The sequence below is a fragment of the Martes martes genome (assembly GCF_963455335.1).
Source record: "Martes martes genome assembly, chromosome: 3".
Classification (NCBI taxonomy): domain Eukaryota; kingdom Metazoa; phylum Chordata; class Mammalia; order Carnivora; family Mustelidae; genus Martes; species Martes martes.
Window position 1 is genome coordinate 171,197,514 of NC_137890.1, and position 144,179 is coordinate 171,341,692.

The following is a 144,179-nucleotide window of genomic DNA, read 5'->3' on the forward strand; positions in this document are numbered from 1 at the left end:
TGCCAGGATCGCCTATGCAAGCAAACCAAAATCTAAACCTATAAATGGTCAAGGTTATGAAATCAAAACACTAAGGACAACCAGTCATAAGCAGGCAACTAGGCTTTGAGTTTTAATGAATCAAATAGTTCCTTTTCTTTGGTTTCACACATTCTTAATGTAAGTCTTTCTCCTGGTTCCTGGAGGTGGAGGGCTCCTATCCACTTCTGGTTTGGCACAGCCTGATTGGAAGGAATCACTTTTTGCTCAAATAAACTCTAGAAATTTTGAATATGCCTCAGTTTATCTTTTAAAGGTGTGGTGGAATAGAAAGCCATTGCCTACTAAGCCTCACAAAGATTTTGAATAATGTTTCCCAATCTACTAGCTTTTAAAATAGTAGCTTAAAAATGTTTCAGTCTCGGATGTTGACTTAAACCAAAGATAAGGCTAAGCCTACCCTCCTCAGGTTAACAGCTCCTATAAACTTAAATAAATATATACATAGAAAATAAATAAATTTTCAAATTAAGCATAAATCATAAAAACTAACAATTTAAATTAAAACATTAATATAATTTGCGCTACTACTTTGGTAAAACTAAAGAAGAAAAAGATTTCAAAGGTGTCAGGTCAGATTTTATATTTTTGTATACATTTCTTGACCTCAACAATACTAGTACATAACGTGCCAATTAACATTAATATTAATACTTTCAAGAATTTATCTGCTAGGTGAAGATAATTACATGTCATACTTAATCAAAATTTGGCCAGAAACAATGATTGATTGTCAATTCATTGAATTTTATATGAAATAGGTACATAAATCTAGTTATTGATGAGGAGAAGAAAAAAATCTTTAACGTGTATCTCCTCTTCTATATGTTATATTCAGAAATAGAAAATGCATACACACCCCGATATTAGTTTCCTACTGCCCAATTTATCACATACTTGGTGGCATAAAACAACATATATTTACTCTCTTACGGTTAGTTCTTTGAGTCAAGAGTCCAAAATCAGCTTTATTGGACTGAAACAAAGGGGTTGGCAAGGCCACACTCACCCAGGAGGCTCTAGGGGAGAATCTATTTCCTTGCCTTTTCTGGTTTCTAGAGATGCATTCCTTGGCTCATGGTCCCTTCCTCTTCAGGATTCAGCAATGTTCATCTTCAAGGTAAGCAATGTTACATTTTTTTTTTTTTAAATGAAACATTTAACACATTTTTTAAATTTTTAAAAAATTACATTTTTTTATTTTTTTTTAAATTACATTTTTTTAAATGTAACATTTAAACATGCCCAGTGTGGAGCCCAACACGGAGCTTGAATTCGCAACCCTGAGATGAAAACCTGAGTTGAGGTCAAGAATCAGATGTTCAACCAACTAAGTCACTCGGGCACCCCAGCAAGCAATGTTATATTTTCAAATCTATCTTTGCTTCATCATCATATACCACCTTCTCTTCTGTCTGTCTCATGATTACATTGTGATTACATTTAGGTAACCCAGATAATCTCCCAATCTTAAAGTCTTTACCTTAATGACATCTGTGAAGTCTCATTTGCTATGTAGAACAACTTTCACAGATTCTGGGGATGAGGATCTATTTTGGGGGGCCAGTGTAGCCTATCACAATCTCCTTACGACCTAAGTATGGTGGTACTGACTTCTGTGCAAAAGCTTTTCTTGACTTCAGTATGTTACCACTCAGTGTTCCCAACACTGTTCTCAAGTTACATTACTGAGAAAGTGGCATTTACTTTAATTGGTCTTTACTCAGGACATGAAATATGAATGCAGTATAGACACATGCATGAAATTGCATGATGGCATTCAGCTCTTAGGTGGCCATCTCATTGTCCCATGCATGTATCAGTTTATTGTCTCAGACTATCAGATTTTTTGGCACACAGTATCTCTCTGGTCTGCTTGTCCCATCATCATGGTGATTTAGCTCCTTCCAGCCTGAGTTTTGACTTCCCTCACAGAAAGGATCTGATTGGTCAACCCCGAAGCATTCTTAGAGGTCATCTCCTTTGGACAGAGCTTTCATGGCACTCTCCCCAGCCCTTGTTATGGGATAAACATTAGCAGGTCCAGTGATGCATTGGGCATTTCCTACAGAAGTCTTCTAAAAAAGGATCTTGGCATGGTAGGCAGTTTCTCAAATGTGGATGGTCTAGTTGCAAGTTTAGCTGCATAATTTCTTTAGTAAAAGAAGAACAGAGTCCATGCTTCTATGAACTACAGAATAATGACAATCGCTAAATAGCTATATTTGAGGAGATAGGGTACATTCAAGGGAGACTATTCAAATTCATTAAGTCTTTTCCACTATCAGTTATGACTGTGTACAAAACTAAAAGAGTTACTAAACGTTTAGGGTAAAGAGGAAGGTGGGTTGAATTTGAGGAAATTGCCCATGAGTTCTTATATCTTTATTGATTTCTTGTATGACCAAAGGCTCTTCTCTTTGGAACAAAGGAACAGAAAAACACTTTTGGGGTAAAAGTAAATGCAGAAGCAAGTCAAAGTGAGAGAATTACATATGCAAGACTAAGCAGCAATTTGCTTTAAGTAGACAAATTAAGTTGGAACAAAGCAGATGAGGGAATTCAATGGAAAGTTAAATTCATGTGTATTGTGACTTCTAGTGAGCAGGAGCCCAGTCTAAAACTCTGGCATCCAGGCTCACAATTCAGGGTTTTTCTACCATATTTTGATTTCTGTCATATTGTCGTGAGTCTGAAAACTTCAGAGAAGTAAAATGACAGATAATGTTTGCAGTTTTCATGAGATTGTTTGGAGGAAAGATACAGCAATTACCATGATCCAATCTTTTCATAATCTTTTTTCCCCCCCATGTACTTCTAGAGAAGTATATAATTCTTAAAATCTCCTTGGGAAATTTCAAATCATTTGGTAATTTTTTTTTTAATTTATTTATTTGTTAGAGAGAGAGAGCGAGCACAGGCAGACAGAGTGGCAGGCAGAGGCAGAGGGAGAAGCAGGTTCCCCGCCAAGCAAGGAGCCCGATGCGGGACTCGATCCCAGGACGCCGGGACCATGACCCGAGCCGAAAGCAGCCGCCCAACCAACTGAGCCACCCAGGCGTCCCCATTTGGTAATTTTTACATACTACTGAGTTTCTAGAACTTGCTAAATTTTGGTTTACATGAATTAAAATTACTATGTAATTGGATTTATTGAAACACTTATTTAAAACAAGACTAACAATAGTTGAGAATTCTCTTAAGACAACATTGTTGTTTATATTATTTCCCTGACCTATCCTTACACAATCGTACTTCTTTGTTACTCATTAATTAAAAAGTGAGAGGAGTAGTGTGTGTGAGACAGAGTTTTTTGTCCCTGCTGTAGACCAAGATCTAAAACAGTCCTATCGCGGTCACTTCTCATGATTGCTGGGGAATGTTTGTGGCCAACAATAAAGAAAAAGTGAAGTCAAAACGTTTATCTTCAGAAGTGGCCCTTACTTCAAAGCAGTGAGAAGGTTCACAGAATTCTAAATAAAAAAATGATTAAAAAGGATGTTTCAGGAAGGGCACAATATGGAGCAAATTACTAGGCTAGAAAAGCATTAAATAGAGTACAACTTTTCATATACCAGTTGCCTCTTGGCCAACATTGACTTAGCTTCTAATGCAACCAAATGCAAAGCGATTTGGGCAATGAAGATCATTATTCCACAAGTAAATCTTTTTTTGCAAAGCCAAACAAACGAATTTTACAATGAATTATAATGGTTTTATCCCTATACCAGTAGTAAAAATAGAATGTGGAGATTTAAAAATATAAATGGGACTTTGCCAAATTATCCATCCAGACTTAAGTTTGATTTATATGCTTTATCATCTTAATTCATTGTGTAAATCTGATTAGAAAATTCAAATTAATCTGAAGAAACTTTCATTTCAAAATGAATCAATACATCCCTTTAATAGGAAATTTCAAGAAATAAGAATTGGTAGAGATAACTTCATTTCCTAGCAACAAGTCTCATATCAATGTTATATTTTTCCAATGGTGCCTATGCATTGTATCATAAGATTATAATTACATTTCAAATTGTCATAACGTATAGTTATTTTTTCCTACATATTCAAACAACTTAACAAAATTAAAGTCAAACCCAACAAACTGACTAATAATTTTTTACCAACTTAAAGTGCCATAGAGAAAGCAATTAAAATAGAGAGGCTTTTCTTTGTTAACAGCTCACCAGTCAAATGGGTAAGCAATTCTTTTTTCTGCTTTTTTTTTTTTTAAAGATAAAGGGTTTTTTTTAAGGTAATCGCTACACCCAACATGGGACTCGAACTCATGCTCCTGAGATCAAGAGTTTCATGCTCTACCGACTGAGTCAGGCAGGCACCCTGATTTTTTTTTTAAGTTAAATTTTAACATGAACAACTGACTTGCTAAAGACTAGTCATATATTCCCAAAATATATTGTTATGGCTTAAGAATAGCGTGATATAATTTCTGAAGTTGAAATAAAATCATGTTTCTCAATGGGTATGTTTCCTTTATATAAAAATTTAGTAATTTATGGGTGTTTGGAAAGACAGTCCATTCTTGATTATTCAGAAATCAGAGAGGTCTTTCTTTCTTTTTTTTTTTTTTTTTAAGATTTTATTTATTTATTTGACACAGAGAGATCACAAGTAGGCAGAGAGGGAGGCAGAGAGAGAGGAGGAAGCAGACTCCTCGTTGAGCAGAGAGCCTGATGCGGGGCTCGATCCCAGGACCCTGAGATCATGACCTGAGCCGAAGACAGAGGCTCAACCCACTGAGCCACCCAGATGTCCCAAGAGAGGTCTTTCTTCTAAGTTTTCATAATCAAATTTCTGGATTTACATCAGATCTTATAGGAAAGCAAAATACAAAATACAAAATTCTTACAAACATGTAATACAAAACTACCATTTATAAAATTTACAAAATTTAGTCCCCTCTCAAAGAACACAGAATTCTCTATGCATAATGTTAGCCTTTAATACTCCCCATGGCTTCAAGGATCAGTATCTGGACAGTCTGATGTAAAATATAATGTAAGGCAAAAGGAAAATGCAAAACTTCCACAAGATGCAAACTTTCATAAAATCACTGAGAGTGACAATGGAGAGCTGCTAGGATGACAGACAAATGCATATGTAAATATTCAACCAGCAGGAGTGATGAGAGAGTAGGAGCTTCAAAAGAGAATTCTTTCAACACTAAAGGGTTAAGGCAGACCTTTGGGGAAAGGTGAATTGAATTGAAGACATCAGGTCTTATTATCAAAAACATTTGTTTGCAATGTTATGCCTCAAAGCAATGAAATTTTGGCTCATTCTCTGTTCATTCCAAAAATCAATACACAATTACAAGTTGTAAACTAAATGTTGTTAAATATGATTATTTTCACAATTTCTATTTCATTTTCCAAGCTCAAGTTCCATCCAATCTCTTGCACTTCCTCTTTTTCCTTCCCTTCCTCCTCTTTTTCCTCTTTTTTCCTTTCTTGCCCTTCAGTATTTCTGAAGACATTTTGGCCCCAGGGTTAAGAGGACCCACCTTCAGTTGATTTCTCCTCCTACCAAAGTGTCAGATCATGAGAACCTTTTGGGCAGAAACAGAGAAAGGAATGATCTGGGCCATTTCAAATCTCGATAACCTGAAAAAGACAGGAATAGGGGTAATGATACCTGCTCTGGAATGCCATCATCTTTTGGGGGCAGATATTCCAGCTCTGTGAACTTCCCAGTTCTCAGGCATTAACTTCTCAGCGCTGGAGGGGAGTCTTTTCAAAAGCAGAATGTAATCAGTTATACTTTGTAGTCTCATGCCCTCCTTATTCACCTAGATTCCCAAACTTTTCTTCAAAATAAGGTTTTTCAAGCCTAAATTACATTCCCCTTATGGCTTGTTATTATTTTTTCTTTTAATCCTCTTGCTTGCCCTGCCTCCCACGTGTAGGCCTACCCTAAGGTGTTTGCCCCTCGTTTCCTCCATGCTTTTTCCCTTGAATGTCTTGGAAATTAGGAGACTGTGTTTTTTTTTTTTTTTAATATTTTATTTATTTATTTATTTGACAGACAGAGATCACAAGCAGGCTGAGAGGCAGGCAGAGAGAGAGGAGGAAGCAGGCTCCCCGCTGAGCAGAGAGCCCGATGTGGGACTCGATCCCAGGACCCTGGGATCATGACCCGAGCCGAAAGCAGAGGCTTCAACCCACCGAGGCACCCAGGTTCCCTAGGAGACTGTGTTTTTGAATGGTTTCATTGCTCACCTGGTAAACAGGTATGTTTTAGGGATTTTCCAAATAGATTTCTGACCAAAAATAAATAAATAAATTTTTTTTTTTTTTCTGCATGAAAGCCAGGCTTTAACAAATGGAACAGGTACACTGTACAGCCTCCCAGGGGGCCTTCTTGTCTTACTGTTCTGCCATATGTGGAAACAAATATCTCACATTCTTCCCTTTCAGTTGGGATTTGAAACTGAATCTCTTCCTAGTTAATATATTCTTTTTGTTAATTGCAAGTATCAGAGAATACCATTGCCAGAATAAAATTTCAGTTTCTTCCATGCATTAGTAATTGAAAAAGGAAATATTACTCAACTACCTCGCTCATTATGATTCAGCGGAGACCATCCATATCCGTGAGGAGTAAGAAATAGGGGTACCTACCCTCCCGGTGCATTCTACTGAACCATAGGTAATTAATACTGGATCTTTTGGTCACCCCTAGTTCTAGTATGGAGGTATAATAGAAATATTAGGCATACCTTATAGGTTGAATTCTAATCTTAAGAGGCTATCCATACTTGCAAATTATATTCTTCAGATACCATATAATTGGTCTGCAGAGATTATTTAATGAAAATCTCTAGTGATAAGCCACAATATAAAATGTGTAATGAGGGCACCTGGGTGGCTCAGTGGGTTAAGCCTCTGCCTTCAGCTCAGGTCATGATCTCAGGGTCCTGGGATCAAGCCCCACATCAGGCTCTCTGCTCACCAGGGAGCCTGCTTCCTCCTCTCTCTCTCTCTGCCTGCCTCTCTGCCTACTTGCGATCTGTCTCTCTGTCAAATAAACAAGTGAAATTAAAAAAAAAAAAAAAGGCTTTAAAAAAAAAGGTGAAATGATGATTCTTTGGAAGAACATGCTTTATACAGGATTTTATTATATATTTCACTTAAAAAATAGACATTAGGTAAAATGTGGTTCATCAATTGTGATTATAAACTTTATAAATTATTTCATTATATTTTTCATTTCATTTACACAGAGAATGAGTAATGTATTGTAGCAAGGAGCTGTTATCCCCTCTAAAGTCATGTTGTAAAGCAATACAAAAAGGTTTATTATTTTAAAAACAAATTCACAATTTTGATGTTGCTTTTCCTATACTTTTATTTCAGGAAGTTAAAATACTGATTTTCACAAACATGAGCGTTTTTAACTTTCACTATATTAAAATAACAACAACATACCAAACCCTGCAAAATAACGAGTGCTATATTTTGGTTCAAAATTTCTTCTCGGCATTTTGATACATAAGCCATTGGTACATCATAGTCCACAAAAAATGGAGATGCTATATTAAGGTACGTGAAAATAGAGAGGCTTCAGTACTACCTACTTGGAATACGGTTGTACTTCTCTTCCAAAAAAGGTTGGTGCCATTTTTCACCTCAAGTTTTTCCTTTAAGAAGCACATTGGAATTCATATTACTCCCTTAGCAAGGTTAGGTTCTTTGTTGCCTTGACAGGATACAGAGGTCTTGATTCATGTTTGCATAGAACTAAACTATCACAGTATATCATACCCCTACTGAAACTATTTTGCTGGCTTTCTGTCACATTACAAATTGATTTTAAAATACATTTGCCTTATAAAGGCAAAGACTGCTTTGTCTGTGCTTAAACACCGCATAAACCGAATTTAGTGATGTGTTTATTCTTCACACTTGCATGGACCAAGTTGTTTGCACTTTGCAATGTCCAACTGTCTGCGATAATTTACTGCAGGAAAAAACTTTCCCCTATTTCTAGAATCTGTAACTCTTTTACCTTATGAATTTGGGAACGAGCCAGTTTAATGTTATAACTTACTACAATAATATATTTGTATGTATGTGCTGTTATATTCATATATGTTTGCTCTTAGTTGTATAGAGGTTTGTTCTGTGCTTACTTGGTTGTAAATTTAAGGACAGCACAACAGAGAAATGCACACACGTGCTGATTTATTGACAAAGACTGCAAACATATTTCAGTTTATGGAAGGGAAGATGATGTATTTTTCTATTTTATTGTCTTATGAGGTTTCTACTGCTATCCTTTGTTTTCAAAAGTTAATGGCGACTTTATTTAGAAAACTAATGGATCAAATACTGTTTAAAATCGGTACTGCCACAGCTTCAGATCGGGTATGCTTATCAACAAATAACACTTGAAATATCAGAAACACTCATTTCAAGTAATACTTAATGATTTTTGAATGATTACAAAACACTTCGTGAAGCTGAGCTTGTCAAGATTGCTTGATCTGTGAACATGTGAGTGTTGTAATTTTACTAAAGAGACAGAAAATTTAAATGAGAAGAAGAGGAGATATCGGGCTATTTTAGTGTTTGATTTGGTGTTAAATTTATTCTCTCAGTGAATGGATTAGTTAATTCAGTATTTTAAAAATAATCCTTAGGGTTTTTTTTTTTTTTTTTTTTTTTACTGTGTTATACTGATATTGTATAATAAAAAATACCCTGTCATCTGAGAATATCTCTATTCAAAGCAGGGTGTCTTTTTTTTTTTTTTTTTTCTATTTTTGGTCTGTGGTTCAGATTCAGAATGAGTTAGATTTTTGTGATTCTCACCCAATGTTTCAACCATTTATTCTGGCACCCTATAATTCAAGAAAGGAAATTTAACTCCTACTTGGAAATGAAACATAGAGGAAAATTTCAAAGCAAGCTGCATTGTCTGTCGATTATAATGGGAATTGGACAAAACCTTGACGGGTTTTTTTTAAAGAAGGTATTTTCTTCTACAGAGGCAATTGTGCACTGACAATTGAAGTTAATGGTTTTGTTTTAATTTTAACAAATGTGGGGTTGGCTAAGTACCTCTTAATTTGAGTTTGGACAAAGAGAAGTATAATAATAAGCTCTCACAGGGATGGTTTACAAACTGCTTTAACATAAGCTATTCTCATTTGATTCTCACAGCAACACAAAGGGAAGGCAATTATTATTTTCCCAATATTGGAGTTGATAAAAGGGAAGCACAGATTGTAAACTCTATGAGGACAAGGATAGTTGGTCTCATTCACCCCTATTTTCCCAGCACCTAAAGTAGGGACTGGCATATGATAAGCTCTCAAGGACCACTTGGCCCATGAGATTTTAAGTGGAAGGATGTATTAAATGTATTAAATGTATTAAATGGCTTCACTAAGGTTAAAAAAAAAAATTAGTACATGGGAGGCCAGGGCAGGAACATGTATCTTGTAGCTCCAAAAACACTGCGCTGTTTTTTTTTTGCTTTTGTTTGGCTATTCATTAGTCGTTATCCCGTCCCTCCTGTTTTCTCCTTCCTGCTCCCCATCTCCCAAATAGATGCTTGTGAATTCTTTAAAAAATCTGTATACATTAAAAATATATTTCTTCTCAGGGCGCCTGGGTGGCTCAGTCAAGTTAAGCATATGACTCGATTCCAGCTCAGGTCATGATCTTTTTCTTCTTTCTTTCTTTCTTTCTTTCTTTCTTTCTTTCTTTTTCTTTTCTTTTTTTTAAAGATTTTTATTTATTAATTTGACGGAGAGAGACATAGTGAGAGAAGGAACACAAGCAGGGGGAGCTGCAGAGGGAGATGGAGAAGGAGAAGCAGGCTTCCTGCTGAGCAGGGAGACCAATGCTGGGCTTGATCCGAGGATTCTGGGATCATGACCTGAGCTGAAGGCAGATGCTTAATGACTGAGCCACCCAGCTGCCCCTCAGGTCGTGATCTGGGGGTCATGGGTGGAGCCCTGAGTTGGGCTCTGTGCTCAGTGGGGAGTCTGCTTGAGGTTCTCTCCCTCTGTCCCTTCCTAGTGCATACTCTCTCTCTCTCTCTCTCTCTCTCTCAAATAATAAATAAATCTTTAAAGTATATATACATATACATACATATGTGTGTGTATGTGTGTGTGTGTGTGTGTGTGTATATATATATATATATATACACATACATATTTCTTCCTTTAGTTTTAAATACTCTTGGCCAATAAAAAAAGCTGGAAAACAAAGGGCATTTTTTTCTTTTTCTGTTCTTTCTCAGTTTTGATAATTACTGCTATCACAGCCTCCCCATTCACCTAAAGCAATAAGCCTGAAAGATGTGAAAATCTTTGACATCAAGTCACTGAGTGTGAAAATAGAACTCTATTGAGAAGATAATATGATCAGAAAAAATTTCCAGTAATATATTTTCCCCACAAAAACTGTCATTTCTTACTCTGGAAGGAAAAGCCTACAATTCTTGGGCTGTTTGGACAATTTTGAGAGCGAGACAATAGAAACCTGAAACACCTTCTAGCCCCACAGCCTTTGTCCATCCTGCTCTGTAGCAAAATATTTCCCCTTGGGGGGAGGGGGGAGGAGGCAGTATCTTATACATAAAAAAACAAAAACCAAAAAACCAAAAAACCCAGAAGCCTTTCTTACCTAGCCCTACTGAAATAAAACAAAAGAGGAGATTTCAAATCAGACTCTCCCAGTTCAGAGCTCTTAACATCTTTGTTAATAATTTCATATATTTTTTTAAGATTTTATTTATTTACAACAGAGAGAGACACAGCGAGAGAAGGAACACAAGCACAGGGGAGCTGGAGAGGGGGAAGCAGGCTTCCCGCTGAGCAGGGAGCCCAATATGGGGCTTGATTCCAGGACCCTGAGATCATGACCTGAGCCGAAGGCAGATGCTTAATGACTGAGCCACCCAGGCACCCCATACTTTCTCAGTTATTTCAAGATCTGAGTTTGCTAACCCCCCCTCCCATACACACCTTTTTTTTGGGGGGGGGGGCTACATAATGATGTGCTTTGGCTCTGATCTGTAAACAATAATGTGTACAGGTACTTCGCTTGCACCAAAGAGACCTATGTGTTCAGATATGAAATATCTTCACCTTTACACTCAATTACATCGGTTAGATGGCATTTTCAAGGGAGCCAGTCCCCATAATTTCACAGATTTCAGGTTTGTTTCCATAGCAATCCTATATCAAGCTAAAGGCATTCCAGAGTTAAAAACTTGTTCTTAGAAGTTTTCAGACCCCAACTCCTGGGAATTTTCACTGGCCGTCTTTTCTAAGGTTTTATTTATTTATTTGAGAGAGGGAGGAGGGGCAGAGGGAGAGAGAGAAGCAGTCTCCTCAATGACAGGGAATTGGACAATGCTGGGCTCATCCCAGGACCCCAACATCATGACCTGAGCCTATGGCAGACACTTAACTGAGTCACCCAGGCTTCCTGTGGAGGCCAAGAAAAACAAGGCTGTACCCACCTCGAGTCTAGCCCTGACATAAGTACAGCCATCTTGGCAAAGCAAAAGCTGGCACCTTGCACCCTCTCTCCACCCGCTCCCGCTCCCCTCGGTAGTATGTGTGACATTCCTCAGGCACCCCTGGCTGCGCTAAAAGAAAAACAAATAGTTAACTTGCAGAGATCACAATCCTGCAAGACAGGAATCTCCCTGGGTTTACAAATGTCCTAGTGATTTACAACAAAGAAGCTATCTTCTAGCCCAATTTCAAGAGACAAATAACTCAGTTCCTTCAGCCCTAATGTCACCCTCCCCACCATAAAACTGAAGGAGGCTGAGGCAGAAGGAAATGTAAATAAAGTTAAATTTCTTCTAAACCTAAATCTCACTCACAAGGACACTTGATAGGAGAAATGTGAAACTTTATCTCTAAACCTCTAAGATAGTGTCAGCGATCATTCCCAAGCATATGACCCACTGATACACATCTAAAGGGTCTCACAAGAAGATTTTTATTATTGGTAATGAATAATCTTTTCCCCACACAACAGCTAGCCCCTCAAGGTCCTGGAGACCTCGCTTCCAAAATTCCTTAGAGACTTACATCATCCATAACCCCCTTTGTCCTCACCCACCATCGAGTCCACCCCTACTCTGCCTTTAAAAACTCTGACTGTAATCTGGTTTGGGGTCCAAGTCCCTACTCCACTGCCTTGGGTATACTTGGGCCCAAGCTTAAGCTTGTCAAATAAACCCTCATGTGATTGCATTGGTGCTTGGCTCCTTGGTGGTCTCTCGGATGCGAAAACTCGGACACAACATTCCCTGGCTGCCTTTTCTGTATGTAAGTTTAGTCTCGTGACGGTGGTGTTTCCTCTCCTTGCCCCTTCTCCTTTTCTTCTCTTTTCCTCCTTCCCAGCCTTAAACCTAATTTCTCTCTCCTTGTCCCACGCAAAGTAGTTTTAACATTGTCCATTGCTACTTTAGCTTTTGCTGCTACCCCTCTCAGCCAAGCATCTCATCAAGAATTTTCCCAAATCATTCCACAGACAAAATCTGGTCTAAAAAAGGCATTTTTTACATTCTGGTTTTATACACTCATAGGTTTTGTTTTCCTTCAGACAGTTCTATTATAATGTTCCAGTCACATCCCAGTAGTCATGGTTGATGGATGGTGGGGGAAGGGAATCTAAGCAGCAACCCCCACCCCCACTCCCCCCGCAGAGAAGAATTCAGTCATAGACAAATTGTGAGGCACAACTGATTTAGAGATTTCTGGGAAAACAACTTATCTTAAGCACCGGGAAAGTAGAGCAAGTTTGGCCCAGAAATAAGGCTCCCCCCTCCCCGGCCACATCAAAGGGCCAGGCTGACTCTGACTATGGCATAAATCATTCATTTTGTCCTCATTCATTCATTCATTCCTGTGAGTACCTACTATGGCCCTGGAGCTGTTTTGAGTGCTGGGGATAGAGCAATGAATAGACAAAAATCCCTTGGTGCATGCATTCCCTAAGGAAAGACAGATAATAAATTAGATAAATCAGTTAAATATATAATGCCTTAGCTTAAGTGATACTTGCTAGAAAAACGTAAAGGAGATAAATGGTAGCAAGCGTTCCTCCAGATAAGGCCGTCCTGGGCTTGTGATGTGAGTGTAAAAACCACAACAAAACAAAAAAGAGCCAATTTCATACAATAATTCTGAGATACTGAGGGTACCATATGACACTCGAATAGTTCAGCATTAAGTACAAAAAGTTAGGAGAATAGGAATTCTCTTTGAGTAGAACAGTGTTGACATGGAGCACCTTCCAAAGGCAGCATTTTGGGGCTTGGAAGTGTTGGGGGGCCCAGAGGCATGAAGATCTTAAGACTTTAGAGCATGCCAGGCTTCTGAGCCGAGGCAGTGGAAATCACTGTGGTGCTCAGCCTCAGAGCTGCATCACGGGCGATGGCACTGGGTCTGTGAGTAAAATGTGAATCACAGCCTGCAGACTTGCACAGGGGAGCGGGCAGGAGAGACACCAGATCTGACAGAAAGGGTCGATGCGCCGATCTGCTGGTGTTTGCTGGGCAGCTGGCTTTCCGGGTGTAGTTCCAACACATGTGTTGGTTGATATTCATGTTAAATTCATGAGTTAGACGGAAGTGAAAGTTGTTTGTCAGTGATGTGAGCGAACTGTTTGCTGCCTACGTTTTGAGTAATTCAAGAATCCAGCTTCGTGTGCCTGTTCACAGTGTAAGAGCTGTGGGCATAGTCACCTGCATTATTAACATCTTCTTCATCTAAGTATAGACTACATGACCGGCAAAACGATGTATCAGACCCTAATTTGCAGCACTGGCCAATCTCCATGGTGTAGATACTTGTAAAAACTCTCACTGTGGTTAACTTCAAGCCACCAAGGAACATGGTGTTGGCAAGAAATGGGCAAGATGGTACCACCAAATATACTAGAGTATTTCCACCAGAGAGACAAAAAAAAATAATGTAAATCCCATCAAGAGGATAGATAATAAAATATTATTAAATAGTAAAATAATAGTAAAATATTCAGGAAGTATATGAGTTTTTAATATTTACTACATTTGCTTTAAGAAATAATATATTTGATTCTAAGTTGACACAATATGGTTTTTAACAGTGGTTATATTTAACAAACAGCTAGTAAAACTTCTGCAAATTTAATACCAGCTCTTGTGAGCCCATACAAGCCAGCTATCACACACTGCTGGTAGGTACCAAAACTATATAAATATGGGTTATCAGCAATGTGACTAAATTTTATTCTTGGACTCAAATTGCCCCAAAAAGACAAGTTTAAAAACAAATGTTTTAGTTTTTTAATTTTACTGTTTGCTTTGATGGGTCTGGGGCTTTTCTTTGAATAGCTAAGTAGCAGATTTCCCAATCTCTTAGGGTACGTAAATGAGCAGAGAATAATCTTAGCCATTAGTTGTTGATTCCTGCTAGCTTTCCTCTCAGGAAGGTGACTTTTCATTCATGCCTCCCTAAATGCGAGGAGTTGTTTATTGCGTTCAGCTCCGTACTGTCTAGAATCACTGCTATCTAATATGTATTAGGTGGAACCAGATGGAATCGCTGTTATCCAACCATTTTCGACCTAGAAAAACAGTAATTTCATATACTTCAATCAAATATCTTTGCTCTAGTCAAACTGGTCCCGATGTTCCTCTGTCATTTGTGTCTCTGTGTTCATGCAATTTTTCGCATCCAAAATACTCTTTCCCCTCCCTCCTGCTACTTCAAACCTCTCATCGTCTAAGACTTAACTCCTACTTTCACGTCTCTCATAAACCTGGCCTGGATCACTTGAATATTCATCAAGCAATTCTAAGTGTTGTCTCCCCTGACCTTTTGTGATACTTGTATGTACACCACATAATTGAACATAATTGTAGTCTGTCTTATATTATTTGTATGGTTTCTCGCATTAGTCTTGTCTGTAACTAGATGGTCAGTTCTCTGAAGGGAGGAACTAGAATTTAACACCATGAAGCCCCTTTTCCTCCCCTGTCAAATGGACAGATAATGATGTAAACACGGTGGGGTGATGTTAGGGTTGTATGATAAATCTGGGTTATATAAACTCTTCTCTGGAAGTTTAAAGTGAATGTAATCTACTTTTGTTAATGTTTTGAGTAATTCAGGGAAAGGTAAGATTATCATTGTGTATGTCTGGCTTAAGAATGAGAGGTATTACAGTTATTTTTTAGGTAATGCTTTTTGGTTTGACTCAATTTCCCAGTCTTCCAAACTGATACCTAAAAATGGCACAGATAAATGGATAGATATACAGACAGATCAATAGAAGGATAGATGTTTGGGGGGCACAGATACATTTAAAAGTTGAAACACACTGGATTCCTGTCTAGTTGAGTATACATTAAGATATTGTGGTTCTTATTACCTAAGAATAAAATTCGTATCATTTTATTATTCCTGAACCTAGAGTTTTTTTGTGCAGTAATAAGTGCTAGCATTTATGAGCAACTTACTATGTTCTAAGGACTTTGCTAAGTGTATTAGCTTGTATTCATACAACAGCAACAATGTATTTTCTATTATTCCCATTTCACAGATAAAAAAATACTCTATTTTTTGAGATAGTGAGAAAAATAACTAAACGAAGACATTTGCAAAAAAAGAGGAGAGATTTAATGAACTATCTCTCACAGAGAGTGACTTTACAACAGTAACTCAATTTTATTCAGCTTTCTAATACTCTAGAAAACATTGCTGAAGGGTATGAAGGATTATTACCAATACTAGTAAAGTGAATCCCGTATGAACAAGACATAATTTCCAAGGCAGTATATATATAGAGATGGAAAAAAAATAAAGCTTTGTAATGACCACTGCTTTCAGGGATAATGGTATATAGTCATTCACTCATTTCTTCTTTTTATTGAACACATACTCTATACAAGACATACTTAAATATACTAGCTACCTCTTACTTGCCCACCGAAAGAAATTTAAATTATTGTATGAATTTTGATTAGGCTGATTACAAAATTTTGAAACACAATGGAACCCAAATGAGGGCCAATGCTCATTTCCTAAGTGAACATTTTATGTGCAAACAAACAGCTGCTGGAATTCAACAGAATTTAAAACAAGCTGTTTGTAAATTTTACTGACAGCTGTTTTTGGTGATTTTTGTCAACAGAATTTTCCCGCTTTGCATCACAGCATTTTTTTTTTTTTATTATAGTGTCCCCTCAAAGAGTAACTTGCTTGCTTTAATCACGTTTACAGAGACTTATGACTTGACGCTTATTCAGTGGTACAGCTTCTCAACACAAAATGTCAGTGAGCCTGTTATAAATTGCTTCTGGCATTCCTACTCTATCTTTTATTTGGCTGGGAGTATTTCCACCTGAAAGTGATAAATTCCTGCTATAACCGCTTTATGTGCTTCAGTAATTACACTGTACAGAAAAAGGGACTTTCTACTGAGGTGTCTCTTTAAAAATAGCAAGCAATAAAAGGCAGCGGAATGGGTTGAACTCTCAAATCTATCGAACAAAAAACAATGACCAGTGAAATATCTGTGTCAGACTGTATTTGATAAATGATCGGGCAGTACAGAAGACACCCAAACCTTTAACACCATGGCTGTAAGGGATGTATTAATGTAACTATGTCCTTAGACTAGTTACTTTCGATCTTGTGACAGAAATCTGGCGGATGCCTGCAAGAACGGAGCTAACATGCTTTCAAACATCATCTGGACATATCTAGATGCTTCTAGAGACTTGGGTAATTTTTCAGTAAAGGCCAAGGTCTACGTGACGTTGAGATTGTGTCCTTATGTGCAAGCCAGAGACAGCAGCATGTCAAAACAGTTCAGTGGAATCCACTGCAACCGATAACTTGATCACTAGATGTAGCCCAACTGTGCCAATCAAGAAGAGCTCCACACTGGTCTTGAGTGGTGGGTACTGAATAGTTTGGGCCTTTTTTTTTTTTTTTTTTTTTTGGTTCTTACAAGCTGTCTCTAGTACACAGAACAAAATTATTGTTTTTCATTGCTGAGGATATTTTGCTCTTAAAGGATGAACGAAATGTTGTCAATAAAAGATCTCCACGTTAATTGAACAAAAACCATAAAGAATTTTTTATTATCTGGTCCTAACATTATGCCATGGATGGTGTTAGGAAGCCAGTGGATACTTCATTTGAGATGATACTAAAAGAGACTATGGTCCTTAAACAAAATCCAAGCTGCCTTCAGAGTTATTGTGTCCTATTTGCAAAGGAATTCCTACAGCAAGTATCTCTGCTCCAGTAGTTGTGAAAGGACTGGCTCCTTCTTAATTAGAATATGTCCTCTGTCCGGAGAGAATTTTAAAGCAAGGATAACTGGCTTAGTGCAACTCAAAAATGCTACAACTAGTCCTAAAATTGGGAAAATGTATTGGGTGCTTCTTGTGAATTAAGCTTACTGCAAATATATGTATTAAAGCACAGTGCACGTCCAGCGTGGAGGGATTTTCATTGGTTGTGCGGTGTTCCTGGTTTAGAACATTTTTCATGATTTGTAATTCCTTTCTCATAACAACCCTACAAATGTGAGGTTGGTATACATGTATTCTAAATGTACGAAAGATGAAACTAAGTTCCAAAATCGGTTAAAACAATGGGTCCCTGGGGACCATCCGAGGAAATGGTAGGTCTTGGTCTGTAACACCATTCTGTTTCACTCCAGAGCTCTGTGCATTTAATCATTATGCCACAATGGACTCCAGAAAAAAACAGCACAGAGCTTATGACTTTAACTTAGGTTAAGAGCATTTTCACATAGGAAGGCTGGCTCGGTCAAATGTAGAGAGCACAGACCACACTCCTTGATGCTCTGAGGGTGGTTTGTTCCATGACACCAATTACCACATTCAGTGGTTCCTTAGTAACTGTTCTCAATTAATAAAGCTTTTGGGGGAGTCTAGGTTTCATAGAAGTCCTTGCAAACCAAATTTATATCTGACAAAGAGAATGCACATAGAAGAGTCCAAGCGGTTGATTCCACTGCCTGACACCATAATTAAAAGCCAGAGAAGTATTAGCGTACATGACTGGATTGGGGAGCTAGCTTCCCATGCCGGGGCAGGAGAGGCTTGGTGTTATGTTTGTCCCATTTTGCTTGTTAAATATGTTTATCCAAGTGAGTATGAGGAAGATTTACTACTTTGTGAAATCCTTCACAACACAACAGAAGAAAAAAAATTAGCATTTAGACTGTTTTCAACAAACTGTTATATTGAGCCTGCAGATCAGGAAAGAGACCAGACCGAGAAGCCTTGGAGGAGAGCAGCACTACAGATGGTAATCAGTGCAGTGAGGAAGGGCACGGGAGAGAGAAGAGAGGAAAACAGGCTCAAGCAAGCCAATTTATCTGCCTCAGAATGCCTGTAGGACCTGAGTTGGACCTGTAGGACCTGGGTAGGCTGAATAATTATGGAAGAGCCCGAAGTACTGAGGAATATTGCTGAGCTGGAAGAGAACAGACTGGGAGAAAACAGAGCAACGCACCTAAACTCCAATGTCCTTTGGGAGGTCCTTGGGGGCACACGGAAAGGGAATTAAGACCTATAGTCCCTTTTAAAGTGAAGACAAGCTATTGCGAATGCCCTAAGCTAAGGTTTTACCAAGACCCTATAGACGGATGGGATTTTCCTAGGTGGTTTTTCTCTGGAGGCAGAATTTCAGGATTTGACGTATTCTTGCTGTACCTCATGCTGGATCGGTTGCCCATCTTTTATGCACGCATATGAGTGCTCAGGGGAGAAAGAATTGGCTCTTGAAATTCAGGATCCAGGGCTGAGAGCAAGGGTTGATTCAAAGACACAAATCTCATACCACCTCACACCTGTCACAATGGCTAAAATCAAAAACACAAGAAATAACAAATGTTGGCAAGGATGTGGGGAAAGAGAAACCCTCGTGCACTTTTGGTGGGAATGCAGAGTGGTGCAGCTGATGTGGGAAACAAAGGCAAAAGAAATGTAGCTTAAAATCTCCTTACAGCTTGCAGCTCACTGACAGATACCCGAAACCTGCAGAGCGGGACCTTCCACAAGAAATTCGTGGCTGCCTTAGGGCCTTCTTGTTTAAAAGTAACCTTATCTGGGCAGCAGCTGGCCCCTCAAGGTCCTGAGAGCTTTGCTTCCAGATTCCCTGGATCTTGCCCTATCCCTAACCCCGCTAATTAAAAAGTATACCATCAGGCACTCCTCACAATCCCAGTACAGCCCTTCTGCCCACAGGTCCTGTCCCTTGAGTAGGGAAGTGGTTAAGGTCTAGGCAGGAGCCTGGGCTCGGCTCTGAAGCTATTCCTGGCAGGTGGAGACGCTGAGATAGAGCAGGAACAAGAGGTAAGGGAACAAACCAAGACAGACCAAGAATCTCAAGGCCACAAGATTTCCAGTCAGTTCTCAATCAAAGACTGCCACTAAGAGCCCTCAGTGGCAACCCATTCAGGACCTCTCTCACTCTAGAGAGCTTTTCTCTCTCCTTTCAGCTCTCACCTTCACTTAATAAACTTTCACTTCACCTCACCCTTTTGTGTCTGTGAGATTCATTCTTCGACTCTGTGAGACAAGAACCCTGGTCTTGTTCTTGTGCAACACAGCCACTCTGGAAAACAGTGTGAAGGTTCCTCAAAATGTTAAAAATGGAATTGTCATATGATCCAGTAATTGTGCTACTGGATATATAACCCAAAGAACACAAAACAGTATGGAGGTTCCTCAAAAAGTTGAAAATAGGGCCACCCTCTGACACAGCAATCGCACTACCGTGTATTTACCCTAAAGATACAAATGTTGTGATCTGAAGGGGCACGTGCACCCGAATGTTTATAGCAGCAATGTCCACAATAGCCAAACCATGGAAAGAACCTAGATGTCCATCAACAGATGAATGGATAAAGAAGATGTGGTGTCCACACACACACACAGGAATACTATGCAGCCATCAAACCCCCCAGAATCCTGCCATTTGCAACGACGTGGATGGAACTAGAGGGTTATTATGCTAAGCGAAGTCAGTCAGTCAGAGAAAGACAATTATCATATGATCTCTCTGATATGAGGAATTTGAGAGGCAGGGCGGGGAGTCAGGGGGCTAGGGAGGGAAAAATGTGCAACAAGATGAGATCAGGAGGGAGACAAACCATATGAGATTCTTAATCTCACGAAACAAACTGAGGGTTGCTGGGGGTGGGGGTGTAGGGATAGGGTGGCTGGGCGATTGACATTGGGGAGGGTATGTTCTATGGTGAGTGCTGTGAAGTGTATAAGCCTGATGATTCACAGACTTGTATCCTTGGGGCAAATAATACATTATGTGTTAATTAAAAAAAAAAGAAAAGGTATATGTACCCTATTATTTGCAATAGCCAAAATATGGAAGCAGCCTGGGGCACCTGGGTGGCTCAGTGGGTTAAGCCTCTGCCTTCGGCTCAGGTCATGATCTCAGGGTCCTGGGATCGAGCCCCGCATCGGGCTCTCTGTTTAGCAGGGAGCCTGCTTCCCCCTCTCCCTCTGTCTGCCTCTCTGCCTACTTGTGATGTCTGTGTCAAATACATAAATAAAATCTTTAAAAAAAATATGGAAGCAGCCCAAGTGTCCATCTATAGATGAATGTATAAAGATGTACACCCCCCCCCCCCACACACAATGGAATATTACTCAGTCATAAAAATAATGAAATCTTATTATTTGCAACAACATGGATAGATCCAGAGGGTATTATGCTAAGTGAAATAAGCATGTCAGAGAAAGTCAAATACCATGATTTCACTCAAATGTGGAATTTAGAGGTGCTTGGGTGGCTCAGTGGGTTAAGCCTCTACCTTTGGCTCAGATCATGATCTCGGCGTCCTGGGATTGAGCCCCACCTCGGGCTCTTTGCTCAGTGGGGAACCTGTTTCAACCTCTCTCTCTGCCTGCCTCTCTGCCTACATGTGATCTGTCAAATAAATAAATAAATAAATAAAATTTTTAAAATGTGGAGTTTAAGAAACAAAACAAATGAACACAGGAAGAAAAAAAAGACAAATCAAGAAACAGACTCTCACATATAAAGAATTGGTAGTTACCAAAGGGCACATGGGTAGGGGGATGGGTGAAATAAATGAAGGAGATTAAGAGTACATGGCCTTTTTTTTTTTTTTTTCAAAGATTTTATTTACTCATTTGACAGAGAAAGAGAGGCAGGCAGAGGAAGAGGGAGAAGCTGACTCCCTGCTGTGTGGAGAGCCAGTCATGGGGCTCAATCCCAGGACCCTGAGATAATAACCTGAGCCTCCCAGGTTCCCCCCCTCCCCCCCAAGAGTACACTAATTGTGATGAGCACTGAGTGTATAGAATTGCTGAATCACTATATTATATACCTGGTAACTAATATAACACTGCGCTAATTATACTGGAATTTAGCAAGTAAATTGTTTGCCATTTGCACTGTAACAGGGCGGGGCTGGAAGGAAGGAAGCGGAAGGGAAAGTTGCAGATGGGGAGTAACCTTGCTTATTCTCTTGATGAGTTTATTATGGCCACCATCAAACAGCTGCTGGGAATTTCATGCGATCTGGGGAGAGGTACTGGGGCAATGGCAGAGGGAAAGAAAAGGAAACTCATGTTATCATTGCCCCCGTATCACAATTCATTTATCAGCACCACACAAATAGGCCAGCGACAACTCTTTTGTCCTTACAGCATTTTACCAAAATGTGAAATTTGCATTTACTCTCATCAGGTACATTATGTAGTAGTTATTTTTTAAGATATTATTTATTTGCCAGAGAGAGTGTGCAGGAGAGAGAGCACAAGCAGGGGGAGGGTAGGTAGAAGGAGAAGCAGGCTCCCTGGTGGGCAAGGAGCCCAATATGGGACTTGATTCCACAACCCTGGGATCCTGACCTGATCTGAGAGCAGATGCTTAAATGACTGAGCCACCATGGCATTGTTAGGTCCGTAATCAAAGGAGCGAGACTGATACAAAGCGAAAGTCAAGCAAAGCTTTATTTCACGCCAAGCATCGAGAATCAAACCGACCGTTCCAGGCCGCCTCTTACAGAGAGGGCGACCCCTCCTTGCCTTATAGACTAACTTTTATAGAGCAAAGGCCCTGTGGTTGAGCCTGCACACTCCTTGGTAGCTAGGGAGAAAGTACGCACGGCCCAGTGATTGGATGTCTCCACCTGGCCGGACTCATCCTTGCATTCGGGCTCTTATCTCCACCTGACCTGACCACCCTGGTATTTGGGCTCTGTTATCAGGGACTGGTTGACCATATTTTACTGGTTTCCTGGATTTGCTTTTAAGTAAATTCCCGTGGGAGGGTGGGGCATAAACAACATAACATACCGCATAAACAACAAAATCACTGTTTAAACGGATAGAGCTGCTCTGGCTAAATAGGCCCTTACAGCATCACATATTCTGTCCTAATTAAAAAAGCATGTGATAGGGGCGCCTGGGTTGGCTCAGTGGGTTGGGCCTCTGCCTTCGGTTCAGGTCATAATTTCAGAGTCCTGGGATCAAGCCCCGCACTGGGCTCTCAGCTCATCGGGGAGCCGGCTTCCCCCTCTACCTGTCTCTCTGCCTACTTGTGATCTCTCTGTCAAATAAATAAATAAAATCTTTAAAAAAAAAGCATCTAGTGAAAAAATTCAGTTCTATTCTGTGGTAAATAAAGCATTAACAGAAATGGATATATATAATATATATACACATATATATAATTATATTAATCTTAGCTACCATTGATTGAGTAGTTATGATGTAGGTGATTTTACATTTATCTCCTTTAATAATTCTCCAGTTCTACAGAATAAATATAAATATTATTCTCACCTTACAGGAAACTAATGTTCAGACAACTTAAGACTTGATTTAAATCACATAATTACATAGTAAAGGAAGTGGGATTATAAGTAGGACTGTTTGGCTCCTGAAATCCCCAATTTACTCCATTACACACACCATAGCATCTCTTTAAGTTCAGCATTTCTAGAGTTTGATTTCTCTGAGGCTCTGCAAAGAGTAAGCAATGGCTTAACAGGGTTAATAATCAATTTCATGATTACCTGTGAGTTTAAGAAAAAAACTGGATTAGTTTACCATGTTATTATAGGTCAGTTAAAACACGTTATAAGATTTACTTAGTTTTATCCATTCTGCTTCTACTAACCAAGCATTTATTTGGAAATGTTATTTTATTATTTTATTTTACTTCTACCATATAATGTATTAAGTTTTTTCAGGGGTACAGGTCTGTGGCTCATCAGTCTTACACAATAGGAATGTTTTAGATGGCTACAATGTAGCCTAAGGATTGGAGAGGATTTGGGTGGACACAGGGATATCAGCCAGAAGGCTACGGGAACAATCTAGGTGAGAATGAGACAAAGGGCCTGTGGTGAAGACAGAAGTGGGTAGATTTGAGAGTAAATTGGGGAGGAGGATGCAAAGATCTGGGAATGGACTGAATGGGGAAGGTGAAGGGTTCTCTCCCTCTGTTGTCCATATAATATGATGATCAATGACGGATTCTTATGTGGAGGGTAGACACAACTTTAACAAACAAAACAAAGAGCCTGGAAAAGGTGGAAGGGAGGAGAAAGTTACTTTTGTAGAAGAAGGCGGCACATTCAGTGTCAAGATCAAAACTTTTCCAAGCTTTCCGGTAGCGGAAACAGCACTCCTTAGAGATGACTCTGAACCAAAAATTCCTCGGTTTGTGACTTTCCATCCCTTAAGCCTTGCCGACGGTCCCTAGAGCCAAGGGTTCAGGAAAGTCAAGGACTTGCTTTTTTTCCTCATTCTCACCCCTCCGGGCGGCCTGCACTCGCTCCCTTTCCCGCCAACCGCAGGCCCCACCCCTCCCGGTCCCGCGCGCCCTGGCTTTTGGCGCGTTTCCGCGGCCCCGCCCCTCGGGCCCCGCCCCCTCCGCCCCCAGCGTCCCGCCCGCCCAGACTCGGGGACCGCTGGGGCCGGGGTCGGGTCGCAGGCCGGCGGCGTCTCGGTCGTTGCCCGAGCCTGTCGCGGCTCCAGCCCTCGCAGGTGCCCTTGCCGGGAAGGCGGGGCGATGCCGGGGAACCGGCGGCCGAGGGTCCGCTCCGGGAACGAGCCTGGTCCCGCGCCCAGCATGGAGGCGGAGGGGCGCGGGGCCTGGGCCCACAGCCGCGCCGCGCTCGACCGGCTGGAGAAGCTGCTGCGCTGCTCGCGTTGGTAAAGACGGACCCTCCGGCGGGTGGCTGCGAGGGCGGGGGACAGGGGTCGCCCCAGTCTCGGGGGTGGGGGCGGGGATCTTTTCAACCCCCGGGATCCCTCTTCCCATGGCCGTCGGGCAGTCGGCCGGCGAGCAGAGTCAGTACCTTCCCTGGATCCGGTTTTAGTTATCCAACCTCCCTGGTCCCCATTCACAGCCTTCCCGCGCGGCTTTCTTGCCTTTTCTTCACCAAACCCAACTAAGATGGTAGTTTTCGAACTTGAGCGGGCCGGAGACGCGTCTGGGGGCGTGGTTAAAGATGCAGATCGCAGGCCCCGCCTCCGGGGTTTGAATCGGTGCGGCTCGGGTGCGGCTGAGACGTCCGCGCTTCTTACCCGGCCGGGGTCACCGTAGCACCTCTGCGAGCGCTGCTGGGTGGGAAGCAGCTGGCGTTCGTGGCCGAGCTGGCTCTTTGACCGTTTCTCCGGAGCAGCTCTTTCTGGGGAGAGTTTTGGGTACCCTTGTTGGAGGTAGATTGAAGATAGCAGTGTGATGACGCCGCCCTTCCATTTCTCATCCAGTGTCTCATTTCCTTGGTTTAGTCACAAGCCTGTAGGCTCGGGGTTCCAGCTCTTACAGATGCTGTTTATTATCATTTTTTGTTACTTATTTTCCTTCATGCTGTTGCACCATGGGACTCTTTTCACTTCCAGGTTTTCATTATATCTGGAGGCATCATTTTCATGACTGGTACTCCATGCTTCTTGTCCTGTAGCTTTTCGTACTATACACACCAAGGAGGTTTATAAAACGCAAGAAGGACTTGTCACCTTTTTCATTTCTTCCAAAAGCATTGATTGAGTGAGGGCCTGCTGTGTGTACAGCTCAGTATTTCTGCATCAGTATCACTCAGGCAGGTTTTCTGCCTGCTTGTAGCTGTCCTGACTGTATTTCTTTTTTGGACTTTTTTTGATTTGTGTTTTTTTCCCTCTGATTTCCAACCTGCAGAAATTTGATATACATAAAGTACAAGTAACACCGCAGCTTTTTCTTTAAACATGAAATGGACTTCACTGTGGGGCGCCTGGCTGGCTCAGTATGGTAAGGGTGGGACTCTTGATTTTGGCTGGCATCAGTAATCTCAGGGTCCTGAGATCTACTCCTGGGTAGGGAGTTTGAAATTCTCTCTCCCTGTCCCTCTGTCCCTTCCCCTGCTTGCTCTCTCTCTTTGTCTCAAATAATAAATCTTAACAACAACAACAAAAAGAAATGGACTTAACTGTTACAGACCTTTTGCACTTATATTTTGTTTTATAAAACTTCAAAAAATCATTGCACCCCTTAGAAAAGTGGCACTTTTGCTAGAACACATTCTGAATTGTGTATGTTTTTTCATAACACAGGTCATCCATTTGAGAATAAGAAATTTAAAACTGGCTCTGCTAGTTGCTATAATGAAGCAATTATAATCACACCTTCATAGTTTAACGAAAGTTAGACATTCACGTGGGGTTTCTGTATGGAAGACATTAGGGCGGCCAGCATCATAGTGCTTCACCCAGGCTGGAGAGTCAGGCTGCCTGAGTTCAAGTTCCAGCTTTGACAGGATGGCCCAGGTCAAATTCGTTGCCTCAGTTTCCCCATCTGAGTGATAATAGTGCTCAACTCATCTACCTATGAGTATTCCTTAATAATAAAAAGATATTCAGGGTGCCTGGGTGGCTCAGTGGGTTAAAGCCTCTGCCTTCGGCTCAGGCCTTGATCTCAGCGTCCTGGGATCCAGCCCCGCATCGGGCTCTCTGCTCAGCAGGGAGCCTGCTTCCCCCTTTCTCTCTGCCTGCCTCTCTGCCTACTTGTGATCTCTGTCTGTCAAATAAATAAATAAATAAATAAACTCTTAAAAAAAAGGATTATTATGCCCCTGCAAAGTGCTCTTTTGGCCTTGGGGCTTCGTTAGTGAACAAAGACAAAAACCTCAATCCTTAGGACACTAACCTTCTGTAGGAGGGAAGAAACGAAATGAAATTATACATGTGAAGGGTTGAGTATGGTGGTTGTCATGGGATAAGTGATAAATAATAGCTGTCTCATAAAAATACAAGGAGGTATAGCCTGCTTCCCGAATGGTTCGGGGAAGACAAACTATGTGATTTATAAGAATAAGCTACAGGTTGTCCTAAAATCTAATACAGCCAATTCCACTTTTTATCCCCTTCCACATATTTTTCCAGTTTCTAACTGAAGTGAGAAGACAATAAGAGCCAAAGGACTGAAAGTGGACATCAGACTTTTAATAGGTGCAGACTTTGAATACAGTTCATTCTGTTGGCTGGAGAATAATAGTGAACTCCAGTGATTTTTCTTAAAAAATTAATATATGAACCACTGATGGAATTACTACACTCACCTGTTTCTTTGCATTTTTTTTTTTAAAGATTTTATTTATTTATTTGACAGACAGAGATCACAAGTAGGCAGAGAGACAGGCAGAGAGAGGGGAGGAGGCAGGCTCCCCGCTGAGCAGTGAGCCTGATGCCGTGCTCGATCCCAGGACCCTGAGATCATGACCCGAGCCGAAGGCAGAGGCTCAACCCACTGAGCCACCCAGGTGCCCCATTTCTTTGCATTTTTTAACCTAGGGTTCTGCAAATTTCTTCTGTAAAGAGTCTTTTGGTAACTGTTTTAGGCTTTGCTGGCCACGGTCTCTGTTCCTATTCTTTTTGTTTTTTTTACAGCCCTTAAAAACAGGCACAGGGATGCCTGGGTGGCTCAGTTGGTTAAGCCACTGCCTCCGGCTCAGGTCATGAACCTGGAGTTCCCGGATCGAGTCCCACATCAGGGTCCCAGCTCTTCGGGGATTCTGCTTCTCCCTCTGACCTTCTCCCCTCTCATGCTCTCTCTCTCTTTCTCAAATAAATAAATAAAATCTTTAAAACAACAACAACAGCAACAACAAAACCAGGGGCACGTGGGTGGGGTGGCTCAGTCTGTTAAGGGTCTGCCTTTGGCTCGGGTCATGATCCCAGCATCCTGTGATGGAGCCCCGCATAGGGCTCCCTGCTCAGCAGGGAGTCTGCTTCTCCCTCTCCCTCTGCCTCTCCCCCCTGCTCTTGATCTCTTGCACACACGTGCTCTCTCTCTCTCTCAAATAAACCAAATCTTTAAACAAAAACAAAACCAAAAAGCATTCTTAGCTCAAGGCTGTATGAAGACAGTCTACTGACTAGATTTGGTGCATAGGCTATGGTTTGCCAAACTGTTAAAATGAGTAGAATGTCTGAAGTTTAAAGATCCTTCTCAGTGTAAATTTTATATCACATGAGACTTAATATTTATTCTATTTTTTAAATTAATTATTGAGACTTATAATTTAGAAATGATTTTGCGTTCTTCTCCATGTTTCTGTCTGTTTTGGCACTGTTCATAGTGAATAAAGCGTGGCCAGTTTCTCCTTACCCATGGGAAAAAAACAAAAAGACCCCAAACCCATTCTTTCCACCGCTGCCTTTTCCTAGGATCTGCCTGATATCACTGCTTGAGAGGAGCAACTCTGGACGGTCTGCTTCTTGCTTTTGCTACCCACCATTCATAGCAGTGTCATATTATTTGAAATTGTGTGTCAGTATGCCCTTTTACAGAGTTTCAAAGTTCTACCCAGTGGGCTGGTGATTACCCCGATTACCCTCACATTCAGCTTGCAGCTGTCATCTATATTGTGTTCCCAGGTGTCACCTGTCTCGTGTAGCATATTGGATCTGTTTTGCAGGAAGCATTACTTGTGACTGAGGGTGGATTGGCTACATTACAGGGCATCCTTTCTTGACCTTTAACATAAGTGTGGCTCCAAGGTGAAGCGGATGGAATTTTTCAAGAGGCCAGATGTGACATTTGTGTTAGGTCCAAGCCTCACAACCAGATAGAAGCTATTTAAAGATTTGGAAAAATGAGACAGGAAGAACATATCATTTGAGAAGCTGACAGAAAGCATAGTTAGTAATAATGTGGTCCTAAAGGAAGTAGGAAAAAATAATAGGAGATGTAGTGTTAAAAGCCCAAGTGTCATATGACACTGTTTTGTGAATTAAAATAATTAGGTACCTCTTGCCATTTGGGGGGTGGGGCTTTGATCTCTACTACAATGTAATTTGGAGTTCTAGCACGTTTTAAATCAACTTTAGTAAAAAATAAAAAAGTAATCTTGTGTTTTTTTTTTTTTTTAGGGTAGGTGATTTTATTTTTCTCAATCATCTTTTGTCATTTTAAAGGCAGTCAGGATTGTTTTTGTTTATTGCATAGCTTAGTTTTTAAGAGCATTGATTTTGAACACTGGCTTCAAATCGTGGCTCAGTGATTTTGGATAAATTATTTTATCTTTGTATGCTTTTTCTCATTTGCAAAATGAATTAGTAATAGTTTCTATCTCATAAGGTTGTTATGGGAATTAAATGAGTTAATATTTATAAGATACTTAGAGCAGTGCCTATTATGTTCTAAGTGCTGTATGAATGTTTGTAAAATACAGGATAGATTTCCTGACCCCAGCGTTAAGCTTTTGCCTTCATTAGTTTTGAATGTTCAGAAGCATTTTAATAGGCCAATGATCCTTAAATGGGATGATTACTCCTTTGGCTTGCTCTGATGCTGATTCTTCATTAGGACCTCAAGCGATCACTGAGGCACTACATTAGTGATGCTGTGGTGAGACATTTTCCACCCTTAAGGAGCAAATGCTTAACTATAAAGGATAAAATGCACACAGAGTTCGGGGAAAATTATCATGAGGGCCAAGGAGATACAGGAAGAGTACTTGGATGGTGCCAGTAGAGGAAAGCTGAATGTGGTCTTGGAAAGATTTTTGTAGACAAAGACAGGTGGAATGTGCTAATCACAATATGCTAAAAGGTACTGTAGAATAAAGGAAAGTGAGTCAAGTGGGCAAAGACTTAAGAAAGGGTCAGATAAGACAGTGTTTAGTGGCCTAACAACACACTATTCAGTTGATTCGCATAGTTCCTATGGAGAAGCAATTCGTGTAATTTTCCTGTAACTCTAGTGTCCTCATCTATAAAATGAGGAAGCTGGACTAAGTGCTTTCTAAGACTCCCTCCAGTTTGCAGATTCTATAATTATTAGTTTCCACTAGATGTAAATCGTCATTTAAAACTTTCTTTTGAAGTTTAACATACATCCAGAAAAGGGCAGAAATCATTGGTGTTCAGCTTGTATCATATATCCTTCCTAATTGTGGGATTTATTTACTCATGTGGTATTTTGATTCTTTGATACCTGTTGCCTTCAGTTATACTACACATTTCATAAAGACAGGTACACATTTCATAAAGACAGGTACACAGTTCGTAAAGACAGGTTCACATTTCTGAATACATAGTTTCTTAGTGTTTGTTAAATTAATGAGTATATAAAAGAATCTAGGTTAAGTTAGGATCATATTTGAGGAGCCTTTGCAGGTGGAAATACTAGAAAGACCTGGTTAATTTCACTTGCTCACCAAGAATCCTCCATAGGTTCCTGGGGTTAGTTACCCAGAGTAAACAATGACTAAGGTCTTAGGGCAAAAGTAGAAGGCAAAGAGGTCTTTGCCCCTGGGAGTTAGGGCTAGAACCATGGCTTGCACAGACCCATCACAGGCCTACACATGCCTGGTATTATATAGGGCTTGGGACTGCCAAGAGAAACTTACTAGAGACGTTGAGCACCTGTTTCCTATAGTATAGGGGATCATCTTACAAGTGGAGTTATTGTTATATGGGTCTGGGACTTAGAGGAAAGATTTCAGGCTGGGAGCATACTTGACAGTCATCTGCATGTAGATGATAATTTAAGTCCTATTTCTAGAAGTGAGCAGGGAATCGAATATAAAGATGAACGACTGTGTCTGAGCCTTGAAACTCAACATTTGAACATTAGGTGGAAGAAGTGAAGCTTTAAGGACAGTTACTTAGGTACTGTTTTGCTTTGGAAGAAAGGGAATAGAGGACAGAGTAAACTAGTACTATTTGAGTCAGATACACATGATATTCTCTGTGGCTTATCTGTCTCATAACAGTAGGTCCTATTATAGTTAATTGTTAGTAGAAGTCTGTTGTCCATTTGGCTTTTGCTTTATTGGCTCATTGGTTTATTCAGCATTTATCAACACTAAACAATCATACACGATTTTTAAAAAATTTTTCCCATGTGATTTACTTTAATCTGGCATACAAAATACACAGAAATAAGATGCTTTGTGTCATTATTCATATCTCTTACTTGGTAACAATTTTGTTTATTCTAAAGATAGATAAAAGAAATTGTTTAATTGGCTTAGAGAGCCTTTTAACCGAATGTTTTGGTGCACACTTGGCAAAATAACTTGGCAGTTTCTAAAATGTAAGAGCACTGTGGTAGCTAGCTATCTGGCCCATCGTTAAATAGCAGTTTATCTTATAGAAGCTTAGGGAGCCATTCTGTTAAGAAATAGGTCTGCCTCAGTATTGTAATCTCAGCTGAATTTACTTTCCTTTTCTTCTTTGCAAAGAAATTTTTATTTCAGTAGGATATATTTTTTTAAAAAATTGTTTTTTCTTACTACTTAGTTCTTCCCTAAGTTATAATCCTCTGGCTGTGCTGATCTCTCCAAATCAACTACATGTAAAGTAACAGAAATATGACTACAGATGGGAAAAAGTAGAGTAGCTGAATTTTCAAGGTACAGAAATCCTGTTACCATGCAAATGTCTTTTCTTATTCTTTTGGATTTTTTTTCTTTCTAATATATATGTATATCAAACAAAGAACAGGGTAAGGATAAAATAGAATTGTTAATATAAATTCATTTTTGCATGTAGTTTTCCATTTGCTTCATTCACTAAGGATTTATCGAAATTCTGCTGTTCATATAGCACCATGCTAGGGAGGTAATAGTGTGGTTGGGGAGCTCAGAAAAAATAAAAGTCCAGATTTCTTGTTTGTAGGGCTACAGTCTATTTGGAGACTAGCAGGGAAAATAGGGAATCAAGCAGATAAAAGAGAAAATATTTCTCTTTCAGCATTGATTTCCAGAGCTCCAACGAGATGCCATCTCTCTGGAACTTTATATTTCGTACTTTTCTGAAGTCATACACTAACTTTGCTTATAAAATCACCTAGTTCAATTATAAGCCCCTTAATATACAGATTGTGTTGCAGGCAACATTGTGTCCTTACACGTCTGGCACAAGGTACAGATTTTGCATAGGTGATGGTGTGGAAATTGAAATCCAAGAATTTCTGTGCCTAAACTTTGTTTAGTGTTGTTTTTAGTATATCATCCTGCATAGTATTTGGATGTGTTGGGCTTGGATAGTTTTGGGGGTGGAAGGGAGGAAGGATGTTTTAGGCTGGGGAGAGTAGTCTCAGTAATCCTGAGCTTGGTTTTGGACATTGGGTATTACTTGAGAAATGTTACAGAGAGCAGAGTTTTTGTGAAAGAGCAGTGTAAGAAAAGGTTGCCTGCTTTGGAGTCACTGGGTTGTGAAGAACTTCTTAATATTAAGTTTTTAAAAATTGAAGTTAATATGTGCATTAAAATATCAAGGTATGTGGTCATTAAATAAGTGAATGACAGGTGAGCCCCAATCCTTTTCTTTCTTTTTTTTTTTTTAATTTTTAAAAAAAAATTATTTATTTATTTATTTGACAGAGAGAGACACAGCAAGAGAGGGGACACAAGCAGGGGGGGTGGGAGAGGGAGAAGTAGGCTTCCCACTAAGCAGGGAGCCTGATGCGGGGCTCGATCCCAGGACCCTGGAATCATGACCTGAGCCTAAGGCAGATGCCTAATGACTGAGCCACCCAGGCGCCCCCCAAATCCTTTTCTTTAAGGACCCACTATGATCAATTTTTTGTGTATCTTTTAATAAGAGGTCGTCTGTGTTTATATAAGCAGCATATGCCTCAGCTGAGAAGATGCCGTGTATCAGGAGATGTATCATGACACATGTAACCATTTTCTTGTTGATTAAAATTTAGATTGTTTCTGGTCTTTTGCTATAATCTGTGCTAGAGTGAATATCCTTTCCCATCAGCCTTTACATTTTAAAAATTTTTATTAAAATTATCCATGAACACAGTCAACAAAGTCAGTAAGGCAAAGACAATAAAAACATTTTTTTGCTTCATCGATACTTTAGAAACAGCCTCTTTCATCCCTTAGTTCTTCAAGATTTACGTCTACATTTCCAAATGACATGTTTCTATTGCTACTTCTTGAATTTTTCCATTTTAGACATTTATTTATCCACTTTCTAACTTCCTACTCTAAAAGATGGTTTTCTTATTATCTATTAACTTTCTACTATGGAAGATGACTCGGTTAGAATTTGTAGTACAAAATAATTTTCAGTCATTATTTTGAAGGCCAGGCATCCCTTTTACCCTTGAGATGTGTTATGCTATTCTGAATCCTTAAAAAAATAAAAAAAAAAAATATATATATATATACACACGCACACACACATATATATGTATATATTTATGACATTTTAGTTTTATTATTCCTTAATCTCTGGACTCTCTTGGTATGCTGTCTAAGTAGATAGCTTTGATGTTTTGAAGTTTCAGTTTTGCAAGCATCTGAGTATCTCTAGAGGATAAATTCCTGGCAGGGAAAGGTTGAATTGAAAGTAGGTGCATTTAAACTTTTGATAGATATTGTCTGGTTGTAATATAAGTTGTTTTATTCCCCAGTATCTTCTCAGCTAAGCAAGCTCTAGGCATTGTCAGAAAGCCTGGCTTTGACATAGATCATTGCCACCCTCTGTATCTGTGCTTCTGAGCTGTACATTAACATTCTTTTGACTTGACATGGTCCCTGCCCAGGCTTGGTTATAGCACCCCTGTCCCTGTTGCTTTCCCTGTGCTCGCGGGCACATACTTCTCCGTCACTCCTCCAGTGTTGTTCTTTATCTGGTAACAGCAACAAAATATATTCTCGCTCACTAATTAGAATAATTAGTACAATCGATCAGTTATTCATAGATACTAGATTCATTGCTAACCAAACTGTAGCATCTCATTGCTAGGGGGAAGGGTCAGAACCATAGATAAAAGGTTCAGAGTCATCTTTGAAAGGACATTTAAGTTTAGAAACAGAATCTAGGCATTGAGTGCATGATAGAAAGCCAAAAGCCTGTGGACTGCGTTCTGGGGATAAGCCGACAATGGAGAGACAGGAAAGAAGCAGTTAACGAAATGCTGAAATAGGCAGATAAATGTGCTATAAGAAAATTAAGACTCAACAGAAGGAAAGGTTTCAGGAAGAAAGTTGAGGTCAGTTTCCTTCACAGAAGCGTGAGGGAGAATGAGGCCTGAAAGTGCTTTTGGGGAACAGATTTATCATTGTCGGGAGTTAAAGCTGGGGAGGTAAGGAGGTGGAGTGAACGCCGTGGAGCCCTCCATGAGGACCTTCCTTCAGTTGGCAAGAGCTGGGGCAGGAGGTAGAGAGAGAGGCAGGATCTAAACAAAGTGCTGTTTTTTAGGGTGGAGGAGAGAATGCCTACCTGTGCATGTTTAGGCAGATGGAAGAAGAAAGGTGGCTATAATGATGAGAATAGACCACTTTAGGAGACAGAAGATAAGGGATCTAGGGAGAGATCGAGCAGCACATTTTAAGAAGGAAGAGTGACTGCAGGAAATGTTTTCCTCTGAGCCTGAAGGGAGGGATAGGATTATGGATGAAGAGGTAGGAATGGGTTCAGGTGGTGAAACGCTCACACTGTTCATCTCTGGTCACGTTAATGGAATTTCAGAGCATGGACATTGTTTCAAATAGTATTTATTCATTTGTTTACTCACCGAAAATAAAATGTGCTACTTTGGTAGAGAGACAAAGGTGAAGAAACTACCAACTAAATTCATAGAGACCCATTCATATCTCTCTCTCTCTTTTTTTTTTTTCCTTAGGAGAAAGCGAGCAGGGGGAGGGGCAGAGGGAGAGGGTGAGTGAGAGAATCCCAAGCTGACTCTGCATTAGACCCAAGGCTGAGCTCCATCTCACGACCCTGAGATCGTGACTTGAGCTGAGATCAAGTCCAGCGCTTAACTGCCTGAACCACCTAGGCACTCCTGCCTCTCTGTCTTTGTGCAGTTGTTATTCATAGCCTGAGAGGAGGAGAGGAATGAGCGGGGCCTATCTGGCACTGTAGATTGGCGTCTGTGAGTGTCTAAGAGGTCAGTGGAAACAGGGCGGTGGTGAAGGTGTGGCCTAGGGAATCCAAGGAGCTAGTGACCTGAGTGGTGGTCTGTGGAGGTGGAGAGCGACCTGAAGGTGGAGGTTTAGTCGGAGTGATGGAATGAAGAGATACAGGGAATTATGATGATGGGGAGGTGAAATACCACCACATCTGAGATGTAGAGCAGAGCTTGTAATGAAGTAGAATTCAACACACTTGATTAGGAGATAAGAGATGAGGTTTGGTAGATGAGATCATGAACAAAAATTGCAAGAGGAGCATGATCGTTGGAGCAGAGATCATCTTAATTTGCCAGAATCACAAAAGTGGCTGGCACGTCACAAGTCATATTTTTAGCGCTGTGATCTGTGTAGTGTGATAGAAAAATCAGATATTGTGAGTTTTAAAAAAGTAATGGGTTTTATAATGTCAGTGAGCACCATTTTTGGTATCTTGAGGATAACATTGTAGGTGTGTACTCTGTTTTTAGCATTCTTTCTGAGAGCTCAATTTCACTTTAATGTTCGTATCTATTAAAATGTGCAGCGTGATACTTTTGATCTTTCAAGAAATGTGGAAAACTGTTGTTATTGATATGTGGTAATGTGTACAGAGGTAATTGGATAATAATGGTGTAAATACCTTAAGGTCCTAAGGTTAGTGTAGTAAACCAAGCACAAAAAATATACATCCTTTGAAAGCTTTATTTTTCCTGTTTGCTCTCACCGCATTATGCCCCCTGAAAATAATGACTTGATGTGTTTATTAATAAGTACTGTTACTTTCGGAAGCTTATCAAAGGTAACAGGTATTTTGATGGACAATAATTGTATTTCTGTCTCTCTTCCCCCAATGCCATGAATCTCATTCAGTCTGCACGATGTCAACCTGAAGATTCCTATTTGCAGTTGCTTTAAGTACGAAACAGTCAACCAACTGTAAACTGAAAGAATGGCTGTATTTTTGACAAGGCATTGATGAAATGTAAATGGCCACTTAAGAATAGCCAGAAAGCAATGTATTTGTATGGGAAACCATGAATTCTTAGAGTCAGAGTGATCAGATGTTCTGATTTTCCTGGGTCAGCCCTGGTTTATGCCTGGGTCCCAGTGTCCTATTCAATTATCATGCCCTTTCACTCTCAGAAATGTTCTCATATGGATAATATATGGTCATTCTATTTTTTTTTAAAGATTTTATTTATTTATTTGACAGAGAGAAATCACAAGTAGGCAGGCAGAGTGAGAGGGGGGAAGCAGGCTCACCGCTGAGCAGAGAGTCTGATGTGGGGTTCGATCCCAGGACCCTAGGATCATGACCTGAGCTGAAGGCAGAGGCTTTAACTCACTGAGCCACCCAGGCACCCCTGGTCATTCTATTTTTAAGCCTTACTTTGAAATGTATGGTCTGTACTTTGAATCATTAAGTGAAGGTGTATCTTGGTAGTTGAAAGAAGCAGCCAGTGGCTGGTTTTGCCTGTAGGAGGTATAGAGATACTGGCACAAAGTTGCTTCTGTGATTTCCCAGTATGTGCATTATAAAAAATGTTACCCTCTGTACTGAGTTTGGTAGTAGCTATTTGAGTCCAGCAGATGTGTGATGATACAGTATTTAATCGGGTACCAACAGCCTTTCAAATAAATACATCCTTCTGCTTTGAGGAAGAGAAATATGCTAGTGTTAGGCCTTGAATTTATGAAATGTTGGCTGTAAAATGTTTATCTAACAATGACTTAAGTCACTGGATTTATGAAATGTTGGTTGTAAAATGTTTATCTAACAATGATCTAAGTCTTGATTGTTTTCCTTTCTTCAAACAGCACTCATATTCTGAGGGAGCCTGTGTGTTTAGGGGGGTGTGAGCACATCTTCTGTAGGTAAGTAATTATGGTTTGATACTTAGTATAACTGTATTTTTTACTAGGTCATCATGTAATCATATTAATAACATTACGTTATGTTTATGTAGCTCTCATGAACTGCAGATCACTCACTGTACATTCGCTCATTTTGATTCTTATAACTGTCTTCATTTACAAATAAGAGCATCAGAACTCAAAGGGGATGGCTTGTCCAAAGTTGCCAAGCTTACTAAGTACTTGGCAAAGCTTGGGGAGGAAAACCTATTGTGTGTTTGAAGTATGTCTCTTTTTTCCTTCCAGTTACTTTTGAGTCTAGACTTTCCAGCTTATGAAAATCTAATTCTTGTAGTTATTGGGTTGGTTTTCTAGGGCTGCTGTAACGAAGTATCAAAGACTGGGTGCTTTAGAATGACAGAAGTTTATTGTCTTACAGTTTGGGAGGCTAGAAGTCTGAGAGCAAGGTGACAGGCAGGGCTGTGAGGAAGATTCTGTTCCGTGATTGTCTTCTACCTCTTGGTGGAGAATCTTTGTCTTCTGTCCGTCTTTGGCATTCCTTGGCTTGTAGATCTATCACTCTGATTTTCACCTTCATGTTCACATGGCATTCTCTCTTGTGTGCATGTTTGTCCCTATGTCCAAACTTCCCCTTTCTGTAAGAATGCTAGTTATATTGGATTAGGCCTCACCTTGATGATCTCATGTTAATTTGATCATCTAGAAAGATCCTATTTTCAAACAAGATCACATTCTTGGGTACTGGACATTAAGACTTCAACATCTTTTGTGGGGACACAATTCAAGCCGTAACAATTACTATGAAGTTATATCCACGTTCTAGTAGGAAAGCTCTGGTTTATAGGTTAGAATACTAGGTTTTCATTTCATTCTATTTCTTATTTGGAGAAATAAATTCAAGGACCGAATGTCTTAGTTTAATTGTGAGACAGGGTTAATATAGCCTCCTTCGAGTATTTTTTTCATGATTTCAGTTACGACTGTGTGACTATCTGGCATGAGCAACTGTGATGTGAAGTTTAAGCACATATGAAAATAATTTACTGTGTGACTGCCGCCGGGCTGGGGATGTGTGGGAAGCAATTACGCTTGGGATCGCAATTTTCTTTCTGGAAACGTGGATCTGATATATGGGACATATCCAGCTGGAGGGTGGAATAGGAAATAGTACCTGTTACCTACCTGATAACTCCATTTGGAGGATGACAAGGGATTTCAGACTTGACATGTGCAGAGCACATCTGTTGGACACTCACCCTTTCCACTGTGCCTATCTCGGTGATCTTCGTGCCCATAGAGGGTACCACTGATTGCAGAGTTACTCCAGGCAAAAACCACAAGTAATACCCAATTGCTCTTTTCTTCCTTATCACCTTATTAAGTTCTGTCAATTCCACCTCAAAATGTGTCTTGAATCTTGAATTTTTCTCACTTTTCTCCATATTTACTACTGTTTACACTTTGGTCCAAGCCACTATCCTATTATCTCTCCTCAGATTGTTGTCGTAAGTTCATAACTGGTCCCCTTCCCCATTTTCTGCATTCTTATCAGTGATCTTTTAAAAATATAAATCACATCCATATCATTACCCTCCTTAAAATCCTCCAGTGGCTTCTATTACAGTTAGAATAAAATCCACACTCTTTGCTCTAAAGTTTGGAAGAACCTGTGCAGGACCCAATTCCTACCTGCCTCTCTAACTATACTTCCCGCTAGCTCACCCTGTTCCAGCCATCTTCTCTCTTTAGTTCATTAAACATACTGAGTTTACAACTGCCCCAGGACTCTTACACTTGCTATTTCTTCAATGTACTGCCAAATTTTTGTGAGGCTGACTTTTCATTAGTTACATTTTAACTCGTATGTCACCTTCTCCAAAAGAGCTCCCATGAGCTCTTTTAATCATTTTATCCCCTTATTAAGTGATGCCCAATTCCTGTCCTCACTTGCTAGTAAGCAGATTGATTTTGTTCCAGCTGATGGACTCACTGTATATAATGTATCAGTGACAAATCTGCTGGAGCATAACAAACTCCATGAAATTGTAGGTAGAGTGTGTGTGTGTGTGTGTATGCATGTGTATGTGTGTGTTGAGTGTGAGAGAGATCTGTGCCTTTACTGGGTTCTAAAAGTGTCTGTGCTTTAAAATGTTCAATGAAAGGTTAAGATAGGCATGAGAACATCTTAAAGAGAAGGTGGTCATCTCTGTATGACCTGAACACAGGAAAGAATAGATTCAGTGCAATTTTGGTTCATTTTGATTATGTGATGCCAAGAATTAGAGTAAGTGTAGTCTTGGCAGATATGAAGCTGTGTAAAACTGTTGAGCAATGCTATAAATATCATGTGATTTTAAAAGATGATTTGATATATACCAATCTAGCTGAAGCATAGAGGTGGGGGGGTAGGTTGGAGGGGGGCTGATCTTTAGGCATTGACAGTGTTGTGGTAGTTTCAAGGTACTTTTCTGCCAATCCCTGGTAAAAATAGTCCATGTATTCTTTTTAAAATAGAAATTGTTTAAAACTTAAGGCAGACATAGGCAAACTTTTTGGCTTTGGATCGTTTTACACCCTTAAAAATTGAGGACCCCAAAGCAGTTTTGTTTGTGTATTTGTATTTAAATAGTGTTTAAAAAATACTATTCAGTTAAAAGTAGCAATAATGAACTCTTTACATAGTAACATAAGGAACACATAAGTTACATATAACATATAAGTAACATAAGTAACATAAGTAACACTCTTTTAAGGAAAAATAACCATAAACCAAAGAAAAGCTAGTGAGAGGAGTGACACTTCTATTTATGCAAATCTCTTTATTGTTTTGCTGAATAGAAGACATTAGATTCTCATACCTGCTTATGTAATCAACCTGTTGTGATATATTCTTTTGATTGTAGCGTGTGAGGAAAATCTTATATTATACATGTGTGTAATTAGAAAAAGGAAGGCTGTTTAAATAGTTTTTTTAGGTAATTGTGGATGTTCTTTGGTACTACACCATTATTTGGCAAGTGCTAGTTTCTTTAGATTCGTTACTGTGTGGAATCTGAAAGTTTAACAGTGAGTTTTTGGTATTCTGTTACATTAAATTTCACTGGTTTATCCTGTGCTTTGAATGGGTCTTTTACCCAGCAGGATTTTCTGACGTCATGCTTTGGTCATCTGGAAAATATTGACTTAATTACTGAGTTATACAGATCTATTGAGAAATGACATCTGTCCCTAGAATTCTAGATTTATGTTTACAAAATAATTTGAGAACAGTTAAAAGATGAACGTTAGAGAATGTATAAAATAGACTGATCTGGGTACCAGAGTGATAGTAGGTAAGTGTCTTACCTAACTGAATCTTATTTTCTTCATCTGAAAATAAGGTAATGATTCTTAACGAGTAGATAATAACTGTTAAATCCCTTGTGGAATCAGTTTCCCTTTTTATATGTGGGTTTTTTTTTTTTTTAAGATTTTATTTATTTATTTGAGAGAGAGAGAACGTGAGAGGGGAGAAGGTCAGAGGGAGAAGCAGACTCCTTGCAGAGCTGGGAGCCCGATGTGGGATTGGATCCGAGAACTCCAGGATCATGACCTGAGCCGAAGGCAGTGGCTTAACCAACTGAGCCACCCAGGCATCCCAATATATGTGGGGTTTTAAGTTAAGAGTTTGTAACTACAAGCAAAGAAACTCTAAGAAGTTCCTTTATTTGCTACAGAAGATTGACATTTCATGATTTCAGGGTTGTAAGATTGAGCCCCATGAGTGTGGAGCCTGCTTAAGATTCTCTTTCCCTCTCTGCCCATAGCAGCCCTTGCACACACTCTCAAAAAAAAAAAAAAAAAAAAAAAAAAAAAAGAAGAAAGAAAGAAATTTGACACTTACTGAGTGCAGTCTCTCCTAGTTCTACTGTGGTTTACATATTCGTTCTATAACATTTATTGACGTTACTTTGCATTAGAATTATGCCAGAATCTAAGATGCAGAGTAGAAATGCCACAGGCTTTTTCTGGAAGGAGCTCGTATTAGAAGAATCCTCTGTGCCTACAAATGAGTAGGTCCCATGAAAAGGAATGTGGTATTTGGGGGAGATGTGGCTTGATCATCACTGTTAGGCTCCCAGTCTTGCTGGAGTTCCTCTGGTGAGGCTAAGGAGTGGGTTTTTAGGTTTTTTATTTCTGAATTCACAGATAAGCTTTGGAGGGGGGATTATGAACCCCACTCCCAATTCTTTCTCTCTCTTTTTTTTTTTTTAACAAGAGTTTATGTATATCTTCAGATATGCAAAGGATTTGAGATTTAACTACTAGGCAGATAACTTGCGGTAATTTAATTGAGTCTACAGGTTATAAAAGTGTCTGAAAGAACCAAGTGTCTTTTCTCAGAAACCACATTAAAGCCTTTAGACACTTGTCGGTAACAAAACAAAAAGTACCTTTCCTGGTGTCTTTGCAGTAATGTTCCATGAAGCACAGTGTTAAGATTTAGGATATGAAAGGTTGAGATACATGGCTGTTATGCATTTGGTAAAAGGCGAAAGATTTATACGATCTGAAGATATGCATTTGGTAGTAAATGTGTTTATTTGTGTCCCTTTCTGTACTCTTACCCTTTAGAAGCTATAGATTTATACATTTATTTACATGAAAAATTATGCAGACTAATGTCTGGCTAATTAAAGTCTCTTCATATTAATTTTCCTAAGGAACTGTAGATTTAGATTTTGTATGTGTGTGTATTAGACTCTTTGAGAAACATTATTTAAAAAAGTATTCTGTGTTTGCCCATTGCTTGTTAAAACAACTTTTGCTTCATTTACCTCTGTTCAAAGTCTGTTTATGCTTTTATTTTGGAATTGAGATTCTGCTGAATTCATTAAGATATATAGATATACGTGTTACATATATATATATTTTTTTCTTTTAACATTTTTTAAAGTAATTGTGTAAGTGACTGCATTGGAACCGGATGTCCAGTGTGTTACACCCCAGCCTGGATACAAGATGTGAAGATAAATAGACAATTGGACAGCATGATCCAGCTTTGTAGTAAGCTTCGGAATTTGCTACATGACGATAAGCTTTCAGGTGAGAAATATCCCTGACTCTCTTCCTTAAATAGCTGATGAATTCATATTGATCATATAAAATATGTAAACATCTATCAAGAATTCTGATGACATATTTCAGATTTTAAGATTTACAGTTTACAGTTATTTTGAGAAGTGACAGATAACTTAGAGATAACTTGGAGAAAACGAGGTCTGGAGAGGTTAAATGATCTTGCCTAATGTCACATGTGTAGTTAGTACCAGAAGCAGGAGACATAGAGCACCTTTCTTCTGAGTGTTAGTCTAGACACTTTCACCACCTGCATTGCCTGTTTTTATATAGTTACATAACTATAAGAATTACAGTTATAATAATTTTTGGGTAACATATATAGAAAAGAAATTTTGTCCTTAAATTCACCTAAATACACTTTCACATGATAGAATACAACTTTCTGTGCATCCCTTTTCCAGACTTAATTAATTAGATGAGCACATTTTGAAAGAGCAAAAGTCTAATATTGATTTTCTTTTCTATTTAAATGGGGGTTAAAGTTTTTCAAATTGTTCTTAGACTCTGTGTATTAACTATGTATCTTCCCATTGTGCTTTCTGCTGAGAACTAATTAGCTGGGGAAAGAAAGTAAAGCATTTTGAATCTTCATAATTAGATGTTAGAATTACCCTTTTATTGACCAGAGCATGTCATTTTGCTTATGTCTATAGGATAACCTTTTCTTGACTGGCAGGATGCTGTGAATGATTGATATTGTTTATATAAAATGGCTGAATTTCTGTTTTTAAATGTTTTGATCTTAGATGTCTGACACGATGTGTTATTGTCAGCTACTAAAGGTGAAGTTGATTAGAGAAAATAAACAAGACAAGTACTTTGAGTCTTATTGACCAGATCTATATTTTTAAGAAGAATTTAAATTACATACCTACCTATGAAAAGTTTTTTTCATCTGATAATTGTATTAGACTCTGTTCTTTTAGGATAAAATGTGCTATGGTGATAAAGTTTTACTTACTTCTCAGGTGTAATTATACACACACAGAGTTCAAAAAATACTTACCTTTTTGAAATTATAATACGTGTTGTAAATCCTTTTAAGAGCACAAAGAGGAATAGTTGCATGATTCATCTGTATTTTCCTTCTTACTCAGAGGTAGGGGTGGTAGTGTTTATTTTCTAATTAAAAAAGTTCAGTATATGATCTGCCCCCCCCCATACAGATACCATTGACTAAAGAGAGTTCATGCATCTTTGGCATGTTGAGGGTGAAGAGGTAGGATTGAACTTTTTTTTTTTTTTCTTTATTAAGATTTTTTATTTTTAAGTCACTTGCACACCTAGTGTGGGGCTCAAACTTACAACTCCAGGATCAAGAGTAGGAGTCACTTGCTCCGCCAACTGAGCTAGCCAGGTGCCCTGAAACTCTTGATTTAAGTGTACAGCATAAAAAATGTTCATGTTTGCGTGAAAATGGCTTGCATCAGATTCTTAAAGACGTGTGGTGTATTAGAAATGTTGGCCATGCATTGACATTTGGGGTGCTACTCTGAGAGTTCTGTCAGGATGTTTTGATTTGATTCTTCTCCAGTTGCTGTGTAGTAATATATTAGCTTGCTGGGGCTGCAGTAACAAACTGGGTGGCTTAAAAAATACAAGTTTATTGTCTCACAGTTGTGGGGTCTAGGGATTTTACACTGAGGTGTTGGTACAGTTGGTGCTTTCAAGGTCTGTGAGGGAAGGATGTCTGTGAGGGAAGGGCCTCCCTGCTTGGTTTGTCTTTGTGTCCACATGGTGTTCTGCTTGTATTTGTTTGTGCCAAATTTCCCCTTTTTATAAGGATATCAGTCATATTGAATTATTGAGTCCCAGCCACTCTACTCATTTTTACTAATTATATCAGTAATGACTCTGTTTTCAAAAATAAGGTCACATTGTCAGGTACTAGGAGTAGGTCTTAGATATATGAATTTGTGAGGAACACAGTTTAACCTGTGACAAGTAATATGACATTTTTTTTAAAGTGACATTTTTAATGCTGATAAAAAGGAAATAGGGTAACTCTTGATGGGTAGTGAATTATGGCATAATGGGGTACCGATACGGTACTTTGGAGTGCAGAGAAGAGCATGCTAGGGAACTTTTCCAGAAATTTTATTGTGGTTAGTGATGTTTGAATTTTTAGTATGGTTTTCATATTTTGTGGACTTGGACTATGAAATGCATCCACATTTCATCATTACTAAAGATATTTAGGAGAATCATTGAGTTTAGAACAAGATTTTGTGTGGGGCCTGAGGCCTTGTAGAATGCTGTCTTTCTCATCTAAAAATAGATGTGGTGGGATGCCTGAGTGTCTCAGTCAGTTAAGTGGCTGCCTTTGGCCCAGGTCATGATCCCATGATCCCGTGATCCCATTCTTTCTCTACCTCTGCCTGCCGCCTCCCTGCTTGTGTTCACTCTCTCTGAAAAATAAATAAATAAAATCTTAAAAAAAAAGCCAAACAAAAATAGATGTGGAGTTTGGGGAGGGAATTCAGTGATTAATTTTTCGAAAGCCATTTTGTGTTCATTTTCCTCATAGTAGTGAATAATAACTACTTTTGTCCTTAAAGATTTTGTCAGTTCTGGCTTCAACATTGTTTTTTTTTTTTTTTAAGATTTTATTTATTTATTAGAGAGAGAGACAGCAAGAGAGGGGACACAAGCAGGGGAAGTAGGAGAGGGAGAAGCAGGCTCCCCACTGAGCTGGGAGCCTGATGTGGGACTGTATCCCAGGACCTGAGATCGGACCTGAGCCCAAGGCAGACACTTAACAACTGAGCCATCCAGGCACCCCCAACATTACTTATTTTAAAATGAATTGACATTTCAGTTTGGATAACATATAATAAGAATTTTAGGAGCAGGAAGATCATCTTGAATCCCTTATTCTGTGGGTGAGGAAATCGAGGACTTAGTTTATGCAGGGAGGTCACACTGTAAGTTTCTTGTTTATCATTTAGTTCAAAGCTCTCGTGAGGAGTGTAGGTGTTCATTATATTTGTGGAATTGGGACAAATTGGCAGTGCTAAGGCTTAATTCCTATCCCGAAGACTAAACTTAATTAAAGCAGTTTTAAAACTAATTCTTAGGGTTTGGGGCGCCTGGGTGGTTCAGTTGGTTGAGTGACTGCCTTCAGCTCAGGTCATGATCCCGGACTTCCAGGATCGAGTCCCGCATCGGGCTCCCAGCTCCTTGGGGAGTCTGCTTCTCCCTCTGACCTTCTCCTCTCTCATGCTCTCTCTCACTCATTCTCTCTCAAATAAATAAATAAAATCTTTAAAAAAAAAAAAATTCTTAGGGTTTGGTTTGAACCATTCATTTTCTAATGGTAACATCCTCCTTTGCTCCTTTTACAGAAGATGAGAGTTCTTATTCTAGAGAATAAATGTATTGAAATAAAAATCTCTGTCCAGATCTGCAAATTACATGGTGCAGAGCCTTGTCTGCTTACCAGTTGCGTTGTCATCAGCTTTTCCTCTGAGGGCCTCAAAGCAAACCAGCCTCACAGGGCATTTGAGTTGGAGAGTGTTGCGCTGTCTTTATGGCGCATTCAGTATTTGCTGTAGTAATTCATGTTAATTTATGTAGCAAGTACTTGTAAAACTAAAGCGGTATAAGGTGTACTACTAGGTGAGTAGGTACAGGAAACAACCAGTTGGGGACAAATAATGGTTTCTCCTCTTTATAATGAGGAAATTGGAAGTGACTCTCATAAAATAAAGGTATTAAGTTAAGGTCTAGCTTAAAAATAATATGGTTCTGTTAAATGGGTGTTGAGGATGATGAATTAAGCAGGATGGTTGGATATCTCCTACATCTCTCTTTTTTTTTAAACCCTGTAGTTCACAATTTACCTTTCAAATGAACCTTGTTCCTTGCATTTACTATAAAATATATAATTACCATAATTAAGGTGGGTAATTAGGAAGAACTTGTCAAATCATGGACATGGTGTATGGTATACTGGAGATAAAGAAGCCTGATTTATAGTAATACTTTTTAAAATCAGCTTCTAAATACTCGAACAGATTTTCCTCGGTTCAGTGTACTTTAAAGAGAAAAGATTGTCTGTCACAAATTTTTCTGACAACCATTTATGGATAATTTTACCTTATTCTTTACAACATAATCTGTTTTCTACTAATAGAGGTAAATTTAAAAGTTTATATTTTATATTGCATCCCATCATATTAAATCAGACCTTGCAGGTGCTGGTCAGGCTCTGTGAAGAATGTGTTGGTGGTGATGCAGTTAAAAAAAAGAAAAAGCACTTTGATTATGCTTTCATTGCACCACAGTTTCCTTTTCTATTTCCTGGTTTCCGGAGAGATGCTTGTCTTATTGGAGCAAATTACATAGTGTTTCATATATGTTATGACTTTTTTATAATAGATGAAGATGAACATTTGAATAGTAGTGTTGCTGTTGTTTTTTTTTTTTAAATGGAACTGAATACTTCTTAACTTACGAAATAATCATTCTTCAGTGAAGGCGTTAATGTTGCACAGATGGTAGCAAAGTACTTTCCTTTGATTTTTAATAAGGGACTAGTTTGTCAAAGAGATTTCTCAACTTCTGTTGTGAAACCTATAATAGAGAATAATTTGAAAGGCACACAATGTACATCATTATAATCCTTTGATGTAGATTAATGATAGCTAAATCACATTTTCTAATTGCCTCCTTCTTCTGTAGTTTATTATTAAATTTTAAGAAAAAACTTGGCTAAGCTGCTCCTTAGTAACATGTGTATCTCTGTTCCTTGATGTTTTGTAAGGCTTTCTGAGAAATATTTATATTCAGAGAACAGAATTTTTTAAAATGTCATCATTAAGAAATTTACTATGTAGAGGAGGGACCAGCATTTTTCTTCATGGAATGAATATGACAATTTATCGTGCTTCAAAGCATTCACTCATAAAAATTGTTGTCGCTGTTAGTAATATGATTTACGTTCCAGCAGGGGTGGTGGTTTTGCTTTTTACGGTCTTAACTTAGATATGCTATGTAAAATCCAGGATTTACAATCACATTTGCTGTTGTGGTCCTTGCTTAGTTAGGACAAGAAGCATAATTTCAAAAGCAAGTCATTTCTGATATAATCTCAAATCTAGAGGAAAGGTCAACATGAAATCTTCCCGAGTGTATGCATTGTTACTAGATGATTAGTCAGTTATTGTGTACATATAAATTACACGAACATATGCTCTTCTCATTCACTTCTAAGGGCCAGGTACACCCGACTATGAAATTGTTTTCTTAAATTTTAGATTTAGATTTTTTTTTAGTCAGTTGAGTGTGTTGCTGCTACTTAGCAGCCTTAATTTTCCTTTAAGTGCCTTATTCTACATTTTGTAAATTTTGTTAAGTATTAGAGATCTCAGTATTTAACTTGTGTTTCATTGAAAATGTCATCATCTATCTTTAAAATAAATTTTAGAACATCAAATTTAAGTTTTTACAGACTACCAGAGGATTAACCTTTCAGTCTTTCTAATCCTGAGTCTTAAAAAAGCAATCCCGGTAACATTTCATGTTGACCTTTCCTCTAGATTTGAGATTATATATCACAAATGACTTGTTTTTTGAAATATACGGGTCACCGCAGAGAAAAGACCTTGTTAGAAATTAGACATAAAGTCTCTGTGCGAATGAATACCTCATTCTGATTGTTTTTATTTTCAAGGTCCTGACCTGATAACACTTTGTGGATCAGCTGATTTTCAGCTAGGACATGAGAAGGGTGTCCCAGAGTCTGACCTTACTCAGATACACGCTCCTCCTTCCAGCTGGGTTTGTTGGCTCCCTGTCTAGCTATTTGTGATGCTTCCATCTGTCCTAGGAGGAAGAGATGGCTTCTTCGGAGTAGAATGGAGTTTGACTGAATTTCTTTGCTAGGCAGAGTAGAAGGTCTATGAAATTTCTACAGAGTTAAATACGAATTGTTTTTTTATAATCCACTTTTTAAAAATTTTTTCTTGCCTTTTTTTTTTTTTTTAAAGATTTTATTTATTTGACAGACAGATCACAAGCAGGCAGAGGCAGGCAGAGGCAGGTAGAGAGAGAGGAGGAAGCAGGCTCCCTGCCAAGCAGAGAGCCTGATGCGGGGCTCGATCCCAGGACCCTGAGATCATGACCTGAGCTGACGGCAGAGGCTTTAACCCGCTGAGCCACCCAGGCACCCCTTCTTGCCTGTTTTAATTACTATCTTTACTTGGCAGATCTATTTATAAATATAGGGGTTTTATACTCAAGAAATATGAGGTGGAAGAGGAATAGAAGAATCAATTTTGAACTTTAGAGATTTGAGAGATTGTAGTTTACTAATCCTCTGGTGTATTAATAATTTTAAACTGATAAAATAATAGTGTTTTGTGTGAATAAAAGACACAAAAGGAATTAAAAAATAATATTTCATAATGTCCTTTTCCCTTGCTGAGATTTTAAGACATGAGGATGTTGAGGAAAAATGTGTTCCCAGAAACAAATAAGAAAAATGAAACTAAAATTATGTTTTATCTCTTAAATATTAAAACTTTTCAGGAATAAGCACACTTGACGATTTTATATAACACCTTTGTAGCTTCAGACACATTTATTTCCTACACAGCAGATGTTACCAGTTCTTAGGAGTAAGATGCCATTCGTTTTCTTCTTAAAGTAACTTAGTTTTAGAACTAAGTTCATTAAAACTTTGCTTTAGATTCTGTAATGTCAGAGAAGGCCTATAAAGGGTTTTCTTGATCTTGAATGAAGAGTGACTTCTCAGGAGAAAAACATAATCATATAGCTTCCTTTCTCTTTTAAGTAGAATGAATAAAACATTCCAAGTACTCTAGTTGGTCAAAGGAGATTAAGTCTGTGTTAATTTGGAGAATGAGTTATCAGGCAGTAGGAAATTATTTGTCAGGCATTGTTAATCCTGAAAGGTGGTGGTTTTCCAGTTTAACCTGCTGTTCCTGTGCTCTCTCTTTGACTGAAAGAGCCTCTTGGTAATCTAGTTGGTGTGGAGGAGGGGAGTGCTGGATTGGGTGACCGACCTCCCTCTCCTTTCTTTTTAACTTTAATTTCTCATCTTTCCATGAGAGAATTGAATATATGATTCTCAAGTTTTCTTCTAGGCCTTAAAAATCTAACCTTTCATATAAATACTTGTGAGGGTTTAAGAGCAGATATCAAATAATTTATTCATCAGCATTTTTTGAGCACCGTTGACCGTGCTCACCACTCTGCGGGGCTGACCTGGGTTGGTTTTACCTGTCTGTGTGCAGTGGGAGGAAAGAATGTTCAGCGAATGTTTTTTTAAAGAGAAATGAATGGGCTTAAAGACAAAAACATAATAAGACAACTTGAAAGGGGGATCACTGACAGAATCAGAAAGTAGATCACTATACAACTCACTCACTGACTGTTTCGTAAGCATTGTTAATGGGCAAGATTGGTAGGTCTAAACAAATACGATCCATATAGAGATTATAATATATATAGTCTGAAGAAAAACTCACTTTGCCTGTATGTTTCCTCTGTTTCATTCTGATGTCATATGTGTAGGTTTTCTACATTTTCTACACATTTAGCCATTCTGTCTCCTACAATTTCTTTCACTCAATTCTGACACTGCCTGCCTGCAGATAATGTCAGAGCCCGAGGTTAAAAGCTCAGTCCCACAAGACTCCCCCTACCCCCCCACTTCAGATGCTGACTCTGTGTTGGAGGTTCCCATGACATCCTTGGGTTTGGTTGATCTGCTAGAGTGGCTCACTCAAGAAAATGTTTTACTTATTAGATTACTGTTCATTGTAAATGGAGATAACTCAGGAGCAGCCAGATAGAAGAGATTTCATGTAGGTCAAGGAGTGTGGGAGTGGAGTTTATATGCCGTCTCTGGGTGTGCCACTCGCTAAGCAATGTGTTCACCAATGTGGAAGTTCTCCAAACCCTTCCTTTTGGGTTTTTTCTTTTAAAGAAAGAAAAACCTTCATTACATAGGCACAATTGATTAAACCCGTGGCCATTGGTGATTGATTCAACATGTAGCTCTTCTCCCTTCTTGAAGGTTGAGGGTGAGACTGCAGGTTGTAACTGGGATCTTGATTGGTTCCCTGGGCAACCAGCCCCCATCCTTAGAGGGACTCCAGAAGTCACCTCCTTAAGGGGAGCTTAGGTGCGGTTGAAAAAAGCTGTGATGCATAAGAGAAGACATCCACTTCCTCTTTATTACTCTGAAACTGCCCTAGGCCCTGGAAATGTGACTAAATACTTAAAACAAAAGATACCCCTATGGATTCTCTAGGAAATTACTAGGGTTTTTGAACCTCTGTACCGGGAGCCATAGATGAAGACCAAATACACTTTCTTACATTACAATATCGCATATAGGATATGCTTGCTGAAAAGTTTTAATGTTTATTTAGTAAAAATAGCTATGGCTTCAAATCCCAGCTCTTTGAGGAACCAAGTTTATAACCTTAAACAAGTTTTGTTTTCTGTTTGTTTAGTTGACATAAGAAATAAAAGAGCATTCTTTTTTACAACCGACTAAGCTGTATAAAAGTGTATATAAAGTAGTGTGAAAGTCCTCCTCTACCCTTTTTCCTCAGCTGAAAAGTAGAAAATCCCTTTCTTTTACAGAGGTACTGTTTTCATTGTTTAACTTTCTCCTTTTTCTTTTATGAATTTATGAAAATATTTGGACATAAATGCAGTAGAACTTTTAGAACACAAATGGGATTGTGCTATGTGTAAAAGTGTCTTGTAGATCTTTGGATTGTCCATTGACAAATATAGTGACCGCATAAGATTTTATAGTCTAAGTGCTCCATAGTTAACTGATTGCTGACTGATGAACACTGACTTTTCCCCCTAATTTATGCTGTTCAAATACTGTTGCCGTTACCATTCTTACACATTTGTGTTTGCAGGTACATGTGTGGATATTTTCAGTATTTGGTAAGAAAGATGACTAGAAGTGAAATTGCTTTGTGAAAGGGTATATACATTTAAAATTTGCAAACATCTTACTGTATTGCCTTGGAAATTCCTGGATTTGATTTGCTAATGTTTTATTTAGCAATTTTTCATCTTTGATCATAATTGGCAAAGCCTCATCATGGATTCCTGCACACACAGTGGGTTGCAATATAGGAAATGAACTCTAACCTTGGGGAATTGACTTTTCATAGTAAGCAGAAATAGGCCTGCTTTTTTTCCCCGCAGGGAGAGACTACCATATCCCTCAGGATTGCTGCGAACACAGTCCTGAAAAGTGGCCTGGGTAAAGAGCAGCCAGGACCTTGTCTTCTTGCCATACCCTGCAGAGACATACAGGTTTCTCAGGATCCCTGGCAGCTTGTGTCCCCCACATCAGTGCTTCTGTGTGCCTTCCGTGGTGTAAGCCAGAAACATGTGAATCATCTTATCATCTTTGTCACTGCCACTGTCTTGTACTCACTTTATCACCAAATTCTGTAAATTTTATCTCCTGAATACTTTTCAAAGAGGTTTTTTTTTTTTTTTTTTTTTCCCTTTTTACCACCTTCCCAGTCTGTTATCTTCTACTTATACTCCTACTTTGGCCTCTTACCCATTGCCTTCTTCCAATCTGTTTTCTCTCCAGTCAAGGCTGATCTTGTTAAACACAGATGTAGTCATGCCGTCTGACTTACATAAAACATTTTATTGGTTTGAGAAACAGCAAGGAAATCCAGTGGCTTGAATGGAGTAGGGAGAGAACAGGAAATGGGATCAGGAAGGTAATGGAAGGTCAGGTTGTTTCTGACCTGTTAGATGGCTACTAACATTTTGGCTTTTATTCAGAGTCAAGGGGAAGTCTGGAAGGTTTTAGTGACATGATTTGACCAATTATAAAAGGATCACTGACTGCTGTATTAAGAATACACTTATGGGAGAGAAAGTAAGTACATAATCAGGGAGATGATTTAGGAGGTTATTATAATAATCTAGGGCAAAATGATGGTGTCTTATATCGTATTAGCAGGAATGGAGGCAGTAAGTGAATTTGGATTTATTTTGTCAGATTTTGGGTGTATTTTGCAGGTAGAACTGCATTTTGCATATAGGATATGAAAGAGACAGAGCTAAGTTTGATTCCTAAGTGTTCGTTCTGAACTACTGGATCGATGCTGTGTCATTTCCTGAGATGGGGACACTGTAGGAGGAGCAGGTTTGGGAGGGCTGGGATCAGGAGCTCATTTTGGTCATGTTCAGTGTGAGATACTTAATAGGAGAAGACTTGCATGTAAGAGCTGTTTAGTAAGCAGTTGAATATCAGTCTGGAGTTCATGGGAGAGGTCTGGGCTCTGCGTAGCCATTTGAAGTTTTTCTTGTATCTATCGATAGATAGATGGAAGGTTACCAAGGGAGTGACTGCAGATGGAGAAGTCCCAAGCCCTCCCACTTGAGAGGCTGATGGAAGGAGGAACACCAGCAGTAAAACTTGAGGCTGACTCTACAGAACGCTTCTGCTTACCTCTTGGACTCAATTTTCTTCTCCTTCTCCATGCTCCAGCCACAGTGGCTTTCTGTCCATTGAATGTGCTAAATCATTTCCAACTTAGGACCTTGGTACTTGCTCTTCCTTGTACTTGGGAACCACTTTCCTAGATCCTTATGTGGTTGTTTCCCTTTTGTCATTTGTTGTGAGGTCTCATCTCGGAAGTGAGCTTCGCAGAGAGGCCGTCCTTGATGACGTTAGCTAACACAGCAAGGTGTTTGTACAAGAATACTCACCCACAAATGTGGCACCTGGTCTACTTAGAGCAGTGATTCCTTTCTTTTATAAGCTCTACTGAATCTTTGTGTTTTAATATCTGGTTATTAACAAAGAGTTAAAAGAATTCTTAATAGTATACACATTATAACTATAGCTTGGTGAATTTTCACAGACTGAACTTACCCAGAAAAATCAACAATATTCTGGAAACCCCTCTTGCCCCTTTTGAGTCACTAACTCCTTTCCTCAGGGGAGTTATTGGATAATTACTAATGTTATTGGATAATCACTATTTTGACTTAACATATCAGATTCATTTTAGCTATTTTTATGTATTCTTTTGTATCTGCCTTCTTTTGCTCAAGAATATATTCGAGTATGTTGTTGTAGTTCATTCATTCCCATTCTGGTTTATGTAGCTTGAGGTTTTATTAGGTGGACCTAAAGAGTTGTGACCATTGTCTTTAATCCCCTAGATTGATTTTGTCTGAAGTCGTTGAAGTTTGGTAATGTGAGTTCTCTAGTTCTGTTGTTCTTCAGCATTGATTTGGCTATTCAGGTCTTTTGCTTTCCATATTGTAGCTCCTTTGCTTTCTCATGTAAGTTTTAGAATCAGCTTGTCTGTTTTTACAAAAAAAGCCTGGAATTTTCATTGGATTATATTATAGTCTGTAGATCTATTGGTGAGAATTGACATCTTGGCAATTCTGAGTCTTCCTATTCATGAACGGTGTTTTATAATTTTCATAACTTGTACATACTTGATTAGATTTACTTTAAGTACTTCGTTTTTTTGCACTATTATAAATACTACCAATTAAAAAAAATTTTCATTCTGCATTTGTTCATTGTTATTCTGTAGAAATAGAGTTGAAGTTGAACTTGCTATATTGACTTTGTGTTCTGTGACCTTGGTAAGTTAAAGTTACTTGTTAGTTTCATTAAATTAAAAAAAAAATTCTTTGGGATATTCTATACAGTGATGCAAGTCAATTATAAATACATAAGAGTTTTATATCTTCCTGTGTAATCTCTGTGCCTTCTATATCTTTTTTTAAATTTTTTTTATTAATTTTTGTATCTTTTTCTTACTTTGGTGTGCTATCTAGGATAACCTTTCTCTATGTTGCTGAATAGAAGTGGTGAGAACACACATCCTTGCCTTGTTCTTGATAGTAGGAACAAAATGGTAATTGCGGTCCTTTGCTATTAAGGAGGATAGTAGCTCTGTGTATTTTTGTAGATGTCCTTCATCAGGTTGAAGATTTCCTTTCTATCCCTAACTTGGTGATTCGTTTTTTAAAATCATAAATGGATATTGGTTTTTGTCTTTTTCCCCCATATCTGTTGACAAAATCATATGATTTTCCTTCAGCTTAGCCATGTAGTGAATTGTTGATTTTTGTAGTGAATTATTGATTATTGTAGTATGTTCATTGTTTTCCAGAAGTCTTTTAAAAAATTAAGCATCATTTAACAAGTCTTAAATTTTTTTGACTACTGCTTATTAAATCCCACATTGGCCTGCCTGTCCATCCAATATATCTTTTCTCCGTGGTTCTTACTACTGTCAGCATGCTGTATGTTCTACTTATTTATTTGCATATTCTGCCCATCCCCAGTGGAATTTAAGATCCATATTTTGTTCTCTGTTGTATCGCCAGTCCCTAGAATGTTGTCTGGAATTAAAGTAGGACTCTGTAAATATTTGTTCAGTAAGTGAATATCTGCTCTCGAGGAACTTACAGTCTAGGAGGGGAGAAAGAGGTACAGAAATGTGATATAACTTAGGAGAACTAAAAAAGCAATTCTTTTGGAGCTCAAGATGGGGGAGATTAAGTTCACGTAACAGATTTCTTTTCCTTTTTTTTTCTATCAGATTTGGAAGAAGCTACATCTAGGGGAAATTTATTTAATGATGCAGAAAATAAGAAGAATTCAATAAAAATGTGGTTCAGTCCTCGAAGTAAGAAGGTGCGATACGTTGTGAGTAAAGTTTCAGTGCAAACCCAGCCTCAGGTGATAAATGATGAGGGTGCTCGGCAGGCCTCCATGTACGAATTTGTTTCTGCAAGTCCCCCAACAAGTGTTTCTGAGAGGGCTAAAAAGGCTTCTACAAGATCTAGAAAAAAACAAAAAAAGAAAACTTTAGCTGAAATCAACCAAGAATGGAACTTAGAGGCAGAGAAGGAAGATGGTGAACTTGACTCCAAAGAGGAGTTGAAGGAGAAGCTGGTGTCTTTCTGCAGCCAGCCATCTGTCATCGCCAGTCCTCGGACAAATGGTGAAATAGACTTACTCGCCAGTGGCTCTGTCGCGGAATCACAGGGTTGTGGCAGCTTCACTGAAGTCTCTTTACCGTTGGCTGAGCACATAGAATCTCCAGAAACGGAGGGCAGGAGTGAAGATGTGACTCCCGAGAAGAAGCTCTGTGAGAATCCTCGTCCGTCAGGTCCCAGTGGGCGACGCGGCCATCGCAGCGGACCGTCCAGTCCCGTCCCTAAGCGTTGCAGGAGCAGCATTCCTGGCACCAGCAGACAGCACATAGTGCTTGCAGATAACAAACCGTTGCCTGGCTGCTCCTCACCACCCTCGAGCAAACTCAAAGTTGGTGACACTCTGAGGAGGAAAAACAGTAATGTATCAGACGAGTCCACGAGCCTCTCCCCAGGTACACCACCGTCCGCACTGAACAGCCCGAGTTACAGACGGATGATGTCCAGCCCCTCAGCAGTGAAGCTGTCACCCACTAGCCTTCTGGCTGTGAAAAGAAATCATAGAGGAGAGACTCTGCTTCATATTGCTTCAATTAAGGTAGGATGCTTACTCTGAAATACAATTTGGGGGTGAGACCAGCCATAAAGCAGTTTCTGCAGGGCTTAGGGACAGTGATGTAAGATGACGAGGATAATTAGCCTACCACATGTGATGCTTTGAACCAGAGAAAAAAATTTGCAGGGACTGTATCCCCACCTCAGAGCAGTGGCCCCTGGGCCCGAGGAGCATGATCTTGTAGGAGAAAATGAATATTTCAATATTCCAGCTTCTGCTTTGCCAAGGGCTTTCATTTGTCTATTCCTTAATGGTTTTGTTGAGTTTCACCACGTTCTCCTGCTTGCTTTATGAATATAGACAATTGCCATGTTACTGCTGGCAGCACATCTTTACCTAGCCAGAGAGCTGAGGACTGTGTGGGAGGCCACAGACTTGCGTGTGGTGCGTGCTTGTAGTGGGCACTGCCATGATTTGCAGGGTTGAAAGATGTGGTCTGTACATTTTTCCAGTGACCTGGACATTTGACTCTCAGAAATGGCCCCGTGGTTGACCATGAGGGACTTTGTCTGTATCCCACAGCCAGCCGTTTCTTTTACGAGCCTGCTCATTAAAGTTACCTCTCTTTATTTACTGCCTTAACACTGGAGGTGCGGTAGTGGGAATTTTTGGGAACCTAGCCCATTTGTCAGGCATGAGACATACTTGCAAGGGTTCATCTTTGCAACCGACTCAAGAACTGCACATATGGGCAGCTGTTAGCACCATAGCTTCACAGACTTTGTGATCTCATGCAAGTGTTACCAAAATAAAATATGGGAGAGCTTAGGACTGAGTTCGGATAGCTTTTATGATCTGTTAGTAAATTCACAGGAAATCCTTGGGTCTTTTGCATGGATAGAGAACTTCGGGAGATCTGGAAGCCATTGGAGATCCCCAAACAGACAGCTGGTAGGCAACATGAAACATCAGGGAAGAACATGGAGTAGACATTGAGTCCAGGCCTTCCTATATTTTTGTATGGAGAAAGGGAAAATCACAAAAAGGAGTTTCCCCAACTGTTAAGAGTTTTATTTTTTTAATTTATTTTATTTTTTTAAAGACTTTATTTATTTATTTGTGAGAGACCGAGATAGTGAGAGACAGTAGGAGCGGGGAGAAGAAGGAGAAGCAGGCTTCCCACTGAGCAGGGAGCCCGATGCAGGGACTCTCCATCCTAGGACCCTGGGATCATGACCTGAGCTGAAGGCAGACGTTTAATGGACTGAGCCACCCAGGCGCCCCTAGGGTTTTATTTTTATTTGTTTATTTTTCCTTGCTTTATATTCTAATAAATGGTGAATATAGAATATTCTATATCTGATACCAGGGAGGAGGAAAACAGCTAGTTTCTACATACATGTCCTTTGAACAACTTGAATTTTCGGAGTTTGTCCCAGTTATACTTTAGTTTATTTTTTGCAAAGCATTAATTTAAAAAATCAGACTGTATTTTTTGTCCTGCTTGTTATATATTTAATATATATGCCCATAAGCTATTATAATCTTAACTTTATAATGCTATAAACGCTTCATTAGACATAAGTAGCTAGCATAATAATAATTTTTTCATTTTTCTGACTAATGCATAAGAATGTAGACTGCTTTAGTTTCTACATTTTGCTTTCTGGTAATTATTTTCAGACCACCAGGCAAGCCTCCGTTTTCATTGGTAGAGAATTTTTCTTTTAACCATAATAGTAATTTATCTTTACTAATGAAGATCTCTAGGAGCTAGGCCATGGTTTGACAGACTCTTTCTTAAAGGGGCAGAGTAAACATTTTCAGCTTCGTGGGACGTACAGTCTCTACAATTATTCCTGTCTGCCCTGTCTGCCCGTAGTTCAGAAGCAGCCATAGACAATATGTACGTAAACCAATAAAATTTGACGTGTAAAATCATGTGTCTGGCCTATAGGCCATAGTTTTCCTACCCTAGGCCTCAGCAATGGAAAAAAGACACAGAATTTTAAGACCAGGGGAAAAAAAAGATGCTATCTTGTAAATTTTCTCCATTGAAGGATTATTATTTATCTAGGAAGAGTATTGCTCGTGTTAAAATTACCCATTTGATTCTCTTGAATTTTAGCAAATACTGTTATTGTCATTAGTTGGCAGATTCTGATACAGTACTTTTAAGAAAAGCTAACTGAGGGGCACCTGGGTGGCTCTGCCTTCGGCTCGGGTCACGATCCCGGGGTCCTGGGATAGAGCCCCACATCGGGCTCTCTGCTCGGTGGGAAGCCTGCTTCCTCCTCTCTCTCTCTCTGCCTGCCTCTCTGCCTACTTGTGATCTCTGTCTGTCAAATAAATAAATAAAATCTTAAAAAAAAAAAAAAAGCTAACTGACTTCTGTTGTTTTTAAGTTACTATTTAACAAAGATGCACTCTTAAAAATTTGTTAATGAGTTAAATGAAAACCCCCCCACCCAGGTTGATTTTGATAGAACAAATACTTGGGAAAAATCCCAGTGGATTTATCAGGATATTTATCTTTTTATAAATAGTATTCATTTCATTTTCTGCCCTAGTTTCTCACTTGCAGGCAAGAATGAATGATCTGTGTGTACTAGAAAACCACATACTGTGATTCTGCTATCTCGATTTATGTTTTGTGCCCACCTACTTTAGGAAAAGATTTGAGGTGGCTCTGAAGTTCAGATAGTAAAAATGGAGCAAGGAGCAGGGGAAGAGGAAAGATTTACTGTGGCTGAATGGAATGTAGATCTGATGACCTTTCAGGAGCCAAGCTAGATCAGGGGCGGTACCAAGTTTTTGCTGTCAGAGGTGGATTTTTGTGGTTGATGTTCTTTCCCAGAGTGTCTCGGTAGACTAGCCATTTCCATTGTTCCAGTCAGCTTCTGCGAGTGCACTTGCTTGGTGTGTGTACTGAGGGTAGAGGACCCCTCCCCCCAGCAGTTGTATTGGGCAAGTTCTCCCAGCTAGTTAGCTTCTCCTATGCAGGTACGGCTTTACAGAATCATCTCTGATCTTGCTAACGTCATTGATAAAAGTTCTTCAATACCTTGCCATGTACCTGTCTCTTGGCATCTTTCTTGGGTATAACCTTTTCACAGCTACTACCTTAGTGGAAGTTACTTATCTTTCTCGCCCTGACCTCATGTTTCCTGTTGCTGTCATAGCAAGTTACTACATATTTAGTGACTTAAAACAAGGCAAATTAATTTTTCTTTCTTCTTGTTCTTGTTCTTGTTCTTTCTTCTTTCTTCTCCTTTCTTCTCCCTCTTTTCTTCTTCTTCTTCTTTTTCCTTCTTCAACAGTTCTATAGGTTAGAAGGCCAATATGGGTCTCACTGGACTAAAATCAGTTTGTCACCTGTGTTACATTCTAGAGGCTCTAAGAGAGAACCCGTTCCCTTGCTTATTTGGGATGTTGCACAGAACTGGATAGATCCTTGTGGTTGGAGGACCGAGATCCTGTTTCTTGCTGACTTTCTGCTGAGGGCCGTTCTCTCCCTTTCTCTCTCTCTCTTTTTTTTTTTTAGTAATCTCTACACCCAATATGGGGCCTTGAACTCACAATCCCGAGATCCAAGAGTCTGCACCCTCCACTGACTGAGCCAACCAGGTGCCCCCATTCTCTTGTTCTTTAGTTTGTGGCCCCCTGTTCCCCTGTCTTCAAAGCTTGCAACAGCAGATGCTTCTATACAACTCCTATGGTTAGACTGGGGTGACCCAGACAGTGCAGCAGAATCTCCCCCATCGAAGCTCAGTACCCTAAAATATAGTAGAAATTGTAGCACATGACAAAGTCCCTTTTGTATAACATACAAAGATATAACATATTCAAGTTCTGGGGGTTAGGACACAGATAGTTTTGCAGGGGTAGGGGGGGTGATTATTATTTTTTTTTTTTTAAAGATTTATTTATTTATTTATTTGACAGGCAGAGATCACAAGTAGGCAGAGTGGCAGCCAGAGACGGGGCGGTGGGGGGGGAAGCAGGCTCCCCACTGAGCAGAGAGCCCGATGCGGGGCTCGATCCCAGGACCCCGGGATCATGACCTGAGCCGAAGGCAGAGGCTTTAACCCACTGAGCCATCCAGGTGCCCCGGGGGGTGATTATTCTAACCATCACCACTGAAGTTAGCTTCCTAATTTCTTGCCCTGCTTTCCTGTACACTTCCTGTATTCAGATCCTATATGGAAGCCAGAATAAATTTTGACCCAAGTCAAAATTTGTCATTCTCTGTTCCCCTACCGTAACTTCCCAGCCCACTTAAAATAAAATCCACAGCCCTTCCCATGGCCTACACAGCCCAGTGCATTCATCCTCCTTCAGGCTTTTGCTCAAATGTCAGAGGGACTTCCTAGCTTACCTAAAGTAGCAGCCCTGCTTGTTTTATATTTCTTCCTGTTATTTCCTGACATAATTAAATATCTCTTAGTTTCTTGCCTTTCTCTTTAGAACGAGAGCAAGAATTCTGTTTGTTCACTGTTATATCTTCAAGATCTAGAACATTGCCTGGAACATAACAGGTGAATTTGATGAATAAGTGAGCAAATTTTCTATGCCGTCATGATCTGAACCCCATTCCATTCTCTTGTCACACTGAACTTTATTTAGTTTTATGAATTATTCAGGTACGTTCATTAATGCTACCAATACTTTTCACGTGTTCTTTTCTCTGACTCTTAAATTCTTTCCTTTACGTGCTTCCTTTTTCCTTCCTGGATCTTTTTATATAACCTTCAAAATCCAGTTTACATCCTACCTTTTTAATAAGTCTCAGAATTCCTAGAGTCAGTTTCTTCTCTATGGTGACATTATTTTGTTTGTATCTATATTCATTTAGCTTTCTGCTTATGGCATGACTCAAATATTGTGGTTATTTAGAGCATATTCTTCATTTAAAATTTAATTTCAAAATATGAGTAATAACTGCATGTTTTAAAAATAAGAATAAAAGTATTTGTAGTAGAAAACTTCACTTCCATTTTGGCTCCTAGCCACCCTATTACTGGCAAGCCCTTTTTCCTACTCACCTTTCTTACTTGTGTGTCCTTTGTGAATTTCTTTATGTAAATATAAACGAATGCTTTCATATTAGGACAGAGATTTCTGTATATTTTCGTAGTTGCATTGCTTTCTATGAATTTTTTCTATGAGTTATTTTTAACTAGTCCCTTACTGATAGACGCCTGTTTGTTTCTATTCTTTTGCTTTTTTTTTTTTTTTTTTTAAAGATTTTATTTATCAGATAGAGATCACAAGTAGGCAGACAGGCAGGCAGAGAGAGAGAGAGAGGAAGGGAAGCAGGCTCGGTGCTGAGCAGAGAGCCCGATGCGGGGCTCGATCCCAGGACCCTGAGATCATGACCTGAGCCGAAGGCAGAGGCTTTAACCCACTGAGCCACCCAGGCGCCCCTATTCTTTTGCTTTTATGAACAATGCTGTGGTAAGCAATCTTTGTTTCATATGTGAGGGGGTGTATCTTTAGGATAAATTCCTGGAAGTGGATTTCTGGGTTAATGGAAGGCATCTGTTACCTTATTTATCTTGATAACCTCTGTACTTGGCAACAGAAGGGTCTTAGTAAATATTCAGTCTGCCTAAATTCAGGCTACCTGAACGTAGACAGCTACTCTGTTGCCGGCAGATTCTGTTTGTATTATTAGTTCTCAAATCCTTTTTTCCCTTAGAATCATGGATTTACAGATGAGCCATCTAATTTTTGGACATTGAGCACTATTTGGATGCCAACCCCACAGAGGATTATTCTTTAATTCCTTATTTATACTTTCATTTTATTACACTGTGGAATTTCAAGCAGAATATTCATTAATAGGATGTCTGGGATGTTGTGCACATTCTCATTTAACCAGAACATAAGTTGAGATCCAGTCAGTTCTCTTTATTGCCCGTGTTTCTAGGTGTATTTGAATGTAAATGTCACCTATAGTTAAAATGCTACTGAGAACATTATGTCATAAATGTGAGATTTTATGAGAAAGTGTTCCTCCTAAGTAGAAACTACAATAAACACTTGTTATTTATTCTTCTGGTTCCATTTTTAAAAACTTAGTACTTGATATTTCTTTAGACATAGAGAAAATTTCGATTTGTTATTTTATTATGTCACCTTTCTTTAAAGATTTGTAGTTGCTGGAGTAAACATCCTCAAATTTCTAGCAGATTCTTAAAATGGTAATGATTACTCATAATTCATGCCATAGCATTGAATGTATCATGAAATAGAAAAAAGGCTTGGCCTTGGCATGTCATGATACACTTTTGATGCAGACATAATGAATCATATTTTGAAGGCAACTTACAAGGCATGATACACTTAACAAAGGTGATGGGAATCTCCTGGGTAGAGAGAACATCCCTTGTGAGGAGTCTCCTTTAGGATTTGGCTTTGTAAATTCATTGAATTTTAAGGCATTCATGTTGTGTATAAAGTCATGTTACTACCTGTCCTTCATGCTACCTTCCTGAGAAAGTAGTAAAGGACTCAAGCAAACTTGCAGCATGATATTTTCAAGATTTTAATTTCTAGAACATCTTTTAGATTCAGTATCCATTTCTCTGTCACCCACCACTTTTATAATACTGAACCTCCTTATTATTGGGAACTTGCCATCATGGACTAGGTTGTCAGAATCATCTGTGAAACTGTTTTATTCAGTAAAGTCTGAGAAGCCAGGGAAGTATTTAATATATTTTAGAGCTTCATTCTGGATGACTAAGAACAATTTTTTAACAATATCTAGAAGAAGTTTTAGGTAGCTGATTAGTTCATTTGTGTGGAAAAGCTTAACCATTTGGGATAAGTTGTCATTATTATAATGTCTGGTACCATTTTTATCAAAATATTCTTAATTGTATTTTAGAAGAGCTGGTCTTTATAATTAGGAAAATTGTGTGTGTGTGTGTGTGTGTGTGTGTGTGTGTGTGTGTTTGGAAAGTTAATTTATACTGCTGTAACATGTGTGGATGTGTGAAGGATCTTTTTGAACAAAAGTTTAGCAATAAGAAAATTGATTGTGGTACACATTTCCCTTTATGTTTAGCTTCTTAGGTATTACTTGAAAATACCAAATCCATTTAAAATTTCTTACAAGCATTGGGAAAAACTCCTTAGATGATTTTTTTTTCTTGCTGTGGTTTAAGAAAATCTCAATTATTCTTTTACGTTGTGGGGAGTCTGAAAGTGAGTACTTATTATTCAGAAAATATTCTGTTAGCAAAGACAATAATTTAAAGAAATCAGAAGCAAAAGTTAATTTATTTCCCAGAAACTCCATACTGGTTCAAGCTTACTCATTTGGTGTGGACTCTATCTATAATTTTCATAATTTTATTTATGTGCATGACATTAAATTTACATAAAGTAGAACAATGGAATTATGACAGGCTTTTAAGTACTAGGGAGGAGAAAGCAGGGTGGGTATAAATAACAAGCAGTTTGCATACTGGGTATGTGTTTCAGGGAAGTCTGGGGGTGGTTTGTTCACAGAAGACACTTTGATAGTATGACAAGACGGCATGAAAGAAAAATGCCACTGTCTAGCAAATGCCACTGTCTAGAGTCTTTAGATTGTCACTGTTTCTTTGTGACTGTTTCCCCGTGATTCTTCATCCCATAGTTGTGTTTATATTATTTTATGGGCTTCTTTAGGTTAATGTGTTTTTGTGACTACTGTGTAGAGTTAGAATGAGGAAGTCTTTTAGAGGGCTTATTGTGTTTTGTGTGTGTGTGTGTGTGTGTGTGTGTGTGTGTGTGTGTGGATACTTTCATGTTGATGGTTGGAAATGTATGAATGTATGTGGTTCTGGCAGTTCATCTGCCTCTACATTCATGGGATTGTTTCACTTGATCTTAGCCAAAAGGCTGAGAAGCGATTCATGGGATTGTTTAAAAAAATTCAAGGGGCGCCTGGGTGGCTCAGTCGTTAAATGTCTGCCTTTGGCTCAGGTCATGATCCCAGGGTTCCAGCATCGAGCCCCGCATCTGCTCCGCAGGGAGCCTGCTTCTCCCTCTACCATTCCCCCTGCCTGTGTTCCCTCTCTCGCTGTCTCTCTCTCTATCAAATAAATACATAAATTAAAAAAAAATTCAAATTTGTATCTTGACAGATGTGTTCCTAGTTTTATTTGGAATTGACTTGAAGATAGATTGAATGTTGCTAACTAAATGTTAACTTGTACTACAGGTATAGAATTTGCACCCCTAAGATTTCTGTGGGAAAATGTTTTTTTAACTGAAGCTAGGCAGTTGATTTGAAACATATATAACGTTTATTTTTTAGATCCATTAAGCATTTAGGGTCATTTTGTTAATTTAGGAACATAAAGATGTATGTTGCAAGCCTCCTTTTTTTCAGTAGAAAACTAAGTAAGCTATCATCATAAGATTTGCTGTGTTTGAGAGGTAGCCCAAAACAAGCAAATAAAAGTTACTGTTTTTAGGAGATTTAATGATTTCTAGATAATCCAACCAGTAGGGTTGGGAGTGGGAGAAGAGAGATGTCCTTCTCCCTAAAACTCTTCACAAAACCAGTTGAACAGAGCTTTGTCATAGGTGTAACTTTTGCCATATGTAACTTATTCAGCCTTTTTCAGAGTAAGCTATGCCAGAAGTATTTAGAGAAAATAAGCCTTGCTTTTGCCTAGAAAAATAAGAGCAAATAAAGTGAATATAAACTGAATTGATGTATTAAGGATAAATGGAGTAACTGTCAATAAGAAAACAATTTTTGGCAGTTTTAACTGAGTAACCTTCTTAGCCGTAATTTTGCTTTAAACAGTACTTGGAAATTACTTTAATGCATGCTCAAAAAGGATGTTTTTCACAAATGAAGTGATGACTTTAAATACTTCATTATCATCAGTTGATTTTTGGCTAGTGCCCTTTATTTGGTATTTTGAAATGACTTTTGATAAGGGTTGCTAATCGCAGGGATTTTGTACTTGATATTCAAGGATGGACTGTATGACTTCATGACTTGGTACCTCAGAATAGTTCATCCATATATTACTTCTTTCTTATGATTCATGAACACTAGGCATTAGAGAAAAGATTTAAGTTTGATTCTATCTTTAAGAAGACTGAATCTTCAAACCAAACCCGAATCTCAATATCTTCTTTTCTTTTTTGATGATTTTAATTTCTTTTTATTTTTTCATTGTTCTACTAGGGCGACATACCTTCTGTTGAATACCTCTTACAAAATGGAAGTGACCCAAACGTTAAAGATCATGCTGGATGGACACCATTGGTAGTTTCCTATTTGTTTTATATTCTCATTTTGCTTATGTTTTATAGTTACTATACTTTATAGTTATGTAGTTGTCTATATATTATCTTCTGCAGTATACACTCTTTTTAATCTGAAGAACTTAAATTTTTACCAAGTAAGGGAAAGTGATGATTTTTCATCTAACTTTTGAATTGTGACAGGTAAGAAATTGGCTACATTTTCACTGACTACCTTTAGATTTCGGAATTGAGCCACACTATATTGCTTAATGTAGCCCACATATGGAGGTGACTGCTATAACCGACATGAGGCTCCCTTTTGCCACATTGCATGTCACTGGAACCAGATTTCTTGGAACAAAGAGAGGTCAGAGGAACAGGGTACAGGATCGTATCACAAGGCAGTGATTCTCACTGAGGATCTGTTGTAGCCTCATTTATACCCTACCTAATTGCAAATATAGAGGGGTAGTAGAAAATCTTGGCTTACATTAAACATTAAAAAAATCTTTTATTATTACTAAAGATGCAATGTGAAGTATAGTCTGGAAAAGAAATGGCACAAATTCATGGAAACAAATGCTATTAGGGCTCGTTGTGGGCAATTTGAAGACAGCTGTAGTAATATCAGTAGAGGAGGTAAAAACTTACCCCATGAGCTGGAAATTTATCATAGAAATTGGGAGATTTTCATTAGGCCAGGTATCAAAAAGGCTCAAAGTTGTGTAAAATAAATTCTCACCAAATTTCTAAGCTGGGAGGGGTTAGTCTGGATCAAAGTTACTTTGTTGTTTTGACTCCACAGGCTAACTAGCCTCTTCAGAGAAAGGTGAGTTTTTTGTTTGTTAGTTTGTTTGGTTTTGGTTTTTGTTTTTCGAAGCCAGTAAGGCAAATTGTAGTAAAGTTTGATGAGTGATTTATTAGAGGACCCAATGTCTGATTTGGCTTCCTTTCTCCTAGAAATAGACCTTACAGACATTTCACGTGGTATTTCTTTTTATGAATTGAATAGATATACATAAAAAGCACAGTATGCTAGAGATTTATGGGAGGACAGCATTGTGGCTTCGTTAACAGTTCGTTAGACATGAGGAAAGATTTGCACGTGAGGCATCTTGAATATTGCATTGTTACCCGTTACGTCATTCATTCTTTTTGAGCCGTTACCCTGTTATTTCTGTTATCGACACGAGCCATACAGTAATCTGTAGCTTCAGCAAATAGAGAAGATTGTTTTGTAAATACTCTCTCCTGGATATTCACTTTGTGGGGTGGTTATATATATGTGTGGGTGCCCCACTTAGCATATGGCTAAGTACCTGATTTAGTGAATGCTATTCGGCCGTGGAAAATTTCACTTTTTATGCATGATCTAGTTGTTAAATACTTTGAGTTTTTTGTTGTTTGTAATTTTTTACTGTGGAAGAGTTTAGGAACTAGAGTTGGTTTATACATATATAGAGTTGGTCAACTACATTTTCTTAAAAAAAAAGTAGGTGACCAAAGGCTCAGATAAATAACCCCTTTTTCCATCAGTTGCATAGATCTCGATCATCATGTATCTGATCATTAAGATTATTAACAGAGCTTTACTCTGGGTCAACACTTACGGTCTGTATGAATTTTTAGGTAGGAACCAATTTACTGACTGAAGTTCACATTTATTTTTCTAAAGTGCAATTTTATTATGATACTAGACATCGTTCTTCTCATCACCTTTCTCCCTTCTTTTCTTACTACTTAATTAGCATGAAGCCTGCAATCATGGGCACCTGAAGGTAGTGGAGTTGTTGCTACAGCATAAGGCATTGGTGAACACCACTGGCTATCAGAATGACTCACCGCTTCATGATGCTGCCAAGAACGGACACTTGGATATAGTCAAGCTCTTACTTTCCTACGGAGCCTCCAGGAACGCCGTGTAAGTCGTTCAGCTTAAATACTGTTGTTCAGTTGACTTGTATTCCTGAGTCAAGACTGTGATGGAATACACCCTGGGAGACCCAGATGGGTGGCTCTCTTTTTTGCCTTTCACAACTGAGGTTAGACGTGACCATTATAGTCTGTATTTAAAATCAGCGTTCGTGCCCTTTTCCTTTGGAGTAGTTACATTTTTGAGGAAGACTTGCTTGTTTACTTTAGAAACGATTGGCAAATTAATTTCGGAAGCTTTGATTTTTCTGCATAAATTCACTTAGTTATATTCTGTAGATTGAGTCATACTTATTAATGAGAAAAGAATTAGAAGCATAGAAATAACTATTTTATATGCTTCTTTACATGTACTTTAGATTTGTTTTAAAAATTCTATTTTTTTATGCTTTTTCTGCATATATAGTTAAAATATGTAAGAATTCAGATGTTGGGCAAGTGCTATCAAGTTATTTCTTAGACTTTCCACATCAGTCAAATGAAGCTCAGGGTAAATTGTTTTGCAGTGTCAGGGCACAGAGATGCATTAGCGAATGCTGGCGGCTACATTTTAAAATTGCTATTGTCAAGAGTGTCACAAGCAATTGCCGTATATGGATTTTATATCTTTAATCTATAACTTGGTTCATGTCTCCCTATATATTATTTTACTCTTTTCAGTTAATGAGGGAGTTGAAATGGAAATAGAAGAACTGCCTCTTCATGTCCCCGTTGCTTATATAGGTTTGGAAAGAGCACACGAAAGTCACGCTTCCTTTGATTACAGAGGCAAACAAGAATTATAGAATGCAGAGCTTTTAGGTTGTAATATTTTTTATAGCATAATTGAAAAACTAATAATGCAGGAGTACCTTGGTGCTGTTAGTTTCAGAAAGTGGGTCTGATATCTTTATTTTCTATCACATGTGGTGAGAGTGTTGGGGCACACTCAAGGGGTACCATTTTTCCATATTTTTATTTTTCTGGCTTGCATGTGTGTACGCGCACACACGTATCATCTGTCTATATCTGTGTGTGTGTGTGTGTGTAGACGTGCACGTGGACCAATAGGTATGACCCTCCTGTGGGTATAGCCAGCCATTTGCTAAAGCAAATGGTTGTTTGGGTCGGGTGAAACTGAGTAGTTTCCATCCTTGGGTTCTTAAATCAGCCATGACTACTTTAATGAATGGAGCACTGGTCAGGGCGTTAGGGAATTCAGCTTTTATTTGTGACTCCATTATTGACTTTATAGCCTCAGGCAGGTTAATTTCTGTGCCTTGGTGTCCTCACCTATAAAACATGGGTGATGCCTGCTGCCTTTCTATTTCTTCAGAGCACAGTGAGGATTAATGAGCCAAAACACAGGGCCTGTCTGGTGGTTTGTACACCATGATTCTTCACTACACCGTGAAGCTTATTAATATACCAGGTGTGGGCACGAGACAGTGAGCCGAGTCTGCCTTCACAGGTGCCTCTCAGATGACTGTGTTGTTTTTAAATGGGCTTACCTAGTGAAGGGGCAGATTTAGGTATACCTGTAGTGAAGCACCATCCGGTAAGATCTTTCTGCAGCGATGGAAATGCTCTCTCTCCGTGCCGGGCGCTCAGTAGCCACTAGCCATCTGCTGCTGGTGAAGACTTGAACTGTGGCTGTTGCTACTGAGAAACTAAATTTGAAAATGAACTTTAATTAATGTAAATAGCCACATGGGCCAGGTGGCTACCGAATTGGACAGCTGGTTGATAAAATTAGGGTAGTGGGGGAAGAGGATTTATCTGGTGAGAGGTTGGGGATAACTTCGGGTGGAGATTGGCAGGGCAGCTATAGTGCAAATAGAGCAGTAGATTTCATCTAGGCTGTGGGAGTGTGTGGTAGCGGTTTCTAAATACCGTTATTCCTTCATTTCCAGACTGGTGGGCATCATTCTCTGGTATTTGCTGTGTTTTTCTCTGCTTTATTTCATAGTACTTGTTCACCTGATTGGCTTCACCAGTTTCCTAACTGGTCTTCTCCTTTTGAGATTATTTTTCTTTGTTCATTCCCCACACCGCAGCCCAAGAACTTTTAAAAAGACGTCTGGCCAGATCACTTACTTGCTTAAGACCCTTCACTGGCACCTCTTAATGTTTTTAAAGTAAACTCCAACACGTGGCTCATAAGGCCCTGGGTGGTGTGGCACCACCAGCTTCTCCAGCCTCCTCTTGCGGCTTCCTCCCGTCCCCCTGGGCCTCCAGCATGTTTTATTCCTGCCTTTCTAAATCATGCCTGCTCTCCTGGTCCTGCCAAGTGCCTAACGTAGTCTGTACCCATATTCGTTTGTAGTGGAAATGGGTTAAGTGTTTGAATGAGTGAAGAGATGGTATGTTTTTCCCTCCCTTTTGAAAAAGGGTCAGGTCTGACAGCAACAGAAATCGCCTCCTCCTGCTCCCCGAGTCACTGTAAGTGCGGAGTGAAAGTCTGAGACCAAGTTCCCGTGAGCTGCTCCTTTTCCGGGGCGGTAGCACTGGTTCATGGCCGATGTTAGAGTAAATGACGTGTGCTCCCTGGGCAGAGTCCTTAGTCTCTTGTCCATTGGGCAGCCATAGTATGTTACCTCCCGTGGGCTCACGGCTTCCCATTCCTGTTGCCTTGACATTTTTAAGATCTGTTTTTCTTGCTGCCAGGGTTCGGTATATTGTCCTTTTGAGTCAAGTACTGACAAGTGACAATAGATGGAATTCATTTCTTGACTTTCTCCGTTTAAGAGTAGAGCCTGGGGAGGGGGCCGGGGGACTATATGGACTTCTTACTACTTTTTTTCTTTCTTTCTTTTTTTTTTAGCTCGAAGCTCTTGTTCATTTTAAGCCATTAATATCTCTGACTCTAGAATCTGAGTTGGCAAGCATATTACTTTAATTTTCTCTGCTTATACTTCTATTTCTGTATATGTCTCTTACTTTTTTTTTTTAAATTTTTTAAAAATTTATCTATTTGTTAGAGAGAGCGAGTGAGCACAGGCAGACAGAGTGGTAGGCGAGGCAGAGGGAGAAGCAGGCTCCCCGCCGAGCAAGGAGCCTGATGTGGGACTCGATCCCAGGACGCTGGGATCATGACCTGAGCCGAAGGCAGCCACTTAACCAACTGAGCCACCCAGGTGTCCCTATGTCTCTTACTCTTAATGGAACTCTTCTCTCGATAACCAGGACTAGACTCTTTCTATCCCTGGAAGAAGAAGGAAGGGTTGGAACGGGAAAGGCTGAAAGCTGTTCCTCTGTGCTTCCCTCTTGACGGCGTGGTACTTTGACTAATCGAAGTTGTAGGTGGGTAGAGTCTTTGTTTGCTTTTTCTGAGTTTCCAAGGGAAAATCTTCAGCTCCGTAACAGACATTTTGGTAGTCTTCTTCATTCTTTCGAGGTTGAAGGAGTCTTCTTACTTGGATGTCTTCGTTTCCTGGGCCTTCAGTGACATCCTGTTAGGTGTTCTCAGACTCTCCCCACTTCTCCTTGACTTCCTCGTCCCCCGCTCTTGGATCTGCTCCGTGTTTCCTAGTGACGTGAACAGACAGAGCAGTGATTACAGAGCCCTGTGACACATGCCTTCCTAGGTCAGTGCACAAGAGTCTGTGAAAATCTAGATTAGGGGCTATACGTGTGACTAGAGGCAATCGTAAAAGGCTTTCTAGAGGACGGAGGACTTCACTGACTTTTGAAGACGAGGAATAGGAGGATAGGCTTTTCAGAAGGAGTTGGTGGGTATTGAGGTACCCGGTAGCCAAGGTTATTTGTCCATTCAGTTCTAGGAGCTTTGGTTAGTGACGGTAAGACTGGTGTGAAAGGGAGGAGGGTGACCCCTTGAGGCTGCAGAAGGTGGCAGAGGCAGAGAGACCCGTGTGCCAGAGGGTTCAAATTTTACATTGAAAAGTTCATCCTGCACAGGAGCTGGGAGCTCAGCGGAGAGGTCTGTCCAGTAACCCAGGGAGGTGAGTCTGAGCTGAAGTGGTGGTGGGGACAGTGGTGGCTGAGGGAGAGAGTTTACTCTTTTTATCAGCTGCTTCCTACACGTGAAGTCTGATACACGGTGTTAAGAAATATCTTATTAGGGTTGTGATTGAAATTGAATAAGGGTATGGATTATAGTAGATTTAATAAACTTCACTTAGTATTTATAGAGATTTTCTAGGTATTTGATTCTTTTGTTGCTCTGGTGAACTGGCTGTTCTGTTAATAAATAGAGCTTGTTATTTCTGACATACAGGAAAGCTAGCTAACACCTAATTCTAAGGGTTGGATTATCATTTATTAATTTCTTACTGCATTTGTCTGAGTTTCTAGGACAATATTATAAAATAATGTGATAGTTGGCATAGTTCTCTTTTCATTTTTTAAGAAATATTGAATGTAGGTTTACAGTTAGCATTACAATCAATATTAAAAATAAAGATCTTCTAGTTATTTTACTATTTTTTAACAGGACTATATTTTATTACATGAATTTTCACTTACACTGAGATAATCTTAGACCTTTTGCTTGTTGATGTCATTAATACATTTTAAAATGTTAAACCGTATTGTATTCCTGTGATAAACTTGACTTAATATAGTGTGGTTATTCTTTCTTTTTTTCTTTCTTTCTTTATTTTTAAAGATTTTTAAAATTTATTTGACAGAGAGGGAGAGACAGCGAGAGAGGGAACACAAGCAGGGAGGAGAGGGAGAAGCAGGCTTCCCCCTGAGCAGGGAGCCTGATGCGGGGTTCCATCCCAGGACCCTGGGACCATGACCCCAGCTGAAGGCAGACTCTTTTTCTTTTTCCTTTTTTTTAAAGATTTTATTTATTTATTTGACAGAGAGAGATCACAAGTAGGGACAGAGGCAGGCAGAGAGAGAGGGAAGCAGGCTCCCCGCTGAGCAGAGAGCCCGATGTAGGGCTCAATCCCAGGACCCTGAGACCAGGACCTGAGCCAAAGGCAGAGGCTTAACCTATTGAGCCACCCAGGCGCCCCTGAAGGCAGACTTTTAACGGACTGAGCCACCCAGGCACCCCAGTGTGCTTATTCTTTAAACAAATATTTTACATCGGTTTGCTAGAATTTTGTTTAGTATTTTTGCATTTACAATTATAAGTTGAAATGATCTGTTTTTATCTTTAATACAAGATAATCTTTTATTAAATCTTGCCTTCAGATTTTGATATTAAAATTACACTTTTTTAGTTTTTTTAAAATTTATTTTAAAATAGTAGTTTTTTTTAAATTTATTTAAAAAATTTTAATTCCCGTGTAGCTAACATACAGCAGTGTATTAATATCAGGCATACAATACAGTGATTTAGGGATTCCATATACTACTCAGTGCTCCTCAAGGTAAGTGTATTCCTTCACTCGTCTTCCCACCCACCTCTCCTCTGGTCATCTGTTTGTTCCCTTTAGTTAAGAGATAGTTTTTTGGTTTCTCTCTCTCTTTCTTTTCCTTTGTTCATTTGCTTTGTTTCTTAAATTTTACATGTGAGTGGAATCATACAGAATTTGTTTTTCTCGGGTTGGCTTATTTCACATAGCTTGATACTCTAGATCCAACCATGCCCTTTGCAAATGGCAAGATCATTTTCTTTTTTTTATGACTGAATAGTATTTGTGTGTGTGTGTGTGTGTGTGTGTGTGTGTATCACATTACATCTTCTTTATTCATCTTTTGATGGACACTTGGGCTGCTTCCATAGTTTGGCTATTATAGGTAATGCTGCCATAAACATAAGGGTGCATGTCTCCCTTCAAATTAGTGTTTTCATATTCTTTGGGTAAATGGTAGTGCAATTACAGATTGTAAGATGGTTCTATGTTTAATTTTTTCAGGAACCTCTACACTGTTTTCCACAGTGGCTGCACCAGTTTGCATTCCTACCAACAGTGCAAGAGGGTTCCTTTTTGTCCACATGCTCCTCCACACTTGTTTCTTGTGTTTTTGATTTTAGTCATTCTGACAGGTGTGAGGTGGTATCTCATTGTGGTTTTGATTTGCATTTCCTTGAAGATCAGGGATGAGCATCTTTTCACACGTCTCTTGGCCGTCTGTGTGTCTTCTTGGTAGAAATGTCTGTTCATGTCTTCTGCCCACTTTTAATTGGATGGGGTTTTTTGGTGTTGAGCTATCTAAGTTCTTGATATAGTTAGGTCACATAACCCTTTATTGGATGATAAGTTATTTGCAAATTACCTTCCCCCCTTCAGTAGGTTCTCTTTTGTTGTTGGTTGTTTCCTTTGCTATGTTAGAAGCTTGTTATTTCTCTGTAGTCCTGTCGTTTATTTTTGCTTTTGTTTTCCTTGCCTCCGAAGACCTACCTAGAAAGATGTCGCTATGGCCCGTGTCAGAGACATTACTGCCTGGGATCTCTTAGAGGATTTTTGTGGTTTCATGTCTCACATTGAGGTCTTTCATCCATTTTGAGCTTATTTTTGTGTGTAGCATAAAGAAGTAGTTTTCCAATGGAGTCTTTGGGGTTTTCTATATATAGTGTCATGTTGTTTGCAAATGGCAAAAGTTTCACTTCTTCCTTACCAATGCAGATGCCTTTTATTTCTTTCTGTTGTCTGATTGCTGTGGCTAGGACTTCTAGTACTATGTGGAATACAAGTGAAGTGGTGAGAGTGGGCATCCTTGACTTATCCCTGACCTTCGGGGAAAACCTCTCAGTTTCTGCCCTATTGAATATGATGTTCACTGTGGATTTTTCATATAAGGCCTTTATTGTTGAAGTATGCCTCCTCTAACCATAGTTTGTTGAGGGTTTTTATCATAAATGGATTTTTTTGGGTGCAGCTGTAAATGGGATTGTTTCCTGAATTTTTCTTTCTGCTGCTTCATTATTAGTATATAGAAATGCAACAGATTTCTGTGCATTGATTTTGTATCCTGCAATCTTAATTTATTTATCAGTAGTTGTCCAGTTGTTGGCATATAATTTTTCATAATGTTCTCTTAAAATCCTTTATTTCTTTGGTGTCGTTTGTTATTTCTTGTCTTTCATTTGTGATTTTGTTTTTTTGAGCCCTATCTTTTTTTTTGTTTTGTTTTTCTGATGAGTCTGGCTAGAGGTTTATCAACTTTGTTGATCTTTTCAAAGAACCATCTCCTGGTTTCATTGACCTATTCTTTTTTTTTAGTTTCTGTATAGATTATTTCTGTTCTAATCTTTATGATTTCTTTCCTTCTGCTGGTTTGAATTTTATGTATTCTTTTTGTAGCTCCTTTAAGTGTAAGGTTAGGTTGTGTATCTGAGATTTTTCTTGCTTCTTGAGGTAGTCCTGTATAGCTGTCAGCTTCCCTCTTACAACTGCTTTTGCTGCATCTGAAAGATTTTGGACCGTTGTGTTTTCATTGTCATTTGTCTCCATGTGCTTTTTGATTTCTTACTTGATATCTTGGTTGACTTTGTCATTATTTAGTAGCATTTGATTTAACTTCCTTGTATTTGTGCTTAATTTTTTTCACATGTTTGACTTCTAGTTTCATTGTGTTACAGTCAGACAAGATGCATGGTATGACGTTGATATTTTGGAATTTGTGACTTGTGACCTATGTGACCTATTCTGGGAATGTTCCTTGTGCATTTGAAAGGAATGTGTATTCTGTTTTAGGATGGAATGTTCTGAATATGTCTGTTAAATCTATGTGGTCCAGTGTGTCATTCACGGTTTCCTTGTTAATTTTGTTTCAGTCATGTGTCCATTTATGTAAGTAGGGTGTTAGAGTCCCTAGTGTTGTATCACTATATTGATTAGTTCCTTTATGTTTGTTATTGTTTTATGTATTTGGATACCTCCATGTTGGATGCATCAATATTTACAATCATTTTATCTTCTTGTTGCATTGTCCTCTTAATGATTATATGGTGTTCTTTGTCTCTTGTTACAATCTTTGTTTCGAAGTCTGTTTTGTCTGATACAAGTGTGCTGCCCTGGCGTTCTTTTGATATCCATTTGCATGATAAATGTTTGTCTCCCCTCGCTTTCAATCTGCATTTGTCTTTAGGTTTGAAACAAGTCTCTTGTAGGCAGCATATGGATGGGTCTTGTTTTTTTAATCCATTCCAGTCACCTATTCCGTATTTTGATTGGAGAGCTTAGTCCATTTGCATTCTAATTATTGATAGGTACATATTTATTATTGCTGTTTTGTTACCTGTTTTGTGGTTGTTTTTGTAGTTCTCTGATCCTTTCTTCTCTTGCTTTCTTCTCTTATGGTTTTCTTTAGTGATATACTTGAATTCCTTTCTTTTTATTTAGTATTTCTATTACTGGTTTTTTTATTTGTGCTTACCATTAGGTTGTGTATAATACCTTCTGTATATATAGTCTGCATAAAGTTGATGGTCATTTAAGTTTGAATCCTTCTTCCCCCCAACCCCCATTTTAGGTATATGGTGTTATACTTTATATCGTTTTATTTTCTAATTCCCTTGACTGATTTATTTTTATTGATTTATTTGTAGTGCTTTTGTGCTTCCTGCTTTTCTTACCCTTACTTGTGGTCTTGTCTTTACACTGAGAGAGTTCCCTTTAACAGTCTTATAAGACTGGTTTGATGGTTATAAACTTGTCCTTTAACTTTCGTTTGTCTAGGAATCTCTTCTTTTCTCTCCTTCTATTCTGAATAATAATAGCCTTGCTGGATAGAGTATTCTTGGCTTCAGAGTTTTTCCTTTCAGCACTTCGAATTTATCATGCCATTCTCTTCTGGCCTGCAAAGTTTCTGCCGAAAAATCCACTGACAGCCATATGGGGTTTCCCCCTTGTTTGTAACTATCTTCTTTTCTCTTGCTGCTTTTCAAACTCTCTCTTTATCATTTTTTGCCATTTTATTTTATTTAAAAGATTTTATTTATTTATTTACTAAGAGAGTGCATGCTCACACAAGCAGGGGGAGGAGCAGAGGAAGAGGGAGAGAGAGAATCTCATGCAGACCCCTCGCTGAGTGCTGAACTCCACTAGGGGCTTGATCACACAGCCCTAAGATGATGACCTGAGCTGAAATCAAGAGTCAGCTGAGTAACTGATTAAGCCACCCAGGTGCCCCATTTTTTTTTTTTTCCATTTTAATTTCTATGTGTCTAGGTGTGGACTTCCTTGGCTTGATGTTGTTGGAGGAATATTTGTGCCCACTGGATGGATCTGGATATCTGTTTCCTTCCCCACATTAAGGAAGTTTTCAGTGATTATTTCTTGAAATAAATTTTCTGCCTCCTTTTTTTCTCTTCTTCTTCTGGTGTATCTATACAAATGTTACTACACTTGATGGACATTGCGTTTCCTTAGTCTATTTTAATTTTGCCCAATTTTTTCCTCTCACCTGCTCAGCTTGATTACTTTCCATTACTCTGTCCTCCCAGTTGCTAGTTCATTCTTCTGCTTCCTCTAGCTTGCTATTTATTTCACCTAGTGTATTTTTAATTTCATTTATTATATTCTTCATCTCTGATTGGTTCTTTTTTATCTTTTTATTAAGGGGCTCACTGATGTCCTCCACTCTTTTTTCAAGTCCAGTGAGTATCTTTATGATCATTACTTTAAATTCTCTATCAGGCATACTACTTATATCAGTTTTTGTTGTGTCTCTTGTGTGGTTTTGTCCTATTTTTCATTTGGGACATATTTCTGTGTGTCCTCATTTTGTCTGACTTTCTGTGTTTGTGTGTGTTAGGAAAGTCAGCTGTGTCTCCTGCTCTTGAAAGTAGTGGCCTTGTGAAGAAGAGGTCCTGTAGTGCCCTGCAGTGCAGTGTTCCCTATTCCCCAGAACCTGGCCGTTCTGGAGTGTCTCATGTGTGTGTAGCATGAACCCTGCTGTTGTGTTCTGGCTACTTTTCCCCTTAACCTAGTCATCTGTAGTGCAGTTATGGGCACTGTTGGGTCCCTAGCTAGGGTGAGGTACATAGTTTTAACAGGGTGTATGGTAGTCCATGGGGGCTTTCTACCACTCCTCAGACCAAGGCCCTGCAATGTGTGCGGCTAGGGAGATGTGGTGTTGGCAAGGCTTGCACAGGTCTTCTGGAGGGCCTGGGACTGAGGCAAGATGGGCTCCAGGGGGCGGGACTTCGTATAAACAAGTTAGTGAATGTTGGCATTGTGCTGTTTCCCCTACATGGCTGGCTGGCTGTTTGTTTGCGCCTGGTGGAGGGGAGGAAGATGACTCCTTTGTTCCTGGTGGAGTCTCCCTGTGAAACTCCCTCCCATTCTGAGATGAGTAAATAACTCTTGGTATCCCCCAGATGGTTCCCCCCCCGCAATGGTTTTTAAACTGGTGCTTCTATGCTACATCTCTCCTGGCTGTTCATTATGTTTCTTTAAAGGTGGGAACTCTACTTCTAGTGCCCTTTGTGCTGTCCCAGAACCCAGTTGGCTGATTTTTAAAATTTTAGGCTTTAACTCCCTCTTGTAAGAACTCACTTTCAAAACGAAATGTTATGGGGAGTTGTCTTCCCTGTGTGAGCTCCCTGGTGACAGTCTTGTTTTTTCTCCTTTCTCTATGCCCATGGCTCCCTCCCTCTCAGGGATGCCATGATCTGATTAGCCTCCCACCATGTCTCTGTTCTTCTTACCCCTTTTCTGTCTTTCATTGTGGGGTTTGTTCTGCCAGTCTTTGGGTTGTTTTCTGGGTTCTTTACACTGACAGGAGTGTTATCTAGTTGTATCCGTGGGACAAGGTGATTGATCTTAGAATCCTTTTACTCCATCATCTTCTCAGTCTCCTACTCCACTTCTTAAAGATAATCAAGGATGCTTTCTACCTTTTCTGGTTACTCGAACACGAATGGAGTACCTTACAGAAATAAACTGTCCCTCATTGTCAGTTTTATAATTTGCATAGTATATAATATTTGGAGATTTCTCCAGTTTTGTTGTTAGTAGTTATCACTCTCAAGTAGTAATATATTAATAGTAGAATACAGGTTTAAAGAGAAGATGGATTTTTTGTTATCTCATTAAATTTGTCTTTAAACAGTCCCCGTAAACTATTTTGCAGTTTTATGATTTTTTTTTACCTGAATCATTTTTTTTTTTTTTTAAACATTTAATGTATTATTTGCCCCAGGACTACAGGTCTGTGAATCATCAGGCTCACACATTTCACAGCACTCACCATTAAGGCTATGATTTTTAAGAGAAGGCCCATGAAGATCATCTTACTGATCCTTAGCACAGGGCATACCAGTGAGACAGAATCTGTGAGGAAATTACTGTCTTTAGTATATTTCTCATATGTATAGCAGAGTATCTCAAACCTATAAAGCTTTGGGTCTGCCTCTGTATATTTAGTCAAATGTGATAGTTCTTGAGTACTGAATGCCAAAAAATACTGTCTTTGTTTCCACATACTTGAGGGTCTTGTAGCTAAAGGAGGCATATAAACCTGTCTTGAGTCCATTGATTTTCATTGTACTATAGACATAAGGAAGTCATGGCTAATGTAGTTTCTTTTGAAAGCATGTTTGATGGAAGACATATATCCTTATACCAAATATAGATTATATATATATGTATATATATTATACCAAACATAGAAAAAAAATATATATATATTTTTAAGTAATCTCTACACCCAGTGTGAGGCTTGCAGTCAAGACCTCAAGATCAAGAGTCACATGCATTACTGACCGAGCCAGTCAGCCGTCCCAACATTTGATATTTTTTGATTGACCTTTACCTTTTCTGCTACTATAAGAATTTAACTTGAATTATTTCAATTGTGTGTAAAGCAAACTTATAGAGAGGGGTAAAAATTGTTGTAACTTAGCCCTGGTAGGACGAAGAAAATCTGAGACAAAAATCCAGCCTTGGAGTTATTTTTGGTTGTCTTTAGAAGGGAGCAAAGCTTGTATATGAGGGCTAAGGGATCCAGATTAGAAAGCTATATATTCTTATATGTTCTGGTATTAAGCTGTCATAAAGGTAGTAAGACCATGTGACTTTAAATTTTGGAAAGAAGGCTCAAGAGCTATTTTTTTAGTAATACTTTTATTATTATTTTTTTAAGATTTTATTTATATATTTGACAGACAGAGATCACAACTAGGCAAAGAGGCAGGCAGAGAGAGAGGAAGGGAAGCAGGCTCTTTGCTGAGCAGAGAGCCCAATGCAGGGCTTGATCCCAGGACCCTGGGATCATGACCTGAGCCAAAGGCAGAGGCTTTAACCCATTAAATCACCCAGACACCAGTAATACTTTTAAAATGTGAAAATAACAATCCTTTTGTAAGTTCAGGAGATGGAGAGAGTCAACAACTCAGAAATGTAATTAGTCACCGAATGCCTATGGAAGGCCAGGTAGAGGAAAAGAAAGAATGGAATATGATTTATCACAAAGCTAAATGAATCTAAAAGCATCTTCTTGAATACTGGTGCAGGGAAATCTTGAAACCTACAAGTAAGGCAAGACAAGGTAACTAGGAGTTAACTACATACAGTACTACCATTCATATTATCTATCATCTTCACTGTTTAATTTAAAAAACAAAAGGACTTTGATAAATTCACCAGTGAAGTCACCCAGTCCTGTATTTCCTCGTGGAGGCTGTGATCCTGAACTATGAATTTCCTACTGCAGGGTTTTGTGACCCTAAGTCTTTATGATTATAGAGGGAATATGGATATAGTGGAAGGTTATATGTATCTACTTCAGACTTGATCTTTTGTTTAGATTTAATGTTAATCTAACACCTTACTGTTTTTTACATCACTTTCCACTTAGAATACTTTCTTATGTGCTTTGGGTTTCTGCTATGCAAACTCTGCCACTTTTAAAGACAACATTTTGCATTTAAATGCAGTATTAATTCACTTAACTCTGATTTTACTTATGTTCTACATGAGAAATTTACTTCTTATGCACTAAAATAAGAGTCCATTACGCAAGAGGGAAAATGACTTCTGTTTCAACCTCAGATAAAAAGGTTCATATCTTCTGTGCTTCATTTTTTGTCTGAGAATATTTATATTGGTGACTGGTCAAAACTTCAGTGGTTGTCCCTCTTCTGCCTTCAGTTCATCCCCCGCAAACGTTAAAAAAAAATTCTTCATCCCATCAGAACCACTTTGAGTATATGGAGAATAGCATGTGCTTTTTTTTTTTTAAGAGATGTATAAAGTTTAGAATTTGGTACTTGGTCTGACATTAACACAGTTTTTTTGCAAGGGTATAGAATTCGTAATTAGAAAATATTACATGGACCGTTGGACCTATTAATTGTCCCACTGCCCTAGTTAATTTTAAAAAAAATTAATCTGCTATAACATAATTTGTTTCATAGCTTAAAAAAATGTTGCTCTTTTGAATTTCTGTGCCTTTCCTGCTTCACAGCAAGCCAAGTGACTTGAAAAATTAAAGTCTATGTGTTTGCAATTTTATAGAATTCATGAAGGATTTCATTCATGAACTGTCTTGGTAGCCTGTCATGAGTGATAGGTTTAGTATTAGTAAAAATGCATTTTTGCATGAGTGTTTGGGACTGGATGCTCTGTATCTGTATGTGCAAATTTGAATTTGTCCATCTCTCCTCCTCCTCTCCCCGCTTTTTTTTTGAGTGGTGAGCCTTCTCTTGGGCCCAGCTGTGGGCAGGTTCTACCGTATTCTTGAGTGAAAAGTACACTAAAGGGTTATACTGTATTCTGAACTCTTGCCTTTGGGGTACAGCTGCAGTGTTAAACACAACAGTTCAACTCTTTAACAAGAACTTCTTCTCATTAGTCTTAGTAATCAAAAAGAACCCTAGTGAGCGAAGTTATTCTCATTGTCTTCAATTAATAATCAGTCACATTGATAGTCTTCTGTGCATGTAACGACATGTGACTTTTCTTCCAACTGTTACCGTTTTGCAAAAAAGAAGATAAATCTAAGTATGTACATTTATTTATGTATTTATTTGCTTAAAGATTTATTTACTTGAGAGAGGGAGATGGAGGGGGGAGCAAGCGCCAGTGCGAGGAGGGAGAGAATCTCAGGCCGACTCCCCTCGCATGAGATCACGACCTGAGCCTAAGCCATGAGGCAGTTGCTTAACTGCCTGAGCCACCCAGGCACCCCTAATTATGTACATCTAAAACCGTTTTTTTGTTTGTTTGTTTGTTTTGTTTTTTATGCTAAGTCTAAAGAAAGTGTTAGTCCATTGAAATATATCATTATGGGGGAAAAAAGTCGTGCGACTTTTTTGTGCCCGTGTGATAAAGGAGAAATCTTACGTATGCCCTGTCTCCTCTTGCTGTGGGGTTTTGAAGGTGCCGCATAAAAACTTGATTCTCATTTCAAATTTCAGTGGTCCACAACAGAGCAGAAACACGACAGGATTTAATAGGCTCCGTCTCCTGTGATGCAGGGCTGAGGTTTAACTGAGTATCTTTCCATCTGTAGCATTTGTCTGTGCCATCCTCCAGTTCATTAGCAGTACAGGAGGGCTTAGGGTTTAGCGGGCTGTGTATAAGCAGAAGCGTCCAAGCGCATGTTTGAAGACCGTATGAGATAGTGAGCTTTGTGTATAAGGTCTCGAAATGTAAACTAGAATCCTGCCAGCCATTTTATGAAGGAAAACTTCAGATGGTAGGAGCATCTCACTTGTTCAGACAGTTGTTTTATTGGTTACTTTTTGGTTGAAGCCCACTGGCTGCTGGTGGTACTTTTGGGACGTAGTTTCATTAACGTTGTTTTATGTTGTCATAGTGGACTTATTCCTATCTGTGTAGAAAAAGTATACTGTAGTTACTGTTTATGAATGCATACTTGCATAGGCTCTGACATTTTGTCTCTTTGAAGTATGAGATTTACAGTTGTCTTTTTTAAAAAGTCCTTTGGTATACAGTGATTTTTTTTTTTGATGCCATATAATGGGATATCTTTTATGCTGATTATTCATTTTTGTACCTGGTGGTTTAAGACCTAGAATATTGATTAATTATCTCAGATTTCTCTTTTGATTGGCATACTCGCAGAATATATGTGTGAGGGGATTGTTTATTTGGCCTGTAAGCACAGTAATTTAAGAGAATGGAATTAAGAAGTATCAAGGATAATGGATGAAATCAGCTGCATTTTGAAATAAACTGAGATTGTCTGCTCTAAATGTATGGGAATTTGGAAAGACACCCAAGTCCAGCACAATAGCTTGTCACTTTGTTGTAAACCAGAGAGCAGAAACACAATACAGTTCTTGGCTGGAGAAGGACGGTTGCCAGAGAAAGGTTGCAAATTATTGAACGTAGGCCTAAAGGGAAATCTGAGAGTACTAATTTATTGATATTTGTGGGCACATCCCAAGAAGCATGAGTAAACTGATAGCCATGAGTAGCACTCACTAGAGAAACGGTTACTGTGGTTTATTGCTTCACGCGCTAGCTATCTCTTCCTGCTATGCCATCAAAACCACCTTCTCCAAGGTCTGACCTTGTCTCCAAGCCAAATTGGTGCTTCTGTCCCTCATCTCTATGCCATTCACACAGCATCAGAGTTGACACCTTCCTCCTTCCTCTCCCTTCCACTGTTCCCTTGCAGATCTTTTTCTGTACATTCAGTAGAGTTTTAAAAAGTGGTATTGTGTATAAGGACCATGTTTATCATTTATTGTACCCTTGTACCATGTTCATCGTTTTGTGTCCTGTTGAACACATTGCGTGTTCACATGCACTTTAACGGCCATTACTTGGATATACCATAATTTTAAAAACCATAAAAGCTTATGAAAGAAATGCTCATTTTAGGAAACTTTTTGTCATAATAAAATATATTTTATGTATTTTAAATTATTCTGAAACCATATGTAAGGAAGTGGAAGAGTAGACAAAAGAAACTAATCATGGGCAATATTGACCATTATTGGAATACACAAGAAAAACACAGCTTTAGTCATGTCATTGGAACTTTGTTCTTTCTCTTTTCTTATCTATGAAATGGCAGATTTGTACTGTTTCTGAATTCTCTTCCAGTGTAATATATTCTGTGACTTGTGAATTAGTACATGCTGAGAAGTCTGCATCCACTTGTTCCTGAAACCACTGTTGATTCTCTTAAAGGCTGTGATTACTATACAGCGTACATATGTATTAAAGTTAATTTTAAAAGTGCCCTGCTCTCTGCTTTATTCACTTATTTGTCATGTGGCATGCTTTTCTTTCTGCAGATCTGAATGTCTGTCCTGTGTATTTATCTAATTTCTGCATTTGTTTAATATAGAATATAGAGCTTATAATAGCTATGGTAAATTATTTTTATTTGCATTTGAAAACATCTTTCCCTTGGCGATTAATGATTATGAAGCTATATTATAAATGTGAACATGAATACAGAAGCATGCAGAGTTGTAAAAAAATTCATGTGTAAGTAACGACCTATTCAATTAAAAATACTCCCTAGAATGGTCTGATGTCAAATTGAAATTTCACGTCTTTTTTCCATTGAATTCAGCAGCTTGGGATACTTGAGCCTTATGCTTTGTGTGAATTCCGAGTCACTTATTTTAGTAAAAGTTGTATATTATTAAGGAAGTTGAAAAAATTCTTCCCCTGGTGCATCCATTTAGTTAAAAATCAAGTCACACATTCTATTTACTTAAACCCATCTGTACTTATTTTTGCCAGTAACATATTTGGTTTGCGGCCTGTGGATTATGCAGACGGTGAAAATATGAAATCACTATTGTTGCTACCAGAGAAGAATGACTCATCATCCACTCGCCATTGCTCGGTAGTAAGTATGGATTAGACTTTGGCAAATTTATGTCTTTTATTGAAATTGGTTGTGAAGGGAACATAATAGGAAAATTTCCAGTTAGCAGATTACTTTCAATCACCAAACAATTACTAAACACTTCTTTTGTATTAGGAATTGTGAATTCAAAGACAGTTATAATCAGAATAAGTCAAACAAGTATTTTTTGGACCCCTCTGTGTGTTTTAGGGAGCATTCACACTGCAACCAGTGTGATGGATGGATTCCCTGTTCTCAAGGAGCTAACGTTGTAAGGAGAGATAGGAAAGGGAGAGACTGTAAATATGTAAGCCTATATAAATGAAATAATTTCAGGAACTTATAAATGTGTGGTTTGGAGAGTTTGTGGAGTATAACTGAGTGGAGGTTGAGGGCTCCAGGAAAGGCTCTGCTTTAGCTGTGTCATTGGGGAGGGCCTGCAGAGAGCTGTTGTTTGATTTGGAACTTGAACGAGGAGGAGGAGGCATCCAGGGGAACATCTGTCTGGATGACAAGTGTTCCCTATAGTGTTGCCTGTAGTCCCTCGGTGGATGAGCTTGGTGTATTTGAAGGTTAGAGAGAAGGTCGTACTTGCTGGTAACTAGTCAGTGTCCAAGAGTAATGGAAACCACTGAAAGGATTTAAAGCCAGGGAATGACATGATTCGATGTATGTTTTAGAAAGTTCACTCTGGCTGCGTTGTAGTAAGGAGATGGGTGGGACAAGAGCAGAACCAGGACGATTATGGAGGACTGATGCACTGTGACAAGGAGGGATGTGATCCTCCGGATTGAGGTAATGAGTGGAGACTGAAAAGTGATGAGGTTTAGTGTATATTTTTGAGTTAATGGCAGCACACTTTCTGATGGATTCTGTATGCAGTGTGGATAAATAGAGCTGGGGTGACTTCAGCCCTGGGGGCAGATGCTGGTGCCATGTCTTGGTGTGGGGAAAGAAATCAGTAATTCTCTGCTGATTTTATGTCTGTAAGGCAGCAAACATGTTGAACAGGCTGGTGTCTGTAGCTTAGGAAAGAGCTATAGCTGGAAAGTGGAAAGAATACTTATTCCTTAAGAACTTATGGTTTAGTGGGGACTATGGGTGTGAAAAAAGTTCATTATGTACTGTAGTAAATTTATAATAGAAGCCATAAAAATGTACAATAGATTTATAGAGAAAGAAGAAGCTGACTTCAGGAGGGATCAGAAGAGCTTCACAGAGAAGGTGACAGAGAAGGCATGTAAACTTATAAAAGTTTCAGCAAGGTGTCTAATAGAATGTTGGCTGCAAATAACAAAACATTTACTCAAATGCCTCAAGGCAGTGTTTTATTTTGTATAAGATAATCTCAGTATAGGAGAGCTTTCCTTGGTGAGTTCAGCAATTAAATGGTTGCTCCAGAGACTTAAATTCTTTCTGTCCTTCTGCATTACCATCCTCAGCTTGAGGGCTTTGTCCTCACCAGTCCCCCCTCAGTGATTATAGGATGATTGCTGCGGTTGTCGGTTGTCGGTTGTCGATGGGACAGTGTCTGGTGTCTGAAACCTTCCCCAGGAGCCTTCTACTGGACTTCCCTTATTTTTTTATTGGTCAGAACGGGTCACACAGTTGGTGTTGATAATACCTTGTGTTTGAAGATGGGGTCAGTCCTTGAAGAGCAGATATATCTGTAAAAACTGGGATTCTGTTAGTGTGGAGGGAGTGAGGCCTGGATCCAGTGAGCTTGCCACGCTGTGATCAGGTGTACAAAATGGGGATGGCAGTCCAAATTTAAGGAACCAACAGCTGAAAGACAAGGAGGCGTAAAGGACCTTTGAAATCTGAGAAACTAGATTTAGTGTGAGAGGAGCACAAGGTGTATTATTAGAGAGGAACCGGAGGTCAAGAGCAAGGTTGGGATCAGATTGTAAAAGGCTTTGGGTTCCCTGAGGAAGAGTTTGGACATTACTGCCCTACTCAGTGGGGCAGTCTCGGTGAGTTCCAGTGCAGAGGACAGCTCGAAGTGGGCCGGCTGGTTGCGAGGCTGTGTGATAGTCAGAGCTCCGCTGTGAAAGGATGGGGTGATGTGGGCAGGGAGAGAAGACGTGGGGTTTTCAAGCGGGGTGTGGCGGGCACGTTGCAACTGACAAGACGGGGGAGGATGAGAGAAAGGGATGAGTTGAGGTCTGTGACCAGAGGCCCTGCACTTCTTGTCTAGTGAGGGCAGTGGCACAGTGACTGATCTCATTGTTGAGGATGAGGAGGTGAGCTGAGGTACGGGAGAGGGTCATAGGTGCTGTCGCAGGCCAGTTACCTTTGTACTCTGAGAACTCTCTGTCTCCTGCCTTCTCCTGGATGTCAGCTCTGCAAGTGGGCACCGAGCTGGAATTTTGATAATGAACTGAAAGAGAAAGTAGAAATCAGCAGTTTAATTTTCTTAGCTTACAAATGAGAAAGCTGAAATCTAGTCTGATTTGCTCATGGTTGAGGAGCCATTACAAAAAAAGAAAAAGTAAGTTTGTTTTTTTTATTTGAATGGATCAGTTAGAACTTGAATTTCTTGTATCTTAGGTCAGTACCCCTTCAGTCCCACCACACTTAATATGGCAAAATAAATTGGCATTTATTTTATTCATTGGACTTGGACTCTCCTGGCAGAACATAGAACTAAGAACAAAGTTGTCATTTGCCAGTGTTGCTTTTATGAAAAGCTGGAGAAGAATTGTTTTAAATGTGTCAAAAATAAGGATGTCATTATGGGATTGTTGGAGTGTGAAAATGGTGTTGTCCTTCAGAGAAGAGGAAATTGGTTATCCTCCTCTCAGTTCTACTGTCCAGTTACTGTTGTGTTTTTATTAAATGTAAGAAACATATATTTTCCTCATGTCACATGGACGTGGCCTGAGGATATCCTTACTTACTATCGTGGTGGTAGGTTCTTGGCTAAGGAAAAGATAATGGATGGAAGTCCTAAGTTGAAAGGGTTGTGTCTTTCTGGAATTTCTTCCCTCAGCTGCTGCCAGACTCCCTTTCACTCCCTCTTTTCAGCCATGTTGGGCCGCCTCACTGTTTTTTGAATCCACCAAACACGTTCCGATTCCAGGTCCTCTACGCTGGCTGTCTTCTCTGCCAGGAACAGTTGCGAGGAGCTGGGTGTACACATGGCATCCAACTCTGGGGTAGTCCTATCAGGGAGGGCTCTGTACTGCCATAGCTTACATAGCCAAGTGCCTTCCTGTCCTCCCAACCTGGCTTTCTTTTCCCATACCACTAATCTGGCAAAATATGTTTTTATTTTATCGGATTTTTTCCTCCATTGTTCTTACATCCCCACAGCCAAGTGCCCAGATACCAACAGACCCAAGACTCTGAATTTTTATTTCTTAGAATGTACCTCCTTATCTCAGGACCTTAAGAGAATGGCCTGGGTATTGAGAAATGTTTATCAGCTCCAAGAGAAACAGCAGTGCAGGCATGATGATAAATGTGTTCACCTATCTGACAAATACTTATTGGGTGTCTGAAATCTATCAGTCCAGTGTTTCAGGCACTTGTGGATACTGTGATCTCTGCTAGATTGGAGCTTCAATGCAAGAGTGAAGATGGAGACATGGGGCACCTGGGTGGTTCAGTCGGTTAAGCATCTGCCTTCAGCTCAGGTCATGATCCCAGGGTCCTGGGATCAAGCTCCCTTGGTAGGCTCCCTGTTCAGTAGGGAGCCTGCTTTCCTCTCTCCCTCTGCCCTCCCTCCTGCTTGTGCTCACTCTTTCTCTCTCGCTGTCTCTCAAATAAATAAATAAAATCTTTTTAAAAAAGTTTATTTAATGTCATTTTACAGAGTAACAAATATCTATAAAGCCAAGGTATTGAACCCATGGGTTATTTTCTGAACATCTTTTGAACCTCGTGGTTTTAAGATCTTTGTTTATTCTTTTTTTTTTTTTTTAATTTATTTATTTGACAGACAGAGATCACAAGTAAGGAGAGAGGCAGGCAGAGAGAGAGGAAGGGAAGCAGGCTCCCTGTTGAGCAGAGAGCCCCATGTGGGGCTCGATCCCAGGACCCTGAGATCATGACCTGAGCTGAAGGCAGAGTCTTTAACCCACTGAGCCACCCAGGCACCCCATGATCTTTGTTTATTCTAACCAAATTCCTTGCCCACCCCTCACCTCCTGTTCCACATCAAATGTGTAGCTTTGATGGCCATTTGCTTTATGTTTTTTTTTTTTTTAAATAGTATTTCTTAACTATGAGAAATTAGTGCCAGTTTCTATTTTTTATTCAAATGTAGAAACTGTGATAGGAAAATGCTTGACCCACTTTGGTGCTTTTTCTGGGGTTGATGGAAATAGTATCATATGCTATATTTAGAATTGATATCTTTTCACTCTTGTGTTTTGTGCAGAGAACTCATTTAGCTGAAGTAGAGTTATATAAATTAGAAAGTAATGTGTTGCAGTTAGAGCTATTTTTGTGGCACTTACTTGTATAATTATAACGATAATTTTTATATTACTATTTTTTACTATTATTTAGTGATTGAATGATCCATAAAGTGTACTGCACTATTTCCATCTTAAGGAATATTTAGTGTTTAGGTTAGACATGATTACATCACCTTATAACTTAGAGAATAGGGAAGATACATATACAGAAATGTGATGTAAGTGTATGTAAACTTGTCCAGTAAAACCTTTGCCCCTTGAACCTTATATAAATAAGTAATTCAGGAAACTGAACTCTTAAGTGCTAAATATTGCCATTAAAAAAAAAAAAACTTTTATAGAAATCTCTTTAAAAATCTTGTATACATACTTGCTTAATAAGTAGTAGAATCCATCAATAGATTTCAGTGAATGAGTTTGATCTGTTTATAGATGTAGCTAAACAACGTAGATGTTTCACTGTAGGGCATCAGACTGAATCATCACTACTCTGATATGTAAAGTGAATATTTAAATACAAACTTTCTTGAATCTAGATGTTGAACTGTGCTAGTGATCATACCTTCAGTGTTTCACTCGTGTTCTTTGGAGCTTTTGACAATCCAGAAAAATCCTCTGCATATAAAGTCACACATGTCAGAGGGCCCTATGTCTTATATTTGAAAATTACAGTACTGTGTTTGGCTTTTTGTCCTCTAATACGGTGGTGATGATTTGCTTTTTCTTTTCTTCTTTGCTGGGTCATTGCTTGTCTTGTATTAGATAGCTTGTGGCCAACTCTCATTCCAATTCCATTCGTTAAGTTCTGTTGACTGGTGTTGGAGGCATTATCCATCTCATTGTTTCTTTGAATCTTTCACTTTTTTTTTTTTTTAAGATTTTATTTATTTGTCAGAGAGAGAGAGCGAGCGAGCACAGGCAGGCAGAGTAGTAGGCAGAGGGAGAAGCAGGCTCCCTGCTGAGCAAGGAGCCCGATGTGGGACTCGATCCCAGGATGCTGGGATCATAACCTGAGCCGAAGGCAGCGGCTTAACCAACTGAGCCACTCAGGCGTCCCGAATCTTTCACTTCTAATCTTGTCTTCTCTTTATTTTTGTTTTCTTTGTCTCATGTAAGTTCTGTGTCCTTCTCTTCAAGTGAAAATATTGGTCGGTGTTAGAGCAGTTCTTTCCTTTTCATGAGCTATGTTGAGTTATTACTGTTGGTGAATCTAATCTAACTTTTGTATTTCCTTGTCTCTTTTAATTTTCTTGGTTTTAATAGGTAGCTGTTTTGATGTTAAGAGTTTGTTTTCGATTTTTGAGCTCAGTGCGATTAGAAGCTTTAGTGTTCTTTGATTTTTCACATAATCTCAGTTTAAAATAAAAAGGCCAAACTGAGTTTTAACTTTAGTGGAATAAGTTAGTGGAGGGGAGATAGGAAATTGATATTTTTTAGTGTTTTGGGTTACTTAAGAAAAAAAAAGGCTTCCTGGTGACAGAATGACGTTGTAAAGTCCTACAGAGATCTAATGTAGAATCAAGAAGACAAGATGCCCTGGATTTAGATTGATATTCCAAATAGCGTTTTATTGGGGGAAAAAATAAAGGACTAATAAAATGCATTGAGCATTAAGGCTCTGAGTAACGATTTGATGGAAATTGTGGGGAATTACTAGATAGAGGAAGATAAGAATAGCGACTCAGGCTTCTATCAAGAGCAAGTCATTTAATATCTTTCTCTAGTCTTTAAATGATTTTAACACTGTGGTATCTCCCTTAACAGACGAACACTGGTCAGCGTAGGGATGGACCTCTTGTGCTTATAGGCAGTGGGCTTTCTTCAGAACAACAAAAAATGCTCAGCGAGCTTGCAGCAATTCTTAAGGCTAAAAAATGTGCTGAATTTGACAATACAGGTGAGGAGATTTATATACTTACTTTTGGTTCAAAAAAATTTTAAATAAGTAATCCCTTTGTAGACCTCCCTTGATAATTTATATGTTTTAACCATTGGGGATTGGCAGTATACTTTGAATCTTGTAATATGTTGAAAATGTGTTTATAGTTATAAACTACTTATAGGCCTAATTTAGTTAGGAAATATGAAGTTTAAAGCTTTGCACATATTTTAGGACAGAACTGCATCAGAAAGGCAAACTTTTGAGTTCACTAATGACAAATAAATTGTGTGCAATGTAATGCTTTAATTCTTAGTTACAGTTTGAAAATAAGAGAAAAATATGTTTGCTAATATGGCTTTAAGTTTCATGGTTTATGATCTGATTTTTCATGTTGTTGGCCAGGATGGAGAATGATATTAAATTTAAAAAGTAGTATAAAGATTGTTGCTTTTGAAGAAAATCCAGATTATGAGGTACAGATTATAATAGTTGGAGAATTATTTTGGTTTATATCTTTGTTTCTCTCTCTCTCTCTCTCTTTTTTTTTTGTATTCTAGTGACTCATGTCATTGTTCCTGGGGATATAGTTCAAAGTACCCTAAAATGTATGCTTGGGATTCTCAATGGATGTTGGATCTTAAAATTTGAATGTAAGTACTGGACTTGGGAGAACTATAAAATGAATTAAGTTGACTAATTTCTTTTTGTATGGTACTCTGCTGCCAATAATTATTTAAGGAACTTAATTTTTTTTTTTTAACCTCTGGTTAGTCACTGCATTTTGAAAAAGCTTCTTATATTGGTATCATTTAGATGTTCTAGATGTGTCCACAGAAGTGCTTTTGGTATTTTTTAAAGTCTTTTTTTATACACTATGAACTATTTTAATAAAGAATAAGTGGATTATATAGTAGACTTTGAAGTTTAAGCAATACATATCATTGTTACAATATATTTAACTTAATAAACATATGTTTAAAATACACTACCATGATATGAAATAGTTTAAGGCTTTCGTTTTATGATTTTTTTTAGGGGTGGGGAAGGAATAGAGAGGGTGAGGGAGAGAATCTTAAGCAGGCTCCATGCCCACTGTGGAGCCTGACCTGGGGCTCGATCTCACCACGTAAGATCATGACCTGAGCTGAAACCAGGAGTCAGATGCTTGACCTCCTGAGCCATCCAGCCACCCCTCGCTTTATGATTTCTAAAAACTGTGTATGCTTTCTTAGCTGATCCAGTATATTTTTGGAAACTGTTGGAAGTTTAGACTGCCTTGTACTACCTGATTTGGAGCAATTACACCCACTGTTATCCACACCTCTGTCGCAGATGTATTGTCCTTGTCTGCTTCTTGTTGATGGTCAAGCACCACCACTCTGAGAACTGCCTTTTACCTTCCCTGCTCTCACTTACTCGCTTTCCTTATCCTTGGATTCACTTAGGACTTCAGAGAAAGAGCTCATACAGGGTTATTTCCTATTCGTCATTAGCTAAAGTATCTGCTTTGCATACAATGGCTAAAATTGGACAATGGGTATACCTGTTTTTTGAACTAAGTTTTAGAAGAGAATAATGGCAGTAAAGGGGTACACAGGGGTCTTGTGATGATGGGGGTGAGTATCTTGATCCTGGGGGTGGTTACATTGCACAGGGCTACATACGTGATTGCATTGTACAGATCTGCGTGCCTGTGCGCACCAGACCAGAGCACATAGATAACTGATGAAATCTGAAGCAGCTCAGTGGATTGTGTTCGTGTCAGATTCTTGGTTCTGATCCTGTGCTCGAACTGCGTATAGGGAGTTGGATTGGACACTGGAGGAAGGGCGCATGGGACTTCCCCACACATTTCTGTGTATCTTCCTCTGATTAATCATTCCAAATTAAAAAGTTAATAAAGGATAACCAGTATTTTTAATGAAACGTTCTTTTTAGGAAGCAAAGATTGGATTAGAATTAGTTTTTAAAAACTCCATGTTATGGCTCTGTGCTTTGAAGTTTTTATGGTAGAAATACTTGATTTATCAAGATTTTAATTGTGTTATTAATTTGATCTCTAGTTTGAAATTAATTTGGTTTGTAGAACAGTTTCCCTTTAGTACTTGATATTCATGTCCTTTTTAAATGCAGCTATCACTGTCCTTGTGATGCCCGTCTCCACTGCTGGGTCAGATCCAGCTAAGTCTATGACCAGCACTGTCACTTGTCTCTGCTCATCCTATCTGTGATCATTCTGGCCTGGTTATGACCACCAGTTCAAGGAGTATGATAAGCAGTCGGACTGACTGATTATGTACATAGAAAAAAAAAAAGTTTCCCTTTCTCATTCTTACTTTTGAATTTCTTTTCCCTTTAAAAATCTGTGGTAAGTCTTACTAGGTCTCAGTGTTTAAAACATTTGGTTTCATGACTGTAGATGCTGTTTTACCGAACCTACTCCAGAGGCTTTGCCAGTGGTTACGGGAAGGAACAGATTTTCATAATAACAAAGTCTTAACAATAAAGAAGGCATGTGAAATTTTGAAAGTTAAGGCATTGCCAGTTTAGTCTTGCTCTTGTGAATATGCTTAACTTGTATCTGGTTAAATATTACAGGCTACATGATTCATTTCCATAAAATCTGCCTTCTTTAGGAAATGGAAGTTTTATCATTTTAATGGCTTGGCCTGTCATTTTTATAGAATCACGATGGACTCAAGCTGACTCAGTAGTGTGCTATTTGAGGATGCTCTCAGTGGTGAATAACACCCTCCAGTGTCGGTAGTTCTGTAGGATAAAGGATGTGTGGAATCTCCTTTTTTCTTCTAATTTTTTAAATTTTTTATTTTTTAAAAGATTTATTTATTTATTTATTTATTAGACACATGGACGGGGGTGGGGGGCACAAGTAGGCAGAGCAGCAGGCAGAGGCAGAGGGAGAGGGAGAAGCAGGTTCCCTGCTGAGCAGGAACCTCACATGGTTTCATCCCAGGACCCTTTGATCATGACCTGAGCCTAAGGCAGATGCTTAACCCACTGAGCCACCCAGTGCCCCTGTCGTATGAAATCTCCTTAAAAGTTCGTATCCTTGTACTTTCTAACGAAGAATCCAGAGAGAAATAGGGTCAGGGTTTGGGGCAATTACTGTAAATAGTCACTGGGTTTATCAAGAGAAGACAAGAAACTGCAAATACCTTCTGTCCTAATATATATTTCTCACTTCGTTGTTTTTTTTTGTATCAGACACGTCAGTTTGATTTTTTTAAATATTCAGATCTAGTCAGAGCTTTCTGAAACAAACATATGTATTGAAGAAACATGAGATGGACCAAAGCTTTCAAAATTAATTGTAAAGACTTGTGATTTATTAAAAGGAGGTCTTGTGGTTGAAGATAGCAGTTAGCTTGCCAGTAGACAAAATCTTGACTTGTTTAACTATATGGAAACTTCAGTATTATCTTTCCATGGGACGTTCCATAAGCCAAGTAGATTCAAGATGAAATTCTATCTAAACTTTTCTCTGCAGATAATTACCAAAATAATGTAACAAATCAAATGAATTTAAACAAATTAACAGAAAAGAATTACAGTTCTCTAAGTTTAGCTGTTGGAAATTCTCTGTTTAACCATGTTTTGTCTTAATTGGTTACTGTCTCATTTTCCCACACTATATGTGAAGAGTATATTACAGTGTCACAGTTAGTGGATAGACCAGTGGAGATTCTGAGATGAGGCTCTACTTATACTATTGTGCCAACCATTTGTTTCATTGTATTTGTTTTATACATATTTTACAGAAATGGGAGATAACAGATAGGAAAATGCCTTTAAGATTAAATGTAAAGCTGAGCTCCTGCTTAAGTCCTGGTTTTGGTGCTAATTCCTTACATGCAACTTAGAACCATCATCGTACAAGGGTGAATCTGGGTAATTAAAGACGTGACTAGAATGAAAAAATAGAAGATACATGAATCAGTGATTTTTGTTCACCTTCTAGACTGAATACGATGGAACTACATCCTAAAGATGTAAACTAGCCTTCAAAAAGAGGACATATCTTCTATTGACCTTTCCTCTTAGTATACTGCTTTCAAAATTTCCTCTAGCCTGACTTTTTTTTTTTTTTTTTTAATTCTGCCTCTTCACTTCTCATCTCAATGTGAAGAGGAGAGCAGATGGCTGTCATCTTTTCTTTAATAATCTCTCCCTCTTCCCCATTCTCCTCTAAGTTTAGCTGCTGGAGAAGTTTTGAAAGTCCTTAGCACCCGAGGGCATTGCCATGGGAATGTGCCAAACATTTTACTCTGGAGTGGTGTCTTTGAGGTGAGGAAGTGCCAAATAGGATGTTTTTTTTTGTTTCTGTTCTAGTTGAGGAGGACGGAACCTAAAAGACAATCATTATACCCTCATATTATAAATATTTAGGTTAACAGACTTATACTTAAATATGTTTCTTGAAATTTTATTCTATTCAATAAAATAGAAAAGAATCTATTTAGTTCTATTTAAAGTTTGCTAATTTCTAAGAAAATAAATATACCAAAGCTATTCTATCAACTAAAATTGATAGGCAACTTCATGTTTGCTGAAATCCTTCACAAAAGATTCTGTAGGAATTATTAAAAAAAAAAAAATCTTTTGATCTAATAGTCCCACTTCTGAGGATTTGTCCTAAGCAAAAAATACAGAAGAAAGAAAAAAGTTATTTTCATTGTTATTCCCAATAGCAGGACATAGGGGGGATAACCTTAAATCAGAAATAATTAAGAAAAGTTTAAATTATATTCTCTGAAAAACTTCATTTTTATGTGATAATTATTAAGATCAAAAGTATTAAAAAAGGGTTGTTGAAATTTTTAAAAACATAAAACAATTCTCTCTTCACTTTTAACGTTATCTAAATGTGTGAATGCATACAGGCGCAGGACAGTCAAGAAAAAAACACGGATGGATTGATAGGCAGAGGCCTGTTTTGTGACATTTAAAAAAAAACGCTGTGTGTCTGGGGCGTCTCATGTCTCAGTCAGTTAAGCATCTGACTTGATTTCACCTTGGGCCGTGGTCTCAGGGTTGTGAGACTGAGCTCCTGCTCATGTATCAGGCTCTGTGCCCAGGCTGGAGCCGGCTTGAGATTCTCTCCCCCTCTCTTTGCCCCTCCCCCTGCTTGCTCTTTCTCTCTCTCTGAAAAACAACAACAAAAACGAAAACACCCAATGTGTCTTTTAAATGAAATCCAGGTGCTCTAGGAAGAAACTCAGCTTCTCAAGCTGTCATGACATTTAGAAAGTTTGTCTTCTTTTCCAACTTTCCAAAGATGAATTGGCTAGATAAGGGCTTCTGTCTTTATATGGGAATTAGCACTTGTGTGTGTACTTTGCTGTAGTCAGATATACCCAGTCTTTTGGGTATAGTTCTGTAGACCTAGCAGGTATGTTTTGTTGTGATGATTGTTCTACCAGTCAAAACAAATTCTGATATACGTATTTAAAATTTAAATATATGACTAAAGAACACCAAGTATGAGTTTTTAAATTATTATATTAAGGAAAAGTCTTGAACCACAACTCTAAAAATGCGGATTTTTGGGGGCCACCTGGGAGGCTCAGTCAGATAAGCAGCTGCCATCGGCTCAGGTCATGATCTCAGGGTCCTGGGATCGAGCCCCACATTGGGCTCCCTGCTCGGTGGGGAGTCTGCTTCTCCTTCTCCCTGTGCTGTTCCTCTTGCTTGTACGTGCTCGCTCATGCTCTCTCTCTCTCTCAAATAAATAAATCTTTAAAAAAATAAAAAGGGGATATTGGTATTATTCACAATATGAGGTTTTAGAATTGATACCCAAATTTTGCCTAATAAAATCTTGTGATACAGCCTGTAATATATATCTCTATACTTAAAAATATATTTATTTATTTTAGAGAGAGTGTGTGTGAGCAGGGGAAAGGGCAGAGGGAGAGGGAGAGAGAATCTCGAGCAGACCCTGGCTGAGTGCAGAGCCTGAGGCAGGGTTTGATTTCACGACCTCGAGTTCATGGCCCTGAGACCATGACCTGAGCCAGTCGAGAGTCAAAAACTCAACCGACTGAGCCACCCAGCCACCCCGCCACCCCAGGACAGCATGTAATATATTTTTGTGGTAGAATTTGATCTGTTTTTCAATATGCATTGAATAAAATAAATTCAGCATACTGTCCTATGAAGTTATATGTTATTATATATAAATATGTTTGTAATTGTAATAGTAGCTTAAAAAGTAGCCAGATAACCAATAACCAATAACTATATAAAAGTATTTATATAGAATTACAAAGTTTAACGATCTGTGATAGCATTTTCTCTGATATCCCTAGCCTAGAAGTTTATGATGGCATGAGTGAAACATTTAGCTTTTATTTTATATTTTCATCCTTCATTTCCTTGTCCTTGCACTCTATACTGTGGCATTTCGTAATATTGGGCTTATTTCTTGTACCAGCGCCAGGTTTTCAGAAATTGCAGGGAGAGTGTAAGTTGTTTTTCCATTGTTTTTGTCACTGTTGTGAAAGTTTTTCTGTAATGATTTTCTTTTTTCTAAGGATTAGTGATCTCATAGCTTCTTTCCCTAAAAAGTCCAATAGAAAAGCACTTAAAAAATGAATTATTTTATTTGTACAGCTTGGCTATTCATTTTTAATAGAATCAGAGGGGGAATTTCTCAATGTCTGTTTAACTAATATGCTGTTACTTTGAGCTTCATAAGTGCCTGGTTTGGATCAGTGATATATTTATTAGGACTTTTGATTTTGACATAGAATGATATTTGATTCTTTATTTTTATTTATTTAGGACTTAGGTGTTGGCTGAGAGTGATATTTAATTCTGATTTTCAGTGCTACTTCAGTTACGGATAGCCAGTGGTTCCAGAAAAATAGCAGTTCTTTAAAATAGGGGTTTATTTACTACTCTAGGTTTTGACAAAAGTGAGCAGACTCTGTGGCCTTCCGTGCAAGGGTAGTTTCCCACTTTGGACATTTAAGAGATTTCCATTTTAAAGCTTTATTACATCTTCATTGTATTTTATAATCATTTGTATATAACTGTGGATTTAGGAACCAGTTTTCCTAGTCCTTCCCATTTCCATGATTTAAAACTAGATTTTCCCTTCTAAAACTGGAAAACAGTGGTTAAGCTTAGTATAGATTCACAAACATCATCATCAGTTCAAGAAAATACACATTCTTTGATATATGTGCTATTACGAGGTGTAGGAGGTAAGAGTGGTTACTAAAATTTAAGATAAAGGAATACCTTTCTGTGTAGTACAAACTTCTTTTTAAAAAATTATTGTAGCCCAGTATTCATAAGCTGCATTAGTATGCAAAAATTCCAGGCTTTGCTAAGGTAGCCAGAGCTACTTTTAATGACTTTGAGTTAAGCAGTACTTTGGGAATTGGGCTGCTTACCTATATATAAAAAAGTAATAAATCAGGGCCAAAGGAAAGCTTACCTGAAGTGGTAGACATGATCAGGAATATATGTGGGCTAAAAGAATCTCTGAATTTTAATAAAAGAGGTAATTCATTCCTATATTTCTGCAAAGTGATAGCATCAGTCAAAATATCAAAACATAATGGAACATGTGAAAAGAAAGAAAGGATATGAACTTTTTATAAGGATAGTGGCTCCATACATTTTAATGTATATATCATTCTGGCATAGTAGAAATTTATTTACATAAATAACATAGCCTGTTCATTTAAAGTCATTTTGGTTTGGAAATTATTAGCTGAAAAGCCAATAAGCGGGCTTGCATATGCTTCCGACTTCTTCAAAAGAGAGAATAAGTATCCATCTTTCTGCTATGCTGTTTTAGTGTCTGATGATGGAATAATACCAACTTTAGTAAATAAATATTACAAACAAAACATTTTTTGGTAAAGTTTTAAGATGTGTCTTTTAGTTGGTGGATATGGCCCATTTTAAAATCGATGTACATATAGAGACTAAGGATTATAGTATATATTTACTTTGGATTACTTTATGTCAATGAATGTTATGAAAGTTCTGATATTCTGTTTAACATGGAAGATAGATTTAGGAATTTTCTTGCTACAGTTTGCTTAACTTCTATTGAGTAAATAAAGTCTTAGAATACCATCCATTATCTCGACTTGTTAATTTGGTAATGTTTTGGCTGGTAGATTCTTTCAAATCCATTGATGTTGTTAATGTATCACATTTAAATTGCTGCAAGTTTATTTTAAAGCATCTTATTCTCTTCGGGGTGCCTGGGTGGCTCAGCCCTTAAGCCCCTGCCTTGGGCTCAGATTCCCATCACAGGTCCTGGGATCCAGCCCCGCATTGGGCTCTCTGCTCTCTGCTCTGTGGGAAGCCTGCCTCTCCCTCTACCACTCCCCCAGCTTGTGTTCCCTCTCTTGCTGTCTCTGTCAAATAAATAAATCTTAAAAATAAATAAAGAAAGAATCTTATCCTTTTTTTTTTTTTGACTTGTTTAGTAGATCAAGGTAGTTGGTTTATCTCAAAAGAGGTTCACTAGAAAATTGATATGAATTGATATGTAATTATCATAAATGTCAATAAGTAAGTGTTGAGAAAGAGTAGCAATAAACTTAATGATTCACTAAGACAAAGCCAAATGCATTGTTCTTCCCACTCCTCCTCTCCCACGGCAGTCACTAGTTCTTGCCATTTGGTACGCTTTTTTGTTAATCTCTTAAAAATGAAGATCCTCCTATTTAGTCATCTATTAAGTGATTATAGGACTTATTGTAAGAAGTGTACAGTATGTTAAATCTGAGTAGAGAAAGCCTGACATTTCCTTAGATGCTTTATTTTTTAATAAAAGAATAAAGATTAAAGAAGAATAAAGATTAAAAAACTGATCTACAAGTTGAAGATACCTGAGTTTTTGTTCTTAGTTGTGTCACTGAGAAAACTGCCTAGATCTCTTAACACTTAAGTTTCGGGGCACCAAGATGGCTCATTTGGTTAAGCATCTGCCTTCAGCTCAAGTCATCATCCTGGGGTCCTGGGATCGAGTCGCAGGTCAGGCTCCCTGCTCAGAGTCCACAGAGTCTGCTTCTCCTTCTCCCTCGGCCCCTCCCCCGCTCCTGCTTTTGCTCTCTCAAATAAATAAATAAATAGAATCTTAAAAAAAAAAAAAAGACTGAAGTTTCTTATCTGAAATGAAGAGATTGATTAGAGGAAGCATTAGGCATTTCAGATTGGTAGTCTAAGGGCCAAAGCAAATACAATTTACATGGACAGCTCAGTCCAGTAAACCATTTCCGTTTTGGGTCTTTTTTTCCCCTTACGTTTTGTGTCTTTATGTATGATGCTCATTTTCCTATTGGTTACAGTCACCACGATTTCCTGGCCCTGGAAATCGTGTTCCTTTTATGTTTACATGATGGTTTTGCCCTTGTGGGCATTGAAATTACAACCCTTGGAGTAGATGAGGTCACTCCTAAAGTTTCAAAAAATTCTTGATGTTTTCTAGGCTATGACAGCAACTAACAGAACACTTAGTCACCATTCAAGCATGTTATTAAAGCACTGTTCCTTAATTTTCAGAGGGAAAAATGCTTTATTTTCTTTCTTCTTGATAATGAAGTGGCACAGACAGAGTTGGCAGATTGTTGCTTAGAATAAGAGAATGTCAGAAGAATGTATTCTTAATTCAATGCACTAATTAGAGCACCGGATTTTTCTTTCTTACTCTATAGAAATTTATTGAACAACTGCTATAAAGCTGTAAATTTTATGACTTGAGGCAGTCACGCAGTAGAAGCATTGGTGTCTTCCCATGGGACTGCTGCCCTAACTGTGACTGCCAGATGCTACACTTCTCTCGTTCCCGTATCTGGTGACTGAAGCTAATGCCAGCATATCGCCAGGATCGATAGATACCGTTTTAATATGTTTTTTAAATATGTTTTTAAAATTATTTTTTAAAAATAATCAACCAAGTGAATTTGTAAAATGGGTAAGCAGGAAGCATAGGCCCAGCCCATTTATTTCTGTAATTAAGACATTTGCTCTTCATTTGTTACAGTAGTCACAGGAGTATTCAGTCCTTGGCTTTATATGCTGTCATGTTCATTCATCTAAAGATACTGGTATGAATGCTCTGCGAGTGTCGTTAGGAAAGGAGATTTAGGAAGGGGACTACATGCTTAAGTGATAAAAAGTAAAAATAAGAATTTACATGTAAAATAATGAGTTTAAGGTAAGTCCATTATTGAGCTGGATTGCTAATTTTTTTAGGTTCGTTTTTAATATTAGAAACAGCATATGATGCAATGTACGCACACTGGCATGTTTCTGGTATACTTAGACCTGCTCAAAAATATTGAGACTCATTTTCAGTACACACTATATATTTTAATATTAGGTCCGTTAGAAAGACAGATTTTTACTCAGTGGGCAGTTATTAAAAATTATATTTTAAAGATGCAGTTTTTATTACATGTAGAAACCCAGCAATTTTTACAGAACGATGGTGTTTATGATAAGTTAGAATAATAAGATTCAGAAGTTCAGCATAACAAACTTGGCTAAATAGGTTTTTGTATTAAAAACATTGGAGGAAAGGGATACCAAAACATAAGCAAAATTAACAAATTAAGAATCACATGATAAGGAATTATAGCTATCCCAAGGTGGAGTGTTGAATTTGAGTATGCATTAACAGTCCCAAGTTACGAAAAAATTCAGTCTCTTGACAAAGCTCTGCTTCTGGAGAGATGGAGAATACAGTTGTTAAAATCTCGCGACTTTTATATATTAAGCACTATCTTGGAACATCCCTATTGAAGCAGCTCTGAAGCAGTTGAAATATTCACCAAGTCATCTCTAGACTGGAGAATTCAGCTGTGTACCTGTCAAATTCCAAGCGTGTCCCAAGCTCTGCTTAACATTTAACAAGCACTCTCGAGTCTCTGCTGGGTGGCCGTCTGAGCTAGGCGCGTGGGCAGAAGCACTTTCCTTCTGTCAGCTCACTTTAGAGTCTAACAGGAGGTTAGACCTAGGATGGTGGAAACAAGCAGCGCAGGAGATCAGCCCTCAAGTTTAAATCATTGTGGGCTGAACTAAATGAGGGACTTTTTATCCACTCTCCTTTTCGTCATTGCTATAAATAAAAATTCAGATTTTTATGATTGCACGTGAAATAGCATATTGATTTAGGTTTTTCAGAAGAGAAACTAAAATTAGTGTTCAGTGCCCTTCATTGCTCAGTTCTCCGAAGGAAAGATTTCTTATATTTTCTTCACATGGAAAACCATTTTTTTTTAAAGATTTTATTTATTTATTTGACAGACAGAGATCACAGGTAGGCAGAAAGGCTGGCAGAGAGAGAGAGAGAAGTAGGCTCCCCGCTGAGCAGAGAGTCCGATGTGGGGCTCCATCCCAGGACCCTGAGATCATGACCTGAGCCGAAGGCAGAGGCTTAACCCACTGAGCCACCCAGGTGCCCCTGGAAAACCATTTTTTTTTTAAAATTTTATTTTTATTTATTGGACAGAGAGAGATCACAAGTAGGCAGAGAGGCAATTAGAGAGAGAGAGGAAGAAGGCTCCCCGCTGAGCAGAGAGCCCGATGCGGGGCTCGATCCCAGGACCCTGAGATCATGACCTGAGCCGAAGGCAGAGGCTTAACCCGCTGAGCCACCCAGGCGCCCCTGGAAAACCATTTTTATTAACATTTTGTTTTAGCATAAGTAAGATTTCTTTTTCTGTTTCAGAATAGTAGTTAAAACAAATCACCTAGGTCAATTACTTGTTTCAGTGAGAAACAAATACTCACTTGATACTTACTTTGCTTTTATCCTTTTTTTTTGTTAGGGGTGAAAGCATGTCTCCAGAGAAAAGCATGTGAAAGGGAGGAAAAATATGAGATTCCTGAAGGACCACAGCGAAGCAGGCTCAACAAGGAGCAGCTGGTATTTGTGCTTTGATACTACTTTCGTTGGTCTTATTTTAACTTAATAGTATCACCTTCAGGAAAAACGTCTCTTGCCCTTTCAACAAGTACAGGTGACTGATTAAAATTTTAATTGTGCTTGTTTCAAGCACTTGATTCTGAGAGATGATCACAATGAGCAGTAAAATCCAGAAGATGATAATTTCATACTGTTAATGGATTGTTGGCATCTTGAACCTTCTTCCCATAAGCCTTTCCGAATCTGAGGTAAGTCTCAGATACAGAGAGTAACTTGAAAGAGGACTTATGGCTGCTGCTTGGATTTAGCTCCCATATGGCTGTATTGTCACATATTGCAGTTTTAATGGATAATATTCCATTATCCTGTGTGTGTATATATATTAGAAAGGACAAAGAAAACTTTTCATAAAAGGCAGTTGTGGAACTTTTTCTTTCATAACGCACAAAGTGGTGTGTTTCGTAGCTAATTGGATGCCTGACCATGCCTTCATAGTATATTGGACCCCAGGGAAGACGTATCTGGAACCTTGGAGGCCACACGCCCACCAGGTCTATCCTCGAGACCCGAGGTTGGTCACATATAGGGACCTGAGTAAGGATGGACAGAACTGGGGCAAGAGCCACAGAAATGATGTAACTCGTATAATTTTATTAACTGTGGCTGGGTATCCCTGAAGCACATTTCAGGTCCCCTAGGAGTTTGTGGGCTTTGAGTCCCCCCAAATGTGATAACATTCTGTAAAGTTCGATGAGCAGTTTCTGTTTGCTTTTTAAAACGTGTGTGGATCAGAAACATACACACTCCACCCAACACCTAAAATCTGAGGAGAGTGAAGTTCCTGAGATGGTACATATAGGAGAAAAATTATAACTAGGAGAAAAATTATGACTAGGAAACCTATAAATACATAAGTACTTTTCTTGACCTAAATAATGTACTTGAAATACAGTTTATCCTAGCAGCTTCTTAACAGCTCATGACTATTTATCTTTATTTTCCTCATTCATATGCAGTGTTTTAAAATATTTTGATCTGCTTTTAACAAGCCTTTTCTTGTTGTTGCAGTTGCCAAAGCTGTTTGATGGATGCTACTTCTATTTTGGGGGAACCTTCAAACACCATCCAAAGGACAACCTTATTAAGCTTGTTGCTGCAGCTGGGGGCCAGGTCCTCAGTAGAAAGCCCAAGCCAGACAGTGACGTGACTCAGACCATCAATACGGTTGCGTATCACGCAAGACCGGACTCCGATCAGCGCTTCTGCACACAGTATATCATCTACGAAGATTTGTCTAATCATCGCCCGGAGAGGGTTCGGCAGGGCAAAGTCTGGATGGCTCCTTCCAGCTGGTTTATTGATTGTGTGATGTCCTTTGAGCTGCTCCCTCTTGACAGCTGAATATTGCACCAGATGAACGTTTCAGATTGAACTCACATGGTGTGAGAACCCAGCCATTGCACTGTTTTGATCATTCACGTTTTTATAAATAGGGAGACTCATTCATACATAGTTTTCCCTTGAATTAAAAAAACAAAAGAAAACAAAACTTAACACGCCAGAATTGGAATTCGTTCTGTGTTTACCATTTAGATGCTGAGATTGCTTTGAAGGACTTTTCTTTTTAAAACTGGTGTATATTTTGATTCATCATGTCTTTTTATTCAAATAATCAGCTATCAAAGATTGAGAAGAGTACCAGAACCATTGGTTAAAATACAAGCAGTATCATTACTATCTCAGCCTTTTAATGTTCTTTGATGAAAACAGTCCACGCTTGCCATGAGCAAAAGTACTTGGCATCCTTAGTAAACCAAGAATATTGTCAAATAACTGATTCTGGCTTTATTGTAGTAGAGTACCTAGTCTGAATGTACCACCATAGGTGTTAAATTCTTCTGTCAATTGTCTTCATCTTGCGTTGTGTTTAGTTTCTTAAAATTTACGTGGATGTCAGTTCCTACGTTTTTATCGCTTTTTATCTTAATGTAGTCATCAAGAAATCATGATTTAAACCATAGCATTTTTCCTTGGTGGTGAAAATCAACACTGGACTCGTGGTACATATTTTTATTGTATATACTTGCTTACAGTTAATTAGCAATTTGTGACTGTGTTTATTATCTACAGTATATGTATATATACGTAGAGCATTTTCTCTAACACATTTTAGTATCAGTATTCCTTAGGTCTCACCAGATTAGTAAATTGTCAATCAGATGTTAATTAAATTAGGGGCCAGTCCTTTTGCTGGTAGACCTCACTACATACTGCTAAAATAATTGTTTTGGAAGGTCTTAATTTCTTCTTTTGTGAAGCTTTTTATTTTCCACCTTTAGATTGCTGTGGAGGCAGAAATTGGGGATTATCTGATTAGAACAGATTTTGTCCACGTGATACAAAAGGCTATCACAGTAAGTCTAAACACAGGAGTAGTAAGGGCTTCTAATCCCATGACTGGCAGGGCTGCAGAATAGGAGACACGCCCGAGCCTGGGGAGTCCTGGGGAGGTTACTCTGATTGGAGTGTTCGTGTTTGTGAATGAATCGACAAGATAAATTAGCTCATTTAAAAATATTCGTAAGAATTCTTTGATAAGTCTTCCTGAATATACTTCTGAAGACATGGGAAGGGAGACGCGGTGGGACCTGCCACGTTTGGTCCCTGAGGCTGGAGATTTGTGAAGTACCAGATGAGAGTCTGAAGTGAAGGAACACAGTGAGATTCATTTATTTCTAAGTTTGAGATTCTGCTGATTATTTCAAAATAAATCTTAACTGTAGTTCCTTCTTTGACATGTCACGTTTCCATATCAAGAAACACATTATATAAACACACTGATACACTGTGGACCCTAACCCTCACGGATGGATTAGCTCTGCAGCCCCCTTCAACCAGTAATGTGTTTGTCCCACATTACATTCTAATGGAGAATGATGAACACCAGAGCATCAAGCAAATCTGGGGGGTTAGATAATGTCTGGATTAAATAATTCAGGGCTCTCTGGGATTTCGGTTGTCATTTTTGATTTATAACTGACTTGTGGTCACTGTCTGTTGTCTCATCGGTCACATTCCTAGCCAGGTGTGTGTCTGTTCCTCTGATGTGGACCCTGTTTGTAAAACAGCTTTGGGAGTTGCTGCCCAGTCTCCATTCATTTTCTTGGTTTGTCCCCCTCCCTCGATGTCCCCCACTATTAAGTGGTTTTATTTTGTGTTTCTTTAAATATTTATTTTGACAGCAGTTGGTTGATGTTAAGCTCTTGAACCTTGTAATTTCTGTGTAGATATGCTTGTAGCTGTTTTCATTTTTCAATCACAGATTCAAGCTTCCCTTTTCTTGACTATAACTCATTAAAGTTATTTGTGTTTCTGTATTTCTGTATCTTCTTATAGAAGTAGTTTACTTTTATTCTGGGCTATTGAAGAGTGAGACTCAGTAAGACCTTGGAGGAGACCTTTGAGCTAACAAAAGCTTATCTTTTGGAACACTTAACACATTGTAGTTAATTTTGGATAGAAATATTTCTTAACTATATTAGATACTTTACCACCTTAAATAAACTGTCTGAGTACAATGTAACCTTGATAGTTTGGAATCATCATTAGGAGGGTCAGTGACTACACACAGTGATTCCTTTATGGTTCTATTAAAGCCAGAGGGTCGTCAGCTTGTCCACAGTATCACATGGCTGCTTTCTACTGCCTGCATTTTGTAGCTTCTTCCCTTGGCAGCTGCTACTTTGTAGCTACTTTTCTATTTCCTTTTTAAAAAACATTTTTTTTTTTAAAGATTTTACTGATTTATTTGAAGAGAGCCAGCTTGCAAGGGGAGGGGCAGAGCCTGATGTGGGGCTCGGTCCCAGGCAGCTGCTTAACTAACTGAGCCACCTGGTATCCCCACTTACCTATTTCCATTAGTACTTCACCCTATCTAATTTTCTTTTCTTTTGACTTGCTAAGGAATGAAAACCAGGCAAGAACCATATTAAAATTATGAATGAGTTGAGGATAAATAAGCCATGTGTGATGGTTTTGATGATTCACCTAAGATTTTTATAGAAAAGATTTACCATTTATTCCACCTGTCTTGATTTCTTTTGAGCCTGCTTTGTGAATTTTGTGATTAAGTGACCTCTGCACAGGTGAAGATTATCTTCTGCAAGGTTTGATGTTTCTGTGGGAATGAGAAAATGCAGGGAGGGGCAGTCACGCCACACATTAGCTGTAATTACTTCCTTGGGTTGGGGCAGAAAAAGTCTGTTGTGATCTGAAGGTTCATGGACCTCATGACAGCCACAAATGTGTATTCTCTAACCAGAACACAAAATGGTGGGAAGTGGTGCTTATTTTATTTAATAACTGTAAGCCACTATTTTGTTTGAACTACAAATTGTGAACCTCATGTGTGATCACATTATAAATGAAAACTAAGTTCTAATTTTTTTTCAGTCAGTTAATACATACTGTGGCTACTTGGTTACATGCTTTCTTATGAATTAAGGATTGTCGATTATGTCACTTTCTAAGGCACATACTACACTTTCCTGTTATTAGAATAGCAATGTGGGAGAAGTTGAAGGCACTAGACCTTTCTGACCTTGACCTGGCTTAAAAGGTTGACAACTAACTCCACCAGACCTGAAGAGGATTCCTTTGGCCCCAGTGCTCCTGTGGGCCTGTGTAGTTTACTTCCAGAAGGTCAGTAAGCCTACTGTCAGACTTGGAGACTGGATTATAGATAGGTTGGACTGGCGAGCTGAGAGGTAGGACATGACTCCTGCATAGGCTTTGGGTTCAGTTGGACTAGGGTTTATCATCTCTACTAGCTAGCCTGTGTCTGCAGTTACGAAGTGGGAAAAATAGTCTCCATCTCACATGGGCAAAAAGACGGACAAGAACATCGAGCACCTTGTTTGGGCGTGTAGAGGATCATCTTCCAAAACCTTGGTGAGCAATATGGATCAGAGACCGCTCTAAAAGCTGTTCATTAGAAGGTGACTTTTGGTAGCATAGCTCATTTCAATTCTCAATAGTCCTGGCTCTTGTCCCCAACTCCTGCTCAACTGCTGGCTGTCCTGTCTTCACTTTGCTGGGCTGTGCTTTTTTTGTTTTGTTTTTTGTTTTGTTTTGTTTTTAACTCAATTAATTAACGCATAAATGCATAAATGTATTCTTGGTTTCAGAGGTACAGGTATGTGATTCATCAGACTTATATAACACCCAGTTCTCACTATGTCGCATGCTAAATGTCCATCCCCGTTACCCCATTCCTCCACTCGCTCCACTCAAGCCACCCTCAGTTTGTTTCCTATGATTAAGAGTCTTGTGGTTTGTTTCCCTCTTTGTTTTTGTCTTGTTTTATTTTTTCCTCTCTTCTCCTATGATCCTCTGTTTTGTTTCTTAAATTCCACGTCTGAGTGAGATCATATGATAATTGTCTTTCTGTGATTGACTTATTTCACTTAGCATAATACGCTCTAGTTCCATCCAGGTCTTTGCAAATGGCAAGATTTCAATTTTTTGATGGCTGTGTAATATTACCTTGTATATATGTACCACATCTTCTTTATGCATTCACCTGTTGATGGACATCTGGGCTCTTTCCATAGTTTGTCTGTTGTGGATATTGCTGCTATAAACATAGGGGTACGCATGCCTTTGGATCACTACATTTGTATCTTTAGGGTAAATGCCCTGTAGTGCAATTGCTGGGTTGTAGGGTAGCTCTATTTTCAGCTTTTTGAGGAATCTCCATACTGTTTTCCAGAGTGGCTGCACCAGCTTGCATTCCCACCGAGAGCATAAGAGGGTTCCCCTTTGTATGCATCCTCGCCAACATCTGTTTCCTGACTTGTTAATTTTAGCTATTCTACTGGTGTGAGGCAGTATCTCATGGTGGTTTTGATTCGTATTTCCCTGATGCCAAATGATGTGGAGCCTTTTTTTCATGTGTCTGTTGGCCATTTGTATGTCTTCTTTAGAGAAATGTCTGTTCATATCTTCTGCCATTTCTTGACTGGATTATTTGTTCTTTGGGTGTTGAGTTTGATAAGTTCTCTATTTTTTAAGGTTTTTTTGGTTTGTTTTTGTTTTTGTTTTTTGAGAGAGAAAGCACAAGTGAGGGAGCATTAAGTAGGTAAAGCAGCAGAGGGAAAGAGAGGAGCAGACTCCCTACTGAGGATGTGGGGCTCAATCTCAGGACCCTGAGATCATGACTGAGCTGAAGGCAGACGCTTAACTGACAGGGCCACCCAGGCGCCCCCCTCCCTCTTTTTTTTAAGTTTTTTTTTGGTGGTTGTTTTTTGTTTTTTTTTTTTTGTTGTTTTTTTTTTTGAGAGAGAGAACACAAGTGAGAGAGCATAAGCAGGGAGAGCTAGTTTGATAAATTCTTTATAGATTTTGGATACTAACCCTTTATCTGATATGTCATTTGCAAATATCTTCTTCCATTCTGTGGGTCATCTTTTAGTTTTGTCGAATGTTTCCTTTGCCCTGGAGAAGCTTTTGATCTTGTTGTAAGTCCCAGTAGTTAATTTTTGGCTTTGTTTTCCATTCCTTTGGAGATGAGTCTAGCAAGAAGTTTTAAAAAAATTTTTTAATTATTATTATTTTTAAAATTAACATATAATGTATTATTTGCCCAAGAGGGTACAGGTCTATGATTCATCAGGCTTACACATTTCATAGCACTCACCATAGCACATACCCCCCCCAATGTCCATAACCCAGCCACCATATCCCTATCTGCCAGCCCCCAGCAACCCTCAGTTTGTTTCTTGAGATTAAGAGTCTCTTATGGTTTGGCTCCCTCCCGAGCCTATCTAGTTTCATTTTCTCCCTGCCTACCCCCGACGGGCCCCCACTCTGCCTCTCAAATTCCTCATATCAGAGAGATCATATGTTAATTTTCTTTCTCTGATTGGCTTATTTCGCTTAGCATGATACCCTCTTGCTACCTGTGTTCTCAAGGATTTTGATGGATTTCTGTCTCACATTGAGGTCTTTCATTCATTTTGAGGCTACTTTTGTGTGTGGTGTAAGGAAGTGGTCCAGTTTCATTCTTCTGCATGGGGCTGTCCAATTTTTTCAACACCATTTGTTGAAGAGCCTATCTTTTTTCCATTGGACATTCTTTCCTGCTTTGTCGAAGATTAGTTGACCATAGAGTTGAAGGTCCATTTCTGGGCTCTCTATTCTGTTCCATTGATCTGTGTGTCTGTTTTGTGCCAGTACCTTACTGTCTTGATGATTACAGCTTTGTAAAATGGCTTGAATTCTGGAATTGTGATACTGCCAACTTTGGTTTTCTTTTTTAACACTCTTCTGGCTATTTGGGTTTTTTTCTGGTTCCATACAAATTTTAGGATTATTTGTTCCATTTCTTTGAAAAAAATTAATGGTATTTTGATAGGGGTCATGTTAAACGTTTAGATTGCTTTAGGTAGCATAGACATTTTCACAATATTTGTTCTTCCAATCCGTGAGCATGGAACATTTTTCCATTTCTTTGTGTCTTCCTCAAGTTTCTTTCTATAGTTTCTTTCTATAGTTTTCTGAGTATAGATTCTTTGCCTCTTTGGTTAGGTTTATTCCTAGGTATCTTATGGTTTTGGGTGCAATGGTAAATGGGATTGACTCCTTAATTTCTCTTTCTTCTGACTTGCTGTTCATAATGTAACTGATTTCTGTGGATTGATTTTATATCCTGACACTTTTGGAGTGGAGTCTTTTGGGTTTTCCACATAAAGTATCATATCATCTGTGAAGAGTGAGAGTTTGATTTCTTTGCCAATTTGGATGCCTTTTATTTCTTTTTGTTGTCTGATTGCTGAGGCTAGGACCTCTAATACTATGTTGAAGAGCAATGGTGATAGGGGACATACCTGCCATGTTCCTGACCTTAGAGGAGAAGCTCTCAGTTTTTCCCCATTGAGAATGATATTCGCTGTGGGTTTTTCATAGATGGCTTTGATGATATTGAGGTATGTACTCTCTATGCCTACACTTTGAAGAGTTTTGATCAAGAAAGGATGCTGTACATTGTCAAATGCTTTTTCAGCATCTATTGAGAGTATCATATGGTTCTTATTCTTTCTTTTATTAATGTATTGTATCACATTGATTGATTTGTGGGTGTTGAAACAACCTTGTAACCCAGGAATAAATCCCACTTGTTTGTGGTGACTAGTCCTTTTAATGTACTGCTGGATCCTATTGGCTAGTCTTTTGGTGAGAATTTTTGCATCCACGTTCTTCAAAGATATTGGTGTGGGGACGCCTGGGTGGCTCAGTTGGTTAAGCAGCTGCCTTCGGCTCGGGTCATGATCCCAGCGTCCTGGGATCGAGTCCCACATCAGGCTCTTTGCTTGGCAGGGAGCCTGCTTCTCCCTCTGCCTATGCTTGCTCACTCTCTCTCCCACTCTCTCTCTGACAAATAAATAAATAAAATAAAATAAAAAGATATTGGTGTGTAATTCTCCTTTTTGATAGGCTCTTTGTCTGGTTTTGGGATCAAGGTAATGCTGGCCTCATAAAATGAGTTTGGAAGTTTTCCTTCCATTTCTATTTTTTGGAACAGTTTCAGGAGAATAGGTATGAAGTCTTCTTTAAATATTTGGTAGAATCCCCTGGGAATCTGTCTGGCCCTGGGCTCTTGTTTGTTGGGAGATATTTGATGACTGCTTCGAACTCCTTACTGGTTGTGGATCTGTTCAGGTTTTCTATTTCTTCCTGGTTCAGTTGTGGTTGTTTATATGTCTCTAGGAATGCATCTATTTCTTCCAGATTGTCAAATTTGCTGGCATATAGTTGCTCATAAGATGTTCTCATAATTGCTTATATTTCTTTGGTGTCGGTTGTGATCTCTCCTCTTTCATTCATGATTTTATTAATTTGGGTCCTTTCTCTTTTCTTTTTGATCATTCTGGCCAGGGGTTTATCAGTCTTGTTAATTCTTTCAAAGAACCAGCTCCTAGTTTCATTGATTTGTTCTACTATACTTTGGTTTTTATTTCATTGATTTCTGTCTGATCTTTACTATTTCTCTTTTCCTGCTGGGTTTAGGCTTTCTTTGATGTTTTTTCTCCAGTTCCTTTAAGTGTAAGGTTAGGTTGTGTACTTAAGACCTTTCTTGTTTCTTGAGAAAGGCTTGTATCACTACATACTTTCCTCTCAGGACTGCCTTTGCTGTGTCCCAAAGATTTTGAGCAGATGTGTTTTCATTTTCATTTGTTTCCATGATTTTTTTAAATTCTTCTTTAACTTCCTGATTGACCCATTCATTCTTTAGTAGGATGCTCTTTAGCCTCCATGTATTTGAGTTCTTTCCAGCTTTCCTCTTATGATTGAGTTCTAGTGTCAGAGCATTGTGGTCTAAAAATATGCTAGGAGGATCCCAATCTTCTGGTATCAGTTGAGACCTGATTTGTGAGCCATGATGTGATCTATTCTGGAGAATGTTCCATGTGCACTAGAGAAGAATGTGTATTCTGTTGCTTTGGGGTAGAATGTTCTGAATATATCTGTGATGTCCATCTAGTCCAGTGTGTCATTTAAAGCCTTTAATTCCTTGTTGATCTTTTGCTTAGATGATCTGTCTATTTCAGTGAGGGGAGTGTTAAAGTCCCCTACTATTATTGCATTACTGTCGATGTATTTCTTTGATTTTGTTATTAATTGGTTTATATAGTTGGCTGCTCCCATGTTAGGGCCATAGATATTTAAGATTGTTAGGTCTTCTTGTTGGACAGACCCTTTGAGTATGATATAGTGTCCTTCCTCATCTCTTATTATAGTCTTTGGCTTAAAATCTCATTGATCTGATATAAGGATTGCCACCCCAGCTTTCTTCTGATGTCCATTAGCATGGTATATTGTTTTCCACCCCCTCACTTTAAATCTGGAGGTGTCTTTGGGTCTAAAATGAGTTTCTTGTAGGCAGCATATTGATGGGTTTTGGTTTTTTATCCATTCTGATACCCTGTGTCTTTTGATTGGGGCATTTAGCCCATTAACATTCAGGGTAGCTATTGAGAGATATGAATTTAGTGCCATTGTATTGCCTGTAAGGTGACTGTTACTGTATATTGTCTCTGTTCCTTTCTGGTCTGTTTCTTTTAGGCTCTCTCTTTGCTTAGAGGACCACTTTCAGTATTTCCTGTAGGGCTGGTTGGTGTTTACAAATCCTTTTAGTTTTTGTTTGTCCTGGGAGCTTTTTATCTCTCCTATTTTTCAGTGACAGCCTAGCTGGATATAGTATTTTTGGCTGCATGATTTCCTCATTAAGTGCTCTGAATATATCATGCCAACCCTTTCTGCCCTGCCACGTCTCTGTAGAAAGGTCTGTTGCCAATCCAAATTTCTACTGTTGTATGTTACAGACCTATTGTCCTATTGTTCTGAGCTGCTTTCAGGATTTTCTCTTTGTCAGTGAGACTTGTAAGTTTTACTATTACGTGACGTGGTGTGGACCTATTTTTATTGCTTTTGAGGGGGGTTATCTGTGCCTCCTGGATTTTGATGCCTTTTTCCTTTGCCAAATTAGGGAAGTTCTCTGCTATCATTTGCTCCAGTATACCTTCTGCCCCTCTCTCTCTTTCTTCTTCTTCCCAGTTATTCAAATATTGTTTCATCTTACGGTATCACTTATCTCTCGAATTCTCCCCTTGTAGTCCAGTAGTTGTTTGTGTCTCTTTTACTCAGCTTCTTTATTGTGTCATTTTGTCTTCTATATCACTAATTCCCTTCTCTGTCTCATTTATCCTAGCAGTAAGAGCCTCTATTTTTTATTGCACCTCATTAGTAGCTTTTTAAATTTCTACTTGGTTAGATTTTAGTTCTTTTATTTCTCCAGAAAGTGATTTTATTTCTCCAGAAAGGGATTCTCTAATATCTTCCATGCTTTTTATGAGCCCAGCTAGCACCTTGATAATCATAATTCTGAACTCTAGTTCTGATGTATTACTAATGTCCATATTTTTTTTTAAGATTTTATTTATTTGACAGATAGAGATCACAAGTAGGCAGAGAGGCAGGCAGAGAGAGAGGGGAGGAACAGCCTCCCTGCTGAGCAGAGAGTCGATGTGGGACTGGATCCCAGGACCCTGAGATCATGACCTGAGCCGAAGGCAGAGGCTTAACCCACTGAGCCACCTAGGCACCCTAATGTCCGTATTGATTAGGTCCCTAGCCATCGGTACTGCCTCTTGTTTTTTTTTTTTTGGTGAGTTTTTCTACCTTGTCATTTTATCCAGGTAGGAATAGATGAATGAGAGAACAAAATACTAAAAAGTTAGCAATGGCCCCAGAAAAATATACACTAACAAAATCAGTAGAGACCTGGAACTAGGGGAAGAGGTAAGGGGGAAAAAAGAAAAAGAAAAAGAAAATATATATTTATACATATATATATATACACACACACACATATATATATAATATATAGTATAATATATCATTTATATATAATATATATATTATATATAGTTAATATAATATAATATAATAATTTATATACACTTGATTTGAGGTGTATTTTCATCTGTTAGAAGAAACTACCTCCTCAGATTTTAAACAACGAAAAAATACATACAAAAATAAGGGTAGACACAGTGAAGGGATGGAATATGAATGTAATGATGAAAATTAAAAAGGATTCTAAAAAAGGAATTGATAAGAAGTTGTTTGTAAAAGAAAGAAAGAGGAAAGAGGGATACCCAGGTGGCTCAGTCGGTTAAGCGTCAGCCTTTGACTCAGGTCATGATCCTGGGGCCCTAGGATCGAGTCCCCCATCGGGCTCCTTACTCATCAGGGAGTCTGCTTCTCCCTCTGCCACTTCCCCTGTTTGTGTTGTCTCTCACGCTCTCTCTTACAAATAAGTAAATAAATAAAATCTTTTTTGGGACGCCTGGGTGGCTCAGTTGGTTAAGCAGCTGCCTTCGGCTCAGGTCATGATCCCAGGGTCCTGGGATCGAGTCCCATATCGGGCTCCTTGCTCATCAGGGAGCCTGCTTCTCCCTCTGCCTCTGCCTGCCTCTCTGTCTGTCTGTGCTCACTCTCTCCGACAAATAAATAAATAAAATCTTTAAAAAAAAAAAAAAAAGAAAGAAAGATGAAAGAATGATCAGGCTGGAGGCTAGAACAAGCTATGTGCTAGATTTAGGGTGTATTTTGATCTATTATAAGAAATTGTATCCCAAATTTTTAAAGAGAAAAACCCCTATATGTATACAAGAAATAAGGTTAAATACAAAGGTTAAATACAAATACAAAGATGACTATAACAATGAAAATTTTAAAAGATTTTTAAAAAGGTATTGATAAGATAAATAAAGGACGTTAAAATAGCAAAGAGGCAATATTTAATAAATAGAATAAGAAAAAATAAAATAAAATAATTCAACTTTGAAAGACTAAAGGATCATGGGAAAAAAGTCATGAAATCTATGTTTTGCTTTCCCCTAGCTCTGGAGTTTTGCAGTTCTCATTGAATTATGACCCTGGTCTTGGCCCGATGTTCTTGCTGATCTTCTGGGGGAGGAGACCTGTTTGCAGTGCTTCTGAAATGTCTTTGCTGAAGGTGGAATTGCACCGCCCTTGTCAGGGGCCTTCTAAGTAATCTGCTCCAGTTCACGCTAGGTAGCTTTCTGCTCCCTGAATGCTTTCCATAGAGCTTTGGTTGATGGCAATGAAAATGGCGGCCTCCCAATTTCTGGCCCTGTAGCAGCCAAGAGCTTGGGGCTCCACTCCTCAATGAGTGTTCAGAAAAGAGCAGTCAACCCCTCCCAACTCCCTGGTCTCTGGATGCACTCTGAGCTCACCCATCCTGTGCCTGAGCATTTCTATCTCTGGTGCATGGCCCCTTTGGAGTCTCTAAACTGAGCAGATTCTTGCTGTCCACTCCCGTACCTCTCCTCCCAGAGGAGGAAGGAAGGGGGTCTCCAGATCTGTGGCTTGTGGGGTCCCTGCTCCAAGAGCAGTGGTCTGACTGTGCCTTGGATCACAGTTTAAGGTAATCCCGAACTGAGAGCCCACAGTTTGGCTCTGTCTCTCCAGCCAGCTTCCCTGCTCTGATACCTGGGAGCTCTGCCACCTCAGACACCCCTGGTCTTTTTGTGTCCCCATGGGTCCTGAGACTACATTGTTGCTGTGAGGGCTTCACCCCCTTTTAGCCTCTGGAGCTACGTCCCTCACTGGAGCAAACTTCTAAAAATTACAACTTTGTGTTCTGCTGCTCAACTGCTTGCCAGGAGCTGGTCCCTGCCCCTGCAGTCTGTGTTCCTATGGCTTTGGATTCACTTCTCTGCGTGTTCTACTTTCCAGAAAGTGGTTGATTTTCTGTTCCTAGAATTAGCAAGAAACTCTTGAGGCCGAGGTCAAAGACGTTGCTGCCTGTGCTCTCCTCTAGTATTTGGATGGATTTCTGTCTCACATTTAGGTCTTTCATCCATTTTGAGTCTATTTTTGTGTGTGGTGTAAGGAAATGGTCTAGTTTCATTCTTCAGCATGTGGCCGTCCAATTTTCCCAGCACCATTTGTTAAAGAGATTATCTATTTTCCATTGGCTATTCTTTCCTCCTTGTCAAAGATTAGTTGGCCATGGAGTTAAGGGTCCATTTCTGGTATTTCAGGTCTGTTCCTGATCTAAGTGTCTGTTTTTGTGCCAGTACCATAGTGTCTTGATGATTACAGCTTTGTAACAGAGCTTGAAGTCTGGAATTGTGATGCCATCAGCTTTGTTTGTTTGATTTTTCAACATTCCTTTGGCTCTTCAGCATCCTTTCTGGTCCCATACAAATTTTTGGATGATTTGTTCCAGCTCTGTGAAAAAGTTGGTGGTATTTTGATGGGGATTGCATTGTGTGTATAGATTGCTCTAAGCAGCATAGATATTTTTAACAATATTTGTTTTTCCAATCCATGAGCATAGAATGTTATTCCATTTCTTTGTGTCTTCCTTAATTTCTTTTGTGAGTGTCCTATAGTTTTCTGAGTACAGATCCTTTGCCTTTTCGGTATCTTATGGTTTTGGGTACGGTTGTAAATGGGGCTGACTCCTTAATTTTTCTTTCTTCAGTCTCATTGTTAGTGTATAGGAATGCAACCACTTTCCGTGCATTGATTTTATATCCTGCCACTTTGCTGAATTCCTGTATGAGTTCTAGCAATTTGGGGGTGGAGTCCTTTGGGTTTTCCACATAGAGTATAATGTCATCTGCAAAGAGTGAGAGTTTAACTTCTTTGCCAATTCTGATGACTTTTATTTGTTGTCTGATTGCTGAGGCTAAGATTTCTAATACTATGTTGAATAGCAGTGGTGAGCGTGGACATCCATGTCCTGTTCCTGACCTTAGGGGAGAAGCTCTCTGTGGGCTTTTCATATATGGCTTTTATGATATTGAGGTATGTACCCTCTATCCCTACACTGTAAAGAGTTTTGATCAAGAAAGGATGCTGTACTTTGTCAAATGCTTTTTCTGCATCTCTTGACAAGATCATATGGTTCTAGTCCTTTCTCTTATTTATGTACTGTATCTCACTAATTGATTTAGGGATTTTGAACCACCCTTGCAGCCCAGGAATAAATCCTACTTGGTCATAGTGAATAATCCTTTTAATGTATTGTTGAATCCTGTTAGCTAGTATCTTGGTGAGAATTTTTGCATCCATGTTCATTAGGGATATTGGTCTGTAATTCTCCTTTTTGGTGGGGTCTTTGTTTAGTTTTGGGATCAAGGTAATGCTGGCCTCATAGAAATAGTTTGGAAGATTTTCTTCCATTTCTGTTTTTTGAGACAGCTTCAGAAGAATAGGTATTAGTTCTTCTTTAAGTATTTGGGAGAATCCCCCTAAGGATCCATCTGGCCTTGGACTCTTGTTTGTTGGGAGATTTTTGAAGATTGCTTCAATTTCCTTACTGGTTATAGGTCTGTTTAGGTTTTCAATTTCTTCCTGTTTCAGTTTTGGTAGTTTATACTTTTCTAGGGATTCATCCATTTCTTCCACATCGCCTGATTTGTTGGCATATAGTTGCTCATAATATGTTCTTCTAATTGTTTGTATTTCTTTGGTGTTCATTTTGATCTCTTTCATACATAAGTTTATTAATTTGGGTCCTTTCTCTCTTCTTTTTTTATGTCTGTCCAAGAGTTAATCAATCTTATTTATTCTTTCACAGAACTAGCTCCTAGTTTTGTTGATCTGTTCTACTCTTCTTTTCATTTCCGTTTCATTGATTTCTACTCTAATCTTTATTATTTCTCTTCTTCTGCTGGGTTTAGTCTTAAACAACTAGGACCCAGCCTTTCTGACTAATTTTTCACCTCTTCACTTCTCTCCCCATCTCTGAGTGAAGTGTCTCCATCTGTTTGGCCTCTCCTACCCATTCAGCTAACTTTTTTTTTTTTTTTTTTTTAGGCTTCATCCCATGCATACATTTATTTTGGATACCAGGACTGCTTTGGCTTCCACACTAGAGATATGTAACCCTTTATTCACTTACTTTGGCTTTGGACATCCAGAGTTAGTCTATAACCCAGAAAAAACATTCTTGTCTTTTTTTTTTTTTTCCTCCTCAAGCTCACACACATGTAGCTTTTATACCTAAAGGATTAAACCCCAAATATACTTTTACTTCCCATATTTTCCCATGTAATTAAACATTCTCATGCATAATTTCCAATAATTGTATGGTAGCCTATCAATAAGATGTATAATAATTTAACTAAATCCCTGCTCTTTCATATTTGGAATGTTTCAATCATAGATAAATCTGTATAAATATTGTTATGGTAAGTTTTGTTCCTGGGGGGAGGAGGAAGTTTTCTTTAAAATGTCAAACTAAGTCACCATCTATCATTACCATCTCTACAAAATGCAGGGCACACCCTACACATTTAAATTAAGGCCTCTGGTTATGCTTAAATTACAAAAAATAGAAAGTGAGCCTTAATTGATTGCTGTGATTTTCATGAGTTGATGAGATTTCAATGTAAGTTTCAAACACTCCTGCTCTCATGAGTTAGAAACTACAGAAAGAAAAGAAAAAAGGAAAAAAGGAATCTTAAACCTTTTGGAGGAGACCTCAGAGATCACTTTGCTTGTGTTAAGATAAGGAAACTGGCCCAGAGAACTAGATCATACAGCTCATTGTTAGCAGGGCCCAGATGAAGCATGTGTGTTCCTTTCCTCCTGCCATACTGCCTCCCAACCTAATTACTTCTTCAAGTAAATCGAAGTGTTTGCTGTTAAAGGAGCCTGTGATCTTTACCTTGAGTGAACTTAGTGGGCTGGCCTATGACATCTAGAAGGGGAGATGGTATCTATCCCAAATATGTTGTAGCCCCTACTTCTACCTCAGCAGACATTCCTAATTACTACATCTGTTTCTGAGTCCAAAAAGGGTCTTAAAATATTTTTCAACTTTGGTTTCAGGCAGCCACACCAATTGGTGAAGTTGGTTTATCAGCTAGGCTGTATTCATCACCAAACTGAACCATGTCTTAAAAATGTAGGTGACCTTTATATGTTTGTTGCTGTCCCCACAGCATGCCAGGAATATAGGACATATTCCAGTCAATAATTGTGGCTCAGTACAGAAATGATTCTCAACTGGCAGACCATGTCCTCCCAGTTGGGAGTTAAAGGAGCAACAACCACAACAAAAACAAAAACAACAAAAAGGAAAACCTTCAAGATAGGGAAGGTGTAGAAAGGAGAAATATATTTGAAAATGCTTTCTAGGTTATTTTTATGCCTGTACTTACCACAGTTGCAAGGCACTGCTTGGCACCCTTTATTGTTGAAAATTTCCTTGTGAAACTGTATTTCCGATTCAGGTACCTAATGCAATGCAGAATGTGTGTGTATGTGTGTGTGTGTAAATGTGACCATGTAATATATATAATGCATCTGATTTCCCAAGACCTACATTTTTAAAGTTAAGGCATATGGAACTTGAGGTAGAATATGATGACGCAGGTGCAGTAATATCACTATTCTCATTGTAATAATCATTTCCTTGCCCTGTGAGAGCTAAAGTTCTGATACCTGATAGTAAGTTCAGACTATTTTTCTGGACAGTAGAAGTAATAATTAGCAAGTGTGATGTTTATTTTAAAAGGGAATTATTATATTCTGAAAAATAAATGAAATCTAAAGATTTTTTTTTCCTACTGACCTTTCTTTTGCAGATATGTGACAGAAGCACAAAGAGTAGGCAATAGACTTTCAGAAAGTATCCTCTTATTTATTTATTTATTTATTTTTAAAGATTTTATTTATTTATTTGACAGACAGAGATCACAAGTAGACAGAGAGGCAGGCAGAGAGAGGAAGGGAAGCAGGTTCCCTGCTGAGCAGAGTGCCCGATGCGGGGCTCAATTCCAGGACCCTGGGATCATGACCTGAGCCGAAGGCAGAGGCTTTAACCCACTGAGCCACCCAGGTGCTCCAGTATCCTCTTATTTAAAATGCTGTGCAAAGATTCACTAGCAATTACACATATGAGCTTTGTCTTTTTTTTTAAAAATTTTTAAAAGATTTTATTTATTTGACAGATTACAAGTAGGAAGAGAGGCAGACAGAGAGAGAGAGAGGGGGAAGCAGGCTCCCCGCTGAGCAGAGTCTGATGTGGGACTTGATCCCAGAACCCTGAGACCATGACCAGAGCCGAAGGCAAAGGCTTAACCCACTGAACCACCCAGGCACCCCAAATTTTGTCTTTAAAAAAAAATAGGTCTGGTTTTACATTTTAAAAAGAGGTTGAGAGTCTGATACTGATTTACTCACAAATTTGTACAGTGATTCATTGGATTTTTATTGGGAAACTACTGGGTATCAGGCTGTGTTGCTTACTTGGAACAACTAAGGTGAATAAGACATGACTACAACCTTCAAGGGGCTTGAGCTCTAGAAGGAGAGTCAAACAAGTGAAGAAGTAGAATAGAAAGTAAAGATTTCACCGACATTGTTCTTGGTGGGTCACACCCCTGTGACCTGTGCAGGAGGAATGTGTTGGTGAAAACCTGCACATGAATGGGCTTTTCCATGTCAGAACATACTTCTACAAGTCTACCTCACCTGCTTGGGAGAAGAAGCAACCAGTGTTTGCTCTGGACATAATCAAGTATTTTTTGGAAGTGTACCTGGGACTCATTTTTAGGATGAGATGACTTAATATTCACCATGATATTCATTAAGCATTTTTTGATTCCCCTTGAGTGACACTTCTTGTCTTTCACAGAAATGACATTTTATCAATGTTTTATTAGAGAGTTTTATTTTTTTATTTTTTCTTTTAGTTAAGAAGACAAGTCAGAAATAGGAAATGCAGCTTGCTGAAGCCATGAATAGGAAATGAGTCTTTTGCTATCAGTGTTTAATTTGCTAAGTTAGCAAATTTAATCTCAAGATAATTTAAACATTAGTTAAAGCTATCCAGCTTTATTTCATCCACCTTTTTGAAAAAATGCATCATTTTAATATTCATGCTGGTTTTCTATGAATTCAGATATAGTCATTAGAAGGAAGGTATTCTTTTTTTAATGTAAAAAATATGTTGTTGTTTTTTTTTAAAGATTTTTATTTATTTATTTGACAGATAGATACAGAGAGAGTACAAGTAGAGCAGTAGGCAGAGGGGGAGGGAGAAGCAGGCTCTCCACTGAGCAGGGAGCCCAGTGTGGGGCTTGATCTGAGGACTTTGGGATCATGACCTGAGCTGAAGACAGCTGCCTAACTGACTGAGCCACCCACGTACCAATAAAAAAATGTTTTTTAAATGAGTTGTTGATACTTTGAAATTTTCTATTTTATAGAAAAGTAATTTGTATACATAGTTTAAAAAGTGAAATAGTGCTAGGAGATTTAGACTAAAAGGCTTCACTCTCTTGTACATCTTAGTTTCTCTTCAGAAATAATTATTTTGTACTCTTTTAGTAGTTTACACTGGTATTTGCTTTCTATATCAGAGAGTATGGGTTACTGCATTCTTTTGATTAATGTATTTTAAATGACTGTGATTTCCTATTATGGTATCTGATTGTTTTTTTCTTTCCACTCTAAGATTCCTTCTTTCCTTTCTAAATTATTCCAAACAGATAACTTAAATTTTTTCTCAGGGCTTTCACAATGATGACTATGGACATAGTCCTTGCTCTTCCATGTTTTTTTGTAGTGATTGCATTTCCTTTTTGTTAACCTTTTTGTTTTTCTTAAATTTTTGTCAGTTTTTAAACCTCTGTCTACAGGTTTGAACCTATGTCTACATCCTCAACTACTTTCTGACATCTTTGAAAAAAAGTCTCACAATTTAATTTTTCTCCCAGACAAAACTAGGTAACAGATTGGCTTGTTTTTTTTTTTTTTTTCCTGGAAACATACCTCCTAAAGGCTTCTGCCTTCTCTCTACAGTGTGGACTGCTTGCCAATGAAATCTGCAAAGTTTTTATCTTACGACTTTCCTGCTTTTCCAGATCTTAGGAAACCCCTTTGCTTCTCTTCCCTATTGGGGAAAGAGAGGGTCCCTATTTACTGCTTTACACCTATATTGTGATTAAGCATATCCTCCAGCACCTTCATGAGAAAGAATACAGTTTGCATATATTTTGGCTGAAAAATGTTTTCATTCTGCTATCACCTGTGACTTTGCTTTGATAAATAATTCTTAGATGGCAATTATTTTCCCTCAGAGTGGGGTTTCAGGGTGTGAATCAGCACCTCCCTTCTTGTCTATGCCCATCTGCAGGCACTTGGTTTTGAGCTTCCTCATGCCTAGGAAGTCATTTTCACTTGCCATATATTGTGTTGAGTGTTATGTCAGATTACTCTGTGGTTTTCAGCCCAAGAAAGTGAATACAGTGGACCCATGTCTTAATCATCTATCCTCATTCCTTTTTTTTTTATTTTTTAAGATTTTATTTATTTATTTGACAGAGATCACAAGCAGGCAGAGAGGCAGGGAGAGAGGAGGAAGCAGGCTCCCCGCAGAGCAGAGAGTCTGATGTGGGGCTTGATCCCAGTACCCTGGGATCATTACCTGAGCCAAAGGCAGAGGCTTTAACCCATTGAGCCACCCAGGCGCCCCTATACTCATTCTTTTGAATACCTTTTATATATAGTCATATATAATTATATGTTTTACATATAGTTAGTAAAAGGATGTTTGGATTACTTATGCCATTTGTAAATAATTGGGAGTACTCTTATTTAAAATGGTGTAATGTGGCCCTTTGATAGTAATGCTTGACAAAAAAAAAGATTAGTCATGTGGGTCTTGGGCAATATGTTACCAACAGAACATATAAATAGTTTCTTTTCTGAATGGGATTTGAGCCCTTGAATGATTGAATCATTTCCTGCCCTGATAAGCCCACTGATTCTATTTGTAGTATTTTATATACAAAATATCTGTACTTCATGGATAATCTTTTAAGCAGCAAATCTTTCAATGTAATGTTTCTTGGCCAGGCACTTTTTTTTCTTTAGGTAGAACTATTAAAATTTATAAATCTTATAACCTAGAAGTAAAGGCAGTATTGATAGGAGATCATCTAAATGGCAAATGAAAGTCATCTAGATGTAAGGGAGGTAATGGGGATTTTTAAAAAGCCTAAGAAAGAGCTATCAATGATAACCCCCAAAAAGATAAGGCCAATTGATGATGATCAATTGGGTATTTTGGGGAGTGGAATATCAAGTGGAAACCTATTGATTTCCTATAACCATGGTTGAGGAAAAAGGAAGAAAGGACTAATTAAAATACTTAGAATAATTGCTTTGTGTCTTGTTATGTTACACTGTAATAACTTCTTGAGAATTGGCAGGTATACAGAATGTGGAGGGTATGGTCCAGGATGGCAGCCTCGCAAGATCCTAAATTCACCTCCTCCTGGGAACACACTGAGTCTACAGCTACATATGGGATAATTCCTCTGAAAAAGTCCTGAAAACTAGCTGAGCAGCTCCTTCATAAAAAGTAAGTTGCTGGGGCACCTGGGTGATTCAATGGGTTAAAGCCTCTGGCTTTGGCATAGGTCATGATCCCAGGGTCCTGGGATCGAGCTCCACATTGGGCTCTCTGCTCAGCGGGAGCCTGCTCCCGTCCCCCCGCCCCCACCTGCCTCTCTGCCTTCTTGAGATCTCTGTCGGTCAAATAAATAAATAAAATCTTTTAAAAAAAGTAAGTTGTTATCGACTTAAAATAGACTGTTGTTTAGATAGGATCTTATGTATGAGCCTCATGATTACCACAAACAAAAACTGATAGCAGATACACAAAAGATAATGAGAAAAGAAATTAAGCATAGCATTAAGGAAATCAAACCAGAAGGGAAGAAAGCAAGAGAAGATGAAGGGAAAAGAGAGGAACTATAAAACAACCAGAAAACAATGAACAAAATAGCAATAAGTACGTACCTATCTATAATTACTTTTAATGCGAATGAACTAAATTTTCCAATCCAAAGACAGAGTAATTGAATGGATAAAAAACAAAAACAAAGAAAAAGCAAGACTCATGTATAGGTTGCTTATAAAAGACTCACTACTGATGTAAGGAAACACAGGCAAAGTGAAGCAATAGAAAAAAAAATATTCCATGCAAATGAAAACAAAAAGCAGGGGTAGCTCTAGTTATTTCAGACAAAGTGAATTTATTTTATTTTTTTTTAAAGATTTTGTTTATTTGTTTGAAAGAGAGAATGAGGGAGAGAACATGAACAGGGGCAGAGAGATAGGGAGAATCAGATTCCCTACTGAGCATGGAGCTCAGTTCAGGGCTCAATCCCTGGACCCTGGGATCATGACCTGAACCAAAGGCAGATGCTTAACTGACTGAGCCACCTAGGTGCCCCCTGACAAAGTGGACTTTAAAACAAAGACTGTAATGAAAGATAAAGGAGAGCATTACTTAATGATAAAGGGGATCAATCGAACAAGAGGATATGATATTTGTAAATATTTACATGTTCAAACATAAGAGCACCTAAATAAAGCAAATTTTAGTAGATCTACAGGGAGAAATTGACAGCAGTACAATAATAGTAAGGGACATGATTACCCCACTTATATCAATGGAGAAGTCATGTAGACAGAAAATCAATAAAGAAGGATTTGCCTTTAGTGGCAGATAGATAGACTTAATAGATACAAAACATTCCATCCAGTAGCACCAGAATATGCATTTCTCTCAAATGCACATGGAACATTCTCTAGGATAGACCATATGTTAGTCCATAAAACAAGACTCAATAAATTTAAGATTGAAATCATATGAAGCATTTCTTTCAGACCACAGTGGTATGAAACTAGAAATCAATTATAAGAAGAAAACTGGAAAGATCACAAGTATGTGGAGATTAAACAACATGCTACCGAGTAACCAATGGGTCAATAAAGAAATAAAAGTAGAAATCAGAAAAATACCTTGAGACTAATGAAATGGAAATACAACATCCCCAAATCTATGAGATACAGATGCCCAAAAGTTTATTGTTCGAAATCTGTACAAAAGCAGTTCAAAGAGGAAAGTTCACAGGATGCAAGCCTACCTCAAAAAAACAAACAAGAAACAAAAACAAACAAAAAAACAAAAAATCCAATAACAACAAGAAAATATGAAACAATCTTTATATTTAAAGGAACAACAACAACAAAAAAGAACAAACAAAGCCTAAAGTTAGTAGAAGGAAGGAAATAACAAAGATTAAAGTGGAAATAAATGAAATAGAGACAAAAGACAATAGAATAAATCAATGAAACTAAGAGCTGGTTCTTTGAAAAGATAAACAAAATTAATAAACATTTAGCTAGATTAACCAAGAGGAGAGACGGTTTAAATAAATACATGAAAGAAGAGAAGTTACAAGTAATACCACAGATAAGGATCTTAAAAGACTACTTTCAACAATTATATACGAACAATTGGACAACCTAGAAGAAATAATTTCTCAGAAACATATAATGTCCCAAGACCGAATCATGAAGAAATACAAAATCTGAATAGACCAGTTACCTGTAAGGAGATTGACTTGATAATAAGAAACCTCCCAACAAATAAATGTCCAGGACCAGACAACTTAACTTTTAAATTCTACCAGACATTCAAAGATTTAATTCCCATCCTTCTCAAATTCATCCAAAACATTGAAGAGAAGAGATTTGCTCCCAAACTCATTTTACAAGGCCAGAATTACACTTATACAAAAACACTGCAACAAAAGGAAAATTTCAGGCTAATGTCTCTGATGAACATAGACACAAAAAGTCTTAACAGACTTTTTTCCAGTTTGTTCACAAATTGAATTCAACAATACATTAAAAGGATCATACATCATGATTAAGTGAGATTTATTCCAGAGATGTAAGGATGATTCAACATCCACAAATCAATCAAAGTGATGTGCCACATTAACAAAATGAAGGATAAAAATTATATAGATGCAAAAAAGGTTGACAAAATTCAGCATTATTTACTTATTTATTTGAGAGTGCATGTATGTGAGTTCATACATGCTCATGGGAAAGAGGGACAAAAAGAGAAGAAGGAGAGGAAGAAAGAGAATCTCAAACAGGCTCCATATTGGGTATTGAGACCAACAGACCTGGGGCTCAGTCTCACAACCTGAGATCATGACCTGAACAGAAATTAAAAGTTAGATACTTAACAGACTGAGCCAGTCAGGTGCACTCCCCCCTTTTAAAGAGAAATACTGATTTTAATTTACTACAAGGTAAACTCTAGGCATTTGTCATCTTTCAGCCTAAAAATTAGCAAAACTGTTGAAACAAGGCACAGTTTTCCCCCATGCTTGTTACGTGGTTCCAGTTACCAAAAAAAAAAAAAAAAATTATGAAAATGGTAAAACATAAAAATAGAAGTCTGTGATTTAAAAAAACGTGTTTAAAAATTTTCCCACAAAACCTGTCTGCGTTGTTCCTTATCCTACAAAATAGCACCAGTAAGATGAATAAAAGTGTTAAAAACCATTACAACAGCATTTCTGAAATGCAGTTTTTCCGACCTCCTGTTCCCCTAAAAACAACTTCTCATGGACTACAAAAGGACTTAAAAATCTCTGGAGGGAAGGTCCAGCTTTTATGACAGTTTTCCCCTGCATTCTCTTAGATGTAGTGAAGGTGCAAGGAATATGCTTGTGCCCTGGCTGTCACTACTTCTTAGTTTAGAAAAAGGCTAAGGATTTGGGGTGTCATATTTCTCATGTGGGGACCTATGCCTATAGGGTAGTCTGGAGGGTGAATTTTGTGGGTAAGTGGGTATTTCTTGCTGAAGGCTCCTCCTTTGTTCCCTTCACATGAGAAGGAGGGAGACAGTGAGGAGCCAGCCATACCTGTCTATATAATATACAGAAGTTTATAACCCAGCCCACCCATTCCTGAGCTCCCTAGAGGGAGAAACTGAAGTCACAAGGATGGATTTAGCTGAGGGTGGCCCTACCCTTAGGTTTGTGGGGAAACAGATATCCCCAAATGTGATAATGAGGTCATCCTTGCTGAAATCATCATTATGGAAAATACCCTACATGCCTCTACAGCAGGTCCCAGCCCTTTATACTGAGGCCAGGGGAATATGCTGGGTAAAATTCAAGAAAGATGTAAGGCATCACTTCCTCTTCTGCTAGCCCTAAAGAAAGGAAAAAAAAAAAAAAAACTCCAGGGACCCTAAAATGTCCCTTAGCTAAATCGACATTTATTTATGATAAAAACTCAACAATGTGGAAATAGAGAGAATGTTCCTCAATGTAATAAAGGCCATATATGACAAGCCCACACCTAACATCATACTCAGTGCTGAAAAGCTGAAAATCTTTCCTCTAAGATCATCACCAAGACAAGGATGTTCACTCCTACCACTTTTATTTAGCATAGTATTGAAAGTCCTAGCCAGAGCACTTAGGCAAGAAAAAGAGAAGACATCCAAATTGGAAAGGAAGTAAAACTATCACAGTTTGCAGATGACATGATTTTATATATAAAAAACCCTGAAGACTCCCCACAGAAACTGAGAACTAATAAATTCAGTACACTTTCCAGGTACAAAATCAGAATGCAAGGATCTGTTGTATCTCTATATACTAACAATAAGCTACTAGAGAAATTAAGAAAATAATCTCATTTACAATGATATCAAAAATAATAAATGCCTAGGAATAAATTTAATCAAGGAAGTGAAAGACCTGTACAATGTAAACTATAAAACACTGACAGAAGAAATTGAAAAAGATACAAGAATTTGAAGAAATGGAAAGATTCTGTGCTCATGGATTGGAAGAATTAATATTGTTAAGATATCCATATTAATCAAAGCAATCTACAGATTTAATGCCACCCATATTGATATTCCAAAAACATTTCCACAGAAATAGAATAAATGATCCTAAAATTTGTGTAGAGCATGAATCACCTCAAATAGCCAAAGCAATCTTGAGAAACAGCTGAAGATATCCATACTTTCTGATTTCAAGCTGTAGTAGAAGGCTGTAGTAATCAAAAACATTATGGTATTGGCATAAAAACAGACACATAGATCAATAGAACAGAATAGAGAGTCCAGTAATGAACTCACCCATGTATGGTCAGCTAGTTTATGACAGAGAAGCCAAAAATATGTAATGAGGAAATGACAGTCTTTTTAATAAATGGCATTAGGAAAACTGGCCAGCCACATGTAAAAAAAAAAAAAAAAAAAAAGAAAGAAAGAAACTAGACTACTATCTTATACACAAAAATTAACTTAAAATGTATTGAAGAATTGATTGTAAGACCTATAAATATAAACCCAAAAAACCAAAACCAACCAAAAAAAAAAACCAAACAGGTGGTAAATTCCTTGACATTGGCCTTGACAATGATTTTTTGGATCTAACTTTAAAAGCAAAAGCAATGAAAGCAAAAATAAACGAGCAGGACTACCTCCAACAAAGCTTCTGCATAGCAGAGGAAACCATCAACAGAGTGAAAAGGCAACCTACTGAATGGGAGAAATATTCACAAATCCTATATCTAATAAGTGGTTAATATTTAAAATATATAAAGAACTCCTACAACTCAACAGCAAAAAGCCAAAAAAAGATTTTAAAAAAGATTTTTAAAAAGGCAGAGAATCTGAGTAGACATTTTTCTGAAGAAGACCTACAGGTAGCCAACAGGCACACGAAAAGATCTACATCACTAATTATCAGGGAAATGCAAATCAAAACTCCAATTAGACATCCCATCACATCTGTTAGAATGACTATTCTCAAAAGGCTTAGAGAAAAAGAAACCCTTGTGCATCATTGGTAGGAATGCAAATTGGAGCTATCACTGTAAAAAAGAGTATGGAGATTACTCAAAGGATTAAAAATAGAACTACGTATGTTACAACATTTCCACTTCTGGCTATTTATCTAAAGAAAATGAAAACACAAATTTGAAAAGATAAATGCAACCCTAAGTTCATTGCAGCATTATTTACAATAGCCAAGATATGGCAACAACCTGTGTCCATAAAAGGCAATATGTATATATATATATAACTTAATCATAAGAAAGAATGACATCTTGCAACTTGTGATAACATGGATGGACCTTGAGGGTGTTTTGCTATGTGAAATAAGTCAGAAAGACAAATATTACATTAGTTCACTTATATATGGAATCTAAAAACAAATTAAACAAAACTCATGGATACAGAAAACAAAATGGTGGTTGCCAGAGGGGAGGGGGTTTGAGGGGTGATGACATGGGTGAGGAGGTACAAACTTCCAGTTATAAAATAAATGTCATGGGGTTGTAATGTACAGCATGGTGACTATAGTCAATAATATTGTAGTACATTTTTATAAGTCGCCCAGAGGGTAAATCTTAAAAATTCTCATCACAAGAAAAAAAGTGTATAACCATATGAAGATGGATGTTAACTAGATTCATTGTGGTGATCATTTCTGTGTGTGTGTGTGTGTGTGTATCAAATCATCATGTTCTGCGCCTAAAACTAATATAGTGTTGTATGTCAATTATACCTCTTTAAAAAAGAAAGAATTGGCAGGTAAGATAAGCCTGTTTCCTGAAATATAAGCTTGTCATCTTGTGACTTTTCATCTATACAATAAGTCACTGAGCCTACTTTGGATAGTAAATAATCTATAGAAAATATCATATTCAGGTGGTTAACTCTGTGGAATATCTTAAATATCATACAATAATTTTTGAAGGAAAGGAATCCATGGAACAAAAAAGAGGAATTTAAGAGTTAAATTTGTCTTTAATGGGACCATCCCTACTAAAATTGTCAGCATGTGCTGAGTGTCAGGAAATCTTGAATTAGAATCTTGATCCTGAGCCATTTCCTTCTTTTGTTTTGAACCTTTTCCAAAATTTTGTTCCTTTATAAATCATTTCCATTTGTAGGTGATCTTCAGGATCTCTAAAAACAGCACACTGCTTCAGTTGTCTTGTTTAAAATGGTGCATCACATGTAAGCAAAAATGCTACAGAACTGGAGCTCAGAGTTTTCCCTCCTGATGATCAGATTTTCCTTTTTCTCCGTTTTATATTTGGGTGTTTTCTTCTTGCCATTCTGTCACCAGATATTTTTAATAGTTTTTTTTTTTTTTCTTATTGTAAGTTATCTGCCTCCATCTCTCTCTTTTCTTGAAGTTTTTATTTCAATTCAAGTTAGTTAACAAATGGTGTAATATTAGTTTCAGGGGTAGAATTTAGTGATTCATCCTTTACTTACAATACTGAGTGGTCATCACAAGTGCCCTCCTTAAACCCCATCACCGATTTAATCCACCCTCCCCTCCACCCCGCCACCTCCTGTCCAGCAACCCTCAGTTTGTTCTCCTTAGTAAAGAGTCTGTTTTATGGCTGACCTGTCTCTTCCCCACTCCATGTTCCTCTGTTTCATTTCCTCCATCTTTTTCCTACATATTGAACAGAAGATTGATTGCGTTGTCATTTACTTACTTTTCTCGTTTTTTTTTGTTTTTGTTTTTGTTTTTGTTTTTTTGCTTCTGGCAGACTTCCATTTACCTTGTTACTACCAATTGTCTGCTTTGCTTTGTATTTGTACCCATTGTCATCTGTTCAGTGACATTCAGTCTTGAATATCTGATCTTCAGTACTCTCATTTTCTAGCTTTGTCATCCAAGAGGAGAATATGTTTCACAGGACTCTTGAATTGTCTACTTTTGTAAAGCTATCCGAAGCCTACTTTAGTAAGGGCAATAATACTTTTTAAAAAATTTTCCCTATAAATTATTGATTTTCTTTCTTTCTCCTCTACCATTCTCCCCAGATTTTGGTTTTTACTTCAACATTTACTCAATGTAGCTATCAAACAATTGCTAAACTTTTTACTTTGTTTCTGGTGAAAATCAATAATCCTTTAGCTCTTATTACAGAACTGTGATCTAATTTACATAACCTCCTTAAAGCTAGGACTATGTAGTAATCCTAGCAGTGAATGCTTTCTTGCTGCATGCCCTACCATGACCAGACACCATTCACATTGCTTCACATGTGCTAAATAATTCTCAGAGCAGCCTTAATTTCCTCACTACTATTTTTGTCCCATTTTAAAAATGGGACAGGCTCTGAGAGGTTAAGTAATAAAGGAATCTTCAAGATTTCCAATGCAAGGTGGATGAAACAGAAATATAACCATGTAGAATAATGTCCAGGTTCACCGCGGATGGCAAATTTCTTATAATACTGGGAAATGGCCTGGCTGAAATTGATAACTATGGTTTTTCCCCTATCTGCTTTAAAATATGAAAGTAATGTGATTTTAGTATGCCTGCATTTGAGAGAGGACAGTGGCCTGTATACACTTCTTTTGCCTCTGATCTGATAAAATTCATTTTTACCCTTTCATAATATAGGTCATTTCAGAGAAGATTCTTGCTTATTAGGTAAAATATACTAGTAATAAAATACATAAAAGAGGAAAAATCTGTCCCATCTAGTGAAAAAAGAACATTAAACAATTTGGAGAAATATTTAAGTGCTGGGCTGTCTGGATTTTGCCAAAAATCCAGAACCAAGTTTTTAATGTTATAGGCTTGAGTTGTCATTATCCTCAGAGAAAGATAGGCATATTTGTTTTTTGCATTATGAGTACAGCCACTTTCACTGTGGCATTGATGGAGTTTGCTGGCTTCAGCTGCTGGGTTTTTGCTATTATTAAGATAAGAACTGATGCAATCATACAGAAACTCCTGGTATTTATGTAGATGTACTCTATGGCTTGAAGGATTCTGCTCTCCCTAATTTCAAATCACTGCTAGGCATGGTTGGGTCAGTACAATGTTCCTCAATTTCTTGGAGCTTTGCTACATATTTCTGCCACATAAAAGTCAAGGATGTATTAAATTAAATCACCCATCTCTAGATAATAAGATCGGTGACTACTACTCTTATATCAGAGCATACTCTCATATCCATAACTGAAGATGTTAAGCATTTCTGTCTCTATCAGAACAAATTTAAGTATTTCCTATACAAGTTTCAAATAGAAAAATTTTCCAAATATATATGTTTATTTTATATATTAAGAACATAGCATTGAAAACATTTCTTCTTAATAATGAGGGGTTCCTTTTGACTTGTATATCATTGCCAACCATGGTGACTCTAAAATCAGAATTTAGTAATATTTTTGATTCATGAGAAAAAATAGCATGTGCTACTCCTCTGTAGCAACCTTGGTTCTGCAGAGGAGGTGGTAGTAAAAAATTCATTTTTTTTGGTGAGTACACTAAACAGATGTGAATCAGAAGACACATGGGAAGGAAATATATATTCTTGTGAGCACCGTTTTTGTAAAGGCTCTTTTTTCAATGACCACACTTTATATCCCTGTCCTTTACAGTATTTTGTAATTTCTAATACCACATAAAATAAATTTACACTTTCCTTTTCAAGTCAGCAGTTGTAGGTTCTGCTATCAATCCCTCAAGCTAAAGTATATTTTGTGGTTTGAAGCAGCATGATATAGTAGCAAGAGCGTTAGACCAGGAGCCAAAGTTCTGGATTGACTTCCTACTGGGCCATTTACTGTCAACCAGTACAAGGCCTTTCAGAATCTCGTTTTTTTGACCTATGTCAAAAAAAAAAAAAAGTAGTCTTTTACTATCCCAGAGTGGCTTTGTATATCAAGTAATAATGCATGTGTAAATTGTTAGGTCCTCTATAGATGTAAGGAATTATAATTTAGGAGGCTTCTGACAGCATACTAGCTTTTCCAAATTCAGGTTTATTCTTTTGGGGGGAAAATAGCTGATAGATGTACTTGACCAAGGTAGACAAAGTTATTGGATGTCAAAAGAAATGGGAAGGGTTTTTGACATCAAGTAAGTCTGATATTTTAGAGATGAATAGTACCTCCAGAAGTTCTCCAGTCCCAACATATAGATTTGCAATAATTATAATATTATTGTCAGATTATTTACAACCTATCTAAATTTGAAATATTTTATAGATGCCATGTAATCCAAGGTAAATCAAATGAATGATATCTTTAATAAATGCCTTCTACTCTATTAAAATTATGGAATGTTTCTGTTGTACACCAAAATACAACTATGATGCAAGTCCAATAATAGCTTAGATTATTTATTATTCTTTCTTCATATGATTCTAAGGTAGTAGTTATTTCTTGAAAAATATTATTTACATTTTTAAATAAAGAGATATCATTCAATGAAAATGTTTTATTTCTAAGGCTCATAATTTTTACAACAGAATATAAAGGATATTTTCTTGAGTTATTCATAATTATATAATCTTAGTGGTATAGGAGAATCACAAATCGCAATCAAGATTAATCTTTACATTGGAGTCTCGATCATGAATGGATTCAGTATCTCCTTCAAGAATTAGAAAGGGAACTTTAAGTGGGATAGAATTTTAAGTTCACAAAGTAATCACAGGAAAGGGATTTGAAATATGTATGTAGTCTGAAGTTTTGTTCTTTACAGTGTAATAAAAATATGTGAAATCAGAACTTAGCTCTGAACTTGTAAACTTGCAAAAAACTCCATATAAGATTTTAGGAAATATGTTCTGAAGAGTAGTCAGAAAGCAAAGGTCAGTTTCGTATGATTAACAAAGAGATGGTAAGTGATTACCAAGAATGTTTTTCTTTTTTCCTTCCTTGTTTTTCTTCCTTCCTTCCTCTCTCTCTCTTTTTCTTTCTTTCTTTTTCTTTCTTCTTCCTTTCCTGTCTTTTTTCTTATGATTCTTATTGAAGGAAAACATTCCATCCATAAACATCATTCTCCTCAAAATAATCTCCAAAAGAATAAGTCTTTCATTAAGATTTTTACACTAATCAAAAAGTCTTTACACCGTATTTACTTTTGATATTATAAATGTGTATCTGTAAAAAGCATTGTTTCTTAAGTAAATATTTACCTGATGTCCAGGTCTAGTACTAGTCATATGTAGGCTCTATAGTCATATGTAGAGTTAAAGATGAGAAGACACAGTTTTTGATTGATGGAGATAAGTTTTCCCAATTTAAACAAGTTTAAGAATCATTTAAAAAAGCAACGAAATTTTAAAATTAAGACAAAACCAAATTGTATTTCCCACTTATCTAACATGGGAGGGTGTATGTGTGTCAGTTATAATAAGACTTATTGGCTTTTGGCTTAAAAAATGGGTCATATTTCATGAAGCTGTGGCTTGATTAGATTCACTTGAATGGTTCTGTGCAGCATGGTATCAGCTGAGATTGCAGATACTGTAGATTTGACTGGGTTGAGTCCTTTAATACAAATTGCTTATGTGACTGGCAGTTGGTATTGACTACACAACCCCCTTGTGTATTTGTTCTTCTCCATATGGCCTCTCAACTTAGATTTGGTTTAGACTTCTAAGAACATTCCAGCTGACTTCCAAAAGAGAGTAGTATTTTAAGCAGTGAAAGAAGAAAGTGCTCTTGAAGCAAAATCTCTTGAAGTCTGGTCTCAGTAGTTACACATTATCATTCTGCATTCTATTGATCGAAGCATATCATAGGGTCAGTTCAGATCCAGGGGAAGGGAAATAAAGCCCACATCTCAATGGAATGAAGGATTGAAGAATTTATAGCCATCTTTAATCCATGGTGGGGAGACAATTCTCCATGTTTGGTGAGAAATTGTCATGGCATCCTAAACATTATTTCAGATTCTGCCATTACTTAGATTACTTGCTTTTTCGAAACATCCTTGTTCATTGCTTATTGATTTAAAACAGGGTTCATATACATAGAACATGATTTTTTTGGGGGGCACCTGAGTGGTTCAGTCAGTTAAGCATCTGACTCTTGATTTTGGTACATGTCATGATCTCGGGGTCATGAGACTGAGCCCTCCTGCTAGGCTCCACACTCAGCATGAAATCTGCTAGAGATTCTCTTCCCCACCCACTTGCACTATCTAAACAAACAAATAAATAAACATCGTAACTTTTTGATCTGGCACATAGCTTTGGAAAAATATGTGTAAATGCTGCAGAATAATTACCATCAGCACATAAAAACAGAAGAAAAAAACTTATATATTTTTTAAAGATTTTATTTATTTATATGACAGAGAGAGAGAGAGATTGAGCACCAGCAAAGGGGAGTGGCAGGCAGAACTAGAAAGAGAAGCAGGCTTCCTGCTGAGCAGAGAGCCGGATGTGGAGCTTGATCCCTGGGCCCCGGGATTATGACTCCAGCTGAAGGCAGATGTCTAGCAGATACCTAACTGACTGAGCCACCCAGGCACCCAAAAAACTTAAATTGTTTATGCTCATTGTTTGGTTAGACTTGGTGGGCTGACAGAAATTTTGATTATTGTTACACCTGTTCTTCATAGCAGAGAATTTTAGTTGTTGCCTGTTATAATTCATTCTCTCCTCCTTCCTTAGTATAGATTTATAATCTTTTAGCCTAACTAAAAGACTGCATTTCCAGGTGTCCATTGCAGTTAGCTGTGTGATTAAATGCTAATGGTCAGTCACAAGAAGTATTTGCTGAACAAGAACCTTCTAGTCTTCTTTCATCTTACTGTTCTAAGTGGTTAGATTTGCAACACAAGGAAGACACGTGGATATCAGGGAGTGGGAAGCCAAAATGATTCTTGTTCCCTGATGACACTGTGGAGAGCCTATACCTGCTCAGAACTGCCAATCTCAGGATTTTTTTTTTATTAACATATAATGTATTATTAGCCCCAGGGTTACAGGTCTGTGAATTGCCAGGTTTACACTTCACAGCACTCACCATAGCACATACTCTCCCCAATGTCCATAACCCAACCACCCTCTCCCTACCACTTCCCCCTGGAAACCTTCAGTTTGTTTTGTGAGATTAAGAGTCTCTTATGTTTTGTCTCCCTCCTGATCCCATCTTGTTTCATTTATTCCTTTCCTATCTCCCAAACCCCCCACTGTGTCTCTCAACGTACTCATATCAGGGAGATCATATAATTGTCTTTCTCTGGTTGACTTATTTCGCTAAGCATAATACCTTCTAGTTCCAACCACATCATCACAAATGGCAAGATTTCATTTCTTTTGATGACTGCATAGTATTCCATAGTACCACTTCTTTATCCATTCATCTGTTGATGGACATCTAGGTTCTTTCCATAGTTTGGCTATTGTGCACATTGATGCTATAAACATTTGGGTGCATGTGCCCCTTCGGATCACTACATTTGTATCTTTAGGGTAAATGCCCAGTAGTGCAATTGCTGGGTCATAGGGTAGCTCTATTTTCAACTTTTTGAGGAACCCCCATGCTGTTTTCCAGAGTGGTTGCACCAGCTTGCATTCCCACCAACAGTGTAGGAGGGGTCCCCTTTCTCTGCATCATCGCCAGCATCTGTCATTTCCTGACTTGTTAATTTTAGCCATTCTGACCGGTGTGAAGTGGTAGCTCATTGTGGTATTGATTTGTATTTCCCTGATGCCGGAGCCTGATGTGGAGCACATTTTCATGTGTCTGTTGGCCATCTGGATGTCTTCTTGGCAGAAATGTCTGTTCATGTCCTCTGCCCATTTCTTGATTGGATTATTTGTTCTTTGGGTGTTGAATTTGATAAGTTCTTTATAGATTTTGGATACTAGCCCTTTATCTGACATGTCATTTGCAAATATCTTCTCCCATTCTGTCAGTTGTCTTTTGGTTTTGTTTACTGTTTCCTTGCTGTGCAAAAGCTTTTGATCTTGTTGAAGTCCCAATAGTTCATTTTTGTCCTTGCTTCCCTTGCCTTTGACGATGTTCCTAGGAAGAAGTTGCTGTGGCTGAGGTTGAAGAGGTTGCTGCCTGTGTTCTCCTCAAGGATTTTGATGGATTCCTTTCTCACTTTGAGGTCCTTCATCCATTTTGAGTCTATTTTTGTGTGTGGTATAAGGAAATGGTCCAGTTTCATGTTTCTGCGTATGGCTGCCTAATTTTCCCAACACCATTTGTTGAAGAGACTGTCTTTTTTCCATTGGACATTCTCTCCTGCTTTGCTGAAGATTAGTTGACTATAGAGCTGAGGGTCTATTTCTGCAAGTTTGGCTTTCCTTTTCAACATTCCTCTGGCTATTCGAGGTCTTTTTTGGTTCCATATGAATTTTAGGATTATTTGTTCCATTTCTTTGGGAAAAAAGGATGGTATTTTGATAGGAATTGCATTGAATGTGTTAAACGTGTAGATTGCTTTAGGTAGCATAGACATTTTCATAATATTTGTTCTTCCAATCCATGAGCATGGAACATTTTTCCATTTCTTTGTGTCTTCCTCAATTTCTTTCATGCATACTTTATAGTTTTCTGAGTACAGATTCTCTGCCTCTTTGGTTAGGTTTAGTCCTGGGTATCTTATGGTTTTGGGTGCAATTATAAATGGGGTTGACTCCTTAATTTCTCTTTCTTCTGTCTTGTTGTTGGTGTAGAGAAATGCAACTGATTTCTGTGGATTGATTTTATATCCTGACACTTTACTGAATTCCTGTACAAGTTCTAGCAGATTTGGAGTAGAGTCTTTCGGTTTTTCCACATAAAGTATCATATTATCTGCAAAGAGTGAGAGTTTGACTTCTTTGCTGATTTGGATGCCTTTGATTTCTTTTTGTTGTCTGATTTTTGAGGCTAGGACTTCTAGTACTATGTTGCATAGCAGTGGTGATAATGGACATCCCTGCCATGTTCCTGACCTTAGTGGAAAAGCTCTCAGTTTTTTTCCATTAAGAATGATATTCACTGTGGGGTTTTCATAGATGGCTTTGATGATATTGAGGTATGTACCATCTATCCCTACACTTTGAAGAGTTTTGATCAAGAAAGGATGCTGTACTTTGTCAAATACTTTTTCAGCATCTATTGAGAAGATCATATGTTTTTTGTTCTTTCTTTTGTTAATGTATTGTATCGCATTGATTGATTTGCAGATGTTGAACCAACCTTGCAGCCCTGGAATAAATCCCACTTGGTCCTGTTGAATATACTTTTAATATACTTTTGGATCCTATTGACTAGTATTTTGGTAGAATTTTTGTATTTGTGTTCATCAAAGATACTGGTCTGTAATTCTCCTTTTTGTTTTTTTTGGAGAATCTTTTTATTTTATTTATTTATTTGACAGACAGAGATCACAAGTAGGCAGAGAGGCAAGCAGAGAGAGGAAGGGAAGCAGTCTCTCCGCCAAGCAGAAAGCCTGATGCGGGGCTCGATCCCAGGACCCTGGGACATGAACTGAGTCAAAAGCAGAGGCCTTACCCCACTGAGCCACCCAGGTGCCCCTGTAATTTTCCTTTTTGATGGGGTCTTTGTCTGGTTTTGGGATCAAGGTAATGCTGGCCTCATAAAATGAGTTTGGAAGTTTTCCTTCCATTTCTATTTTTTATAACAGTTTCAGGAGAATAGGAGTTAATTCTTTAAATGTTTGGTAGAATTTCCCTGGGAAGCCATCTGGCCCTGGGCTCTTGTTTTTTGGGGAGATTTTTGATGACTGCTTCAATCTCCTTACTGGTTATGGGTCTGTTCAGGTTTTGTATTTCTTCCTGGTTCAGTTGTGGTAGTTTATATGTCTCTAGGAATGCATCCATTTCTTCCATATTGTCAAATTTGCTGGCATATATTGTTCATAATATGTTCTTATAATTCTTTGTATTTCTTTGGTGTCGGTTGTGATCTCTTCTCTTTCATTCATGATTTTATTAATTTGGGTCCTTTCTCTTTTCTTTTTGATCATTCTGGCCAGGGGTTTATCAATCTTATTAATTCTTTCAAAGAACCAGCTCCTAGTTTCGTTGATTTGTTCTACTATACTTTTGGTTTCTATTTCATTGATTTCTGCTCTGATCTTTATTATTTCTCTTCTCCTGCTGGGTTTAAGCTTTCTTTGTTGTTCTTTCTCCAGCTCCTTTAGGTGTAGGTTTAGGTTGTGTATTTGAGGCCTTTCTTGTTTCTTGGGAAAGGCTTGTATTGCTATATATTTTCCTCTCAGGACTGCCTTTGCTGTGTCCCAAAGATTTTGAACTGTTGTGTTTTCATTATCATTTGTTTCCATGAATTTTTAAAATTCTTCTTTAATTTCCTGGTTGATCCATTCATTTTTTAATAGGATGCTCTTTAACCTCCATGTATTTGGGTTCTTTCCAAATTTCCTCTTGTGATTGAGTTCTAGCTTCTGAGCATTGTGTCTGAAAATATGCAGGGAATGATCCCAATCTTTTGGTACTGGTTGAGACCTGATTTGTAACCCAGGATATGATCTATTCTGGAGAATGTTCCATGTGCAGTAGAGAAGAATGTATATTCTGTTGCTTTGGGATGCAATGTTCTGAATATATCTGTGATGTCCATCTAGTCCAGTGTGTCATTTAAGGCCTTTCTTTCCTTGTTGATCTTTTGCTTGGATGACCTGTCCATTTCAGTGAGGGAGGTGTTAAAGTCCCCTACTATTATTGCATTATTGTCGATGTGTTTCTTTGATATTGTTATTAATTGGTTTATGTAATTGGCTTCTCTCATATTGGGCCATAGATATTTAAAATTGTTAGAGCTTCTTGTTGGACAGACCCTTTGAATATGATACAGTGTCCTTCCTCATCTCTTATTGTAGTCTTTGGCTTAAAATCTAGTTTATCTGATATAAGGATTGCCACCCCAGCTTTCTTTTGATGTCTATTAGCATGGTAAATTATTTTCCACCCTTTCACTTTAAATCTGGAGGTGTCTTTGGGTCTAAAGTGAGTCTCTGGCAGACAGCATGTCAATGGGTTTTGTTTTCTTTTTTAAATCCTTTCTGATACCTGGTGTCTTTTGATTGGGGCACTTAGCCCAGTTACATTCAGTGTAACTATTGAAAGAGATTAATTTAGTGCCATTGTATTGCTTTTAAGGTGACTGTTACTGTATATTGTCTCTGTTCCTTTCTGGTCTGTTTCTTTTAGGCTCTCTCTTTGCTTAGAGGACCCCTTTCAGTATTTCCTGTAGGGCTGGTTTGGTGTTTGCAAATTCTTTTAATTTTTGTTTGTCCTGGGAGCTTTTTATTTCTCCTTCCATTTTTCAGTGACAGCCTAGCTGGATATAGTATTTTTGGCTGCGTGTTTTCTCATTTAGTGCTCTGAATATATCATGCCCATCCTCTCTGCCCTACCACGTCTCTGTAGAAAGATCTGTTGCCAACCTAAATTTCTATTGTTGTGTGTTACAGACCTATTGTTCTGAGCTGCTTTCAGGATCTTCTCTTTGTCCATGAAACTTGTAAGTTTTACTATTACATGACGTGGTGTGGACCTATTTTTATTGCTTTTGAGGGGAGTTTTCTGTGCCTCCTGGATTTTGATGCATTTTCCCTTTGCCAGATTAGGGAAGTTTCCTGCTATCATTTGCTCCAGTATACCTTCTGCTCCCTCTCTTTTTCTTTTTCTTCTGTGATCCCAATTATTCTAATATTTTTTCATTTTATCATATCACTTATCTCTCAAATTCTCCCCTAGTAGTCCAGTAGTTGTTTGTCTCCCTTTTGCTCAGCTTCTTTATTCTCTGTCATTTGGTCTTCTATATCACTAATTCTCTCTTCTGCCTCATTTATCCTAGAAATATGAGCCTCCATTTTTTATTGTACCTCATTAATAGCTTTTTTGATTTCAACTTGGTTAGATTTTAGTTCTTTTTTTTGTCCAGAAAGGGATTTTATTTCTCCAGAAAGGGATACTCTAATATCTTCCATGCTTTTTTTGAGCCCAGCTAGCACATTGAGAATCATCATTCTGAACTCTAGATATGACATATTACCAATGTGTGTATTGATTAGGTTCCTAGCCATCAGTACTGCTTCTTGTTCTTTTTTTTTGGTAAGTTTTTCCACCTTGTCATTTTATCCAGGTAGGAATAGATGAATGAGAGAGGAAAATACTAAAAGGTAGTGGCAACCCTAGAAAAATATATAATAACCAAATCAGAAGACACCCAAAACCAGGGAGAGTGAGGGAGGAAGAAAGGTGGAGGAAAAAAATATATATACACACACATATATGTATATATATATACACACACATATGTATATATAAATATATGTGTGTGTATATATATATACATATGTGTGTGTGTGTGTGTGTGTATATATATGTGTGTATATATATATAATGACCTGGTGAATAGAACAGAGTCACACACTTGTTTTTGGGTGTATTTTGGTTCCTTAGAAGAGTCTGCCTCCCCATATATAAAGAACAAAAAGCAAATATATATACAAAAATAAGGGTAAAAATGATGAAGGCATGGACTATGATTGTAAGGATGAAAATTAAAAAGATTCTTAAAAAAAATAATTGATATGATAAGAAGTTGGTTGAAAAAAGAAAAAAAAAAGGAGAGAATATGATCAGGTGGGGGACTAGAACAAAGCCATGCACTAGATTTAAGATATATTTTTATCTGTTGAAGAAACTGTATCCCAAAATTTTAAAGAAAGAAAAGCCTATATCTATAACAAAAATAAGCTTAAATACAATGAAGTGATAGAATAAGACTATAACAATGAAAATTTAAAAAGAGTTTTAAAAGGGTATTGATAAATTAAAATACTTAAAAAAGGTTAAAATAGGAAAGAGGAAAACTAAAAAAAAATAGAATAAGAAAAAAATAAAATCCAAAAAATTTAACTTTGAAAGATTAAAGTATCATGGGAAAAAAGCCATGAATTCTGTGTTACATTCTCCTAGCTCTGGATGGAGTTCCACAGTTCTCATTGATTCTTGAACTTGTTCTTACTAATCTTCTGGGAGAGGGGCCTCTTGCAATGATTCTCAAATGTATTTGCCTGAGGCGGAATTGCACTGCCCTTGCCAGGGGCCAGGCCAAGTATTCTGCTCAGGTTCATTTTTGGGAGCATTTGTTCACTGAAGGCTTTCCATACAGCTTTGGAGGACGGGAATGAAAATGGCGGCTTCCCAATCTCTGGCCCCATAGGAGCTGAGCGCTTGGGGTCCCTCCCTTGGTGTACCCTCAGAGTAAAGCAGTCAATCACTCCCACCTCCCCAGTCTCCGGCCACATTCCATGCTAACCTGGTCTGTGACCAGGAGTTTCTGTCTCTGGCCCATGGCCCCATTTGGAGTGTCCAAACCCAGCAGATTCCTGCAGTGTGCTCCCACACTGCTCCTCTCAGAGGATTAAAGAGGGGAGTCTCCCTGGATCTGCCACTTGTGGGGTCCCTGCTCAAAGAGCAATGGTCTGACTGCACCTTGGATCACAGTTTAAGGTAACCCAGAGCTGAGATCCCACTTCTCAGTTCCATCTCTGCAGCTGCTTCCACTGCTCCAATACCTAGGAGCTCTGCCACATTTAGACACCCCTCATCTTTTTGTGACCCCTGTGGGTCTTGAGACTACACTGTCCCTGCAAGTGCTCCATCCCCTGCTTAGCCTCTTGGATGATGTCCCTCAGTGGAGCAGACTTGTAAGAGTTCCAATTTTGTGCTCCACTGCTCTACTGCTTGCCAGGAGCCAGCCCCTCCCCACAAGGTCTATCTTCCTGGATATCACCTCAGATTCACTTCTCCACAAGTCTTACCTTCCAAAAAGTGCTCAATTTCTGTTCCTAGAATTGCTGTTCTTCTCTTTAATCTCCTGTTGAGTTTGTAGGTATTCAGAATTCTTTGATAACTATCTAGCTGAACTCCTGGGACCCGATGATATTTAGGTCTCCTACTCCTCTGTCACCTTGCTCCTCCCTGCTAAATTTATGTTTAAGTACTTCTTTTTCTTTTAATGTTATGGAAATGTAATTCTTTTCTTAACTTCCTTTCCTCATTTTTTTTATTGTTAAGGTATAGAAATACAAGTGACTTCTATATACTGCTTTTGTATCCTGCAACCTTTTAAAACTCATTTATTAGCTTTAATAGTTTATCTGTGGCTTTGTTATAATTGTCTATACTCAAGATAATTTTATATGTGAATAGAGATAGTTTTACTTATTCCTTTCCATCTGGATGATTTTCATTTTTATAATGACTGATTAATCGATTGGCTGCCTAATTGCCCTGGGTAGAAATGCTATTACAGTGTTGAATTGAAGTGGCTAGAGTGGACATCCCTATCTTGATCATAGAGGGAAACCAGTCTTTCACCATTAAGTATGATGTTATTTGCAGGTATTTAATAGCTGTTCTTTATCAAGTTGAAGAAATTTCCATCTATTCCTAGTTTTCCAGGTGTTTTTGTAATGAAAAGATTTTGATTTTTGTTATTTTTTTCCATCTATTGAGTTGATCATATGGTGTTTATTCTTATTCTATTAATATTATATATTACATTGATACATTTTAGTATATTTCAAGACCCTTTCATTCCTGGAATAAATTCCACTTAGTCATAGTAAATAATCCTTTTTATATATTGCAGGATTCCTTTTGCTAATATTCTGTTGATGGATTTTATGACTATATTCATAGAAGATATTGGCTTGCAATTTTCTTTTTTTGTGATGTCTTTGTCTGGTTTTGGTGTCAGGGTAATCCCGGCTTTATAGAAGCAATTTTGGAAAAATTTCCTCCTTCTATTTTTTTTGGAAGCATCGGTAAAAGATTGGTATTAATTTTTCTCTAAATGTTAGGTAGAATTCACCAATGAAGCCCTCTGTGCCTGGGCTCGCTCTTTGTTTTTGGTTACAAATTTAATTTCTTTTTCTCATTATGGGTCTGTTCAGATTTTTGAAAAATTTTTTCATGAATTAGATTCAGTTTATATTTTTCTAAGAATTTGTTTCATTTAGGTAACCAATTTTTCTTGGCATACAATTCTTCCTAGTATTCTCTTTAAATCCTTTTTATTTGTGTAAACTCAAAAATAATGTCCCCTCTTTCATTTCTGATCTCAATAATTTTAGTCTTCTCTCTTTTATTATTGGCCAATCTAAGAAAAGTTTTGCCAATTTTGTTGATCTTTTCAAAGAACCAACTTTTGGGCTTATTGATTTACTGTTTTATTTTTCTATTGTCTCACTAATAACCATTCCAATATTTACTATTTCTTTCCTTTTTCTTGCTTTTCTTCTTCTAGTTTCTTCATATGCAAGGGTAAGTTATTGATTCAAAATATTTTTTTAATATAGAAATGTAGAGCTATAAATTTCCTTCAAAGAACTGATTTGTTGTATCACATAAATTTTGGTACATTGTATTTCCATTTTTATTAATATAAAATATTTTCTAATTTCTCTTGTGATCTCTTTATCAATCCTTGGTTATTTAGGAGAATATCTACTCTTGATATTGGATTATGAGATAAAAAGGGGAAAAGTAGATGCAGAATATGAATTTTTATAATTTATACTGTGCATCAGATCCTACTCTAAAAACATTACTTGTAACTAATAGAATATGTAATTGTTTGTATTCATCCTATATCTATGTTCCTTTATTATTCTATATTCCAAGATGGCGTGGATAGATCTTCCCAAGATTTGATCACATTTTCACCACCTACAATCATCTATATCTCTTCTAATTTGACCCCCATTTTCCTGACTGTTCAGCAATCAGTGAAACATATACTTTTTTTTTTCTTCTCCATCTTGAGAGAGCAATGAGGACAGCAAAGAAAGTCAAATATCTATTATATCTTCTATTTTCAGCACAATAAGAGTTTCAGTAGAAAAGATCTGAAATTTAATGGGCTCATTATGTTTTGTACATGTTATTTAAATTATTGCAAAACCATGTGGTGAGGAAAATTGTTTCCATTTTACATATGAAATTTAGAAAAATTATGTAATTTTAAATAAAATTTCAATAACAAATGATATATCTGGGATTTGAACCCACTTCTGTGCCATGTCTGAGGCCATATCCTTTCCACTGCATCTACAAATAAGGAAAGGGCTATCCTGACTACAGGAGTTTTACATTAAGCATTATCACTATACCAGCCACACCCAAGCTGTACAAACTGTTCTCTACTATCTTAAAACTCCCATTTGTTTATTTTCCCCTTAATTCTTACCAAAATGTTCTCCAGCAAATGATCCTACCCTCAAATGTGTTGATTTTTAAAGTGTTTGATATCTTCTTTACATACAGCTCTTTTCTCTATTTGATCTGATTATTGCATTATTAACATTTTAGCCACAATTTCCATGCCTCCACATCTTGGAGATACCTAAGGTAATATGCATAATTTTGCTGTACAATTCTATCTTCATTTTTCTCATGTTTTGTTCCAGTATACTTGAAGTTAAGATGATTATTCTTACCACTTATCCTTTTCATTCTTCAATTTTTATTCTTATACCACAGCTGTTAATCTCCCCATCATCTCATTGTGATGTTTTTATGGTATTTTCTCCATTGCTTTTGTCAGCTTAAGACTTAGGAGTTTAGTGGTGAAGGGGATGGATTTCAAAGCTAAACTGTTAGCTTCAAATTCTTGCTCCACATCTGACTCAAACTGTAAGAGCAGGAGGAAGTCACTTCACCTCTTAAAACCTACCTCACGAAATTACTGTGAGCTTGAATAAGTAGACACATGTAAAGGGCTTGGACAGTGGCTAGCACAAAGTGTTCAGCATCATTAACTATTATTTTTGTTCCTACTATTATTTGTCTGCCACTATTGGTTGAAATATAT

At 38.1% G+C, this 144,179-nt stretch overlaps 1 protein-coding gene across 1 annotated transcript; it reads left to right on the forward strand.

Moving 5' to 3' along the window:
- The first annotated feature begins 24,033 nt into the window (after positions 1-24,033).
- Positions 24,034-104,646, forward strand: BARD1 (BRCA1 associated RING domain 1). Its single transcript, XM_080798423.1, has 11 exons — positions 24,034-24,285; positions 36,297-36,353; positions 41,290-41,438; positions 54,074-55,008; positions 64,169-64,249; positions 65,979-66,151; positions 82,737-82,845; positions 89,034-89,166; positions 89,709-89,801; positions 100,974-101,071; positions 102,140-104,646. The coding sequence occupies exons 1-11, from the start codon at positions 24,143-24,145 to the stop codon at positions 102,470-102,472; spliced, it is 2,304 nt and encodes a 767-aa protein (XP_080654549.1). The 5' UTR covers positions 24,034-24,142; the 3' UTR covers positions 102,473-104,646.
- Positions 104,647-144,179: the final 39,533 nt, after the last annotated feature.

Bases quoted from the DNA above. Each gene is read 5' to 3' on its own strand.
- BARD1 (XM_080798423.1), top strand. From the start codon at position 24,143: ATGCCGGGGAACCGGCGGCCGAGGGTCCGCTCCGGGAACGAGCCTGGT. The intron at 55,009-64,168 runs GTAGGATGCTTA...TTGTTCTACTAG, and splicing joins TTCATATTGCTTCAATTAAG to GGCGACATACCTTCTGTTGA. The intron at 66,152-82,736 runs GTAAGTCGTTCA...TATTTTTGCCAG, and splicing joins GGAGCCTCCAGGAACGCCGT to TAACATATTTGGTTTGCGGC.